Here is a 113440-nt window from a genome sequence, read left to right on the forward strand (position 1 = left end):
CTATCATCTGGATTATTATGACCAATCATCATTATATAACACAAATTGTCATTTATATACGGAGCAAAATCTTTAGGCAGGTGTGAAAAAAAGGCTGTAAAGTAAAAATGCTTTCAAAAATAGAAGTGTTAATACTTTATTTTTATTAATTAACAAAATAGAAAGTATTTAAGTGAGCAGACGAGAAATCCAAATCAAAACGATATTTGGTGTGAGCACAATTTTCCTGCAAAACAGCATCAATTCTTCTCGGTACACTTAAGTATTTATTGAAACTCGGCAGGTGGGTTGTTCTGAACATCATGCAGAACTAAATGTAGGCTCCATCAAATCCTCAATCTCTTTATTTAATCCCATTGATGATGTTGAGATTAGATCTCTATGGGGGCCAAAACTATTGCTTCTCTTCACTGAAGATAGTTTTTAATGACATTAGCTGTATGTTTTGGGGTTTTGCTCTGCTGCAGAATTAATGTGGAGCTGAACAGATGCCTCCCTGATGGATAAGTAGCTGCCTATATTTCTCAGCATGGAGGACACCATTAACCTTACAATATCTCCAACTCCATTTGCAAAGATGAAGCCCCGAACTTGCAAAGAATCTTCCACCATGCTTCACCATTGCCTGCAGACTTTCATTATTGTACCCAGCCCTTTGGCAAACAGCCTCAAGCTACAGCCAAATATTTCAAATATTCCAGTCCAGAGCACCTGCTACCATTTTTCTGCTCCTTAGTTCCTATGTTTTTGTGCATAGTTGAGTTGTTTTCATGTCAAAGGTATGACTTTTTGGCCACAGTTCTTCAATGAAGACCACTTCTGACCAGACTTCTGCAGATAGTACATGGGTATTTCTGTCTCTAATTGGTTTCAGCCAGTTCTTTGCTGATAGCACTGCTGGACTTTTTCTGATGTTGAAGTTTATTAAGCATGACATTTTTTTCAGTCTTTCAGTTGCTGCATTAAGTTTCCTTGCTCAACCACTGCATCAACGGTCTTCAACATTGCCCATTTCTTTGGGTTTCTTCAAAATAGTTTGAACAGCACATTTTAAGACCCCAGTCTGCTTTGAAAACTTGGACTGGGAGAGATTTTGCTGATGCAGTAGAATGTTTTTTACAGTCTTGCCATGGTGTAAGACCTGTGATATGAAACTGTCTTCCACAACCTCACCTCAAGTAGCAGAGTTTGGATGTTCCTCACCTAGTCTGAAGCTCTTACACAGCTATTTCTGTTTCAGTTAATGACTGTGTTTTAACCTACATATGAAATTGATGATCATTAGTGCAAGTGTACAAAGCGTGCATGTGTGAAAGCCAAAGGGTGGTCACAGCAAATATTGATTTGATGCTTTTATTTGCTTCACTTGTCTGCATTATGTAAATGGATAAATAAAACCCATTAAAAATATATATTTGAAAGCATTCTTACTTTTTAGCAACTGCCAAAACCTTGCAAAAACCTTTGCAGTGTACTGTATATATATAATGTTATATTATATTATAAGTCTGTTTTACCTACAATTATAGAAGTTACTATAAAAGTTTGAAAGCAGTATAGATGCAAAAAATTTCGGCATTATTATAATTTACAGAAATGCAATGTCAGAACAGAGTTGTGACCTTGTGACAATTTAATTGCTACAGTTTCACTTTCTGACCAGAGAAGGAGAAAAAGCTACATCGCCTCCACCTCCCGACAACATGCAGTTTCTCATGAAGAAAAAACAAAAAGGAAGAAGAAGCACAAAACATAACAAAACGTAAATATGATTGGATATATGATTGACAACTCATTACAAATGGAATATAAAACTAATGTTTAAAGTCATTTGAACATACTTTAAATATCTAGGTTTCTTTTGTTTTTTTTTATCCATGTCCTGTGGCATTACGGCTGATCGGATCATAAAAATGTGCATGTGTAGGTACAGTGTCTGGATTGGGAGAGGTCCATGCATTTCTGTGCTCAACTCAGGCCAATCTGCCCCTCATCAATTCTGACGTTTGGGAGACGCGTTTGTTTTCTGGTTCATTGAGACTCGTCATGGAGCATGTTATCCCAATACGGGTCATCATTCTGAGGTTTATCGCTTGGCATGTTGCTGCTGAGGAAACGTAAGATTTCGGGGTCATCGCTTAATTCGGCTGTGGCTCCAGGATTCGGGTTGGTGACCGTCCCGAGGAAGAGGGGTGCATGCGAAACATCGTCCACTATGGCAAAGATGAATGGCATGTTGACTGCAAAGATGGGGATGGTGCGCACCAGAGTGACCGAGGTAGCAGCCGAGGCCTGAGCACCCTCCTCGTTTAACTCTATACTGGAGGCATGCTGGACACCAGACACTACAAGAGGGCCTTCTGCAATACCAGACAGATTAGGGCCAGAGAATAGTGCACCCAAACCTGGACAAGAGAATCAGACAAAATGTAAAATTAAGATTCAAATTCAAAGAGGAGTAACGGGTAAATGCCAGTGGTGTATTTAAGTAAATGTATTTAGTTACTGTATTTAAGTAGATGTACTTTTTTACTTCACTATAGATGCACTTTTTTACTTCACTATAATTTAATTGATGATGAGCGTTACCAATTACATTTTGCACCTCTGTTGACGATGTCATTAAGATCAACACTCCCCTACCTGCATCTGCTGCCTGGGAGCGACTTTTCAACACTGCCGGCCTCATTTTCAGTCCAAAAAGTGCTTTTTTTGAAGTTTAATCAAAATATTGACCCTCTCTGGGACTGAGTGGTGCATCAAATCACAGACAGCTCTGTATATTTGGTTTTACAATTTTTCGAAAATGATTTCATTTTATTAGTCCATGTTGACATGATGAAAATTGCTTTACTGTTTTGTATTTTTTTATTATCTTTGTTTTGGCGTTTTAAAGACGTTGTCGTGTTGATGGTTAATGCAGTGTTGAGGTACAATTTCATTTGTATTTTAGGAAATAAAATCTCACAAATCAACTGTTTTTGGCTTTTCACTAACGTGTGTATTGGTCTTGAGGTCTAGTGCATCTTTAAACCTACGTTCAATATGAGTTAAATCATGTTAAAGTACTTGTGAATTGTAACTCATAATGGAGTAAGTTTTGCAGTAGGGTATCTATACTTTGACTCAAGTATGATTTTCAGGTATGCTTTACACCTCTGGTAAATACGTCTTTGGATGAACATGCATTTTCTTCTTGATCAATGGTGTCCACCCAGAACCCATGAGAAATGCACAATAACCAGGAGCATCAAAATTTTAAAAACAAAATCAGTATATTTGAGATCCCTCACCCATGCTTGTGAGCGCTTGTTGCAAATCCTGTTTATATTCCAGTTTGAACTTGGGCAGTTTGACGAGCATCGGGATTTCGTTTGGAAGCCTTCTGTAAAGCTCCGAGATGTTGAGGTTGGCTGCTGCTCTTGACAAATTTTCTGATTGCATGGGCATGACCACCAGGAAGCTTATGTTTTTTTGAAAAGGGAATCGAGCAACCTAGATGGATAAGAAGGAAAATTTTGAAACAGACTGGGTTTTGTTAGAGATTAAAAAAAGGTAGAAGAACATGCAATGAAAGAATGAGTCGTTGCTTAGTTTTAGGTTCTTCAGAAGCTCTTCTCATTTATCTGATATTGCAGAAGCCCAATGCATTAAATCATGTTGATCATCGCTAAATGATCAACACCAGGATTAGAAAAATAATATCTCAATGTCTAACTGTGGCATGTTTGCTGGCCCTAGTTTGAGTTGGAGAAACTGCTGATCGAGGGTTTCCATGCATCATGACTTTAGACAGAATGACGAAACAACATCAGCTCTTGAGACAGGATGACTTCAGTGCAGGAGAAGCCTCCAGACTAGATCGAGCTGAAAGGGAGACTTTTCTTCTCCCTCAATGTCTTACTGTCTAATTTAGGTGCCTGTGTTTTATATTGTTGCTTTACGTTTTTGTCTAAAGACTCTGGGTGACTCATCATAATAAACAATAGCCTTCTTCTGGTGCGATATGATAAACTGATCGGATAATTGCATGAATGAGTAAAATGTATAGTTGTTCTGTTCCTATTGTTTGAGTTCATACGCTTGTTTTTAGTTCCATCAAGCTATAATACCTGTATGCCCTGCTCTCCATCCACAAACATGCTGAGAGGATGTTTGGATCCCATCATCATGTCCACCTTTACAGATGTCTGTCTGTCAATGTAGAAAAGATCCTTGGTAGTGAAACGTGCATCAAAGCGAGACTTCCACTCCCCTGAAGATCCAAACACAAGAACTTGTTATTTTGCACCGTGTTTGCACAGTTGCTTTTACTCAATAAAAATGTTTTTTGAGTTGAATCATGTTTTCTAAAGTGATTTTAATAGATAAAAATCAGTGTTTGACTCATTAATAGCATTCTATTCATAGATTGGTGCATTACTAGTAACAGAGTCTTCTCTTATAAACTGAGTTTATTAAGCAAAACGATAATAGGAACATTATTGCCGTAATACTTTGGATAATTAGGTACATTTGAAGGCAAATACTTTTGTACTTTTCCTCAAGGGAAAGTTTAAAAAGTTTTACTTTTCCTGAAGTAATATTTTACCTACTTCGACTCAAGTACATGGTTTGTGTACTTCGTCCACCACTGATAGTCTATAGTGCTTGCAAGACAAATATGAATATAAATCGTGGAAATTGTATCTTTTTCTGTTACAATATGATTATTACATCCAGTTATGACTTGCCTTTAAAATGAACAGCGTTTATCAGCATCAAGACCACACTGGGTGGAAGAATGGACAAAAAGTTCTTGATGTTATCATCTGTAGCCTCCTCGACCCACTGATTAACTTCTTCTACAGAAGTAATAGGTTTGGGTGATGATCTGAACAGCTGAAGGGATCGTTCCAGAAATTCCTTCCTCAGGCCAAAGCCTGTTCATATATGAAAAGAAAAGCAAAAATCTGATCTCAGCTGCCGAGGTTCAGTGAGCAAAGAGTCGAGAGACGTAGAGTTTTAGCTAAGCTCATGCTCACCTGGTTTGAGGTAGATACGAGAGGCCACTTTAACGGCCTTGACAATCAGTTGTTCTTGTAGGCAGCTTAAAGTTTTATAATAGTCAGATAGCAAAGCTGCATGTAAAGCTCCTAACAGTTGCTTCTCGGTCTCGTTCCTGGCACCTGAATAACATATTATATATATATTAGAAATGCATGAATGTTAAAAATGATGAAAATGACGATCGACTACAGTTCGTCCCACGTACCCAAAGCTAACTGTGAAAGTGCAAGAGAAATACTCAGTGGAGACAGAACGACGTTTGGTTGTTCAGTTCCAGGCTGCAGATTCACTAGTAGCTTTAGTCCCAATTGAGTTATAGCACCACCAACTGCCCGCTGAGTCTCCAGGCTCAAGTTGCATTCCTCAGGAACCCGCTGTGGCGTACCGGTGCCATTAAACAGAAAAGAGCTGTCCAGATTGGTGTTCTCAGGAGACGCTGTATAGACTTCACCCTTCAGGTAGCATAAAAGAAAGGACATTACAGTTAGACTTTTTTTAAAAACAGTGTTAGATTGGGAAATCTATATCTGATCTAAATCTAAAATCTGATCATAGCTTTTGTTCCAATCTAAATTTCATACATCTGAATTATACAGTAATAAATTCAATAGAATCAAATTTTGGCAAGGGTTCACGATGCTTTGAGCTTGCTAGGATTAAGGTTGGTGTTATTTATTTATTTCAAACAAATAACATAGACAGATTTTGTATCTATAAGGAAGTCTTACTGTCAGTCCATGTCTAAGTAAACAGAGCATCATCAGCAGTGAAGGCCCGAGCTTCATATTCTCCACGTTGACCTGGAACACATCAGAATAAGCCTTATGTAGTTGTGTGCAACAGAAATTGACACTTTTCCATATTTAATTTTAGCCCAAGACACATGAAGCTTTTCATCCAACCCTCTCACCTATGGTATAGCCCCAATCATCAGCTGCGAATAATTTGAGTTTGAGTACATTTGGCAGATGCCCTTCTCCAGAGCAACTTACAGCTGAGCAGTTGCTGAAAGGCCCAGCAGTGGCAGCTTGGTAGTACTGGGATTTAAACCTGTGACCTTCCGATCCAAAGCCAAATGTCTCAACCAGTGAGCTACCACCTTCCTATAACTTTGTAACGAATTATCACTGTTTAACCCTCCCTCCCAAAAGGTTTCAGATGTAGGATTTCTGTTCAGAAGGTCATGAGCTCAAATTTCAAGCTAGTCACTGCTTGAGTAAGGCCGTCTGAATGATGTCATCTGCCAAATGGCACAAATGTAAATGTTTTTTCTTCAAAAACATTTTAGAAATAGAACAAACAAAAACGTCCATCAAAAAGATCCCAAACATAAATAAATGTGGGAACAGGCAGAACTGGTCAGGAATTGAGAGTAGGTGGGAGTTGGACTTAAAAGAAGGAGTTCTGGACACATGCCTAGTAAAGCTATGAGATGTTGAAACTATGTTGGTGAAAAGTCAGTTTGTGTTTTGCCTATTTTTTTTTTCGCTTATTGTTTTTTTTTTTTAAATGACAACAAAAAAAATGTATTACAATTGTTTCAGGTGGACGTTAGTTAGTGCCTCTACTTCATTTAAATCTGAATTTATTTGTATATCCTTTATTCTGTAAACATTTTACACAATACCGTAGTATAATGCAGCGTTTTCAATGTAAAAAGGAGTCGCGAAGGTCAACATTTCAGACGAAAATAGTACAAATTATGTATATTCAGTGCCAAATATTTCTTTTTAGGGCTCCATCGTCTAAAAACAGTCTTAATGCCATCTAGTGTTAAAGTGTGAATTTACAGCCGACATCTTTCTCCTCAGATTTACATTTACTGTACATTTACGCCGTTTGGCAGACGCCCTTATACGGAGTTTATAGTTCTCTCATTTATACACCAGGTCAGTTGAATGTGAAGGGCCTTGCTCAGGGGCCCAGCAGCAGCTTGATGGTGCTGGGATTTGAACCCACAACCATCCAATCAGAAGTCAGCTAGATAAAATAGCTGACTTTTTTTTTACAGCATCCACAGTATGCAGTTTCACAATTACAAAAAGAAAGTGTGTTATTACTTTCAGATGGAAAGAATTATCTATCTATCTATCTATCTATCTATCTATCTATCTATCTATCTATCTATCTATCTATCTATCTATCTATCTATCTATCTATCTATCTATCTATCTATTTCCCTTTTGCAGGATGGAAAAAACGCCATACACTTGGTCACAAACAAAGCTAACTGAAGCTAACAAATGGAAATACTGTAAATTCTGGACAGACTTATAAATCAAAGCGGATTAAGATTCCATAATAAGGTCCTAAAAAAATGTAAACATTAAAAAAAGACCATTAAATGCACACTTTACGACCAAAAGTATATGAACACCCACTCTCCAAACCCATTAAGCATTTGTTCATTTAAACACCAATTATAATATAAAAACCTCCACTGAGAGTTCGTACCTCAGTGGTTAAGATGATGGGCATCTGATCAGAGGGTCATGAGTTCAAATCCCAGATTAACCAAACTGGCCCTTGAGCCAGGCTCTGCATCTCAAGTGCACTTGTATAAGTAAGATAATTGTCACTCTGGATGAGGGCATCTGGGAAATAATGTGAATGTCTAGACTTTTGGAAAGGATTTCTACTAAATTTAGGAATGTAACAGGGAGTCAGTGTTCCAGGTTATCCAATAGGTTGTACAGTGGGAGCTGAGGAGGTTAATGGAACATTGAGTCCTACACTAAACTTAACATATCTTGTCTTCCTGATTTTTTCACTCAGGCATAGTCACACTGGACCAAGTTTGAGCGTCTTAGTCCAGTGATAGGAAATTGTAATGCTAACAAGCTGGACAAGTAAACCATGCTGTATAAGTAAGTAATCTAGTAAATAGAGACTTTAATTATGCTCCAAATTATAGTGGAAGCTCATTGGTCTGGGTTCTGGGTGACTGATCGGAAGGTTGGTGGTTCAAACCCCAGCACTGCCAGGCTGCCACTGTTTGGCCCTTGAGCAAGGCTCTTAACCCTCTCTGCTCCAGGGGTGCTGTATTATGGTGAACCTGGAGATCTAAAGGTCTGAAAAACAGCTAACGATTATGCCTGAAATGCGTTTCAGTTTGTACTCTGACAATATACAATCAGTGTCCATTGTAAATCATTCGTAGGACAAGCAAAAGAAACCATGCCCTTGACATACTGTATAAACCTGTCGTTGGCAGCTCATGGAATTTTATTCTGTAAAAAAAAACTAAAAACCCCAGCATATAATATTACATAAGAAGTTCACTAGATCACTTTTATTTTTAATTCACAATAGGATTCAATTCAAGATTATATTTAAGTTTATGGCAAGTTACATTTTAACCACAGACCCAAAGCAGCTTTACAGAATTGAATAGACTGCAGGGTAAATAATACGTTTGTTTTTCGAGAGTAGTAATTTTAATGCCATTATTACTAGGCTATTTCTGTTCATTTAGGTTTTATTTTTGTGAACAAGGTCTTCCAAGAGGTTGTGAAAGTTAAATCCATGTGACCTCTACCCACGCACCTCTAAACAGAAGCGTACAAATCAGTTACAGCTTTGTTTGCATTTGCGTCGAGCAATTCTTTACATTCACGATGGGTGAGCTTAATTCTCTAAGTTTTATATATAACAAAAAAATGTATTTATTCATTTAAAATTTTCGGTAAAAAAAACACACTCAACAAGGTCTATTGTATTGCAAAACTGCACCTTTGTTTTATTTGGGAAAAATGATCATTGCACTGCCTCACTTTACAGACCCTGCAACAGCAATGTCTTTCTCTTTATTTATTATTTTATTTTTCATAATTTTTTTTTTTATACATAATTTAGAGCACCAGCACACCGTGACAAATGTCTTGTGCATGCAACCCATGATACTTGCCAATAAAAATGATTCTGAAAAGAAATATATAGTAATGCATTTCATATCGATTAATATGATTAATAATTGCATTAATTTTTTATTGCTGGATAACAAATCAGTGAAAAATGAAATAACAGCTGCAAATGTTTAAAAAATAATAATAATCAACATACTAAACGTGCATAAAGTCATGTAATCCTCATGATCAGGGTCATGAGAGGCCCAGACTGCACAGGGATTAAAGATTAAAATATAAAATTCAGACATTTTTACACATTTCAAGAACATTTCTCGTATCGAACATTCTTCAGCAAAGTTAGCCGAGACTGAGAGCCATTTTGAAGAGCGTAATAAAGGATTTTGACTTACCAAACCCACGTTTGGACTGGTGATCATTTTAAGCGATGTAGCTCCTGGACAGATCGCTGCAGCTCACCCTCTTCCACTCACCCTGCTGCTGGTTAATATTTTATTATTCATTGATTTGTCTTCCTACATCTACATACACAAAACATGAAAGCGCAATATCAGTCATGGATCAGCTTCAATGAATTACACAGCCACATCCTCGAGTATATATGATTATAACCAACATATAAAAGCAATGAAGGAAGAATTAATTTTATCTTCAGATCGCACAATAGTTGTTATAATAGTTACGTACAATTTTCTTATCTTGTGTGCTCTGGATTGGTGCCATTTCCACCCACACAGGACCTTGAAGCCTCCAAAACACATACTGTTGCACTTCAGGCAAGGGGTTCCACTGTCCAGAGAGGCATGCTGGGTAATCAGCACATACAGTACTGGGGTAATAAGAAAACCGCAATCTCTAATATGGTCTAATACGTGAAATAAATAAAATCTAATTGTTTATAGGACTTTGGTGAGACCTGAGATGTTGTATGGTTTAGAGACAGTGGTATTGAGTAAAAGACAGGAGGTGGAGCTGGAGGTAGCAGAGCTGAAGATGTTGAGGTTTTCGTTGGGAGTGATGACGATGGACAGGATTAGAAATGAGTTTATTAGAGGGACGGCGCATGTAGGACGTTTTGAAGACGAGGTGAGGGAGGTGAGATTGAGATGTTTGGACATGTGCAGAGGAGGGACATGGGGTATATCAATAGAAGAATGCTGAGGATGGAGCCACCAGGAAAGAGGAAAAGAGGAGGCCAAAGAGGAGGTTTATGGATGTGGTGAGGGAGACATGTAGGTAGTTGGGTTGAAAGAGGCAGATGTAGAGGACAGCGGGAAGAAAAATAATTGCAATTCTAATTCCAAAAAAGTTGGTTACACGGTGTAAAATGTAAATAAAAACAGAATGCAATGATATGCAAATCTCATAAACCAACATTTTTTAAATTTACAATAAAACATAGAAAACATCAAAAGTTTTAAGTGAGGAAAATCAGTTATCATTTAAAAAAAAAGGGTCTTTTATATTTGACAGCTACAACACGTCTCAAAGAATTCAGGACGGGGTAACAAAAGACTGGAAAAGGAAATGTTAATAAAATGAAAAACAGTTAGAAAAACATTTTGCTAATGAGGATAATTCACAACAGGTCAGTAAAATGATAAATAGTGTATCATAGAGGGACAGAGTCTCTGGGCAGAGCTTCACCAATCTGTGAAAGACTGCGTCTACAAATTGTGGAACAATTTCAGAATAACATAATATTAATTCACAGTTGAATATCTAATCATTTCTGTGCACAAGGGACAAGGGCGACAATCAATATTGGATGCCAGTGATCTTCATTTAAAACACTCATGATTCGTTAATGGAAATCAGTGCATGGGCTCTTTTTTCGTTTGTGAACACAGTTTGCCATGTCGTCCTCAAATGCAGGTGGCCACTTTTTAACTTTTGCTCTATTTCATGTTCATTTTAAATGAGCTTCCACTGATTTTTAACAGGCAAATAAACAGTGCCAGTTACAGCATTAATAAAACTATGGCTGTTGCAAGATACAAGAAGCTTTGCTTCTAAATGTTTTCTTTCACCATCAGCAGAACAGTGTTCACAGAAACACAATCTACAGAGCAATCCACAAGTAACTGCTGTCATGTATCTCTTACTAGAAGTCACAAACAATTCCCTGATTTCACAATAACGCTTCAGACAGCATCTGAGAAAAGTTGGTGGACACCTGACTATATGGTATGTGCTTTTTGAACCATTGAGTCTCTCTTTGCTCTTATAATAAACATGTAATCTTTTGAGAAGATGTTCCACTCTATCTATCTATCTATCTATCTATCTATCTATCTATCTATCTATCTATCTATCTATCTATCTATCTATCTATCTTTTTTGTGGAGATTTGTGCTCATTCATTCACAAGAGATTGGAGCTCTGTAGCATCTTCCAATCCAACCCATGGAAAGCAGATCTCCATGGAGCTGGCTTTGTGCACAGGGGCATCGTCATCCTGGAACAGGTTTGGGTCTCCTAGTTCAAGTGAAAGGAAAGTTTTATGCTCCAGCCTCTAAAGATGTTCAAAGAAGCCTGGTTGAGTTCACCAATATTCGTCATCATTGTAGATTTGGAAAATGAATCTCACCTTTAGCTCCAAGTTCATTGTCACAGTCTTGTAAAAAATATTTATAGTTTTTTTAATTGGGTTTATTCATGTTTTTTTTTTTCAGGCATCTTCCAAAACACCAGTGCCACTGGTTTTCAGTTTGTTCTTTTCTTTCTCTAATTTGTTTTTAAATTTATTGTAAAAAAAAAAAACAAAGATTACCAGAACCAGCATGGCTGCTTCAGCATCACCTGTACCTGCATCTTCAGCCTAATCGGTCACATCAAATTATACATGCCTGTAGGAGAAATGTTCATCGGTCACCTCAAATATGACCTGCAGCATGATGCCAAAGTCTATTCAGGTGAGCAGCAACAATACTGTTTAAACGTTGTTCCACCTTCTATCTCATTTTCTGTTAGAAGGTGCAGAAAAAGTGCACATTTCCTCCATCTAGTGGTGTGTTAATTAGAGTCATAGCTATGCGGTCTGAACTACGCATGCGCAATAGAAAAGCCGCGTATTTACTATATGCACTGTGGTGTAATGTCAGTAAGGTTCAACAGCAGGCTCTCACGCTTTTCTTCACTCCTCTAAAAAGGTATTATTGATTTATTAAGATATATAAATATGTTATGACCGGTCAGTTTGAGGTCACATTGTCAGAAGCACTGGCCCCAGGATTGCAAATATAAATGCAAACACATGATGGCAGCAAAGAGACTTTTTACTTGCTTATACAGTATTTTCTACACCAGAGGCATAAGTGTTTCTCGCAGAAATTCAGGAAGCGGAAGTTTAATAAGTCTTACCTATTCAAAAAACATAATATTAGAATAAATCATAATACTGGAATAAATAAAAATAAAAAAGTCAAATATTTATCTATACATTTACATGTTCAACCCTAATTCCAAAAATGTTGCGTAAAATGTAAATAAAATCTGAATGCAATAATTTGGAAAAACTTATAAACCCATATTTTATTCACAATAAAACATAGAAAACATACCAAATGTTTAAATTGAGGAAATTAGCATTTGTAGGGAAAAAATAAGGTTATATTAAAGTAGATTGCTTTTGAATTAGAACACGTCTCCAAAAACAACAAAAATAAAAATAAGCGTTATTAAAATGAAACATTTGGAGAAACATTTAGCCTCTAAGAAGGTTCATTGACAACAGGTTAGTAAAATAATTGAATATAAAAAGTGTATCATAGATACAAGTCTGGCAGAAGTAAAGATGGCCAGAGTCATCAATCTGTAAAAGACTGTGTCTACAAATTGTGGAACAATTTCAGAATAATGTTCCTCAACATTAATTTTTCGTAGTAGAAGAGTCTAGGTGCAGAACTGGCCTGTCTGCAGTCTAGACCTTTCACCATTTGAAAACATTTGGTGCATCATGGAACAAGAAATACAACAAAGGACACCCAGAACTGTTGAGAAGCTAGAATCCTGTATCAGACACATATGGGACAACATTTCACTCCCAAAACTTCATATAAAGGTCTCCCAGTTCCCAGATGTATATAGACAGACGACGTGATGCTACACAGTGGTAAACATGGCCCTTGTCCCAAATGACCTTATTATTTTTCTTAAAATGGTATATGTTTTCATTTTAAACATTTGAAATGTTTTTATGAGATTTGCAAATTATTGCATTCTGTTTTCATTTACATTTTACACAGTGTCTCAAGTTTTTTTTTATTATTTTCATATATATATATATATATATATATATATATATATATATATATATATATATATATATATATATAAAATTGGTGTATTCAGACATTTTGTGTACTCCGGTATTAAGCAACATAAGATGCGTCACCTTATAGAAACAATGTTCAAAAGAGCTCAGGTGGTCTCGAAACACCTGGCCTGATGCCAACAGATCAAAGGTTAGCCTCACTTTGCAAGCAGCAGGCAGAAAATCTTGACATACCTTACAATGAGTGAGCTAGCTACCCTGATGTTATTTAAAACCCTCCTGCTAATTATATTTCCTTCTTTTATTTTTCCTGGGGATATTTCTGGATCCCAAACAATCCACAATTCTTTTTGCCATGTGCATTAATTTGGCATCAAATATTTGATTCACTATCATGATTTGACCTTTGCACGTACATGTGAATTTCCCAGTTTTTACTGTACTTTTCTCCGTAAACAGCAGTAGTCAATGCATAAGTGGTGCAGAAGTTACGGTTGCTGCATTAATTTCATTTTGCTCATCTGAGCAGTGATCTGTTGTTGAGTCATTAATATATGTATACCACAAGATTCCATTAAATTGAATTCTAATTATTTTTATTTGTATAGAGTTTTTAACAACAGACATTGTCTCAAAGATGCTTTATGGGTATAAAGTTGTATTCAAGAATGTATCGGTTTAGTGCCTATAAGTTTGTTTCTTATAACTGTAAATTTATCTCCGAACGAAAAGGAAAAACTGCCTGAGATGGCATGAGGACGAAACCCTGAGAGAAAGGGAAACCATCTTCAACTGGGTGCCACCGAATGTCCATTCATTACAGTTCCATCATTGTTGATTTGTGCTATTCAGTAAACTGTTCAGAGAAAGTGCTTAAATGCAGAACTGTTCATGCCAGTTGTGGTCATGAGCCATTGTAGCGGATTGTTGATATTAATTACAGTCCAAATCCATCCTCATCGTTCTTGAGTTGCTCAGTAACTTCATGGATCTTTAGGTTATTTATGTGAAACCATCCTCTACTGCAGAGAGTGGTCTCTAATGAAAGAGAACTCCATCCAGAGCTTGGGCATCCAGTTTTTATTTATGTGTCTCAGTGTAGAGAAGAGTTCCAGGCACAGGGTGTTTGCCTGTTCATGACCCAGGAATCTTTTTACACATTTTCAGGAAATATCATAAATTGCATACGGTAGCAAACAGCCTTATAAGACAATTTATTAATAAGTACACAGTGTACATTATTAGTGAGCAATTTATTGGGCAATAAACACCAGGCTGACCCTTGTATGAGTGACTTTTCAGACTTTTTCTTTTCAGACTTTTCAGACTTTTTCAGACTTTTTCTTTTTAGACTTTTTCAGCAGTGGTGTGGCGGATTGTCTTGTGGTCTCACAGCTCCAGGAGTTTGGGTTATCATCAGGCTTTGTCCAAGGTCTCAATTTTCCTCCTCCTGTCTAACAAAACATGAGGGGAATGTAAATTTATCTGCTAAATTCCCCTGAATGAGTATGTGAACGTGTATGTACTTTGACCTGTAGTGAATTATTTTCCTATCGGGTAAAATCCTCTTGCTCTTTTTCTCTGTTGTGCTGCACGTGCTCATGAGATTCTGTTCCCTGCTGTACTCTGGATCTATTTGGCCCATCCTGATTCTCTACCATCTCACCACTCACTTCTGAGGATGGCTCCACATGAACAGCCTGAAGATACATAAGATTATTATACATGGCTCTACATAGGAACCATGAAAATGGCTTAGGACAAAAATTACTACAGTTTTGCGCTCATCAGTAAACAGTTGATAACCTTAACAATGATAGAATTGTAATGAATGTATCTCCGATGTTGAGGATGAAGAGATCCAGGTGCAGCAGAGGTGAGTTCACTTGCTCAGGTGAAGATTGCATCTGAATTCCGAAGAGATCTTACCACCATCTTCGACGGTGTTAACTTCAAAAAAAGTTCTATCATGAAGGTGTCCTCTCCCCGTCAATCTCAATGACATTAGCAATGTGTAGGCATCTCTGAGCTCATGTATGTGGAAAAAGAAAGGTAGCAGGAGCTGCAGGATGAATATGCGGTTGGCTACATTTATTAAAATTCATTCAATTTCACTTTTTTTTAAGTACCCTCAACAATCCCAAAACACCACTTGCCACTGTTTTTCACCACTCCTGTCCTGCGTTTCCATCACTTACACTGCTGCTGCTTGTGTCTACAAACAGACCTTGCCTAGATTACCGCCTGCTTTTCCTCCACTGGTTATAGTTTTTGGCTCTTTTCTTTGTCCATTCATTGTCTTTTGTCATAACAAGCCAATATTCCCTTTCGACGCCAAAGATTTGGGGACAGCTCTGCAACTCCGTGTTTTCACATTACTCAACCTAAAAGTTATAATTTACACCTTTTTGTTTTATGTCTTAACACGATGCTCAATGTTGGTTGGTTGGGAAAGAAGGGCAGTATTTCTTTCCTCATCTAATGCCTTCATTTTAATTTGTGGAAGGGGTGGCTCAGTGGTTAAGATGTTGGACCTCTAATCAGATCATGAGTTTGAATCCCACCAAGCTAACTAAGCTGCCACTGCTGGGCCCTTAAAAGAGGCTCTTGAACCCTTATCTTAACTGTTCAGTTGTGTGAATAAGATAATTGTAATTGTAAGAGACTCTGGTTAAAGATGCCTGCCAAATACCATGAACATAAACATAAACTGTCTCCTGCACTGCCAGAGGGGACAACACACTGGATCAGGTATATACATACATACCTGAGACATACACAGCCATTTCCCTACCTGATGCTGGACTGCTGGACCTCAGTCTGTTAGGTTGGGTAACAGGTATCCTTAACCCTAATTCTGAACACTGGAATCCCTCAGGGCTGTGTTCTGAGCCCACTTCTCTACTCTCTGTTCACCAATGCCTGTGTTCCTCTGCATAACTCCAACATCTTAATCAAATATGCAGATGACACCACTGAGGTCGGTCAGATCAGCAAAACGACAAAGCAGCCTACAAGGAGACTGTCAGTGTGGGGTGCCACCAACAACCTGAACCTCAAGGCGATTAAGAGTAAAGAGTTAATTGTGGACATTTGGAAATATAACAGCAGGAGACATTCCTTAGTCTACATCAATGGAACTAAGGTAGAGAGAGTCTCCAGCTTTAAGTTCTTTGGGGTTCACATCTCTGAGGATCTGTCCTGGCACCAAAACACTTCAGCTCTGGTTAGGAAGAGCCTGTACTTCTTGAGGAGTCCTAAGAAAGCTCATCTTTTCCCAGGGATTCTAAAAAGTTTTTACCACTGCATCATTTAGAGCATTCTGAGCAACTACATCATTGTATGGTATGAAGGCTCCACTGTGTGTGAACGTAAAGCCCTGCAAAGGGGGGTCAAAACTGCCCAATAAAATAAATAAATAAATAAATAAATAAAGCCTTATACATACTTACTTGTTAAGCTTTTGCAACAGTGTCTGCACATTTTCACTGCTGTAGATTTTTTATTTTTTTGTTGTTCATATATTTACACTTTAAATCTTTTTCATTTGCACTTCTGATAGATCTGGGATTAACTCTGTATCCACTGCAATCCTGGCTGGCATTGTGTTTGAGAGTTTAAACCCTTTAGCATTGATTCTAATCTATATAAATATAAAACCATTGTCCGGAAGTTAAGCTTTAAAATAACTTATAAAATAATACAAAACACAGTCTGATGCTCACTAAAAGGTTTAGATATTATTTCTTACCATTTTACCCCGAAACCAACACCAAATAAAATATTTGCTGGCCAAACTTGAGGCCAAAACCGGTCTTATCAGAGTTGCACACAAGTTTGTGATGATTAAGGAAACCTCATCCTTGCTCTCATACAGAGGCCCATTGTCAGTGTCTCAGCAGGCCATTTCACCTTCCTGCTAGCTCACTGTATAGGGTTTCAGCAACAGTTGATCTTCTGTGTTTTGACCATTCATCAGTCTTCACTTCAAATAGACATTCTCAGACTTCCCCACTAACCCTCCCACAGGTTCTTCTAAGCCACCCAATTGGAATGCTCCCTCCACTGGTTTCCTGTATCCACCCGCATCAGATTTAAAGCACTGATGCATCTCTCTACCTCAATGCACCATGCTCCCTCCATCATCTATCACTGCTCGACTTGTCCCACCATCTATCAGGGTTGACATTGTCCCAAAGCAGCTTTACAGAGATCAACAGGTTATGAAGTTGGAATGTATAAGTTTAGTGCCTGTAAGTCTGTTCCTCATAAGTTTATCCCTAATAAGACAATGACAACTGTGGAAAGAACAAACTCCCTGGTGCCACTGGTTCAGGCATTAGGGAATGTAGGAATAAAAATATATAGACTGGTTTATAAGTGTAAAAGCTTTAATCATAATTAATTTAATTTTGTAAAGATATATATATATATATCATCTTTACAAAATTAAATTATATATATATATATATATATATATATATATATATATATATATATATATATATATATATATATAGCATGTTACAAAATTGAATAAATTAAAGCGGGGGTCTTTACCTCAGGTCTCCTCTCACCTTCCAGACTTTTTTGTTAAACAATCTTTTAAAAAACTCCACTGCTATCCCTTCTAAACATCTCAATGCTTCTACTGGTATGTCAGCAAGAGCAGCACTTAGAAGGTGCAAAACAGCATGGATGTGTATGTGTGTGTGTGAGTTTGGTACAGTTCAGTTCTGTGTGTTGAGGAGACTAATAGCTTGAGGAAAACAAATGTTGCACAGTCTGGTTTGTAGGAGAGTAAAGAGTGTGTGAGGGGTGTGTGTGTTCCTCCACAATATTGTTGGCTTTACGGATGCAGTGTGTCGTGTAAATGTCTGTGATAGCGGGGAGAGAGACTCCAATGCTCTTTTTGGCTGTTCTCACTGTATTCTGTAGGGTCTTGTGATCTGAGACGGTGCAGTTTACAAACCAGGCAGTGATGCAGCTGCTCAGGATGCTCGCAATGGTCCCTCTGTAGGACATGGTCAAGATTGGGGGAGGGAGACGGGCTTTGCAAAAGTATTGGGACACCTGACTTTTACAGCCATATGTGTTTTTTTCTAAATATAAAATATTATAAAATATGATTTTATATATTATTTAACCAAGCAGGCATATTTAATATAATAAATCAAATAAATGCAATTATGTTTTATATACTTTTGTAATACAATTATATTTAAATTAAATAATCAATAAAATTTGCTAAATAACATTCAATATGGAAAAAAAAAACTAAAATAGTTTACATTTGTTAGACTCCATTTCGGTAATACAGATGTGTGTGTGTGTGTGTGTGTGTGTGTGTGTGTGTGTGTGTGTGTGTGTTTTACATAAAATATTACATTTTTAATTATTTTAGCATACTTTAATAAATATCATCACTCTTCCACAAAAAAAAAAAAATCTTAAATCTTGAACCCACAGCGCTAGCGTTAGCCGTTAGCTCCTGGTTAGCGGCTAACGCTAGCGCTATTGATTCTTTAGCGTTTTCATGCATGTGCAAAAACAAATCTTATTTCCAATACGAAATGGGTAGGCACAGTGACACTGCGCTAACTGTAGTTTCCTTTTTTTTTTTTTTTTTTTTTTACCCCAGTCATTGTTATGTATGTTTTCAAGTTTTACAATTATTAAAAAATCTGTAATCTGTAAATAATCATTTCAGTGCTGCACATCTTATAGCGTCTGCTATCTGCAAAGCTGATAATCTGGCGCATATTTGTTCCCGTGTTGTGTTTATTTTATTCGCTATTGTTGTATTTCCTTTATTCCTTTGATGTCTGTATTTTCAGGTTCGCTAACACTCATGGTATTTGATGATCGCATGCTCTCTCAGACCAGAATATAACTTGCTGTCGGAAATTAAAGTGTTTAGATTTACAAAAAAAACAAAACAAAACATGACGTTTGGATTATAGCAGTGAAGACAGAAGACTGGATACTGACTAACAACCTGAGAAGATCTACTTTCATCTAAAACCAACAAGAAATTATCAATTAGAATTTAATAAATTCCATAAAAGACGTTAGTCAGCATTGTATTGCACCTTCTTGTTTATTCATGACTACACTCAGTTTGAGCATTCAAACCCTTTCACACACACTTTTCCACCTCAACAAGGATCACATGGAATAATGATGAATGCAGTTATGATGGAACAATTAATTTGGTCACGCATGTGGTGTTATACGCTACTTTACCGTTCCTGCCCCGTGCACACGCGTTCATGGGTTCTTGGTAGTGAGGGATTTTGAACGAGTTTAATCGAAGATTCCTTCATGTTCTACTGGAGCTCATGTTTGCATGAGTGAAGCATCGCAAAATCTCCCTAGGTTACATACAGGAACAAGAATTGAGTAGTTCATCTCTCCACTTTTCTTTTCACTTTTTTTAACACGTGACTCCCATATATGCTACACAATGCAATAGATCCTATTTTTTTTTTGTATGAATCTTGACATTATGATTGCAATAATTATGGGAGTCACGTGACAAAAGGACTAACAACACGGACCAGAAGATTTTGTTCATCATAATTTGTCTAAGTTCTAATAGTCTAAGTTCGTGCATGTAAACGTGTTGGAGGATCCGCGAAAATGTCACATGTAATATTATTTTTGATCAAAGAACCAAGTCACTAAAATGATCCGATCTTCCCATCACTCCAAATCACTGTTCTTGTGGTGTTATCTCTAAATCTTATTTAAAGTTGTAGTGCATCATTTATAACTTATTATTAGCGTAGACACACAGACTAATACAATGGACACTAATAACCTCACCGGTTACCATAGCAACGACCCAAACACAAGCTAAACATCATCTATCTTGTATCACGCTACATGATTTCTGATCTTTACGGACTTTTAAGAAAGTAAATGTAGGCTTCCAGATTATATACCGCTTCTTTCGTAGTGGATGCACTCGGTCTCAAACACACCCGGATAATACACACCCGGATACCGTACTGCAGGTAAGCGTTTAATGCTCTGAGTGAAAAGTTGTCACCTCGATGTCTGATTTGATGGCTCCTGGATTTCCACATTATCATTTATTTTTCAGCTTTTTAAAAAAAAAATATATAAAAAACTGTTCTGTTTTTTTTTTTTTCTCTGCGCTTTATAAATCACACCACCGGAAATGCTTTAGGACCAGACATGTGCAGTATCGTCACACCTCGTTTGTTATTGTTTACTTCGTTTAAATGGTGTATTAAAGGTATTTCTTTTCTGTGGGAACTCTGTACAGCACACACACACACACACACACACACACACACACACACACACACACACACACACACACACAGGCAATAAGGCTCCCTGTGAACATAAGATAGGGAAATAGAGAGTTTGTGTGCAGGGTGTGTGTGTGTGTGTGTGAGAGAAAGAGCAAGAGGTAGATAGATAGATAGATAGATAGATAGATAGATAGATAGATAGATAGATAGATAGATAGATAGATAGATAGATAGATAGATAGATAGATAGATAGATAGATAGATAGATAGGGAGGAATGGGTAGGTAGGTAGAGAGAATACATAAATTAGTAAATGGGAGATAGATAGACACAGAAAGAGAGGAGAGAGAGAGAGAGAGAGAGAGAGAGAGAGAGAGAGAGAGAGAGAGAGATAGATATTGAGGGTTGGGGAGGGATGAATGAGTGGATGAGAGATAGACAGGGTGAAGGTGAGAAAGGATACATGGATGAGTGGATGAGAGAGATAGACAGGGCAAAGGTGAGAGAGAGCAAGGGTAGATATAAAGAGAGAGGGACGTGGAAATGCAGAGCGAGAGAGAGTGAAAATACATAAATGAGTGAATTATAAAGATAGACAGAGTGAAGGTGTGTGTGTGTGTGTGTGTGTGTGTGTGTGTGTGGAGGGGTGTTGGTGAGGAGAGAGAAAACACATGAAAGAGAGAGATAGACAGGTTGAAGGTAAAAAGAGAGAGTGTGTGTGTGTGTGTGTGTGTGTGTGTGTGTGTGAGAGAGAAAGGGATCGAGCGCGTGCTGCTCTCGTTGGCAAACGCACCTTCTCCGCAACAGTCGCGCGCGCGGTATTGAAGCCCAGAAGCCCGTGTCACCACCGAGGAGGAAACCAGCAGGAACATGATCGCGCCGCTTCTAAAATCCATCTGGAGGTGGAAAAATGGACTTATCCTTTTTTGTACCCCGTCTCTTCTCCTGCCCCTGCCCCTGGTCATCGGAACTACGGTATGTATGCTTGCATCCATGCGTGCGTGCGTGTGTGTGTGTGGCGCACTTGCTGCTGGTGAAAGTTTCCAAACGTTAGAAGAAAGTTGCAGAGTTGACAAGTGCTCGAATTGAAGGGGGACTTGGGGGGATCCCCCCACGACAAGTAAAAAATAGACTTAGAGGGGTCCCCAAGATTATTTCAATAAAAAATATCTGAATTACACAACAGCTGGGGACCACCCATAAGACATACTCAATTCGAGCACTGTACTTAGACCCTCCTAATGTTTCTGGTTTAAACATTAAATCTGCTCATCAGGCTCTCACATTACTTTTCTGAAGAAAAAAAGCAACAGGTGCAGTGGAAGTGAAGGTGTTTCTCCAAAAATCCATCCTGGAACTTACAATCATTATCTGGAAGTTCAGATGGTTTGGATCTGATTTGGTGATCAATGATTAGTGCACGTCCAGTGCGCCTTGGCAGGGTGAAAGGACCTCGCGTGACGCTTGCATTCCACTGCTTCACTGAAGGGACACCCTCACACACACACACACACACACACACACACACACACACACACACACACACACACAATGCCCCTGCACCCTCTTTGTTGTCTTTACGCATTGTTATTTGGGACTTTCAGAAAATTAACAGGAATACAATTTTTTTTAAATAGTTTTTTTCTTTTCATCCAAACTGAAGCTGAATAGATCTTAGCAAGAATTTGGGTGTTTGTACTGTGTGTTTAATTCGTCTCACATTATTCTGCTTGTATGCTGCAATCAGATTGCCTTTGGAAAACAAATAAAGATGAACTGATGAATAAGTTTATTTATCCGGTATTTTTCGGAAGATGCCATTATCCAGAGTTAGGTACATTTATCTGAGGAGCTATGGGGTCAAGGGCCACGCTCAGGGGTCCAGGAGTAACAGTTTGCTCCAATGCCTTAACCACTAAGCTTCCACCTTCCCATTTCATTTGCATCAGAATGACATCCGGTGTCACAGGAGAGTCTGTGGACTGCATTTGCTTCACTTTTTTGCTCATTTTCTGACAAATGCTTTTAAAAGCTTCCTTTGTGGTCCTATTTTTTGCCCAAGAGTGTATGAGTGTATGGTGCCCTGGAGTGCACCCGTGTCCCACTGGTGTATTCCTGCATCACACCCAGCAGTCCTGAGACCCTGAACCACTGTGACACTGATTAGACCAGAATGATCTTTTTTTACACAATGACAGCAGGATATTGATCTAAAAATTGTTTATAAAATATGCTTTAAAAAAATATGCTGATCTTTTATAATATTCTCACAAAGCCTAAAGTAAACCAGTCTTTTTTTTTTTTTTAAGTTTTAGCTACAAATAATAGGACTGTTATGTAACACTGAACTGAACAGTCTGTTACTATCTGCATGAGCTTTGTAACGAGAGAGCATGAGAGAGAGAGAGAGAGAGAGAGAGAGAGAGAGAGATGTTTTATAGAGAGATCTTTTCTGTCTTTATCTTTACCTATTTTTCTTTATAATGTTTGGACTCTGCAGAAAGCAAGCTGTGCCTATGTTATCGGACTGATGGCAGTCTACTGGTGTACCGAGGTTCTGCCTTTGGCCGTTACTGCTCTCTTACCAGTCGTGCTCTTCCCTCTGTTCGGCATCATGGAGTCTAAAGATGTACGTTTATACACACAACCTTCATTTTCTTTTCAATGCAAGAGATTTTAGTGCATGTCCTTAACCATGCAAATGTGTACTGTACTGTATTGAAGTTCTGGTGATGTGTGTGTGTGTTTGTTAGGTTTGTATGCAGTACCTGAAGGATACGAACATGCTGTTTTTGGGTGGCCTGATGGTAGCCGTCGCTGTCGAGCATTGGAATTTGCACAAACGCATCGCGCTGCGAGTTCTGCTCATAGTCGGGGTGCGGCCTGCCCTGTGAGTTACTTAGATCCTTACTTAATCCTCTAATACATGTCATTATAGAACACCAGTGGTGGACAGTAACGAAGTAAATGCAATTCTTTACTGTACTTAAGTAGCTTTTTCACAAGTATTTCCATTTGGGGAGACTTTAACTTCACCACATTTAGGAGTCAAATATCTCAACTTTTACTCAACTACATTTTGCGAAATCAGTGGTTCCTTTTTTTTTTTAACTTCTGAGTGGACTAGTGAAGCATGCAGCATACCACCAATCAGGGTTGAGCGCTTGATCTGTTTTGAATTTGAGTTGAACAGCAAGCAGAACATTTTTTAGAGGAATAAACGATGGAAGAAACACCTGACTCGAACTCGCCACAACACCTGTGGACTTATTTTTTTGAAGTAGTTGAAAAAACGGTTTTGGGCTCATGATCATTTTAGTGGATATCAGTGTTTGACTCATTAATATCATTCGATTAATAGGTCAGAGTCACATTAGAGTCTTTTTACATAAACTGAGATGATTAAGTAAAGTTTAAATTATAATAGTAACATAATATTATAGGCATAATAAATTGTTTACATTTATGTCATTTGGCAGACGCCCCCTATCTCATTCGTACAATTAAAGTTGATCTAATTAATACAATTAAGCAGCTATGGGTTAAGGGCCTTGCTCAGGGACCCGGGAGTGGCACCTTGGTGTGACTGGGGTTTGAACTCATGACCTTAAAGTCCAATGCCTTTACCACTAAGCTACCACCTCCCCATAAATCATAGTACTGTGGATACTTAAGTGCATTTGATGGCGAATACTTTTGTACTTTTACTCAAGAGAAAGTTTCAAGGCAGCACTTTTACTGGAGTCACATTTCACTGAGCTGATCTCTACTTTTACTCAAGTACATGGTTTGCACGAAGATGATTTGATGTTTGTTTATGGCAAAAACAGAACACGGAAAATTTTACATTCTAGGAGGTTTTTCGGCACTCACAAACACATTTATGTGTTGATATCTTTACTGCCGTTCACTTCTTTATCATCACGGTGATAAGGTAATGTAATGTAATAAAGTGAGGTAATAATAATGTAATATTGATGTGAATACACGTTTTGCAGGTTGATGCTAGGTTTTATGGGTGTGACGGCATTCCTTTCCATGTGGATCAGTAACACAGCCACGACGGCAATGATGGTGCCCATAGTGCAGGCCGTGCTGAAGCAGCTTATGAACACGGCAGGAGAAGAGGAAGCTGGAGATCCAGCAGAATGTGAGGGGAAACTGCCTGACAAACCGGCTGAGGTTTTGGGTGAGTATTTACGGTATTTAGCAAATGCGAAATCTCACCACTTTATTTACACTCCTTTCATGAAATCGTCACTTCTTTTTCATTTAATTGCATTGTGTTGTATGCAGTGCCGGTGAAAAGCTTCGGCATTTCTCCAGAGAACACAGCTGAAGCACATAGCGAAACCAAGGAGATGCTGAGGATGTCTAAAGGCATGATGCTGTGTGTGTGTTACGCTGCGAGCATTGGTGGAACTGCAACACTCACAGGCACCGGGCCTAACTTGGTGCTCACGGGACAAATAAGCGAGTAGGTCTTGAAACACTTAAGATTAATAATTCCCATGATTCATAGTGATACGAAAATCTTAAAGTCTCAGTGTCTCTTCTCAGGCTCTTCCCAGATAACCCAGATGTTGTGAACTTTGCCTCCTGGTTTGGGTTCGCCTTTCCTAACATGATTATTATGCTTTTGGCAGCCTGGTTGTGGTTGCAGCTTGTGTTTCTCGGCTTTAAGTAAGCATTACATTATTTATCGTAATAAACTTCAGTGCCATCTATCTTTATAAGCATGTTTTTTTTATTGATAATATGGGAAAATACTGATATGAATCCACTCTTTTTTTTCTTTCTATCTCCTTTTCTTGATCTAGTCTCAAAAAAGCATGGGGCTTAGGCACTATCAAGACTGAAAAAGAGATCGCTGCGTATAATGTGATTCGTGAGGAGTATCGTAGCCTCGGCCCCATGTCCTTCGGGGAAATCAGCGTTATGATGCTCTTCTTCCTGCTGGTGGTTCTGTGGTTCTCACGCGACCCAGGATTCGTGAGCGGCTGGGCAACACATCTTTTCAACAGCGAAAAAGAGTATGGATTAGTTTTGAACATACACGACTCCACAATAATCCCTGTTGTTGGGTTTTTTCTAAATGTACTTAAATTATATAGACAAAAGTATTGGGACACCTGACTTTTCCAGCATTACGTTCCAGCTAAACTGTAACCACAAATTTACATTTACAGCATTTGGCAGACGCCCTTATCCAGAGCGACTTACAACTGAGCAGGGGAGGGTTGTAGGGCTTTTGCTCAAGGGCCCAGCAGTGGCAGCTTGGTGGTGGTGGGATTTGAACCTGTGATCTTCTGATCCAAAGCCCAATGCCTTAACCACTGAGCTACCACCATTTGAGACACATAGTTTTATTGGATGTCTTTGGATTGTCTTTATCTTTGCCTGACCTCATCTATATTGAACATGATTAATTGGAACGCTGATTCCACCCCCAGACCTTCTCACCTCATCCAACATATTAAATGACTTTTGCTAAAGCCCTTGTGAACATATTTTTTAAAAGAGTGGAGGTTAATATAAGAGAAAATAGGAACTAAATGTGGAACTCGATGCTCAAAAAGCACATGGCAATCTTATGGTCAGGTGTCCACAAACTTTTGTCCATATAGTGTAAATTATTACAAAGACACAAATAGATATTTATGACAGATTTAACAGCTAATAGACTTTCAATAACAGCAGTACTATTAATTCTGTCATTTTTACTGAACCTTTTATAAAAAAAGAACACATTTTGAACAACAGATTCAGTAGGTACTGAAGCAAACAGGGAAAGTCTGGAAAGTCCATCCTTATCTTTAATTGACGGTCAGCATGTAATGTTTATCTGCAAATGTTTTCTCGGATGTTTAGGCCCATAGGTTAGCAAACAGTGACGCAAGTGACACTCAGTGTAGTGTCATCAAATGCACTTTGACTTGCCGAATAAAAAAAAAAAAATAATAATAAAATATATATATACAATCTTGATTATCGATTAAAAAAATACAGATCAAAGTAGAAAACAGGGGAACATGTTTCCAGCGAAAAAAGCAAGATGAGAAACATGTTATCCCTCTGAAAAAACGTGCTTCTGAGTTTGGATGATGAAAAAAAAGGGGGGAAAAAAAAGAAGGAACCTTTAGCCTAGTGCACCTGATGTGTATCCTTGTGATCAGATGATGTTGGTCGCTTGTGAGGATTTGTGAATGAAGTTTCCAAGAGGATTCTCTCTGTAAATAGGGTTTGTGTACATAGTGGTGTAATGATCAATTATTCAGGTCACATGTCTGTAGCTTTTTTTACATTTCCAAGATAGTTTTTATGTTAATAAGTGGTCCACTATGGTATTTTACAATAAAATAGAATCTGGTTAAAATCTTGTTAGATTACTGAGGTAATTTCTAATAAAAAGTGACATTATTTTTATTGAAAAATAATACATAGCATGTAAAATATACCCTGGCTTAAGAACTGACACCTTCATCTAAATGTCTAATCTAAATGTCTAATGATCTAATCTTATTCTGAACAGGTACGTGACAGACGCCACAGTGGCAGTGTTTATAGCTGCTCTTCTCTTTGTGTTTCCTGCCAAACCCCCATCTCTGTTCTTCTGTAGGCCACAGAGCTTTGACACAGGTAAGGGTGAAAGTGACAGGAGTGAGTGTTGGACTCTTTAGGTTTTTTTTCTGCAATGTTCCAAAAGTTTCAAAATAAATCTGATTATTTCTCAGTTTACCTATTATCCTGGTTGATCTGGAGTCTATATTTAAAACAATGGTTGATAGAAGGGAGTGTATCCTGAATTGGATGCTAGTAATAACAGAAACTAACTTGCAGATTGGTCTTTTATGATTGAGTGATTATATCATATATTATCAAATAATAGGTAGTATTTATTGGCAGTTTGCTGTGAAAGCAATCCATTTTTTTACCACAATAGGTCGTATTATACCCACTGAGAACATGAACAACATGCAATTAAAATAGATGTGGTTAGTGTTGTCATTTAAATACAATAATTAAAAGTAAATGCCATGCTAGAAGAAACACAAGCCTGTCTAAACTTTTTGGATGAAAATAGCAGAGTAGCAACAGCAAATCATTAGAAGCAACATACCAGCTCCAATTTAGTTGATATTCAATCCAATCTAGGTTCATTAGACCCAAGTTCTTGAACCTGTAAACCACAGGCTACTTAAGGAAATGATCTGGAATCTCTACTCCAAAATACAGGAAACTGATTCTTGTCTGTGTTCTGTTGCAGTGCCCCAGTCCCCCAGTGAACCTCAGACGGCTTTGCTGACCTGGCAGGTAGTTCAGAAGAAGATGCCATGGAGCATAATACTGCTGCTCGGAGGAGGTTTTGCCCTGGCTAAGGGCAGCGAGGTAAAGAAATACAGACTATTGCACTGGGAATTAAATGTGTGCTGAGCCTTTACATTTCTACATTTGAAGCTCTAGATAAAAACATACATACGAGGTCGTATCAAAAAGATTCTAGACTATCTCTGTTTACAATCTTACAGTATCACCGTCACAATATTCCTCTCGCACAGTAATACAGCGCTCCCAGCATTCCTGCAAAAATATGTTCTAGAGGTCTTCTTTACGAAGTGTGCCAAGCACCTTCTGCAATTCGCCCTGGATCTCTCCGCAATGGTATCAAAACAGCGAGCTGGATCTTAATTTTCAGGAAAAGGGGCGAAGTCCACAGGAGCCAAATCTGGCGAGTAGGGTGGGTGCGGAAGTGATCACGTGGATTGTTCTCCAACGATCATCATGCACGAGTTGCCGAACAGTAGTGACATTTTCAGGGTTTGAGCTCGTCGAAGGTCTACTGATCTCTCACCGTTTTCCAGTAATGTTCCTCCGCTCTTAAAGCACGAACGCCACTCAAAACACGTCGAACGATTAACCGTATGTCAAACGTCTCTGTGGCATATTTGTCCAGTTTCACGCTGAATTTCACCTTTGCTATTCGTTCTAACTTGCTGTCCATGATAAAATCGCAGACGTTGTAACCCACATCTAAATCGCAGACGTTGTAACGCACCCTCTATTTCCTCCTTATTCTACAAATGAACCTGCACTGGTGGAATCAGCTCTCCCTCATTACACCTCTCTTACTGAACATCAGGTAAGGAGAGAGCTGAAGAAACTGAAGACCAGGAAAGCAGCAGGCCCAGATGGGTTGTGCCCCAGGCTCCTGAAGACATGTGCAGATGAGCTAGGAGGTCCTCTCCAGCACCTCTTTAACCTGAGCCTGCGCCTTGGTATAATACCAACACTCTGGAAGACCTCATGCATCATTCCTTTGCCCAAGGCCAAGCAGCCTAGGGACAACAAAGATTACAGACCAATTGCACTGACCTCTCACATAATGAAAACTTTGGAGAGGTTAGTGCTGCAGTTGCTGAAGCCCCAGGTGCAACATGCCCAGGATCCACTGCAGTTTGCGTATAGGGAGAGGGTGGGAGTGGAGGATGCTGTCCTGCATCTTCTCCACCGCACTTTGTCTTACCTTGATGAAGGGGAATGTGCAGTGAGAATGTTGTTTTTTGATTTCTCCAGCGCATTTGACACAATCCAACCCCCAATTCTGCAGGAAAAACTCAGGAGTATGGCAGTCGAGCCATACTTAATATCCTGGATCATGGACTATCTGAAGGACAGACCCCAGTTTGTCAGGATGTTGTTTGCTCTGTACACGACCGACTTCCAACACAACACAGAGGCTTGCCACATACAGAAATTCTCAGATGATACCGTCATTGTGGCCTGCATTAAGGAAGACAAGGAGGTGGAGTACAGGCAGCTGGTGCAGGATTTTGTTCTTTGGTCCAAGCAGAACCAGCTACTGCTAAATATTAGAAAAACGAAAGAACTGATTCTGGACTTCAGAAGACAACCCCCCCTCTCCCAGCCAATATGCATTGACGGTGACCTGGTGGAGACGGTCACGTCTTATAAATATCTGGGAGTGGTGTTGGACAAGAAACTGGACTGGAACGAGAACACCACCCTGCTCAGCAAAAAATGTCAAACCAGGATGTACTTCCTGCGAAGGCTGGCATCTTTTAATATTTCCACCAAGCTTCTTAGTATGTTTTATCAATCAGTCATCGAAAGTGCTCTGCTGTACGCTGTGGTGTGCTGGTGCGGCACAAGCAAGAAAAACCTGACCCGACTAAATAAGATCATCAGGAGGGCTAGCTCTGTTGTGGGACTGAAGCTGGCCTCAGTGGAGGAGGTGGCAGAACAACGGACATTGTCGAGACTTCAGGCAATCATGGACAATGTGACACACCCTATGCATGAGGCCTTCAGTAAGAGGAAGAGCAGCTTCAGCAGCAGACTTTTATCCCAACGCTGCACCACAGACAGACTTAGGAAGTCTTTTGTCCCACGAGCCATCAGACTGCACAACACTCTGTGTTGAGAGCTTTTACTTTATCTTTTGATTAGGCTGGAATTCTGGGAAACTTGGCTTGATTTTGATTTTGGGTGATTGTTTATATTTGCTTGTTCCTTTTTATCTTTTTATCTTTTTATCTATTTATTGTGTTTTATTTTGGTTTAGGAATGATTGTGTTTTTATGTGTGGGCGGCTGGCCACTTGGAATTTCCTTCGGGATCATTAAAGTTTATCTATCTATCTATCTATCTATCTACATGGTCAGAATTGCACCGGTTAGGACCATTTGTCTCTAGTCTTTTTGACACCACCATCAAAATAACATTAGGATGTGTCCATATGTAATTCGGGTATGTCGGAGAACTGATGTCAGGTCAGACAGATAGATAGAGAGCACACCTAAAAGCTGTATGATAAGGCTTTCCTGCAGAGTGTACAGTATCTGTTGTAATGATGAAATAAACAGGTGTAGGTGTAAAAGTATTTGATCATCACAAGAACCTAACCAAGACAGAGAAAGCTGCTTAGAGATATAATGTCAAATTGGACATGCATTGAATGGATAGAATGGCACATTAACAGCAATGCCTGCAGCTATGCCTTGGTTTGGTATGAACAAAAAAAAAAACAGTCAATTATGCTGTTAATTCTGATTCTGCTGATTATGTGTAGTGCATATGGACTATACCAGTAGCAGAAATTTTAGTTGTGTGTGTATTACATTATGTATGAAGAGTCAATAGTTACGTCTAGTCCACAGTTTGTGCATCTGTTTTTACTCTTGTCTGAATTTCTCCACACCTAAAGGACTCAGGCTTATCTACATGGCTTGGGGAACAGATGGCTCCACTGCAGACCATCCCTCCTTGGGCCATTTCTATTATCGTGTGCCTCATGATAGCAACCTTCACAGAATGCACCAGCAACGTCGCCACTGCCACCCTGTTTCTTCCCATCCTGGCCTCTCTGGTACAGATCCTTTCTTTCACTCGTACATGCATATATAAACGAAACCAAACATGACAGCTTTCATTAAAGGATTAATTATTTGAACGGATCATTTGAGCATAATCATCATCAGCATTTTTGTACAGTCCCTGTCAAAAGCGTGAAAAGAGTCACAGAGAGACCGAGATGAGTTTTCTTTCGTTTCTTTGCAACAAGAAATAGTTTCCTTTGACCAAACAAATATATAAATGATAAGATGTTCAATAAAATTTTTATTGAAATATCCTCCTTTAGCATGACTAACAGCTTTACACAATCTTGACATCCAGACAGTTTGTTTTTCCAAACATTCAGCTGAAAAACTATGCCATGCTTCTTGTAAAACCCTAAATCACAATTTGGAAAGTTCTTTAGAATTTCACATTTTCAATTCAATAGGATTTACCATTTAAGCTTCCACCTCCATGTGTGAAATAAGCGTTATGATGCTCTTCTTCCTGCTGGTGGTTCTGTGGTTCTCACGCGACCCAGGATTCATAAGCGGCTGGGCAACACATCTTTTCAACAGCGAAAGAGAGTATGGATCAGTTTTGAACATACACGACTCCACAATAATCCCTGTTGTTGGCTTTTTTCTGAGTGTACTTAAATTATATAGACAAAAGTATTGGGACACCTGACTTTTCCAGCCTTACGTTCCAGCTAAACTGTAACCACAAATTTGAGACACATAGTTTTATTGGATGTCTTTGGATTGTCTTTAAATTTGCCTGACCTCATCCATATTGAACATGATTAATTGGAACGCTGATTCCACCCCCAGACCTTCTCACCTCATCCAACATATTAATTGACCTTTGCTAAAGCCCTTGTGAACATTTTATTTAGGTTATTATAAGAGAAAATAGGAAATAAATGTGGAACTCGATGCTCAAAAAGCACATGGCAATCTTATGGTCAGGTGTCCACAAACTTTTGTCCATATAGTGTAAATTATTACAAAGACACAAATAGATATTTATGACAGATTTAACAGTTAATAGACTTTCAATAACAGCAGTACTATCAATTCTGTCATTTTTACTGAACCTTTCATAAAAAAAGAACACATTTTGAACAACAGATTCAGTAGGTACTGAAGCAAACAGGGAAAGTCCATCCTTATCTTTAATTGACGGTCAGCATGTAATGTTTATCTGCAAATGTTTTCCCGGATGTTTAGGCCCATAGGTTAGGAAACAGTGACGCAAGTGGCACACAGTATAATGTCATCAAATGCACTTTGACTTGCCGAATTTAAAAAAATAATTATAATAATAAAATATATATATAATATATATATAATCTTTATTAACCATTAAAAAAATACAGATCAAAGTAGAAAACTGGAGAACATGTTTCCAACATGTTTTCTCTGGTACAAATCCTTTCTTTCACTCGTACATGCATATATAACCGAAACCAAACATGACAGCTTTCATTCAGGGATTAATTATTTGAACGGATCATTTGAGCATAAGCATAATCAGCATTTTTGTACAGTCCCTGTCAAAAGGGTGGAAACACCGAGTCACAGAGAGACCGAGATGAGTTTTCTTTCGTTTCTATGCAACAAGAAATAGTTTCCTTTGACCAAACAAATATATAAATGTTCTATTTAATTTTTATTGAAAAATCCTCCTTTAGCATGACTAACAGCTTTACACAATCTTGACATCCAGACAGTTTGTTTTTCCAACATTCAGCTGAAAAACTATGCCATGCCTCTTGTAAATCCCTAAATCACTATTTGGAAAGTTCTTTAGAATTTCACATTTTCAATTCAATAGGATTTAGGTGCGGTGACTGGGTTGCTCCAAAACAGCCCCAAACCATTTAAGCTTCCACCTCCATGTGTAACTGTGGGGGTGAGGCAGTCTGATCACATCTTCCATCCTGTTCTCCATCTTGCACAAGTTGTTTTGTTATAGACAAAAATGTCACCTTTGGACTCGCCAGAACTTTTTCTTCCACCCATTTAGTGTCCAATTTTTGTGGGTTTGTTGCAAAGAAACAAAAAGAACATGCATGTTTCAAAAGCCTAAGATGGCTCAAAGGCTCTGTATATTTGAGCTGATAAAATTCTCTTATTTTTTTGCTGTGAAAGCATTTTTGTTTATAGTTAGAATTTGCTATGAGTAACATTTGCCTGTAAAAACGATTCTTTTTTAAAACAGGTTTAAAAACGTTTTGCTGGTTAAAACCAGTTTTGAATAGTAAATTGATTCAGAGAATATACTAAACATTTTTAAAGCAGCCAAACAAATGAAAAGGTTTTATTGTTTAAGATTTTCTCAGATTGCTGATTTTCTGTAGTGATGCTTATCAAACGATGGCAAAAGTAACCATTTAGCTAGCTAGGCTGTGATAACACTAACTTGCTCCCATTCCTTGGCTAGTTTGTCTAATTTCACTAGAACATGAGGGATGTGTAACCACGTAACAGCTCGTATCTTCTGTTCTGACTAGCAGTATATGGACAAAAGTTTGCGGAAACCTAATCAAGATTTGTATGTGCTTTTTGAGCATCCCATTCCACATGTAATCCCTTTTTGCTGTTATAATGATCTTCACTCCTCTGGGTGTTCAAAGGTGTTCAGTAGGGTTGAGGTCAGAGCTCACTTAAGATCTTACACTCAGACCGAAGTAGTCCATAGTTCAAATGAAGGGGAAATGCCACGCTACCATATCCTAAGATCCTATACAATTGTGTGTCCCAAAAAACAAAACCAGTTTGGTGAAGAACCACATATGGTTGGAAATTCAGGTGTCCCAATACTTTTCTCAATGCAGTGTAGAAAATTCAGTATAATATATAGTATAAGATTCAGACTCAAATCCTTTAGTTTGCTTTCAAGATCCTTGTGCATGGTGTTTACTTTAGCAATTCAGTAATTCAGTAAATCAGTTGTCATGATTGCTGCTGGGTCTCTTCTTCTCCATGTTTGATATTTCCTAGTGAATGTAGTAAGAATGAAACAGGTATATCATGCATTTCCATTCTGACAGCAACACTGCAAAAAGGTCTGCGTGAATCCAGATTCAAAGTTAGCCGTGAGTCAGAAAAAGAACCTGCTCAGCTTTGCCTCTCTGAGCCTCCTCCCCCCTCCCAGGGTCCTTCATCTTTCCTCCCTGCCATTGTAAAGCTTCTGGCACACACTGCTATGTCTTGATGAATGTAGACCACTGTGAGGGGAGCTTCTGAATAGGGAGATTTGAGTGAGGCTAGAGCTTGTATAGTTCACAAGGCAGAGCTATGAAAATGCCATTATCAGCGAGAGACAGCGCATTGAAGCTAATCGAAGTTTAACACAAGCCAACAAGTGGACTCAAACTCGGCTCCGTTTTGAGTTTCTCACTCTATGTCACATGGAGGTTTCGGCAGCCAGCTTCTCTTTCATTCCTGGCACTTTTGTGTTTTGTCCTTTGTACTAATTCTGTTCTGAATGCAAGTTTGTATTTCAGTGTGGCCTTTTTTACACCAAATTAGACTTGTTTCAAAAGCTCTGTGGAAGAAGGAAGGACAGAAGATTATGAAAATGGTTAATGTACATCAGAAATGTGTGCACACCACCGTGGCCTTGTTTTACATACATCAGCTAAGAAAAATGAAGAAAAGTTATCTTAGTAAAATGTGTTGGTAGTTAAATTTGTTTGTGTATTTTGAAATGTACGTGGGCTGAAAATTTTAGCAATACCTGGCAACCCTGGTAGTAACATTAGCTCATCTGTATGTGCTTTACACACAGGAAATAGGGTTGTTGTACTGGAAACATCTAAAACCACACAAAATATGTTGTCAAAAATCATAAAGCTTCTCAATTAATGAGGAAACTTTCACTAAAATGTAACCTATAGCATTGGTGAGGTGAATTGAACATTTTTTACCAAATAAAAAAAAATATGTACGCTATATTTGTTACATCCATACAGTATGTTTTCGACATGGTACCTTGTACTAACTGATTCTTGTGTTTCTTTGCCAGTCCCAGTCCATAGGCATAAACCCGCTGTATGTCATGATCCCCTGCACTCTCAGCGCTTCGTTCGCCTTCATGCTTCCAGTGGCAACTCCTCCGAACGCCATTGTTTTCTCTTACGGTTATCTCAAAGTGTCAGACATGGTGAGTTTCATTTTCCAATAATTTTCCCTTGAATACAATCATTCTATGAATATGAATGCAGTCATTGCATGTTTATAACACAATGTTTGCTCTTCAGGCCAGAACAGGGATTGTCATGAACATCATTGGGATCCTGTCCATTACCCTGGCGATCAACAGCTGGGGCAGAGTCATGTTCAGTTTAGACTCATTCCCCAGTTGGGCGAACACCACGGCAGTTTGATTGAATTGACTCCAATCAAACAGGCGAAATATATCACATGTATCACCTTCAGCCATTGAATCCATACATTGTACTGAGAAGTTGAGGGTGACACCAATATCACAGCAATGACCGGATCCTTCCAGATTCCTCAGGCACTTATACTGTGACACAATGTCACATGTGGTTTGTCAAAACTCCTGTAATATACGAATTGGTGTACAGCAGAAGCAGAAATAAATGTAGAGTTTGTTTATTTTATAAATCCTAACAAAGACGTCTATGTCTATAATCATTTGTTTCATAAAAAACTTCTAAAAAAGTATTTTATTTATCTGTATACATGTAAAGGGTGTTCAATATAAGCGCTGCTCAGAATCACACCTTAGCAAGTGATCGAGTCACATTTATCGAGTATTTCTGTTTTATAAGGTTACAACAAAACCAACATGTGATTCTTTATCTTATTTCTAGACATTATAAATAGAAAGCTTTTAATAGACTCCATAGTCTTTAATAGAATGTTGGTGGATTTAATGGAATTTTATTCAATTCCATTTTTATTCCTATAATACTTTTGATGGTGGACAGTTTGATTCAAGATCAATTTATATATTTTAATGAATTAATTTATACCTTAAAATAGATCTCTAATAAGGAGGCGAGTCTCAGGGTCAGTGTGAGAATATACCTCGAGAGAAACCAGGAAGCAACATTTTACTTCTCGAAGGAAAAGAAATTAAGGAATCTAAATTACAAATTTAAGGGCATTAATAATGTTGCAGAACAGTAGTTATAATTACAATTATAATTGCATTAATTATTACATGATTTATTATATTACATTCCTTTTTTTGCACTGGCACAGTATTTGATTGTTTGTAGTAAAGGTGTATTAAATCTAAAAAATGTTTTTATGACACTGAAGGTAATTGCATGTAGCTATGAATGTATGTGTCCTTGTTTTATTGTGCATGCAAGCACTTATATTGACTCATAGAACCAGTACAGTCACAAAATGTATAACAGTGTTTCCACTGCCATTTTGTATATCCTGTTTTAATAAAAAAGACTTTAGTATTCTCTTAGTAGTTTATACCCCTCTGACTTATTTATCTGGAAAGACCAAGAAGCTACAACATTTACACCTTTTACTTATTTACACATAACAGGGTCAGAATGTCAACACAAAATGTATTGCATTGAATATCTTTTTTATTTTTATTTTTTTTTATATATATGTTGTTTTAAATAGTGGTGATCAATTTCAGACCTCTTATACACCTGTCATGAAAATGAGTTATTAAATGAATATTACATGCAAATGACTAATAGATATGTAAATAGGTAAAACACAATGCTACACACTGATTGTGGTTTTATTATCACTCAAAAAAAAACAATATTTAGAGGACAATAGTAACACTGTGAAAATGATTTTTATCACAGCAGGGGGCGGTATGATCATACATCCTCATTAATTGTTTAGAAGTTTACATTTTTTATTGATTTTATATATATGTAAAATATATAATCATATGAAAGAATATATAATTTATATAATAAATAAAAATATATTTTTTGCAGAATATAAGTGCAATCCAGATGCAATATAATGTAGTAGAAACATTTCTATGTGTGTTCTTGTTCTTAGAGCAAAAATAAAGTCAAGTGTAAAGTGTAAATTAGATCAGTAGTATATAATAATATAATAATGACTGTGCATGTGCATCTCCATAACTAAGGCTGATGCATTTTGCATATGAAGCAGCTAACGATGTGATATAATTCCCCCGATCTGATTTCAATTTAAATCAACACAATGCGATTCAATGCAATACGATGCAATGGAAATAATATGATGCTATGCAATTCAATATGGTACGGATAGCTCACTTTTATTTCTTTGGTTCAGACAGACAGCAAATCATACATTTAATTAAGTGCCTTCTGACTTCTAATGCATCAGAATTAGAATCAGAATCAGGTTTATTGGCCAAGTGTGTTGACATACACAAGTAATTTGGTTCCAGCTGTTAGTGACATGCATGGCCTTTTCACAAACAAGACAAAAGATTAAATAAAACCAGACGTTCTTTTCCTGTCCTGTCTCCAGGAAGATGCAGCTCTACCTCTGCCATGTTTATCTGTATTCTATGTGACTCTTAGGACACGCCTCGGTCTACGTAGTGTTGTGATACGTCACGGTGGTGCTGAGAGAAGCTGCTTGAGAAAAGTTTAAGCCGCAAGAAATGAATTTCAATATCAAATATTGGTCACAAATTATTGGTTACTTTCTAAATAATAATATATAATTCAATATAATTTAATATATTATATTACATATATCATTTTATAAATAAATCGTTTTTTTACCAATGCAAATATGTTAAAAATGATGCCTCGTGATACGAATGCCACTTCGATAAATCGATGTATCACATCATTAACTTTTATGCCGACGCACCAATGCGAATTAGTGAATCTTACCATCTTTACTGTTCACTATGGATTGTTAATGTCTGCAACACAACTATGGCAAAGCTTAAAATCAGCATGTTCATCTAAATGAGATTGCATGTTAAAGCCTCTAAGAATCATACATGATGTTCTTTAAAGTATGTGTTTAATTATAATCTACACTATATGGTCGAAGGTATGTTCCCAAAGTAGGCCACACAGTAGGCCAAAGTCACCACAAAGGAGTCATTACACCATTGTCTTTGGATTCTGTAGCATTACAATTTCCTTAACTGGAACTAAGAGGCCCCAAACCTTTCCAGCATCACAGTACCCTTGTGCACAAACCCAGGCCAGTGAACATAATGATTTGGCAAGTTTGTTAGGGAAGAGCTGAAGAATTTTTCACAGAGCCCTGATCTCAACCCCACTGAACACTTTTGGAATGAACAGGAACACCAAATGCACCCCTCAGACATCATGGTCTGATCTCATGAATGCTCTTCACACTCAAAGATCTAGTAGAAAACCTTCCATTTAGAATGGAGAATGGAGCTATTTGTAACAGTAAAGAGGGAATTAATCTGGAATGAAATGCTCTACAGCTACACGTGGAGGTAAATGGGTGTGGATCTATACTTTTGCAGCGTTCAAGCAACGAGAAACTGTTAAGCTGCGTGGTTGAATTGTCTTCTATTGCCCTCTATCAGCAAACTGTCGTAAAACCAAAGAAAAAAAACGCTTTACGGTTTTGTGATGTACGTCAGTGAAAACAGCTTGGCGACAAATATGGCGCTGGTCGAGACAATACTGTAATGCTAGGAGAATAAATGAGCAAAATAAAAAACTCAGTTTTAGTGACATTCTTTATTTCTAGTTGTGTTTGATAGCGGGCGTCATGGAAACAGGTTCGTACAGGAAATAGGAAAGTTGTCTGTTGTGTTCCCGAGAGGGTCTAGCTAACTAGCTAAGCTAACATCTTTCTGTTTGAAGTGGGAACGCTAGAAAATGACTCATTGTTAATATAATTTTTAATAATATAACTTCTCTTGATTCGTGTTTGTTCATACAGAGGAGCAGGCGAGAACTCGTTTCCAGTCGGAACTGGAGTTTGTTCAGTGTCTGGCGAACCCCAATTATCTGAACTGTAAGTGCATCTTTGTATTTTCACGATCTACATGATCTTGACTATCAATTTTATATTTCTAAACAATATCATAAATAGTCTTTAATACTAGCAGCGATGATGATGATGATGATGATGATGTGTGTGAAGAACCGTAGTATGAACATTTGGACAGCTTGTAAACCAGCCTGTGTGTATATATTTACTATTTATTCAATCCTATTTGTATATAAAACTCGTATAGGAATTTCCGGCTTGTCATAGACACAAGTGTTATTGTATGCATTTGTGGCTTCTACTAATATATATATATATATATATATATATTTACCTGCACCTTTATTAGGAAAACCCTTTGCATGTGCATTTTCATGTGCATTTCATGTCAAGTCAGAAAGCTTTTATTGTCATTTCAACCATATATAGCTGACGCATTACGCAGTGAAATGAAACAACGTTCCTCCTGAACCCTGGTGCTGCATACAACAACAATCACAGAGAACAGAAAACACAGGGCTCAGGATTTGTAAGTGTCCTCGCCACATAAAGTGCATATGTGCAACCTGGTGCAAACAGTGCAAAGACAATGCAAGACAAATACACAAAACACAATATACAAAATAAAAAACAGCTCCGCCAGGAAACTTGTTGTAAAGAGACGTAGAGTGAACAGTAAAATGCACAAGCAGTTGTGCATGCATTTACGACTTCTACATGTATATACTTACATGCCACTTTATTAGGAACACTGCACCCTGCGTGTGCATTATCATGTGGCAGCCTGGCATTGCATACAGTTATGCAGGTTTTGTCCAATCTTTAAAAAAAATGGTGATATCCTTTTATGAAAAAGGATAAGAATACTCATGATCAGCCCAGCCTGGAGAACTTATCGCACAATAGTATCTAGAGTGTGACAAATGAAAAGGTAATGCAGTTTGTATGGTAGTCACACAGTCTGGTTTACAAGCTGCCTAAAGGTTTAGACTAAGGTTGCTCAAATCATCATCATTGTCGCTGCTAGTTTTAAATACCATTTTATTATATTGTTCCGAATTATAAAACTCTAAATCATGTATATTGTAGAGCAGTGTTCCTCAAACTATCCCCTAAACTAACAATTATCACCACCACCACCACCACTGGGATTAAACGGATAAAAAAAAGAATTAAATAAGCTGTTTTGCTTATTATTACTACCTGGATACACTAATTCAAGGTATTTGTGTATAAAAGTGTACTTAAATAAATTTGATTTTCTTTTTTTTTACATTTTCTTTATTATTTATTATGGCTTTATTATGGCTTTTTTTGCTGAGGGCTTGAGGGGCTTCTTTTTTGAACAAATTCACTCATGCCGGGTCGTTTCTTTCTGTAAAAAAAACAAAACAAAGAAACAACCAAAAAAAAAGCGTTTGAGTATGTATGGTGTAAATTGTGTAAATAAACATTTGTATTGTTTTTAAAGATGATTGCAGATGGCAAGTTGACACCCCCGCTTTAAAAATTACACAGACTTTTTATTTAGTTGGGAAGATATAAGCATCAAACATTGAAAAAGAGCTTTTGACGGAAACGGAGAAACGCAGCAAGTTAACTGGCGTAAACATATAACACGCCCGGATAAATGGTAAGGGTTGCGTTAGGAAGGGCATCCAGCGTAAAAACATGTGCCAACTCAAACATGCGGACATGCGGGCGACCCCTAATGGGAGAAGCCGAAAGAAAGTTTAATTATTACATATATAATGAAAATGTTACTCAATTTTCCATAATGCAGATTGTGTCAGTCAATAGAATGGAAATGAAATAAACATAAAAGTTTTTATTCTTTCTGGTACCCAATAACCAATAAACCATGGCCCCGGTACAGTCTGGTTGTTTGGACCAACTGGTTTTGATAACCACTAGTTAGTACCACAGTGAACATTACAAAATGCATCACACTGCAGACCTCGAGGCAGCTGGAGCACAGACACAAAACACCATGTAGGGTGTCATTCCTGTCAGCCAGGAACAGGAATCTGGGGCTATACAAAAAAGAAGGTTGGGAAAAATGTTGATTTCTGCTGACATATACTGAGCCTTTTAATAGATGGGAAGTCAGGCCAGGACATATCAAATGACTACTCCTATTTTTAATTACACACAAGCATTTAACTTTTCTCACAGCCAAGAGGTGCATGACAGTTAGTATCATGGATCTGAGTCTAGGCTATAACAACCAGTTTGATTCAGTCGTGGAGAGTTTTTGCAGAATCTTTTTACTGTTGCAAAAAATCAACCAGTTCGTTCTCCCAGTTTGTTGTCAGTGTGCAGGATACAGCACCCCCAGAGAGAGGGTTATGGGCCATGCTCAAGAGCCCAACAGTGAAAGAGTTTGTGGTGCTGGGGTTCGAACCCCCAACCTTCTGATCAGTAATCCCAAGCCGTAACCATTATGTTTCTGCTTCACGTGTAATGTTGTGCGTGGGACACTTCAGATCCTAAAAAGCATTTGGACAAAACATACGAAGAGAATCTGAAGTGCAGAATGATGTCAAGTTTATTTCTATAGCGCTTTTCACAACAGACATGATACGTCTTTAATCTGCTCTTAAACTGGGTGAGTGTGTCTGAGCCCTGAACACTGTCAGAAAGACTATTCCAAAGTTTAGGAGCTAAATGTGAGAATGTTCTACCACCTTTAGTGGACTTTGCTTTTCTAGGAACTACTAAAAGTCCGGAGTTTTGAGATCTCAGGGAGCGTGGCAGATTGTAGCGTGATAGAAGACTGGAGAGATACATGGAGATAAACCATTTAGTGTTTTGTAAGTGAGTAGCAGTAGTTTGTAGTTAATTTGAAATTAACAGGTAGCCAGTTTAGGGATGATAAGATTGGGGTTATATGGTGATATTTTCTTGACCTTGTGAGAACTCTGGCTGGTGCATTCTGGACTTACTGTAGCTTGTTTATTAATGATGCAGGACATCCACCTAGTAATGCATTACAATAGTCCAGTCTGGAGGTCATGAACGCATGGACGAGCTTCTCTGCATCAGATATAGATAACATGATTCTTAGCTTAGCAATATTTCTAAGGTGGAAGGTGTAACATGGTTGATATGACTTTTGAAAGACAAGCTGCTGTCTAAAATAACTACCAGATCTTTTACCATTGAATAAAAAGACTGACTTTCTTCTCCTTGCAGTTCTGGCTCAGAGGGGCTTCTTGCGCGAAAAACCTTTTGTGAATTACCTGAAGTATTTGCTTTACTGGAAAGAACCGGAATACGCCAAATTCCTGAAGTAAGTCTCATATTAATAGGGTTGCAAAGGGGCGGAAGAATTCCGGTAAATTCCCAGAAACTTTCCCTGAGAACTTCATTTGGGGTATTTTTTTTAAATATTCCAAGTTGGAAACTTACCAGGAACTTATGGGAATTTATAAAACATTTCGGGAAATTTATATAAACTGTACCATATGCAAACATAAATATACAAATTTTGTTTGGTCATAAGCAGGATTCGAGAGATGATGTGTGTTATGTGATGGAGGAATGCACAGTGCATGTAGGGGGCGTGGCCTAAGTGGCCCCACAGTAGGTGTGCTGAATGTGCAGGTGGAAATTCAACCATAATTGCATTCTATCTGGTCGTTTTAATGAAGATGATCCTGCACTTTTTTTTTCCAACTACATTTAAGTTCCCTGTTTTAGGTAAATTTTTTATAAATTCCTATTAATTCCTGTTAACTCCCGTGGAAAGTTTCCAGTCTTGGAAAAACTCCCCCTTTTGCAACCCTACATACTAACCACTAAACTTAAATCCGTTTACAGTCAAAAGTGCAAATCAGTGTGAAAGAGATCTCAGTGTGCTGGATCTAACCCTGAACAGATATCCTCATTGCCTGCACATGTTGGAGCTGCTGCAGTACGAGCATTTCCGCAAGGAGCTGGTGAATGCCCAGTGTGCCAAGTTCATCGACGAGCAGCAGATCCTGCACTGGCAGCACTACTCCCGCAAGCGTACGCGTCTTCAGCAGGCTCTCGCCGAGCAGCAACAGCAGCAGCACCAGCAGCAGCCTCCGACCGCCTCGCATGGCAACGCCGCCTCAAAATGAACCCAGACGGATCTTCATCAGCTAGTGTAAATATTGTATAATTGTATGTATTGTATTTCTTTTCCTGTGCGATGACACCGAGACACCGAGTCACTGGTCTACAGCGACAACAGGTTTGTGATTAAAGAATATCAGAGTGTAATACAACCTGAATTTGGCACCATGACAATGAAAAGTTAAAAGATTATGCATTAAACCTTTAGTTTAGATTAAAGAAACATTTTCCAGTGTTCAGGGTGTTCATGCATATCTGCAAACGTCAGCAATTCTGGTAAACGTATTAAATATATAAGCCAGTCCTGGTGAATTTTCTTTTCTTGCCTTTTTTTTTTTTTTTTTTTTACTTTTACAGATGTTGTCTCTTAAATGACTGATGCTTGATGATCTGTTAACAAGCACGAAAGCATGGAAAAGCAAATGAAAATACACCCTGCATTGTATCTGCACTGCAACTGCTTAATACCATGTGCCTTTATTTTCAGGCGTCAACTTTCTATTATTCGTTACACAAAATAAAGACTTTCGTACGACATTTTTGTTTCAATCTTGGGTCCTTTTTATGGTAATTTCAATAAGGAAATCAATTATAAGCTGAAAAGAAGTTGATGTAATTTGACTTTACAACCCTGTAATAAACATGCTGAGGATTCATCAGGACCCTGACCAGGATTAAGTTCTTACTGACTGTGCCGGAGCAAGTCACGCAGCAACTTTTCGGTTATAACGAATTTCAGTACAGCATGCAAAAATGATGCCAAGGTAGTCAGTGCTTAAAAGAATGGAATGACATGATGCCAGAGGGATTTTAACTCCAATCCTGAAAAGTCAAGTTTATTTCTATTGCACTTTTCACAACAGACATTGTCTCAAAGCAGCTTTACAGAAATTAACAGTTAAAGTGAATGGTGTGTGTTTAACCCTGATGAGCAGCAGTGGTGACTGTGGCAAGGAAAAACTCCATTAGATGTTATGAGGAAGAAACCTTGAGACCTTGAGAGGAACCAGACTCAAAAAAACTATAAAACTCTGAGCTACTGAGCTACTCGGAGCTACTGAGTAACTCATAAAATAGCTCAACATTTGCGATCATCACAGATCCAACACCTGCTTCTCCATGCCAGAGCCTTCAAACACTCAAAGAGCTCCAAACTCCACATGAAGTGGGATCCAATTGGCACTGGTACGTCTCCAGATGGTTCGGGATGTTTGTGGGGTCGCCATCTATTTCTTTAAAGGTCCACAAAAAAGAAAAAGAAGCAGTGGAGAGGAATTAGCGTAGCTGCTGTTCATGATATTAACAGCACAAGTTAATAATGTGCATGTGATCAAATGTATTGGAGCACAAGGTTATGATGTGATGTTTGTTATGTGTAGAACTTGTTTAAAAGATACGTTTTTAATCTGTTCTTAAACTGGGAGAGTGTGTCTGAGCCCTGAACACTGTCAGGAAGACTATTCCAGAGTTTAGGAGCTAAATGGGAAAATGCTCTACCGCCTTTATTGGACTTTGCTAATCTAGGAACTACTAGAAGTCCAGAGTTTTGAGATCTCAGGGAGCGTGACGGATTGTAGCGTGATAGAAGACTAGAAAGATAATTGGGAGCTAAACCATTTAGTGTCTTGTAGGTGAGAAGCACTAGTATGTAGTCGATTTGAAACTTAACAGGTTAGACTGGGGTTATGTCATCACATAACAGAATTCTGGCTGCTGCATTCTGGACAAACTGTAGCTTGTTTATTAATGATGCAGGACATCCACCTAGTAATGCATTACAATAGTCCAGTCTGGAGGTCATGAACGCATGGACGAGCTTCTCTGCATCAGATATAGATAACATGTTTCTTAGCTTAGCACTATTTCTAAGGTGAAAGAAGGCTGTTTTTGTATTTTGGTTGATATGATTTTTAAAAGATAAGTTGCTGTCTAAAATAACTCCCAGGTCTTTTCGTGTTGAACTAGTAGTTACAGAACATCCTTCTAAATGCAGGTTGAAATGCTGGAGCTTCTGTGTACTGGTTTTTGGGCCGAAGAGCAAAATCTTTGTCTTATCAGAATTTAATAATAGAAAGTTATGGGTCATCCAGTCTTTTAACTCTTTACCACGCTCAGTTATCTGAGCCAATTGAACTATATTGCCTGGTTGTGATTAGATATATAGCTGGGTATCATCAGCATAACAGTGGAAGCTAATTCCATGCCTTCTAATAATATCTTCTAAGGGAAGCATGTATATTGTGAAAAGCAGGGATCCTAGAACTGAACCTTGTGGCACACCATAATTTACATGCATTACCCTGGATAGCTCTCCAAAAGTCTACAAAATGGTAACGATCAGACAGGTTGGATTTAAACCATCTTAATGCTTGTCCCAGAATGCCGATGTAATTTTGTTAGCGATCTAGGAGAAGATCATGATCTATAGTGACAAATGCAGCCCTAAGATCTAGTAAAACTAACAGAGAGATGTTGCCTTGGTCTGAAGCTAAAAACAGGTGATTTTAACTATAACAGTTTACTGCTTTACTTTACATGTAAAGCAGTGGAGTTGTGGAGTTGTGGAGTTTTTTCATCCCAAAGGTGTTCAATAGAGTTGAGGTCAGAGCTCTAAAGCAGGAGATCTTCCACTTCAACCCATGTAAAGCATGCCTCATGGAGCTCATTTTGTGCCCAGGGGCGTTGTCTGGAACAGGTTTGGGTCTCGTAGCTCAAGTGAAGACATAACATCTAAGGGAGTTTTTCCTTGCCACCGTTGGCCCAGGCTGCTCATCAGGAATAAACCCACATAATTCACGTTCATTCTTAAATTCTGCTTTGAGACAAAGTGAAAAGCGCGATAGAAATAAACTTGAATATCCTTTACAATTATGTGTAGTAATCAGTGCACATTATGTACCAGAAGTTTTCTTTTTTCTTTCTTTCTGTTCTGTTCTTTTTTCTTTTCCCTTTTTTCTTTGATCCTACTCTCAAAGGTTCAAAGGTTACTTTATGTAGCCTGACAAATATAAACATCTGTTTGCTAAAGTCTACAGGATTATCGAATAAAATGTACAAATAATGACAGAAAATAAATAAAATAATAATTAAAATAAACACAATACAGAAAAAAGCCAGATTATTTTTGCTTCTTATTCTTTTCCTTTCCTTTCCTTTCTTTTCTTTTTTTTTCTTCTCTTCCCGTTTCTTGTTTAGTTGAGTTGAGTTGAGTTGAGTTGAGTTGAGTTGAGTTGAGTTGAGTTTTGATTACTGAACTGATCTGAATTGCGCGTGCACGCGCACCGTGCGCAACCCCCTTTTCCATATCAGCTGGTGTTCCTTTAACGCAACATGATCTGTCTGTCCTGTCCCATCTCCGTCTTGTGCAAGACCTGCTCATGGAGGGTGTCCTCCAACCAGGACTCATTTACTCCCCATTCACACACTCCAGCCTGGTGATCTCGTTAATGTTTGGCGTGAGGTTCAACCTGCCACAGTGATCACGGCGCTCTTTCTTTCTTCTGCTGGTCTCTTTCGGACATCCTTTTTCTCTGGTCTCTCCTGGACATCTATCCTTCCGAGTTTCACGTGCACCCGAACTGGATCACCCTTGCTGAGTTGCGCAAAGCCTGGAAGGTAAATCTGTATGCATGAGAAGGTGTGCTTCACTATAAGTCCACCAAGAAACATCTATTATTATTATTATTATGATTATTATTATTATTATTATTATTATTATTATTATTATTATTATTAATATTATCATTATCAGCACCATGACGAGGAAAGGTGAAGCTCAGCTGAATGGACTTGCAGCTTGTGCATCTTCTGATGCTCCTCCAGCAGACTCCAGCAGCTCTAGGTGTGGAGGATGTGTGAGGAAACTGAGAAGCTGCATCCCAGTCAATTACAAAGAAGAAATCATGGAGTTGCTGAAACTAGCCGGACCTGTGGTAAGACCTGAGATTATACTGGGTCTATATAAAATTAACTTCTGACAATTTTAGATGATGAGCTGGAGAGGTGTATAAAAGCCAAAATAATGCCTGCTTTATTAATGTATTGCTTTATTGCTAAGCATAAGTGCATGGAGGGAGATATAGTAGAATGAAGACCCTCAGGATTTATATCTGTGCAATTAAACTCAAATGAGTCAAACAAATGGATTAAAGCAACACTGTGGGTGTTCATTCAACAGTGGAGGGTTTGATGTGAACAAATCATCAGAGTGGAAAGTAATGAAACCTATCTGTCTGTCTGTCTGTCTGTCTGTCTGTCTGTCTGTCTGTCTGTCTGTCTGTCTGTCTATCTATCTATCTATCTATCTATCTATCTATCTATCTATCTATCTATCTAATGATATATAGATATACATTTGCATATTTATGAATAAATTACTGTTAATAATAATAAAAGAATTAGAAAAAGAAGAAGCAGAAGAGTTATTATTTATTACTATGTACTAACTGTAGGATTAGTAATCATTACCAGGAGTAGTAGGAGTACTTCTTCTTCTTCTTTGTCTTCTTCTTCTTCTTCTTTGTCTTCTTCTTCTTCTTCATCTTCCCAATATTATTATTATTATTATTATTATTATTATTATTATTCATATTATTATTATTGTTGTTGTTGTTGTTGTTTTAATTCACAGTTGATTCATACATTTACACTTGTTCCTATATATATGTAATATAGCTACCCCCTCTCTCTCTCTCTCTCTCTCTCTCTCTCTCTCTCTCTCTCTCTCTCTCTCTCTGTACCACCTTTGTTTATTTTTCCTGTTCTTCCATTCTCTTACTCTCTCTTCTCTATCTCTTTCTCACTTTTTCTCACTTTTTTTCCCCTCCTATTGCAGTAATGCTATTTGGTCCTACTCTCAAAGGTTCAATAGGTTCAACTCTCAAATAAACATCTGTTTTGCCAAAGTCTACAGGATTATCAAATAAAATGTACAAATAATGACAGAAAATTAATAAAATAATAATTAAAATAAAAACAATACAGAGTTTAAACAAAAGCCAAAAGATTTTTGCTTCTTACAGCGGTGTTTTTTTATTATATTATAATATAATATTTTTTTATTTTCCCTCTCTCTCTATTTTTCTCTCTCTTTTCCTTCCTATGGCTGTTATGTATATTGTTTCTATTCTCTCTCTCTCTCTCTCTCTCTCTCTCTCTCTCTCTCTCTCTCTCTCTGTCTGTATATATACTGTGTGTATTACTGTATCATTAGAAGGTTTGGTGTTTAAATGCGATGTCGGCTTTTCTCCCCATATGCAGTTTATTTCACAGTTGATGATCTTCCTGATCAGCTTTGTCAGCACTGTGTTTTGTGGACACTTGGGGAAAACAGAGTTAGCTGGTGTTGCTCTGGCCATCGCTGTGAGTGAACACATTAAACCTACTGCTCCTTGTCTTCCTACAGAATGTTACAGTACTTTATATTAAAACTGCTCAGTTAATGGCCATATTCATTGACAGGTCATTAACGTCACAGGCGTGTCTGTCGGGGCGGGTCTGGCATCAGCGTGTGATACACTCATCTCTCAGGTGACCTTTGTGTTTCTTCTTTCTGTCTAAATTTTGTAGCATATTGAATATGCTGGTTTTATTTTTTTTTTCTATTTACCAGTCTGGAAAAATTCATATAATGAACCAAAAAAGATTTAATGTAAATCAGGACAAATTGGTGTTAAAAAATATATATATTTTTTAAAAATGTAAAGAAATCAATAATAAAAACATTTTAAAGCAACAAGTAACCATATAGTGGGAATTAATTCAGATGATATCAATGAATGCAATTAATTGCATACTTTTTTTGATGGGGAATCCAGAGCAAACCCCAGGTGCACTGGGTGCAGGGCAGAAATACACGCTGAATTGTGCACCTGGCCATCACAGGGTATAATATGCACACAATCACCCCAAGGTGCAATTTCTCAATCACCTGTCTACGTACTGGAAAGTTTTTGGACAGTAGGAGTAAACCAGTATGTAAAGCATAATTTATCATGGATATATGACAACTAGACAACAGCTAACATGAGCTCAGAATCCTAATGTTAGGGTTAGTCCAGAACAATAGAAATATAAAGCAACAACTGTACACACTATTATGGTAAAAAAAAAAAAAAAAAAAAGAAGAAGAAGAAATTCTTCTTTTTCTTCTTCTATTTCATATAAGTTCAAAAGTAATACATTTCTTTTTTTTTTACTTAAATAACATTTGGACAGGTAGTGCCAATTCTTGGACAAATGTGATGAAAAGTGTCTCAGGGTTCATGACATACTGTCTGCCCATTAAACAGAGTTGCCAGGTGTAGCAAAACCATCTCAGGTGATAAATATTGAAATACACTGTTTGTAAACAGGTTTGTGCTAATTTAAGTTTATTTAGGTTATTGTGTAGGATTGCACATTTTGTCCTACAATAGCTAAAAGAATGAAAAAGAAAAAAAAACAAAACGTGGTAGTCAAATTCAGCAAACGTATAAAAAAAAGCCTCCGGTGTGGTAGACAACAGTAATTTTATAATGGTTACTGGATTCAGATGAAATTAAGCACGTAATCTTTACCTTTGTTCGCATTATCCTCCTTCAAACATGTTGCTTAATACGTCAAACGTGTTTCCGGGTGCTTAGATCTGCTCCATAAGGCTTGTACACTGGTTTACTAGAAAGTTTTACAGTTTAGGACATCTGGGTCAAAGTTTGGAACTAGTACATTTTTTTGTGCTTTAATATCTAACCAGCACTGACATATCGTTCAATCATGAGCTCAATTACTACAAACCTGAATGTGAACCTGTGTACCTGAATTCCTGTTCATTTTCCACCTGGGGGTTTTCTGGTTTCCTTTCACTTTCAAAAGCGCATATTACATCCAGATTTAGTTAGACTTATTTGAGGACACCAGACCAGATTGGTGTGTGCTTTTAAACATCCCATTCACCATTCAGTCCTCATTTGCTATTATAATAACCTCCACTCTTCTGTGAAGATGTTCTACTAGATTTTGTGGAGATTTGTGGTCATTCAGCTACGAGGCATTAGTAAAGTCAGGCACTGATGGAGGTGAGGTGAGGAGGTATGGGGCGCTGTTAACATTCCAATTTATTCCAAAGGTGTGCAGTAGGGTTGTTTAGTAGGTCCAAGATCAAGTAGTTCCACTCCAAATCATATCTTCATGGAACTGGCTTCGTCACAGAGATTGTCATGCTGGAACAGGTTTGTGTCTCCTAGTTCAAGAAGAGGGAAAAAAGACGTCCATTAAAATTGTGTGCCTCCAACTTTGTATTTGGAGAGGAAGCACATGTGGTTGGGAAACTCAGGTGTCCCAATACTTTGATATAATGTATGTTCATGTTGCTCCTTGGTCTGAATTCAAGTGTGTATTGACATTAGTAATATTTTTCTTTAGTAATAGTGCTGCTCAACATGGAACAACCTAATAAATGAATTAAGTAAACCCAGTAGTCTTGTTGTCATATACAGTTCTTTGTGATCCATTTTTGGAGATGATAATATTCCACAAATTTTCAGACAACTTGTCATCTTTTTTCTCTGCAGACATTTGGGAGTAATAACCTAAAACGTGTCGGGGTGATCCTGCAGAGAGGGATCCTCATCCTTCTGCTGGCCTGTTTCCCCTGTTGGGCTGTACTGATCAACACTGAGTCCATCCTGCTGGCTGTTAGACAGAGCTCCAGCGTGGCAAGGTAGAGTGTGTATTCCATTTAAACCTTCAGCTTGACCTGACATTGATACGAATAAGGCAACTTAATAAACCATGCAGCTCTCAAACTGTTGGAATTGTACTGCATCTTATCTTCACATGCTGTAATTATACCTCTTTTTTCTTGGCAGTATCTCCCAGCTGTATGTAAAGATATACATGCCTGCTCTGCCTGTGAGTTTTCTCCTGCAGTGCACCTCCATGTTTTTCCCATGAGTTGGAGTCTTACGTTCCTAAATCTTATGTTAAATTTGATTTTTTTTCCTTGTGCTCTTTCAGGCTGCTTTTATGTACCAGCTACAAGCCAGATATTTGCAGAATCAGGTATAGCATAATTCTTTAATACAGTGATATCACAATACACTCACTGGCCACTTTATTAGGAAAAGATATAAGCATATGCATATTGATGCAGTTGATACTGATCAGCTTGTCATGTGGCAGTGCTGTAATACTTGCATGCAGTTATAGGTCAAAAGCTTCAGTTAATATTCAGGCAGTGGCTGGCCATCAGGTCAGGGCCAGCAAGGCCTTCTCTGCTGGCCTAAATTCTATCATCATCACTGACTTATGTTTTGATATACTGTATGTTTTCCATGAATATGTACTAAATTATTCCTAATAGTGTCTATATTTCATAGCATTTTTCTTGAGTGTTCATCATGTTTTGCTGGGGTCAAAGGTATCTATCTGCCTTGAACCTTCACAGTTAACTGTAGCACTGCAGGTGCCCTGTAGCTTACAATGCATGTTGTTTTAACCAATCAGATTGCAAGCTGGTCTCACTGATGCCATCCTGCAGGCGTCCAATCGTGTCTGCATTTTCATGTTGTTTGTTCGGATGGTCATTAGTCAGAGCTTGCCATCTGCATCTGTAGCAAACTGCACAAGCTCAAATATATCTGTGTGGATTTAATAGCTATTTCTTTGATTTCACAATGACTGACAGAGGAGAAGAAACTGATCTGGTTGCAGATACATTTACAAAGACATTTTTCAAGACTGACTTTTCATGAAAAGCTGGACATCGTGGGGAAAGGTTGACCAAAACAGTTCAAAACAGTTGTTGAGCTTTTTCATGAACCATTTATACTTTTGCGTTTTCTTTCCGGTAAACTTTGCACAAAAACGCACAATATGCCTTCTTTTCAAATTCCCAGGAAAACCATAATGCATGGAAAAAAATGCAGAGAAAAACGAGGTAATTTTCGTGAGGTTAATATTGATGCTTTTGCTAGAGGTGATGGATCAGCGCAGTTCAGCTGCGACTACAGTGAAGTGAGACGTGTTGAATTGTGTTCTTTGAGATTCTTGCTTTATGCCATTCATCTTTGCTGTATGAGATTCCTGTCTGTGATGCAGCACTCTGTTATACCGTGCTTCTCCATAATATTGATAGTTTCTATAGCCAAGGCTTCATAATAAGGGTATAAGAGGTGAATTGATTTAGGTAGGACACCACTGAAGGCCATGTGAAATGCACGGCCAACCACTGTATTCGTTTAACATTTGAATGGGAATAAAAATGTAATCACATGAGTGTGGTTTGGTAGCTGTGCAAGATAACCTGCTTTGAAAATCTCAGAATTTTTACCACAGTTCTTCATCTGTTCAGTGTGAGTAACAATGAGCCCAATGTAAAATCTGATTCCTGTTTGAATGGATGGAAGGCTAAATAATCTTTCGCTCTTGTAGCCCATCCACCTCAAATTCCGGGATGTTAGAGATGCTTTTCGTCTTATCATGGTTGTAAAGAGTAGTTATTTGAGTTCTTGAAAGTGTGAATCATTCTCCTCTCTCATGAAATACATGTTTCACTTGCTGATTACTGGATGAATTATTTCCCATGCCAGTCTGTATAAACTCTAGGAAATTCTTGGACATGAAATTCTCAGAAGATAATGTTTGACATCTTAACTGAGGCTCATGACCTGTATTTGTATAATATCATGCATTCTATTTATGTCACATTTCTGGAATTGAATGTGCATAAATTAGCAAGAGTGTAGCTGTTCCTCTTAAAGTGTCCTGTGGAAGAATGTGATATTTCTAAAAGATTCTTTTTTCTAAGTATAATAATAAAGACATGATCTCCTTTAGGGTATAATATGGCCTCAGGTGATCGTAGGATTTGCGGGAAACATCCTGAATGCTGTGATAAACTATATATTTCTTCAAGTGCTTGACCTGGGTGTAGCGTAAGTAATTTTTTTATGGTTATAAACAATTATATATATGAACAGAATTTATAATGATTTGTTTGTAATTGTGCTTTCTGTGCATTTTGTTTACAGTGGTTCTGCGACAGCAAACACCATTTCTCAGTGCTCCTTGGCCATATTTCTTTATGTCTACATTCGTTGTAGAGGGCTGCACAAGGCCACATGGGATGGTGAGCCAGCAAAAGCATACAGAATGTGAAAAGGCTACTGGGTTTACATAGCAGTTTAATCAATCTGAGATGAGCAGATAAAATAAATACCTAACAGCATGTTTTTTTTTTTCTGGCAAACACTTGGACATATCTAGTTTTACCATTTACCTGAGGATGATCTATTTTGTAATTTTGAACACAATATCAAGAAGAGTTCAGTTGGATAGCGCAGGAATAGTAGAGACTAAGAAATTATGAGACTAATAATACCTCAACTGTTTAGGCAACAAATGCATTTTCATCAATTCAGTAATATTTCTTTGGCTTGTATTTTAGTGATTATAGAACAATGTCTGTTACTGTCTTGCTTTCATTCTCTCAGGCTGGTCTTGTGACTGCCTGCAGGAGTGGGGTGCTTTCTTTCGCTTGGCCTTTCCTAGCATGCTAATGCTGTGTGTGGAGTGGTGGACTTATGAGATTGGAGGATTCCTGGCAGGTCTAAAACCATTGTATCTTTTATCACCTATTCAACTCTTATTGAATCAGATCTCTGTAATCTGCTTCTGAGTCATTCAATGCCTTCCATTACAGGTCTGATCAGCGAGACAGAGTTAGGGGCCCAGTCTATTGTGTACGAGCTGGCCACTATTGCATACATGGTAAGAAACTTACCAGGTTTTGCTTTAACACAAAAAAATAGAAATCTGATCCTTTTCTTTGACATCATGAGACGGAAAGGTGCAGCGTTTCTGTTTTTCCTACACCACCTATGAAATCATCTTTCTGTTTAGCTAAGCAACGTGAAGACAAGTATGACTATGCTGTTACTGAAGAAAAACAAGGGTCTGCACAGTAATGTGTGGAGCATCCACTCTATCTCTTTTATATGCATTTCTCAGATAACACTTTCTAACTCTTGCCCTTGATGCACTGATTTCCTTGGTAGTTTCCTCTCGGTTTTGGGGTGGCAGCAAGTGTGCGAGTCGGAAATGCTCTCGGAGCCGGAAACACCCAGCAAGCAAAACTCTCCAGCAAAGTCTCTCTGCTCTGTGGATGTAAGTCGACACAGCATGAGCCAACAGCTACAGCACTCTTCAAAACAGGATTTAGCTCTGCAACTCTAATCCCATACTGTTACAGATGTAGTTATTAAAATTAATGTGATGAGACCAGTGATATGCTGTTAAGCTGGCAGAAAGGATATGGTCACTAAAATAGCCACTTTCAACCAATGGAAAGCAAAAAAAAAAAAGCATCAGAACACAGTCAGCCACAGTTCCCATTCTGTCAGTTGAAAACAGGAATCTATGGTTGGGCATCAATTCCAGGAACTGGGCAGCAGAGGTTTGAAAATACAGAGCCTTTTGACAGGAAGGTGTGTAAGCGTAACCGTGAAAACACCTAGACTTTCATGGTTTTTGAGAGACACATGCATGTTACTTTTATTTGTGCAACAAACTCAGTAATGTAACAATATGATTAACTTTGACCAAACAAACATATACATTTACAGGGTTTTATTTTCATTGAAAAATCCTACCTTAGCATGGAGAACAGCTTTACACACTCTGGACAGTTCTTTTCTCCAAACAGTCAGCTGAAATATTTTGCTGTGCCTCTTGTAAAACTTGCCAAAGATGTAAGACTTGTATTCCAGTTCATCCCAGAGCAGTTCAATATGTTTTAGGTGCAGTGACTGGGTAGGCCATTCCATGATAGATATCACTCCAGACGACTGTTTGCTCTCTAAATAATGCTTTCAGAGCTCAGACGTACGGTTTGGCTCGTCGTCTTGTTGTATGATGAAGTCGATTCTAAAGAGCCACAGTCAAGATGGAATTGCATTGTGTTGAAGTATGAAATGGTTGCCATGTTGGTTCAGTATTCCTTTCACTTTCCAGAATAAATCTAAAACCTTTCCTGGTCCAAAACAACTGTAAACCGTAAACATCTTCTCTCCTGTTCTCCATATTACAGATTTTTGTTAGAGACAAAAATAATTTTTGGACTGCACAGAACTTTCTCTCAATCATTCACTGTACAATTCTTGTGTGTTTATGCCTTTTAACAATTTTGTTGCATAAAAACTAAAGAATCATGTATGTGTTTTGTTTAAAAAAATATAAAAGATTCACCTGGACTTTTAACTGCTGACTGTATCGCTATCATTGCCCAGTGTAGTGTAGTCTTCCTATTAAATGTGTTACGAATAAAATGGCCAGTTGGTGTAATGGCAGTGAAATGTAATAGACTTTTTTCTTTTTTTTTTTTGCAGTCATAGTCTCGTGCGTGGTTGGTGCTTCATTAACTGGATTAAAGGATATTATTGCATACATCTTTACCACTGAAATGTAAGGAGATTTAAATATCTATAATCTATCATCATTATTTTTACCATAGCTTTCAAAATCAACTCAAAAATCTTAAAAATTGAATAATTCATGTTTGAAAGATTTATATGGCATCATCACTAACCAGCTTGTTACAGAAATCAGATTTATGAAAATGATCCAAATAAGTTCAAGGCCACAGTAGCATTAAGTATCTGAAATAACATTCCACCTGTTTAAAATTAATTTTAAATATAATTTAAACATACACTATATAGATAATAGTATTGGGACAACTTACTTTGTGCCAACAATCATTTGTGCTTCCTCCCCAAACTTTTACCTAAAATCTTCACACGCACTCTCCAAAACCTATTGGAACATCTTCCCATAACAGTGGAGGTCTTATAAAAGCAAATGGGGACTAAATGTTGAATAAGATGCAGATAGAATCTTATGCTCAGCTTTCCACAAACTTTTGTATATAAAGGCAATAAATAAATAAACCTTATAGCATGTGCCATTTACTCATCTATGTTTTTTTTTTTTCAGGGACATTGTGCACAGAGTTTCACAAATCATGTATATGTACGGAATCTTCCATCTGTTTGATGCGATTGCAGTGAGTTTCATTTGTGTTATGGAGCCTCTCTGAATTTAAATGATAACAATCAGTGTATTTTATCTGTATTTCAATCTTCTGTAGCTCTTTGGAAATGAGCCATTTGGCTACTCATGCTAAACATTTCCTTTATTTCCATTGCATGTAAATGCTAGTTTGTGGTACAGTTTATGGTCAAAAGTACTGCAGCACCCGACTCCAAAGTTTTGAGGCACACAATTGTATAGGATGACTTTGGGTTCCCTAACTTCAATCCTGAAAAGCTCCTGTACTGATTGGGTTAGAACTGGCATTGAGTCTCCTATGATATCCGAAACACTTTTGTGACTTGTGTGCCATAAAAGTTTGAAAACATTCAGTGTCCCAGTACTGTTGCCTATTGGTTCTTCCCCAAACGTTTATCGCACAGTTGAAGCCACACAAGTGTATATGATGTACTAGGAGACCCATGCCATCCAACCTGACAATGCCCCTGTGCCAGTCAGCTCCATGAAGATATAGTTTAGATGGTTTGGAGTGGAAGATCTCATAGAGATCTGAACTTAACCGTATTGAACTTGGATGAATTGGAACGCTGACTGCACCCTAAACCTCTTCACCTTACCTACATCACTACCTGAATTTACTTACAGCCTTATAGCTGAATGAGCACAAATCTCCAATCTTCCCAGAAGAGTCAAGGTTATTCTAACAGCAAATGGGGAGTGTGAAATAGGATGTTCAAAAAGCATGTATAATTGTTAAGGTCAAGGTGTCCACAAACTTTTGCCCTTATAGTCTTTATATAATGTCTATCTTTGCATTGCATTTCTGATCAAACGATAATCACTGGTGATGTGTATTTTCCTGTTTATAGGGTATTACAGGTGGGATTGTCAGAGGGGCAGGAAAGCAGCTACTTGGTGCTATGTGTATAATAGTGGGCTACTACTGTGTGGGTTTCCCGATCGGTGTGTCGCTCATGTTCGCACTTAACATGGGAATAGTTGGTAAGTAGAATCAAACAGAATTACACATTACACTACTTAGTCAGGTTTTTGAGTCATTACTGTCAGGTGTACTTACTTCTACTTACCTCTTTCTTGTTGTATGCTTGGTCAGGTCTGTGGACCGGGTTTTTTGTGTGTGTTTTCCTGCAGTCCATTTTCTTCCTTATTCTAATCTACAAACTTGACTGGAAACATGCAACCGAGCAGGTACTCTATAAAGCTGTGTCTGTGTGTTTTCTTTATTCTTTGTCATTCCATGTCTTTGGATGGTGGTTTGTTTTTCAGGCCCTAAAAAGAGCAGGTGTACAGACAACGACCAAAGATGAATCCTACGCCCTAGAAAATAAGTGTGCTGACGAAGGTAACGTCCCTTCGTCTCAAATTTGCGTCGATCAAAACAAATTCCTCGAATCAAAAAACGTTTTTTTTTAATTCATTACCTTTCACAGATGTAATACAGAATACCCAAGCCAGGGAAGGATCCCAGACCGATGTGGAGTCTAAGGGGGAAAATGATGACGAAAAAGCACCAGAGGTCACAGTGGGTGACGTCTTGACCGTCAAGCAGCTGGTGGTTCGTCGAGGGCTCGTTGTTATCTTGATGATACTCATACTTGCCGGTGGGATCACGCTGAACGAGTTTCTCACAGGGCTTCTCAAATGAAAAGTAATAAAAAACGCTACCTTTCTCAGCAAATATTTTGAGATCCAGGGTGGGCAGAAATCCTACCTTGTTTTATGGGCCATGGGTCAGACTCTCTGTAGGAAAATGAAAATACGGAACAATGCAATAATGTTAACTGAAGGCGAATGGCAAAAGGGTATCTTAGCCAGATTATTAACTATTTAATTTATTGTTTTTTCTGTAAACAGTATATATAGGTTCAACCAAACAATGACGTACTGTAACTAAAATGCTTGAGACTGTGGAAAAATAAGCTAAAGATATGTTAAAACCTGAATTTTGCTCCCAACCATTGCCAAGTCTATAAATATTCCATGCTCATTTTATTTTCATCACATCTTAAACTACCACTTTGTTTTATTAAAATAATCGTTTTTGACATTGATTTATATGATCTATCTCGAGTCAGACTCAAGACCAGACTCTCTGAGGGACCAGATCCTGCATTTAGCAACCTAATGGGTCTGATTTGAATTAGGGATGGAAGAAGATACCATTTCTCTTGAATGAATGCCTTTATACCACTTACGTTGTCCATTATTAATATTTAAACTCAATCAGTGAGAGAAGTCACATGGGATATATGTCTAACCCAGAGTCTAGGTGCTAGTCCGATCTCGGACTAAAATACATTCAAACGCACACACACTCAATACAGTGACATGTGGTTCAGCATTGTATTTTCAACCTGTAGAAACGGCAACTATACACGTGATTGAGGTGTGAAAATATTAGTCAAAAACAGGTCGCCTCTACGAAAGCATAATTTGTTACAAGCTAGCAGGCTAATATTTACTATCATTAGTTTGGGATGTGTTTACTTTCTCAGAACAGTAAACTGTAAACACTATGATGGAGTGAAGTGATATTTATTTACTGTTGACTGACACCTTTTCATAGGTCAGTAATTCCTAGCTTTAGTCAGCGTTTTCTGCGTAGCATCACCCTCTAAGCAGAGCAGGAATGCTAGATCATTCTCCCGCTTATCGCACTAAATGTATAAGTAGCTATACACTGTGCATTTTACTGTACAGCATTTCAGATCCTGTGCAGCTAATGCTGTGAGAAAATTGCATAAATATTTGAAATACAACATTAAGTAAGCAGTTAAACTGACCATAGGAGACAAGGATTTATAGTTGAAAGCTCGCTATTACATTAATGATTTAGGAACGTTCATATAATTACTTCTAAACATGGACAAAATCCTGGATAGTCCTTATTAGAGTTGAAAGTTGACTAACTTGCCTTCAAGCTATTTAGAGTTTGGTGGATTTCAGGGTTTTGGCAGGACGGAGTGCTGGAATTTCACCAAGCTTTTAATATCAAATCTAAACCGAACAACACTGACAGAAAAATAATTTTAAAGTACATTAAAAAGTGTAATAGTGCAAACAGTACAGTAATAAAGAAGGTTAATGAGTAGTTTAAGTTAAAAAAGTTCAGACATGAACAGAATATTGCACAATTATTTATTCATTTAGTGACACATTGTTACGATTATTGTGGCCTGAAATACAACTATAAAAGCACAAATAAGGCCCACTAGGGCAAGTACCATGCTGCCCCATGCTCACTTTATTAACAGACAGGACAATAATATTACCTTTTCTGTGTTCGAACTAAACATGCTGTACCTAATACAACTAAATTTATTTTGTGTAAAAATGTATTTAAACAAAATATATTAAAATAAAAAGTGCCATTATTAGCAGAATGAATAGCAAGTCTTGCTAGCTGTGAAACAAACTATGGTTAGATGATGTGTCTTTGGAGCAATTATCAGCAATTATGAATTATTATTGGATAAGTTTCTAAGAAACTAAGAACTATCTAACAATAAAGCCAAATAGTTTGCACACAACTTCATTTTAAACAGTGAAGTAGCAGTGTTATGTCAGAGATCAAGTTAAAGGAATTGTTTTGCTTGTCTTGTCATCTATGATAATTTCTCAATTTCATTTTGTTTGAGGCGATGTGGTAATGTCCTGCCCCAACACAATTTATAGTCATAAGCCTCTGATGGTCATTTTAAATAAATATATATTTATCTTTAGTTTTAGAAAGTAACAGCAATGTTACAAAGTCACCTTCTTAGACGTGCAATTATTTATTCACTCTTGCCATAAATTATTAAACCTAGTCGCCAGAAATAGAAATGACAACATGCACTAATCAGGGCAAGGTACCATGCTGCATCATGCTCACTGTGCTGTTAATGTGATCATTCAATCAGCTTTATATTGAATATTTTACTGAGGTTTTGCATTCATCATAGCTAACAACTAGAAATAGTATGAAATAGCACAAATGGGTTTCACTATCATATTTAAATTCATAGTTTGTGATGAAAACTTGTTGGTGCAGATATTTATGCTGTCTAGCTGTATCATAAGTGTTGCCTTTTTGATTGACATTTTTAAATAATGAATTCTGTTTTATTGGAAATATAACTTCCAATCTGTTTTCATAGATTTCCATTATTATACACTTTTTAAACAAAAGTATTTTGGGGCACCTGAATTTTCCAGTCAGATGTGCTTCTTTTCCAAAATGTAACCACAAATTTGGAAGAACACAATGTTATACGATGTCTTTTAAATGCACTAGCATTACATTTTACCTTCCTGAACTAGAAGACTCAAACCTGTTCCAGCATGACAATGCCCTCAAAGCAAGCTCCATGGCGATATGGTTTAATATGTTATATGCTATAGAGCTCTGACCTCAACCCTATTAAACACCTTTGGGATGTATTGGAATGCTGACTGCACCCCAGGAGTCCTCATTAGTCCCTGACTTTACTACCACTCTCCAAAAGTGGTACTAAGAAAGAGCACAAATCTCCACTCCAAAATCTAAAGAAGAAGCAAAGTGGAGTATATTATAATTGAAAATGTGGAATTTTGAAGGTTTAAAAAGCATCCTTATAGTCAGATTAGGTGTCCACAAACCTTTGTGCATATAGTGTACCAGGTTTCTATTTGACCTGTGAAAAAGTGGTTAAATATTGTAACACAGCTTTAATGAATGTACTGCTATTTGTGGTGAACTGGAAAAGGAAATATTTGCCAAATTAAAGGGTTTGAAATACCTGTGATTATCTCCATGTATGTAAAATGTATAATCTGTGAATTCTCACTATTTTGATAAGAAAAGTTTGATCAGTTTGTATGTATTTTCCAATTAAGTATTAATGTCCATATTCGATGAACTGACTACATTGTTTAATCTTAAAGTTTTGTAAAACTGGAAAATTCTCTTCCATCTTCTTTATGCACAAATGATACCGTTTTTTATAACATCTTTATTGCAGTCAGTATTAAACAACAAAATGAGTATGTCTATGTTCAGTGGTACAGTGTTATCCTTCAAAATAAAACCGGTACAAATAGTACAATCGATCCACATGCACATGCATCAGTTTATAAAAATCTCGTAATAAACTGGGCAAAGGAAACGGTTTCAATGAATTTCATTGATAATTTCGAAAACACTACACTCGAGACGGTCTGCCATATTGGGAGCGCATAAATACATCTGCTACAGTTACGAGTATGAGCAACACAAGATGACAGACTACCTCAAGCATAAACTCACTGTTAATGACTAATACTATAAAATTAGATCTGCAATCATTTCAGAGAGCACAAGCACTGTTTTCGGGGCTTCCCATATGTCCTGGTGCAGTGGGAAGAAGTTTCAAAAAAATAAACCAGCAACACCATGGTGAAATCCTGAGCTTGGGTTAGTCTGTGTGTGGAGTTTTACATTTCTCCATAAGTTTCATCTGGGCTTTTTAGTTTCCCCCAACCTGCCCAATGCCTATATGTGGACTGGTTATGTGAATTGCCTCACATTGTATAACACAGTGCATTATAGTGAGGGAAATATCAGCTCAGTGGTTGAGACTAAGGATCCGAAAGTCATGAGTTTGAATCCCAAGCTGCCACTTGAGCAAAGCCGTTACCAACTCAACTCAAGGAATATGTGAAAGATTGGTGACCTTTTTTTTTTTTTTTTATCTAGGATCCACCTTGACCTCGAATGAGACAGTGTTTATTAGGAATAAAATCTATTTTTAATGAAGCTATGAGGAAAAAAATGTTTCATCCTCATAGCAATATAATTTGAATCAAACTACTCTGAAGTATCCACTTTAGAGGATAGCACAGAAATGGAGTGTGAAATGCTTTTATTTGGGTTACACAGCTCCAGCAGTTTTATTTAACCTGCATTGTTTCAGTCATGTTGAGGTTAGAAAGTGGTTCAATACTGGTTTGGTGTTTGATAACTCTGCTTTTGGTGGCTCGAGTTTTTTTTGACGCACTGTAATTCAGATTGGTCTCACTGTTTGGTAGTCAGGAGATGTCATGTTGGGGAAGGCAGTAGGGCTGGTGTGGTTCCCCCAGTCCGTGGTATGGTTGCTTTTGAGGTTGATAAATGGCTGTGGTGGTGGGCAGGTCAGATAAGCCACAATGCTGACCACCAACATCAAAACTGCAGCCAGTACAGCTGATCCTCTCCTGAGGACTAACTGCGGTACCGAGAGCAGGGCTTTGGGTTGGACTTCTCCTGCCTCACCGACATCTGCTTCCTCCTTAGCACTCCTATTTTTCACTTGTTCTTTGGTGCTCACTGGAGAACAAGGGCTCACTGAGTTTGCCTAAATCAGAAAACAGTTCATACATTTATGAAGTAAACAAATCAATTAAATTTTGGATTTTTCTGAACACAAGATCATAGAAAGAGTTTAGAATAAAGACAATTATTTACTACATTCACCCCCTTTTCATCTTCTTTCTTCTCCTCTTCTTCTCCCACATTCATCCCATCTTGTTCTTGTTCTACATTCACCCACTTGTTCTTGTTTCTTCTTGTTCTGATTCTTCTTTTATATCCACCTTCTTCTTCTTCTCCTTTTTCACTTCTTCTCCTTTCTCTTCTTTTTCCCACCCTCCTTTTCCTCTTTTGGGCTACATTCACCCCTCCTTCTTTTCATCATTCTTAATGTCTGCCCCATCTTTTTCTTTACTTCCTACATCTTCACCCTCCTCTTCTTCTTTTACCTCTACAACATTTCTTCTTCTATCTCCTCTCCTCCTTTTCTTCTTCTTCTTCCTTTACTCCTCTCCTATTCCTCTTGTTTCTTCTTTCTTTATATCCACCCCACCTGTTTTTCTACTTCTTCTACCTCAACCCCTCCTTTTCCTCTTCGTTTACCTTTCCTCTTTTTCTACCTCTGCCCCTACACATTCCTCCTCCTTCTTCTTACTATTATTATTATTATTATTATTATAAATTATTATGTATAAACAATCAGAAACATCTCACCATACTCCCTCCAGCAAGTAGCAGCTCAGGGTTGTCTGGTCCTTCAGGAATCATGCTGTCCCTGACTGGAACGCTTAGAGGTGCCTTCTGTCCTACACAATTCACTATCACATTCTTTCCAGCCCGTTTCTGGGCCTGAAGGTAAAGCACAGAAAGCAGCTAATGGCAGGATCAAGCTCTGTATTACAGTAAAGCTGCAGGGCATTAAGCAGAAATGGAGCTCTTATAACATTACAGTCGACAATCTATAGAGCTTTATCTCTTTAGCTCTGTGCTTCGTGGCCTCACCTTCTCTGTCAGCTTTTGCCAATCGAGTTTAAAGATGAGAGTAATAAAAAAGCAAGCTTGGATGATGACACAGACCAGGAGACCAAGTGTCAGACCTGCGGAGTCGGTAAAGACAAAGGTATTTCAAAACCAGGTATTTCAGCAAGTATGACTTGTTTTTGATATCTGAATTGGCCAATTCGATTGACATGACACTTATTTCGGGACGTGAAAGAGACACTGATAGCGTAGGGCTGAAATATAATTACCCAGAATCCTGAGTTTGGCTGCAAACATCAGCGATATTCCCAAAGGAAGTCCGATACAGTAGTAAAAGATCAAGTTGGAAATGGCTGCTATCTTCTGCTTCCCTGAGCCCAGAAGGATCCCTGAGCTTACACACTGGATAGCATTAAAACATTTCATGCTACTCAAATACTTAGTGACAAAAATATCACATTATTTAGGCTCATAGAGTTTAAATACTGATTTAAAGGAAAAAAACAAACAGCTATATAATAAAAGGGTAATAAATCATGAATCATAATTTAACTTTCAAATAATAAAATACCATTAAAGGGTTTAAAAATGACATTAAAATAAGGATGCTCAGATTACAGCCTGCTGAGAGTTTCTATCCTGCTGATATCTTTTTAAATGGCATGCTATTTACTGCAACTACTGTTTCACTTATTATTAAAATATTATTACAGTATTTGAGTACAATTGACGTTACTAGTTAAAAAAATATTACCTTTATACAATTGGGTAATAAAATATTGAACTCCACTATAGTTATTGTAATTTATATTGTTAAATAGTAATAAATAGATAGATAAATAAATATAAATAATTACATACTCCTAATACTACTCATAATAATAATGCATTTAACCTACAAAAGGATGTAAGCCAGTTGAAAACAATGGCGAAGAAACCTCAGTCTGTGAAACTAAAATTAATTAATTCAATCAAAATAAAGCAGTTTCTTGTCGCAATTTTTCCTTAATACCTTAAGGAAATGCTGTGGTAATAATCCGATTTACTGAGCCAAATAAAGTACATTTACTCAAGTCAGCATTTTATAAGGAATTATTCAGAATCTATTCAACTATCAGCAAACCTGATATGTTTCTACTTATAATTATTCCAAATTATTTGCATAACTCATACCTTTTATGTTCATAATTGGATTATATTTTTTCAATGAAAACTCACCACAAGGGCATCAACAAACTGTAGGAAAACATAGAAGGTCATATTTGTGGACACGATCTCAACAATTGACCTGAGGAACAAAAGAAAATGAAATAAAACAGATTTTTATATTTTTTTCTGAAATGCTATATATAGCATGTATCATTTTAATAATGTAATCAAAATTGTGAAAATGGGAGGCTATTTCCAGCAATCAGGCAAAACATTATGACATTATAACATTACGAGTGGTGAACTGAACAACACTGATGATCTCTTCATCATGGCACCTGTTAGTGGGTGGATTTATTTATTAGGCAGCAAATGATAATTTTTTCCTCAAAGTTGATGGTAGAAGCATGAAAAATGGGCGAGTGTAAGGATTTGAGCGAGTTTGACAAATTGTTACGTCTAGACGTCTGGGTCAGAGCGTCTCCAAAACTGCAGCTTTTGTGGCATGTTCCTGGTCTGCAGTGTTCAGAATCTATCAAAAGTGCTCCAAGGAAGGAACAGTGGGCTCACAGGTGGCCGAGGCTCATTGATGCACGTGAGGAGCGAAGGCTGGTCCGTGTGGTCCAACAGACGAGCTCCTGTAGCTCAAACTGCTGAAGAAGTTCATGCTGTGAATGTGCTGTTAATGACGGGTCATGACAGTTTTAGCAGCAAAAGAGGGACCAAAACAACATTAGGCAGGTGGTCATAATGTTATGCCTGATCAGTGAATATCAATAGTGTTTCCGACTTACTCGTCATTAGTAAAGATGAGGCCTATCACTGACTTTGTGGAACCGAGCACAATCCCCTGTAACACTGCTAACACTCCTGAAGTAGAGAACATGAGACTTGGATTATGGATTAATGAACAAAACTTGTTACATAAATTAATAACAGGAGCATTTACACTGGAATATACAGTATATTCATTCATCAAGAAAGACTTTACATGTATATTATACCATGGTCAGTCTGAACAATTGATTCTGATTGGATGAAAGTTTGAACACAGATAGTTTGCGGTCACTTTTGTCAGCGTTAATGAATTAATTAATGCGTTGCCTATAAACAAGTTTATTCATAATTACATACAGTTCCTATTAAATACAGAGTAAAACACCTATCGAAGATTTTTTCTAACGACCTTACTGAGCTTCATGGAGGATTTCTTGAGTGTGGTGTCGCTTATATGGTGAAGACAAGAGATTTTGATAAATGGGTTGAGGAAAATGAGATATATAACAAAAAACAGCACCAGGAAATAACTTACAGAAATAACAGTCACACTTTAAAACAATATCACACTTTTTTTTATTTCCTGCAATTTGTCACCTGTCCATGTTTGTGCTTGTGGAAACAAGTGTTTCTGCTTTTTCTAACCTGAGATAAGTAAAGCCACTTTGCTGGTGATCAGGGCTCTTTGTGTGTCTCCTGCCCCTAAAGCATTGCCCACCCGGACACATGCTGCTGCATGGACACCTAAAGGAAACTGGGAAATATTTGTCCATTTAGCCAAGATGCACAAGTTAACACGAGTATTCACGGACTGGTTGAATAAATGAAAAGGCAGATGTTTTTGCCCCCTCCCTGTCTAGCAAGCAGCACACCCTCACCATGTACGTGATGGATCCCAGCTCCAGCAGAACATGTTGGGCCGCCAGATCCACCTCTCCCAGCATACCTAAAAATCAGATGAAGAGGTGCAATTAGAAACAATTAATAAAAAAAAATTACAGTTCTGTCTAATATCATATTTGGAAATAAATACAATACCAAATGTTTTTACTGATTCTTTATCATGTATGGAATGATTTTCTGTGTGTCTCAATCAGTATATGTTAGAAAAAAAAAGGACATGGCTACAAAAACAGGGAAGTCTTTTAGCAGTCTTTTAGGTTGCCCCTAAGGTTGCCAGATCTTTCTTGTGTAGATTGTCCAAGATTTTTTTTTTTTTTACAAGCCTGACGTTGACCAATGTAGGGGGCACACGCTTGGAGAAAAAACAATTATAGTATAGAAACTGGCCACCTGAGGAAGCAGATAAAAAACAACCCAAGAAAAGGAATATCAAAACATGTACAAAATAGATGAACATATCACAGAGATGTTAGGAAGATTGAGATCAGAGAGCAGGGTCAGCCGTGATACAGCGCCCCTGTTAGGGGCCTTGCTCAAGAGCCCAAATGCCATCTTGGAAATTTTGGGGCTTGAACCCCTGTTCTTCTGATTAGTAACTCAAAGCCTCAACCACTGACCTACTACTTCCTATGTTCTTATCATCTCAGATTTTTCTTACAGTTCATGTGGCTAATAAAATCTAAAGTGAGGTCATGGTTTCATCATGCATTTAATTCACTAGTTTAATAATAACTGTGTTTGTCAATACTAAATAAAGACTGACCAGGCAACATGTGCCAGCAAAATAAATTCTGTGTGCTAATATGAATTTTACTGACATTTACTCAGAATAATGAATTTTATTTACGTAAATTTTTTTATTCCGATTCAAACCAGATATGAGCTGATGTCTGCCTCTTTGCCTTTACAAAATATATTTTATTTCTATTATTCCATATCGACTTTTAAGTGTACATTTTATCTTATTTTACTGCACTTATTTTTTCATTTAAGTGCACTATATACAATCTATTTCGCGTTAAAGAGAGCAATATATATATACATTCAATTTTGCAATGTTTGAAGTGTAACTACTTTATTGGTGGTCTCTTTTCCTTTTTTTTTATTTATACACTGTGATGCATATACTTGTATTATTTCTCAACTTATTATATATTTGCACATTTCTTTTCTTTGCTGCTGTAACAGAGAAATTTCCCCACTGTGGACGAATAAAGGTATGTCTTATCTTATCTTATCTTATCTTATCTTATCTTATCTTATCTTATCTTATCTTATCTTATCTTATGGTTTTATAAAGGTTTTTATCGTCCTCTGCTGTCCGCAAGGCAGAATTACATCGGGGAAAAAACAAAAACAGAAAGCTTCACCTTTCTCCAGTCAGACAACGCCCTCTGGTGTGCTGTATTTTAAATGAGGACTCAGCCTGTTGCATGGTTAGTTTAGAAATCACAGCTACTCTTAGATCTCAATGAAATGAGACAATCACTATTGGTTTGCTGGGGTCACACTAGGAAGTTGGGGTCAGCCATGATACAGTGTCCATGGAGCACATAGGGTTAAGGGCCTTTGCGAGCTCAGAACTTGGTGATGCTGGGACTTGAACACAAGACCTTCCAATCAGTAACCCAGAGTCTTAACCGCTGAGTTACCACAAATTTTCCCCGTTTATCCTTTGGCACCATTAGGTTTCCAAATACACTACAGTATATGGACAAAGGTTTATGGACCCCTGAGCTCAGAAGGTTGTGAATGTTGTGAACAAGGCCCTTAATCCTCAACTGCTCTATGGATAAATGTGTTCATTGTAAAGCGCTCTAGATAAAAGTGTCTGCCAAATGGCAGAAATGGAAATTTTATTTACAGCACAACAATAGTCAAGGAATTGGTCCACTTATAGGTAAAGACACGTACCTGCGAGGAAACCTCCAATTTCATAGACCCACCACTCGAAGCAGAGCATTAATGTGCTGGGTATGGCGAGTTTCATAAAGGAGTCCCATTCCTGCAGTGATGCCATGGACCAGCCTGCAGAGGGAGACATACACTCCTTTACTCCTTTATTTAAACATTCACTCACTCACTCATTTATCCAATCATTTTCTCACTCACTTACTCATTCACGTAGTCCATAATTCACTCATTCATGTACTCACTAAATCATTTACTCACTTATTCAATCACCTGTTTATTTACTCACACATTCACTCACTCACTCATTTACTCGCTCATGCACGCATGTACTCACTCATCCACACATTTATCAATCAGCATCAAAATACTTTAATGATCCCTCAGAGAAATTGTTGAAAACTTGGGTTATTTCAGGATCCCTCACTCTATGCTCATTCATTCACACAGTGACCTGTTCTTTCATGCACTCATTCATGCACTCATTTCCTCATTCATTCATATTACACCACAGTTTACTGTGTTATTGTGCTTGTAGTAGTGAAATATCTCATGATTGCAGTGTTTTAATAAAGAATACAGCAGTTTCAGCAGGTTCTAGCTAATGTTTTATCTTGTGGAGAATTTATGAGGCAAGTCACTTCCTGTTTGCATTTAAGTTATAGCTCTCTATGTTTGTCTCTCTTTCTCTTCTTGTGTGTGTGTGTGTGTGTGTGTGTGTGTGTGTGTGTGTGTGTGTGTGTGTGTGTGTGTGTGTGTATGTGTGTGTGTGTGTAAACACAGATTGTCCTTTTTACAAAGTAAACAGAAAGCTGTCCTGAAGACCTTCACATGCTGTGAAACTTTGCAAACCACCGTGTCGTTGCAAAACGCTGACACTCGAGGCTTCTTCCATGAACATTAAAAAAAAAAAAAAACCTACGCACATTACAGAATATACGTTTTTCTCGTTTACAGTTTTTCTCAGTTGCTTTGGAGCGTTTCCCAGATCAGAAATGAAATTCTCAAAACTACTTGTTTAACCTCCAAATCCCTCAGTAGAACTCATCACAAAACATTCATTACACATTCACACATTTACATTCATTTAATTGATTGTGTAAAATTGTCTGCTGTTTCCAACATTATCAGTTGTTGTATGTCCTTTTGATCAAAATATTTTATACTGGTTTCACCTGAATAGTCATAACCACCAAAACATCTCAGCATCAGTTCATTGTAAACGTCATCGAATGCAAAATGGTTAAAGCAGTTGTCAGAATCTGTCAAGCTTAAATTTCTATTCAACTTTTTTTCCCTATTAAACAATGAGATGTTTATTGACACAAATATTTACTTTTGACAGATGAACTTATGGATTTAGAAAAAAAGTACATGCTTTGGCAAGAAATCCAATGTGTTTGTACAAATTGTTTTGAGAAATGCACTGACTGGTTTTGCAAAAATGAAGTGTGATTTGAGAAAAACTGTAAAAAATAAAAATGTAATAAAAAAAGCCTGTTTATTATTAGCTTATTATTATGAGTTTTTATATGAAGCCTCCACTGTACAAGCCTATGGAATGGAACAGCATCATTCACTACCTGATACACTACTATGATTTTTTTGTTATAACAGTTTTTCTCAGTTGCTTTGGAGCTTTTCTCGAATCATCCTTAATATTTGCAAACCAGTAAGTGCATTTCTTAAAACAATAATAATTGATTATATTGATTGCCAGAAACTGGTTTCCTGGTTGTTTATTTTCAGAAATTGTACTTCTGCATTTTGCTCTGTCTGTATTCGCTCGCCAATTCAAGGTTCATGAGATTCACCTTTGACCTGTTTTAAGGAACCAGTTGATTATTGGTTGATCTGATGCCGTTCACTCGCCTTCTTTAGTGACATTCAAGATTCATCTGCACAATTCACTAATTTAAGACACATTTACAAAAAAAACTGCTTTTACCATTTTGCATTCAATGACTTATGCAATGAACTGATTCTGAGATGTTTTGGGGGGTTATGACTATTCAGGTGAAACCATTATAATATATTTTGATCACATGACAAACAACTGATAATGTAAGAAAAAGACAACAATTGTACAATTGCACAAGTAACTACATGATGTAGAGGTTGAGCAGGTTGTTTTAAGAATTTCATTTCTGATCTGAGAAACGCTTCAGAGCAACTGAGAAAAACTGTAATAACAGTTTCAGAAATTTTTTTTTTTTCACCAGAAAACAGAAACAGACTTTCTCACAGTCCGGGCTCCAGGTGCAGCCGTGCGAGATCACGACCTTCGTGTGGTTTGCACAGTGTTTTGCACAGCTCAGGTCAGGGAATGTTTTTACATCTTGGTGGAGAGCAAACGTCCCCACAAGGATAGGAATATGTGATAATGTTGATCTAGTGGGGGACATTTGGCAGTTCTTTACAAGAAATATGTCAATTTGTTCTAATGATAGATAGATAGATAGATAGATAGATAGATAGATAGATAGATAGATAGATAGATAGATAGATAGATAGATAGATAGATAGATAGATAGATAGATAGATAGATAGATAGATAGATAGAAAAAAAACAGATAGATTGATTGATGCAGGGAATTGTGTATGTTTGTGCACTTGTGAGTTGGTGTCTGTGTCTGCATGTGTGTGTTTTAGTATATGTGTGTGTGTGTGTGTGTGTGTGTGTCAGTCACTCACCCCCCCATGTGCTGACATGCAGTTTTTTCCAGCGTATGTAGCCGAACAGCAGGAGACTGATGGAAAACTGTGAGATACAATTGGCTGCAGCAGAACCCCTGCAGAAACACACATACACACACACACACACACACACACACACACACGCACACACACACACACACACACACACACACACACACACACACACACATAGTCCCAGAAACTAAACTTTGGAGAAACAGAAACTTTTTTTTGTGCACAACAAATGACCCACAGCACAAATAAAGTATTAAAGTACTACTGCTCTAAAGTACTACATTTTCATGTCACACACACACTTCATATTTTATACAGTGAGAAAATAACTTCAGAATAATTCAAAAATAAATTCACATCACAGAGTCAGAGAAGGAACTGCTCAGTTCAGGATACTCACTTCACTCCCAAACCCATCCGGAATATGAGCATGTAATTGATCCCTACGTTTAATACGTTGGCTATAACTGCTGTGTACATCTGGGGCAGAATGATCCCCTGAAATCCAACAACACGATTGATTTACTATCATTCGTTCATAACCCACACACACAAACATACACACGTCACAAATTAGTATACACAATCATGTACCTGGTTCTGAAGGTAAGCTACCTGCAGCTGGTGTAAGAAAAAGGCCTGAGGAAATCCAAATGAAAGATTTTTCACTGATTAGCAAACAATGAATTGCTAAAAACATCAATAGCTTTCGATTTGCTAGGATTCAGAAAAGAAAATCACTTTGACGTGTATGCTTATGCATGTGTTACGTTACTGCTTTGACACTGAATTCGCTTTAACTTGGATGTGGAACAGTAAGTCTGAACTATAATGCAGGAAAAAACATGGCTGCCTCTGTAAGTGTTTTCTTAGCAACAAGCTAGTCACCTGACTTCACTAATCCTGAGTCTAAATAGTTAGTTATATAGTTAGCGAAATAACATTAAAAATGTTTTCAAGTGTTGAATTAGTATTATATTTTCTGTTGACAAAGTGAGTGCCTATAGTGTTGAGAAAATATTTCTGACTTTCTTAATGGAAATCCTGAAAAGGCGGGGCATTTTTACTAAGTCGGAAGTTGGAAATTCCAAGACTTTTTCACATGCAGCTGAATTTTGCGAGCAGAGATTTCCTCGCCTGTCTTTTAGATGATGCTAAAAAATTAACTAAACACAATAACACCATCATAAAAGAGACGTTTTAGAATCTAATAATAATAGGGTATATTTAGCATTACATTTTCTTTTCACTTGAACTATGAGACCCAAACAGCATGATCATGTCCCTGTGCACAAAAATGAGCTCCAGGTTTGAGTGAAAGAACTTCCATCCTGATTTCATTAAAGCACTTGTAGCTAAATGCTGAATGCTGAACACTTTAATGGCCATTCATGCGCTGAAATCTAGTGGATAGCCTTCCCAGAAGAGTGGAGATTGTATTTATACAATAAGAGTGGAGTTTTGTATTTATACACCAAAAAAAAAATTGACACAAAATAAAGTTTAGTGTAACTTTGTTCATTTATTTGTGCGAAATAAGAATTCAGAACGAATGATAAATGAGAAGACTTACAGGAACTGCAGGCAGGAAGGCAATCACATACAACTGTGCAATCCTGAGGAGGAAAGAAAGTTAAAACAAATGAGAAATTTGGAAACACTCAAGCATTGAGAGACACAAAGTGAAAGAGAGAGAGGGTATCCACTGTACTTAAGTGGAACAACACACTGTGAAATAAAAGAACATTCTCCCAAGGTGGTTTATCAAGCAACATCAATTAACACAAAGTGATACTACATAAAGTGCATATGTACAAAAAAAACATTTAGTGGAAACTACACACTGCAGCACCAGGCAATACAATACATTATGGTGTTAGTGCCAATAAATTGTCCATATAATAATAGATAGTGTACATGCAAACATTAGTGGTTTAGAAGAGGTTAATTATGCAAAAGATTTCAATGAAGGTGATAAGTGTGTGTGTGTGTGTGTGTGTGTGTGTGTGTGTGTGTGTGTGTGTGTGTGTGTGTGTGTGTGTGTGTCAGTTTGGTCTCTTTGCATTGAGCAGTCAAAAAGTTGGTGGAAACTCTTTTTCTAGATGGCAGGAGGGTGAAAAGTGGCTGTGAGGGGTGTGTGTGCAGTGATGCATGAACTGCACTTTTTACACACACTTCCTTACAATATTGTTAACTAGAGTCCCTATTTACACCCTGATCACACTGCACAGGGTTCTTACTATTATGTAATATTAAATACACAAAAAAATCCATGTTTCTCTCCCTCCCCTCTCTCTCTCTCTCTCTCTCTCTCTCTCTCTCTCTCTCTCTCTCTCTCTCTCTTTCTCTCTGTCGATTGAAACATGCTCCTTATGTTTCAGTGATCTTGTCCCTTTCTTCTTTACGTATCTACCTGATTCATTCTGACGCCCTACTTCTGTATGAGGTTCTCTTCGATTGGAGACCACTCTGTGCAGATAAGGATGTTCTCCACATGAACCGCCTAAAGATCCATGCAGTTACTGAGCAGACTTTAACTCAAGAACCATAAAGACGAATTTGGACTGTAATTAACAGAGATGGCAAAAGTGCACACATCCTTCACTCAAGTAGAAGTACAGATACTCATGTTTTAAAAGACTCTGGTAAAAGTACTGACTAAACTTTTTCACTCAGGTTGAGGTAAAGAAGTTTGGGCTCTGACTTGTACTTCAGTAAAAATTAGTCATTACTACTACCTGTTTTAGTGCTGGTAACTGAACTTTACATTATATTAATATATTAATACAAAATAATTTCTAATGTTGTTCTCTAATGAATGTATCCAGGCTGAACATCCACCATATAGAACACAAGCAGAGAAAAGATGATGATGATCAGGTGATCGGGAATGTCTCTAATCTCAGTCATGCTTACATCGCTGACCCTGTCTGTCAAGTCAAGTCAAGTTTATTTCTATAGAGCTTTTTACAACAGACATTGTTGTCCTCTGCCGCGCTCAGTGTTAGCTTCGTGATCTAGCCTACGTCTGTGGTGCGTGTTAGCCAGGAAATTCTGCACCAGTGGTACATTGAAAAAGTCGTGCAATGACAAGAAATAGGTTAATGGACTGAAAATGATGCCCAGTGAGAATAAAAAAATATTGATGATGTCACCAAATAGATTAAAATTAAAGTCTGGTTTAAAAATGTGAGAAGTAGAAAGTACAGATATTTGTGTTAAAGATGTAATGAGTGAAATAAATATAAAAATAGTATATATAAAATAGGAATTTATACGTTAATGACCAGAACTTCATCCCTAAATGATCAAGCCAGTGAGCCAAGCGTACGTCCAAGTTCTGTTAGCATTATTTAGAAAGCAAACAGTCGTCTGGAGAGTTTTTTTCATAGAATTGCCTGCCTAGTCACCACACCGAAAACTGCTCTGGGATGAACTGGATCTCAAGGTCCGAAGGAAATCTCTAATATCTTTGGCAAGTTTCACAAGAGGCATGGCAAAGTATATATATATATTTATATAAAATATTTTGCCAAAACTTTTAGTTAAAAAAGACAGTGACAGTAGGCAGTCATCAGGATTTCTGAACCAGGTATCACACAGATTCGAATCTTCCACCAAGTCTCACCTGGCAACCTCGGCTTCCTGCTGCAGAAGTAACAAAAGGGACTCGGAGTTGATGAGGATGGCCCAGCATGGCAGACAGAAGAGCAGAAGGATCAGGATGCTCCTCTGCATAATCTCCCCAACACGTTTCAGGTTTTTACTGCCGAATGTCTACAGACACAAACCAGCACTGACATGTACAATAGCATATCCAAGATATACTGATTTACAGACATTGTTTCACAAAGTGTTACTAGCAGATTTACTAGCTTGGTATACAGTAGCCAGACCACAAAACAATATTATTATCATAGCTGTAAATGGCTCATAATAGATAATTGACATGTTATTAAAGGTGCTTTAGGCAAGATTTCACTTTTAAAGTGAAGTCATAGCACCATAAACACATGATATATTTATTATACTCATTTATGACAGCAATCAAAAGTCTAAATTTTCTAAATACGAGCTTTCGTAAGCTTTTCAACTATGGTATTTTCATTCCCAGCCTCGTCAGCTGCACGGGAGATCAATCTCTGTGAAGGTGGTTCATTTAAAGTATTGCTTTACTTCTAAAGTGATGAAAGTGTGAACTTGATTTGGGATCAAAAGCCAGCTGTTTAGACAGGTCAGAACTTTCTAAAGATTGTGTTTATATAACTGTACATCCTCAGACGTGACATCAATAATCCTGCTTTATTCACATAATTACAAGTCAAATTCTTCATTTTGGTAAATAAAATTGCCAAAAAATCCGATTGTTTCCTTAAGTGCAGACAGGATGATTGATTTGAACAGTCACATAGAGTCAAGGGGAGTTTTATACAAATGATTGGCAAATGGTTCTTCTAAACACTATGGTTTGAACAATAATTGTCATTATATGGACAGAATGATTGTTTGGACTAGGTCCTTTTTTATTAAACAAAAAATGGGGACGGAGTCATGGAAAGATCTATTGGAATGATTGACAGATTTAACAAGCACCTGATGAAACAGGAATAATTTTCTACACTGGGTTGCTCAATCACATAATAGGCTATGATTTAAATAATATACCTTTATATCACGATTAACCTACACTATATGGACAAACGTTTGTGGACACCTGTGCATTAGATTGCCATGTGCTTTTTGAACATCCCATTCCTGCTATAATAACCTCCACTTTTCAGGGAAGATGTTCCACTAGATTTTGGAGTGTGCTTGTGGACATTTGTGCTCATTCAGCTACAAAGGCGTTAGTAAAGTCAGATACTGAAGTAGGTGAGGTGTGAAGACCTGGGGTGCAGTCAGCGTTCACATTCATCCAAAACATGTTAATCAAAGCCCTATAGCAGGCCAAAATCAAGCTCTCCCATTCCAACCCATGTAAACCATATGTTCATGTAGCTGGCTTTGTGCACAGGGACATTGTCATGCTGGAACAGTTTGTTTTTCTAGTTCAAGTGAAGGGAAAATGACATGCTACAGCTTCCAAAGACATTCTAGTCAATTATGAGCCTCCAACTTTTTGGTAACAGCTCAGTGAAGAAGTGAAGATTTCATTATATGCTCACCTGAGACACCAGCGTGTCACATGTCAGGGCCAGACCACATCCTGTGGCTGCTGTGGTCACATTAATGGTCTGGGGGAAAAAAGAGATTAGATAAAACCTTTTGCAACTGGATTTTCTCTTATCACACACTCGCTGCTCTCGAAAAGAAATCCATGAATTCAATTGTCATCAGTTGCTTCCTAAAAACTTGAGAGAAGATCTGCTCAGGGAGGTGAAGGTATTGTGAGCAGAGCAGTAAACAGGTAATGCAAAAGCTATATACTGTATGTATTGCTCTGAAGTCATCTCTGTATTTAATTAATCAGCCTTTGACTTTTTGCATGTGATTAGGTGCAAGAGACTATGAAGCTATATGCCAATGATTTATTGGCCTCTTGCAAACATTTGGGTTTACAGGAAAACAGTACATGGCTCTAATGAAACCTAATCACGCTTACAGAAAAGCAATGCTTTTAAGGGATTTTTGAAATCTTTAATAGGTCAAGGTTCATATTATATAAAGTTCTTCCTTTCCTTCTACTTTCAGCTGCTCTCAGTAGGGGTCGCCACAGCAGATCATCTCTTTCCATATCACTCTGTTCTCTAAATCTGCCTCTTTTAAACCAGCTACCTGCATGTCTTCCTTCACCACGTCCATAAACCTCCTCATTGTCCTTCCTCTTTTCCGCCTGCCTAGCGGCTCCATCCTCAGCATTATTTTACCGATATACCCCATGTCCATGACTCTGTACATGACAAACCGTCTCAATTATACCTCTCTCAGCCTGTCTCCAAAATGTCCTACCTGTACGGTCCCTCTAATAAACACATTTCTAATCCTGCTCATCCTCATCACTCCAATTAAAATCTCAGCATCTTCAACTCTGCCACCTCCAGCCCCTCCTCCTGTCTTTGCATCAATTTAACATACATGATGAAATATGAATAGTCTATTAATATAACATAATAAAAATAAGAAATTAACAATATCAGACTTCTGATCAGAAGGTCTTGAGTTCAAACCCCACCACCACCAAGATGCCTCCTGCCGTGCTCTTGAGATAATTGTAATAGGATAAGGGGCAACTGCAAAAATTAAATACATTTAAATGTAAATGTAATGTAATATTACCGCAGAAGCCAGTGCGTATCCCGCCAGTTCAGCGTTTCCCAGATGACCAACGAATATGGTGCTGACAAATGGCTGGAGGAAACCTAAAATCCGTGTAACAAGCTGCAAAACACAAAAGCCATGAAATATCAATGTGTGCTTTTTTTCCCAATGGTGGAACAAAGAAAAAATACTCAAGATCGGGTTGAGATGAGGATTATATCTCAAATTAATTCATTCAGGTTTTTAGACCTGATGGAAATGAGGTTGAAATAAGGAAAATATGTAGAAGACAGAAAAATCTAGTAATCCCCTAATGTAGGGATTTCGGACCTTTAGTGGCATCATTCTTAAAGCAATGATATTCTCTGATTCAGAAAGGCAGATGTATCAAAATGGCAATTTCCAGGATGTCTTTGGATATGTTACCTTTCAATTTTTCCTTTACTTGATCTACAAAACCAAACCTGTTCCAGCATGATAATGTCCCTGTGCACAAAGCCTGCTCCATGAAGATATGCTTTACATGAGTTGGAGTGGAAGATCTCCTGCTATAGAGCTCTGACCTCAACCCCATTGAATACCTTTGGGATGAATTGGAATTGACTGCACCCCAGGCCTCCTCACCTCATCTACATCAGTACCTGATATTACTAACACCCTTGAGGCTGAACGAGTTTAAAATTTAACAAAATCTATTGGAACATCTTTCTAGAAGAGTGGAGATTATTATAGCAGCAAATGGGGACTAAAAGTGGAGTGGGATGTTTAAAAAAACTTAAACTTGTGGTTCGATGTCCACAAACCTTTTGTCCATATATTGTAATTCTATGTATAATTATATTTATAAGTCTGCTGTACAGGAAGCATAATTTGTTACTTGCTTTAAAATAGTGTATTTGAATCTGCTATAGAAACCCAAAGAGTTTGTGAGTCACTGGATTTTTGTCTTGAGGCTTCAATCAGATTTTCTCACAGGCTGTGCTGTCCATCAAAAACTGTTTGCTTTGAATAAACAAAAAAACTGTTGTGACTTAAACGATTGCTTGATTTACCAAAATGTCATATTTCATCATAATTTCTATATCTTGAATTAACGTTTTAATGAAATTCTAGTAGAGACTGGACTTCCTGTGTGGTCTTGAATCAATCTCTTGCACCCAAAATGCTAAAACTGCATGTTCCAATCATCTTAGATTCCTGCCATTCTCAATCATCTGGACAAAAGCTGTAAACAGAGTCTCTTGTTTTCTTCCCAGACTTGCAAGTGGCTTGAGGATTGACTTTGAGCCTTCTGCACAAACTTATCTCATATATGGATGCCACCATTAGATTATGAGTGAGCACACAAAGTCCATATGCAGGTTTTTAATGCCTGGCTGGAATACTTCAGAATGTTTCCATGGAGGAAACCAGAAGTTTTGGACAGTAGAACGTTCACGTTTTGGCTGTGTGCTTTAAATGTAATATGGTGCAGTGGTTCAGTGCATGTTTCCTCATTGCAAAAAAAAGAAAGAAGAAACCTGTGACTGCAATCAAACATTAGTATCATAAAGTATCAAAGTTTTCTGTGATTGTTGTTGTATGTAGCACCAGGGTTTAGGAGGAACGTTGTTTCATTTCACTGTGTACTGCGTCAGCTATATATATGGTTGAAATGACAATTAAAGCTTCTTGACTATTGACTCTTGAAAAAACTCACACAGGCAAATGCAAATGCAGTGAAAACATATTAATCCAAGCAACTAATTCCAAAAATGAAAATCAGAAACTTTGTCAAAACTAGGAAGAAGCCCTAGAGGCAAAGTTAAACACAGTTAAAGGTGTAAATAGTGGCAAAAAAATTGGCAGCAAAATATCAATCATGAAGACTTGGTAAGACAATGGAGCAGGTTTAAAAGAACATTATTTACAGAGTGTAAATGGAGGTCTTTTCTTGTTTGTTTGTATGTGTGTTATTGAGCGCACTTGTGCTGCATTAGTAGGATAGGAATGTGTGTGTGGTTTGGGAGTTGGAGTTTCAAGCTGCGATATTTGCAGGTCGCAGTGGCTGTTGAAATCTCGAGTTCCCAAATGGCGTTGGTTTGACAATTACTGTAATTCTAGCAAGAAGTAAAAGAAAACTGAAACTCAAGTGTCTATATCAGAGTTCTAAAATCGTAACATTTTTGATAAGAAATGTCTACAGCACCTCATGAACTCAAAAGGCGTCACACATACAAGCATCAACCAACATCAAACAATAAGACAGAGCAGAATTGCTAGCAGCATGGTAGAGCACACTCTGGATTTGGGTTTCCAGGAAATCATGTGGTAATAAAATATATTAAAAACTTCCAGGTGATAAATTGTTGCTGGGTGACATGATTTTTCCAAAAATGCAGAAAGATTTCTAATATGGACAGAAGTATGTGGACACCTGACTAGATTGCTATGTGTTTTTTAGTTTAGTCTCCATTTGCTGTTTTAGTAACCTCCAGTCTTCTGGGAAGAGATTTTGTGGAGATTTGTGGTGATTCATTCAGCCACAATGGGCGTTAGTTAAGCCAGGTACTGATGTGGGTGAGGTGAGGAGGGCCGAGGTGCAGTCACCATTCACATTCTTCCCAGATGAAGTGTTCTATAACAGAAGATCTTTAAACAAACCCATGTAATGCATTTCTTCATGAAGCTGGATTTGTGCACAGGGGCATTGTCATGCTGCAACAGGCTTGGGTCTCCTAGTTCAAGTGCAGGGAAGATTTAATGCTACTGCATCCAAAGGCATTATATGCAATTGTGTGCCTCAAACTTTGTGGTAAAAGTTTGTGAAGGAACCACATAAGGGGTCCCAATACTTTTTTATCCATATAGCATTCATTAGCAGACAGGAATGATCTAAATGAGCTTTAAAAAAAAGAAAAAGCTTTTGTAGTTACACTACTACAATCCGCCACGCTCCCTGAGATCTCAAAACTCTGGGCTTCTAGTAGTTCCTAGAATAGCAAAGTCCACTAAAGGTGGTAGAGCATTTTCACATTTAGCTCCTAAACTCTGGAATAGTCTTCCTGACGGTGTTCGGGGCTCAGACACACTCACCCAATTTAAGTGTAGATTAAAAACGTATCTTTTTAGCAAAGCCTACACATAACACACATCACATCATAACCTTGTGCTCCAGAACATCTGATCACATGCACATTATCAACTTGTGCTGTTAATATCATGAACAGCAGCTACGCTAATTCCTCTCCACTGCTTCTCTTTCTCTCCCCATCCCGAGGCATCCTGAGGTTGCTCCAGCTCAGTCACCTCCCACCTCGTGATGATTACGGACCTCTAAAGAAGTAGATGCCGAACTCACAAACATCCTGAACCATCTAGAGACGTACCAGTGCCATTTGGATCCCGCTACATGTGTGGAGTTTTGACATTGGACCTCCTGGAGTGTTTAAAGGCTCTGGCATGGAGAAGCTGATGCTGGATCTGTGGTGATCACAAATGCTGAGCTTATAAAACTCGGAGCTACTAACCATATAGACTGTTTAAGACTGCAGAAAGAACATTACTTATAATCTTATACTCCAGTAATCATGTTAGTTCTCACTCTCCAGTGTTCTGTATTGTTGAAAGATTTATGATCAAACTCTTGATGTCACCCAGATGAGGATGGGTTCCCCTTTTGAGTCTGGTTCCTCTCAAGGTTTCTTCCTCATAACATCTAAGGGAGTTTTTCCTTGCCACAGTCGCCACGGCTTGCTCATCAGGGACAAATGCACACCATTCACCATCACTGTTGATTTGTGTAAAGCTGCTTTGAGACAATGTCTGTTGTGAAAAGCGCTATACAAATAAACTTGACTTGACTTGACTTGAGACAAAACTACATTTAGTTTTGTTTTGACCTATTCATCTGGTAGATCACAGAAATTTAAAATTTAAAGCACATCATGATGTAAAGTTTCTGAGATCGAAAGTGTGAGGGACAACCAGGTGGCCTGAAAGATCAGTAGATTATACTGGGAATTCAGTTTCTTGTCATTAAGCCTCAAAAGATCATTTGTAGAAGACCAAAAACACGAAGACCATTTGTAAAGCAGTCAATATCCTTATCTAAGAACCTGTTAGTAGGGACACATATTTATTAAAGGATGACCAAATTGTACTTTTTGTTGTGTGCGAAGAGTTCAATATAACCACAACCTCTTTCATCAAAATATTCAGTTTTGTGTTACTGCATATTCACACTATTCGGATGACAGGTTTTAATTCCTGTTCATTTTTCCTGCATTTATAAACCAACTGTCCAGAAAGAGTTCGACTTTATAGATCTTGGAAAGACATTATAATGATGGTAACACTTTCTAGATATTTGGAGTATTTGCGTTTTTTTCGTGTTCCAACATGTTAAAAAATGAATCATGTTATATCGCGAAGAACGTATCGAACCCTAAAACAATTTGTAAACATTGTTAAAGAAAATAATTATGGGTAATGAATATTTGTAAGAGTTATGGCTTTGCATTATACATAACGGATCTGCAACACTGTAGGACATTCTTCTTAAAAGTGACCACTGAAGGGTTTAACCTGATTTCCCTGATTTATTGATACGGCTGTTACACAAGATGTGCTTTTGCACTCGGCTGTGAGAAAGTGTGTATGTATGTGAGGAGGTAACTCACCAGAGGCCCCGTTAGTCGCAGAACTTGATAAAGCTCCTCTCTGTAGGCCAGGGGGACCCAGTGCCGCACAAAGCTGCAGCCAAACACCCGAGAACTGGCTGCTGTTGCCTCGGTGACCTGAGCGGTGCCTGCCAGGGGGCTCGCAGCTTCTGAGATGCCAGCTTTGTCCATTTAACCATGGAAAGAGGTGGGGAGAGAGGGTAGAAACACGGATAGAGACAGCACGAGCAAGAGTATGAGAGAGATCCTGTCCCTCAGCGAATTGCTTCTGGAGGCCGAGATGCGGAGAGAAAAAGAGACAGAGATGTGTGTGTGTGTGTGTGTGTGTGTGTGAGAGAGAGAGAGAGAGAGAGAGAGAGAGAGAGAGAGATAGAAAAAGAAGTGAGACAGTTACTTATTAAAGAACCTGCTGCCTTCAGCCACCCAGCGATCCCCCAATCAAGCTTTTTATAATTCCCTGTATGGAAAGGGGGGTGGTAGAGTCGAGCTTCCGGATCTTACTTCTTAAACACAACAGTAATCTTATCAAGAATGCCTGAGTAAATAACAACTTTGCTAGAGTCCTTTCCTACAAAAGAAAAAAAAAATCCTCTCTCTCTAACTCTAATTGTTCGGGTGAGTACTAAAGCAGCATGAGGGTGGCATCAAAGTGACCCTGAGGGCCACATCCTGACTCCTGAGGTATTCAATAAACACTAAAAACATTTCCCATCTGGAACAGACAGGAATTGTATTCATTGTGCATGTGTCTCTTTTTTTTTGCTGCCACAATCCCACGAGTGCATCCAGTTCTAAGATTTCAGCATTGCATATCACATTCAACCTTTGGCCAAACTATTTGAGTGCAATTTTTTTCACCCAATACGTCTTGAGCAAGTCTGATCGATTCGTAACGTGCTGAACCTGTTGTTTTTTTCTCTTTTTAATACAACGGAACCGTAAAACCCCCGTCACTCACACATGAACCTTTACTCGAGTGCATTTTTCGACTTTCTAATAAATAACTGAGACAATGCATAGTATCACCGAGGTGAGTTAAAAGAGATTTATTTCAGATGTGGAGCAATCAGAGGTAACCTTTGCATGAAAGACTTAAGACTTATCATAAGCTGGGTAAGGGGAAAGTAAAAAAAAAAATACAATAAAAGACAGTAAAAGACAGTCGAGACACACATATACAAATAACATCATTTACATAAAATGGATTTGCAGTTGTGATTTTTTTTATTTTTTTTATTTTGCATTTCATTCAAACTTATTCAAGTTCTGTGTGAAAAAACATGAGCTATTTTTTTTTAAAGATAACCAACTTGAAAATGTTCTACAAAATGAGGTATAAACAATAATATTACCCAATCAAGTGAGCTACCTTACTTTCATTATCAACAATAAAATGTAGCTGACTTGCTAGATTTGTTAGTTTGCTTGCTAACTCATATTATATGCATCTAGAGAAATACATTTTATGTACAAACGTTTGTAGACACCTGAGTCTAAGATTTGTATGTCCTTTCTGAACATCCACATTTCACATGTGATCTCCATTTGCTGTTTTAAGAACCTCCACTCTTCTGGAAAGATCTTAAACAAGACTTTTGTGGAAATTTGTGCTCATTCAGCCACAAGGGTGTTAGTAAAGTCAGGTACTGATGTGGGTGAGGTGAAGAGGCCTGGGTGCAGTCAGCATTTACATTCATCCCAAAGGTGTTCTATTTGTTTGAGGTGATATCTTTATAGCAGGAGATCTTCCAGTCCAATTAATGTAAAGAATATCTTCATGGAGCTGGCTTTGTGCACAGGGGCATTGTCATGCTGGAACAGGTTCGGGTCTCCTAGTTCAAGTGAAGGGATTATTGAATGCTACAGCATCCAGAGACGTCCTATACAAATGTGTGCCTCCAACATTGCGGTTCAGTTTCTGAAAGATTCAGATATGGCTGGAAAAGTCAGGAGTCCCAATATTTTTGTCCAAATAGTGGAACTAGTTATCTAGAAAAGATTCCTCTTATACACTATATTGCCAAAAGTTTGTAGACCCCCAACCTTTCCTGCTATATTTGGTTGTTTTCCAAACTGTTACCACAAAACTGGAGGTACACAATTGTAAACGATGTCTTTGGATGCGATATAATAAACATTTGCGTTCACTTGAACTTGGAAACCAAAACCTGTTCCTGTATGGCAATGCCTCTGTGCATAAAGCTAGCTCCATAAAGATAATATTTACATGGTTTGGAGAGAAAGATCTTGAGTGGCCTGCTATTGAGCTCTGATCTCATACCCTACTGAACACCTTTGAGATAAATGGGAATGCTGACTGCACTCCAGGCCTCCTCACCTCACCTTCACTAACACCCTTGTGCCAAATCTATGCAAAATCTAGTAGAACATCTTCCCAGAAGAGTGGAGAAAATTGGGACTGGATGTGGAAAGCAATGCTTAAAAAGGACATACCATACTTTTGCCCAGGTGTCTGCAAACCTTTAGCAATATAGTGTATATTTTCCTGTAGGCTGGAGTAACACGAACACGATTTTGATAACAAATATCAATGTAATCTCTTCATTTTAAAATCTAAACTTCTAATGTGTAATAACCTCAAGAGCTTGCTTGCTTATTTGCTTATATTTTCCTATCCTGGTCTATTAGAAGTTCCTGAACATTTCTAGACACACAGAAAGATCTGACTAGCTAGTCTAGTTCACCGAGCTAGCTAACAGCTTACCTAGCCGTGTTTGCGCAGGTTGGATGTTTTAAAATAAAAATGTTGATATTCACCACTCATGACTCGCAGATTATTATCATGAAACTGAAAATAGATGATCAATTAATTTAGGGATGTGATGTGACTCCTCTGTCTCAGATTCTGCTGTGACATCAACTTACAGCAGATTTTATTTGTATGATCTGGTCCCCAAAATCAATTACAATCAAAAGTGAATACTTTTTTTAACTTTTTACATTTTTACATTTAAATTTTTAGATAGATGAAGAGTGTGTGTGCTGTATGAATTTTTTCTTTCTGTGACTTCTAATCTATTCTGTCTCTCACAGTGAACACGCTGCACCATCTGATGGACAAATTGAGCAAGTGTTTGGTTTATTTATGAACTCTGAATATGGGACACGAGCAAAGCGATCACTACAGGCTCAGTTCAATTTATTTGTCATTTGGCAGACGTACTTATCCACAGTGACTTTTATACATCTGAGCAGTTGGGATTTGAGGGCCTTGTTCAGGAGCCCAGCAGTAGCAGCTAAATGGTGCATGGATTTGAATTCATGACCTAATCATAATGAGCTACATCTTCCTCTCAATTCTGATTACAAATACATGTTTAAATTCATACATTTAGCCAGATTAGGTGAGTTTAAAAACGTCCTGAGATGATTTGAGTAAGAAATGTTCAAAAGAAACTCAGAAGGTAATCCATCCTCATCTAGACTCCGCATAGTGTGATTATAAATACTAGAACTGTCTATAACAGTGTACTCCATAGTCCAAAATTGTGCAACCAGGAAATTCTTTATAGTTTTATCATGGAGTCGAAGTTGCTGGCGGTACACTGACTCAAAAATGATCATCTTCATGGTTTCTTAGTGGCTCCATCCGCAGTCATCTCTTCTGAAGAATGTTCTTGAGATACTTTACATTGCAAAAAATTGAACTATAGAACTGCGTGTATAAGAAAGTTGGGCGCAAATGTTCATGTCAATAATCACTTTAAAGTAAAATGTTGTGTGAAGGGTTTATTTTATTCATTAAGTTTTAGTTCTGCCTCTAATTTTCTGTGCCAGGGAGCATCTTTAGAGTTTCCTGAAAGAGAAATGCAGAGGGGTTTTAGTTTACACAACGTGTGTGTGTGTGTGTGTGTGTGTGTGTGTGTGTGTGTGTGTGTGTGTGTGTGTGTGTGTGTGAAGATAATATTGTGTATTACATAAACAATTATTAGCACAAAATCCAGTTTTTAGGACAGATACTCACTGGCTTGATTACTGCTTTTCTAGGAGCATTTCCATTTGATCCATCTGCACACAAACACACACATATAAAGAGTAAATAGAGTAGAAATCTGTGTAATTATAAATAAATGTAAATTAGGAATCGGGGGGTGGAGTTTTGTTTCCACATGGCAAAGGCGAAATTGTCATTTTAATATCGACAGTTCATCAAAATGAAACATTTGGAATTATTCAAATATACACTCGTTACTACAACCATGAATATATTAATAATTGTGTGTGTGTGTGTGTGTGTGTGTGTGTGTGTGTGTGTGTGTGTGTGTGTGTGTGTGTGTGTTGTGTCCTAGTCCATCTCAACTTCACTCACAAATAATGAACGCCCTTTAGCTGAATCTTGATCTTGAGGTAGAACTGATTTCTGTTCAGCATTTGGATCTTGGGGTGGAGCCATTTCCTCTTCAACAGTTGGGTCTTGAGGTGAGGCTGGTTCCTCTTCAACAGTTGGGTCTTGAGGTGGGGCTGGTTCCTCTTCGACAGCTGGATCTAGAGCTGGTGCTGGTTCCTCTTCAACAGCTGTAACTGGAGCTGGTGCTGGTTCCTCTTCAACAGTTGGATCTTGAGGTGGGGCTGGTTCCTCTTTAACAGCTGGATCTAGAGCTGGTTCCTCTTCAACAGCTGGATCAAGAGGTGGGGCTGGTTCCTCTTCAACAGCTGGATCTAGAGCTAGTGCTGGTTCCTCTTCAACAGTTGGATCTTGAGGTGAAGCTGGTTCCTCTGCAACAGCTGGATCTAGAAGTGGGACTGGTTCCTCTTCGACGGCTGGATCTTGTGGCCTTCTTGGAGCCATATTAGAAATCTATACCACACAGATACACACAGCGGTTAACACACTTCATTTCATTGTGTTTCACTCAGAACATAATTACTGCTAGCAGGAGGCTTTTAAGGTAACTAGCTAGAGGGGGTTTTCAAACCTTCTGCAGCCAGAGACCCTTTTACCTGCAATATTTAACTTTAATATCAAATCATTTTCATGTGTGCAGTTCGGGTTCTGAATGATCTTCACCTGCACCCTCCTGTCCTCTTCACATTACTATGGACAGGGGCATTCTGGTGATCTTTGTGCCAATTAGCAACATCCACAAAGACTTTGTTTTTGCCCCACACAGTGCCATTTATCTCCTCCTTAGCCTTCATAGCGTCCTCAGCAGATAAAAATCGCACAAAGCCGTACCCCCTGGAGCGGCCATCCTGCATCATAACCTGTAGGAGAGTGAGAAGACTCTAGAACACACTCAGCAGACAGCAAGAGGAAACATACACAGGTCATTGTGGAAGGAGGAAAGTGTAAAGATTAGTGACCTTTGCACCAGTGACGGTTCCAAATTTCGAGAATTTCCTTTGTAGGTACTTGTGATTTATATGCTCATCCAGGTTCTTCACGTAGAGGTCCAGGCCCTCTTTCTGGAGCAGAAAAGAAAAAGTCAGAATTCTGTGTGTGTTTTGTATGTGTGTGTGTGTGTGTGTGTGTGTGTGTGTGTGTGTGTGTGTGTGTGTGTCTGTGTGTGTGTGTGTTTACCTGCTTGTTGCTGAAGCCCTGGGTGTAGTTATTCGTCACAGCTTTACGTTGCTCACGAGATTTAAACTGTTCAACGGAGCTGTAACACAACAGAGACACTGCGTTTAGACACTGCTGTACATGTTAATGCCCATACCACCAATACTACCAACTGATATTGACTGAAATTTGAGAAATTTGACCAAACCCACACTCTCTATCTATAGCTTACATTGTACGTTCGTTAAGAACTTTGCCGTCAAGCTCCACCTTTGCCAAATTCGCTGCTTCTTGAGACTCAAATTGGACATAGCCATCTTGAGATGAGGCTGGTTCCTCTTTAGCAACTGGATCTAGAGGTGATGCTGGCTCCTCTTCAACAGCTGGATCTAGAGGTGGGACTGGTTCCTCTTCAAAGGCTGGATCTTGTGGCTTTTCTGTGACAACTTTTTTACTCGGCTGAACCTTCTTTCTTCGAGCCATACTCCGAGTCTATACCACACAGAGACACACAGCGGTTAACACACTTCATTTCATTGTGTTTCACTCAGAACATAATTACTGCTAGCAGGAGGCTTTTGAGGTAACTAGCTAGAGGGGGTTTTCAAACCTTCTGCAGCCAGAGACCCTTTTACCTGCAATATTTAACTTTAATATCAAATCATTTTCATGTGTGCAGCTCGGGTTCTGAATAATCTTCACCTGCACCCTCCCCGTCCTCTTTACATCACTATGGACAGGGGCATTCTGGTGATCTTTGCACCAATAAGCAACATCCACAAAGACTTTGTTTTCGCCCCACACTGTGCCATTTATCTCCTCCTTAGCCTTCATAGCGTCCTCGGCAGATAAAAATCGCACAAAGCCGTACCCCTTGGAGCGGCCATCCTGCATCATGACCTGTAGGAGACAGTGAGAAGACTCTAGAACACACTCAACAGACAGCAAGAGGAAACATACACAGGTCATAGTGATAGGAGGAAAGTGTAAAAAAAGTTGCTGACCGTTGTTCCAATGACAGGTCCAAATTTGGAGAATATCCTTTGTAGGTAGTTGTGATTTATATGCTCATCCAGGTTCTTCACGTAGAGGTCCAGGCCCTCTCTCTGGAGCAGAAAAGGCAAAGTCAGAATTCTGTGTGTGTTTTGTATGTGTGTGTGTGTGTGTGTGTGTGTGTGTGTGTGTGTGTGTGTGTCCTAGTCCATCTCAACTTTACTCACAAATAATGAACGCCCTTTAGCTGAATCTTGATCTTGAGTTAGAACTAATTTCTGTTCAGCATTTGGATCTTGGGGTGGAGCCATTTCCTCTTCAACAGCTGGATCTAGAGCTAGTGCTGGTTCCACTTCAACAGTTGGATCTAGAAGTGGGACTGGTTCCTCTTCGACGGCTGAATCTTGTGGCTTTCTTAGAGCCATATTCCAAATCTATACCACACAGATACACACAGCGGTTAACACACTTCATTTCATTGTGTTCCACTCAGAACATAATTACTGCTAGCAGGAGGCTTTTGAGGTAACTAGCTAGAGGGGGTTTTCAAACCTTCTGCAGCCAGAGACCCTTTTACCTGCAATATTTAACTTTAATATTAAATCATTTTCATGTGTGCAGCTCGGGTTCTGAATGATCTTCACCTGCACCCTCCCCGTCCTCTTCACATTACTATGGACAGGGGCATCCTGGTGATCTTTGCACCAATCAGCAACATCCACAAAGACTTTCTTTTTGCCCCACACAGTGCCATTTATCTCCTCCTTAGCCTTCATAGCGTCCTCAGCAGATAAAAATCGCACAAAGCCGTACCCCCTGGAGCGGCCATCCTGCACTATGACCTGTAGGAGACAGTGAGAAGATTCTAGAACACACTCAACAGACAGCAAGAGGAAAAATACACAGGTCATTGTGGAAGGAGGAAAGTGTAAAGATTAGTGACCTTTGCACCAGTGACGGTTCCAAATTTGGAGAACTTCCTTTGTAGGTACTTGTGATTTATATGCTCATCCAGGTTCTTCACGTAGAGGTCCAGGCCCTCTTTCTGGAGCAGAAAAGGAAAAGTCAGAATTCTGTGTGTGTTTTGTGTGTGTGTGTGTGTGTGTGTGTGTGTGTGTGTGTGTGTGTGTGTGTGTGTGTGTGTGTTTACCTGCTTGTTGCTGAAGCCCTGGGTGTAGTTATTCATCACAGCTTTACGTTGCTCACAAGATTTAAAGTGTTCAGCGGAGCTTTAACACAACAGAGACACTGCGTTTAGACACTGCTGTACATGTTAATGCCCATACCACCAATACTACCAACTGATATTGACTGAAATTTGACCAAACCCACACTCTCTATCTATAGCTTACATTGTACGGTCGTTAAGAACTTTGCCGTCAAGCTCCACCTTTGCCAAATTTGCTGCTTCTTGAGACTCAAATTGGACATAGCCGTCTTGAGGTGGGGCTGGTTCCTCTTCAACAGTTGGATCTTGAGGTGGTTCTGTTTCCTCTTCAACAGTTGGATCTTGAGGTGGTGCTGGTTCCTCTTCAACAGTTGGATCTTGAGGTGAAGCTGGTTCCTCTGCAACAGCTGGATCTAGAAGTGGGACTAGTTCCTCTTCGACGGCTGGATCTTGTGGCTTTCTTTGAGCCATATTCCGAGTCTATACCACACAGATACACACAGCGGTTAACACACTTCATTTCATTGTGTTCCACTCAGAACATAATTACTGTTATCAGGAGGCTTTTGAGGTAACTACCTAGAGGGGGTTTTCAAACCTTCTGCAGCCAGAGACCCTTTTACCTGCAATATTTAACTTTAATATCAAATTATTTTCATGTGTGCAGCTCGGGTTCTGAATGATCTTCACCTGCACTCTCCCCGTCCTCTTCACATTACTATGGACAGGGGTATTCTGGTGATCTTTGCACCAATAAGCAACATCCACAAAGACTTTCATTTCGCCCCACACAGTGCCATTTATCTCCTCCTTAGCCTTCATGGCATCCTCAGCAGATAAAAATCGCACAAAGCCGTACCCCCTGGAGCGGCCATTCTGCATCATGACCTGTAGGAGACAGTGAGAAGACTCTTTAGAACACACTCAAAAGACAGCAAGAAGAAACATACACAGGAAAGTGTAAAGATAATTACTGACCTTTGCTCCAGTAACAGTTCCAAATTTGGAGAACTTCCTTTGTAGGAACTTGTCATTTATATGCTCATTTAGGTTCTTCACGTAGAGGTCCAGGCCCTCTTTCTGGAGCAGAAAAGGCAAATCCTGTGTGTGTTATTTATGTATGTATGTGTGTGTGTGGTTGTGTGTGTGTGTGTGTGTGTGTGTGTGTGTGTGTGTATTTACCTGCTTTTTGCTGAAGTCCTGGGTGCGGCGGCTTTTTGCTGAAGTCCTGGGTGCCTCAGCTTCACGTTCCTCACAAGATTTAAAGTGTTCAACGGAGCTGTAACACAACACAGACACTGTGTTTGAACATTGCTGTACATCTTTTTGCCCACACGACCAATACTACCAATTGATATTGACTGAAATACCTCAATATGACCAAACCAACACTTTCTATCAATAGCTTACATTTTACGGCCGTTAAGAAGTTTGCCATCAAGTTCCTCTTTTGCCAAATCCGCTGCCTCTTGAGACTCGAATTGGACATAGCCGTACCCTTTTGGCCCTTTCTTGTAAGTGAAAAACTTCAGAAGAGACACATGTCATGTTAGTACACACAATTTATATCACAGAAATCTGATACACTAAAAAACACACTAATCATGCCAAACAGTTCGAACCTTGCATGACAGGACTTTCCCAAAGAATGAAAAGAGTTCAAAAAGGTCCGTGCTGTTAGTCGTTTCCAAATCCAAGTTCTTAATGAACAAGTTTCCAACACCACTCCTCCTCAATGTGGAATCTTTCTGACACCACATGACTCTCATTGGCTTCCCCATAAGGATAGCATAATTGAGTTTCGCCAATGCACGCTCAGCTGAGGGAACAAAATTCATACAGGTCATTGAATTTAGTAAAAAAAAAAAAAAAAGACTATGTAAAGTCATATTTAGAATTAATGCTACCATTGGTACAGATTGGTATGAAATATGATAAAAAGGATTTGGTAGCTAATAAGTGAATCCCACCTTTAATTAAAGCATTTCTCATAAGAAAATTAATAACCTCCACAATGTAATAATAATATTCTATAATATAGTATAATAATATATGAGTTAAATATGAAGCATTAAGTGGGCTATGAAGTATATAAAGTCCAGAAATAGTGAATCACATTACCATCAAGTTGCTGGTAAAAGTTGACATATGCATAGCCAAGTGAAACATGGGTTTTCCAGCACCTGCAGACGCGGACAGAGTGAATTTGGCCCAGAGGACTGAATTTCTGCACCAGCATGGATTCTGTTACGTTGGGGTGCAGATCACCCACATACAGTGTTGACAGGTTTAAATCCATTTTACCTAAAAAATATAATTAATTAAACTCTCAGATGTGGAGCAGAGCATAAACACCAAAGGATAAAATTTAATGGTCTAAAGGATCCTACATTTCTCAATACTGCATGAAAATTAAACAATAAATTGGATATTGAATAAATAAATAGACAAATAAAAATAAACAGTCTGAGACATATCAGAATAACAATTATGAAACAACATATATACATATATATATATATATATTTAATAGGGCTGTCATTTATACACATATATTAGGGCTTTCAAAATTAACGTGCTAGTGCTAATTAATTTTAAAGTCACAAATATTATTGCTGTGCGATTAATAAAGCACACATTTCTGTTTGACTTTTTTATTTAAAAATATTAATAAATATGAGGCAATTCACAACGTCCTTTCTTTACTCGGATATTTAATAAACTTTTTCAATCTTTAACATTTGTCTTACTGTTTCACTAATAATAAACAAACATTTGCATAAAGCACCCATAGTTATCCATGTCCATGTTGATTAGAGTATCAAAACGTTTAATGTAAAATAATTGTAAATGTGAAATTTTAAAGAATTAATTTGAGGTACATTAAGAACAGATGAAAATGTGTGATTAAGTTGCAATCGACTGACAGCCTTGCTTATATATATGCAAATCTACTTACCAATACTACAATGTACAACAGTAGAATAAAATGTATATTTGAGGCTTAGCTCTATTATTGCTGCTGCTCCTGTTTTTTTGCTGCTGCTTGTGTCGGTAGTTGAGACTAAACTGATGAGATTTCTGGTTTGCAGGAGCACAATATAGGATCTATCATGAGCTCATTTGCATATTCCACTGTTGCGTCACAGCAGTCTGTAGGACTCCCTCTGGTTATACGACTCTCCAAACCTTTTTCTGAAAGATTTTTTGAAAGATTCAGGGGATTTCCGGTCCTTGTGGTTCCGGTTTTCCACCACAAGATGGGCCCAGAGTTCCTAATTAGCCCTAATCATTGCTCTGCTCGGTATGGTATTGTTATCGTTTTTGCCTTTTAGATTGGATTTTGCTCTTCTTATATTCTACACTTCTCGCATTAAGTCACGTTAAGCGTGTTAAAAATGTTTTTTTGGATCATGTATTTTTTTTCCTCTCGTGGTGTAAACGTGTAAACCGGTTTTCCCACAGCATAATAATATCGAGAAACTCTGTACACTGTAGATCACGTGTTAAACTCAAGTCTCATCTGGCCCGATGTACAATTACATCTGGCCCGCGAGATGATTTTATAAAGATCTATTATTATTGTTATTAATAATCCGGCGATATAAATCGCTGATAACACAAAACTACATATCCCATAATGCAGCGCTTCAGCTGCCTTACCGAACGCTAGACTACCTGGGAACATTCCAGCGTCAATCAAGTCGAGCTTCTGTTGATGTATTTAACCCTATTATACAGTTATTGTGAAACAGCGCCTCACAGTGGCGAAGAGAAAAGTTGATACTTAAAACAGAGCCTTTTAAAACCGATTGGATTCTGAGTAGATGTTTACTGACACTGCCGGTAAACACGTGTGTCTTATTTGTGGAGCGAATGTGGCTGTAATTAAGGAATTGAATCTAAGACTGAAATACGAGACAAAACATCAGGAGAAGCTGAAAATCCTGAATGCAGAGCAGAAGATACAGAAAGGAGAAGAGTTAAAGAAGAATCTGACATTTCAGCAGATGTTTTTCACCACAGCTAAATCACAAAGTGAAGCTGGTGTGAAAACAGAGGAGAAATCAGAGTCTCATCAGCAGGTTATTTACTGAGAGAGAGTTTCTGAAGAGCTGCATGATGAAGCTGTGAGACGTCTGGTGTTTGACTGGAGATATTTTTATGGAGAGCAAAATATTTTAAGGTTATTTAAAGTTTAACATTATTTTTTTATAAAATGGCATAAGAGCAAAGAAATCTGATTGTTTTGATTTGTTGTTGCACAATTCTTATTGATTTGTTCAGGGTTTTTGCAGCATGTTCATATTTCTAACTTGTATAATTTTGACAGGAGAGATTTTTATGGAGAGCTATTTATTTCAAGTTTAAGTTGATTTATTCTGGAATAATATTCCTGTCTGTATTTATTCATATTTATGTAAAAAAAAAAAAACATTGTTTTAGTGTGTTCAATAAATGTTTATCCTGTTCGGCCCGTGACCTAAAGTGAGTTTTGGCCCCCTGTGCAATTGAGTTTGACATAGATAAATATCATTAATTATTAATAATAACATATAATTAAGGGTAAATTGAGCAAATTTGTTATTTCAGAAGTGTGTATCAAACTGGTAGCCCTTCACATTAATCGGTACCCAAAAAGTAGCTCTCAGTGTCAGAAAGGTTGGTGACCCCTGCTGTAGTATGGCAAGCCAAAAGGGTCAGAATTACGCCTCAGATTAAACGCGCTAACATTCAAAACGCCGCTAAATACGGCATTTTAAACCGTATTGGCGCCGTAAAATCCGCTGTTGTGCTCACAAATGCCGTAAAAAGCGCGTTACGAAAATTACGTAAATGACACCGTATTTGACGGCGTTTAGTATACAAGAAAAGCGCCGCTTTTTACGGCGTTCATTTTGTCATGTGGCGGCATAAAAAAACGGCGTTTTGCACAGATCGCGCGTCTTTAACGCCATTTTTCTTATAGTATAATGAGTCACCACCCATTGATTTCCACAGCCAGTAATATTGAACTGTTCTCATCCAATCAGTGATGAACAGAACCAGACCAGACCAAGACCGACTGTTTATACTCACTTCTGGGATAGTTGTTTTTTTTATTTTGTATAGTTTTTTACAGTTTTCTTGTACAGTACTGTATAATCAAGTATACAGTAGGTTTACTGGTCGGCGCTATATAGGGTTTTATGTCTTGTCTTGTGTCGTCTGTCTGCACTGTCTGTCTGCACTGTCTGTCTGCACTGTTTGCACTAGGTTGCACTCGATGCACTTTATGTAGCTTGTGTTGTAGCTCTATGTTGTTTTGTTTGTTGTTGTTTAGTGTAGCACCAGGGTTCTGGAGAAACGTTGTCTCATTTTTACTGTGTACTGTGTACCACTGTGTATAGTAGAAATGACAATAAAAGCCTCTTGACTCTTGACTTGACTCTTCAGCACAGATCATTTGTGATAATCCAATTCGTAGGAGTTCTTTTCCATTCAATAAGCAGAAAAATCCAGTTCGCTTGAAAATAAACAGAAGAAATTTAATTTTACGCTGCAAGCGAACATTAAATCGGGTAAAAGTACGTAAAAGGCGCCAATACTGTTTAAAACGCCGTATTTAACGGCGTTTGGAATGTTAACGCGTTTAATCTGAGGCGTAATTCTGACCATTTTATGGCAATAAATATAAAATTTCTCATGAGCAATTTTTGAAGGGGACACAAATAATACAGTCAAATTGTACTTATAAAGACACAGTGTCCCCACAGTGAAAAACTTTGCTTTTATTATTATTATTGTAGCATGGAGACTGCGTCAATTATGGTTATTTTCAAAGTTTATCTCAGGTTTAATGACAAAGAAAAACAAGGAATTAAAAATAGGTTTAGAATTTTATTTAAAATGAATTAAGACACTTAAGAACAGAATAGAAATGGATTATATATAAAATTACAGTGTGGTCAGTTCAGATGTAGCACAGTGCTCATTTAGTAAATGCACAGATAAACAATATGCTAATTGTGTGTTAATGTTAAATTAACATTATACCAAGTCGTCCGAAATAAAACACTGCATGGGAAACGGCTTTGGTGTGTTAGTGTCAGTGCTCTATGCTACAAGTTATTGTAAACAAGCTAACATTCACTAGATAAGTGATATGAATTGCTAATAGAGCAGATTCATGGAAAATTACATCATTAATCAGCATTTTTGCTGCAACTAATTTATGAATGAGTCTGCATCAACTACATTAAAGAGAATCGCTTTATTTAAAGTGAATAAAATACCCTAGTTAATGGAGTTGAACATTAATTGGGCCGCAGACACACACCTGACTCGTGTGTGTAGAGAAGGTGAGATGAATTGGGAACGCAGGCAGTGGGTCAAACCACTGTGAGGAAGAGGAGGGGGAACTCTGTTTCTAAATGCAGTTTTTGCGTTTGTTTTTTTTTTCTACTTACACAACTATTTAGGTATGCATACATATATTTTTCACAATAGAGAGTGCAATATTTTTTAAATAATTTTTTGGTGGGACAACCCCTCAGATGGGAGGGACATGTCCCCCCCCCTCCCCCAACAGGATTTACCCCCAGGTTCTTCTCTGGGACACCCTTTATGATAGATACCCTTTAACTTTGATAGATTACTTTGTTCTTTATTAACTTTATAATAGATTTCGAGATTTCAGACGGTCTGAAATCTCGAAATCTATCATAAAGTTAAAGGGTATCTATCATAAAGGGTGTCCCAAAGAAGAACCTGAGAAATACTTGAAAAAAAACATGGCCAAGGCTCTATTATTATTATTATTATTATTATTATTATTATTATTATTATTATTTATTTGTTTGGTATGGGTGCTGGGAGCAGTCAAAATTGGATGTAAAGACGTTTCAGAACGGTGTTTCGGTTATAAAAAAAGACACGTGTGACATTAAAAAGATTATTTATTGCTATTTTTTATCAGAACACAAACAATTTTATGTCGTGTGTATGTATGTATCTATCTATCTCTTGGCCCAAACACTCTTAAAGCATCTTACTGTATATTCTTTGAGACTATGTTGTGTTTCTGAATGATAGCAAGTAGCTGACTACAGGAATTTAATGGCAAAAGCAGGCAGAATCCCTACTGTCTCAGTGATACAGAAGGATTTAATTGTCTCATTTCTATTAACAAGCCCAAGGTGGAAACCATTAAGGCTAATTAGGATCTCTAGGGCCATCTGGTGGTGAAAAAACAAAACCGCAAGGACAGACTGTAAAAACAAAATCGAAACAGACTGTATAATCGCTGAAAGCATTTAAATGGGGCCTGTTTTGTACACATACAGAACACAATAATTTTTCATTATTGATATAAGTTAATTTTGTGTTTGTTATGAAATAATGTTTTTTTTTGTTTATTGTGTTTGTGCTTTACTTGCCTTGGGAGTAATGTGGATCAGAATACTTCAACAGCAGAATATGCAAATGAGCTCATGTTGTGACGTCATAGATCCTACATGCTGCTCCTGCAAACCCCAAAAATTTCATGAATTCATCATCAACTACCGACAGGAGCAGCAGCAACTAACATTGCTTAGCAGCACATTTTATTCTACTGCTGTACATCAGTAACTGGTAAGTTATTTATATATATATATATATATATATATATATATATATATATATATATATATATATATATATATAGATCCGACAATTAAAACTGTCCATGTGAAAACATAGCACAAAAAAGTTCAGTTTTTTGTCCTGATGATTTGTCATTGAAAACACCATTTTCTTCTTCCGGCTGCTCCCATTAGGGGTCGCCACAGTATTTTTTGTATTTTTGCTTTTCTTCACCACTGAGGAATCAATTTATTATATTTTTTAGGTGAAATGGATTTTAAACTGTCAACACTGTACGTTGGTAATCTACATCCTGAAGTAACAGAATCCGTGTTGGTGCAGAAATTTAGTCCTGCAGGCCAAATTCACTCCGTCCATGTCTGCAGATGCTGGAAAACTCATGTTTCACTTGGCTATGCATATGTCAACTTTTACAAGCAACCCGAAGGTAATTCAAACCAAACATAATAAACTATTTCTGGATTTGATCAATTTTATAGCTTACTTTGCATTTTTAAAACTCGTATACACATATTCATGCCAATACACGCAATACCCCACAAATTATGGGTAAGGGGCAATTAATCACTCGATAGAAAAAAATGGGAAAACAGCTAGGATTCACACATAAACAGCCTGGTGGAGGGAAATGCATCATGGGGGATGCAATTATCCCATACTTAATGTACAGGAAAGCAGAAACGGTAACCAAGTGGACAGGGTCACAAAACGACGTCAGTATAGTGAGATTACATCAATATAGTGCGATCATGTGAAGCCACGCCCCCATGAATATTTACTATATATACTAAAAAACAAACATGCACAGACATGGGCATGTGACATGTCAAAAAATTAAGCAGAGCGAGGGGAGTTGAACGGCATGTGCATCTGCATTGGTATGTGATGTCAAAAGCCCCACCCACTGTGCATCCCATTTAGCTTACGGGATCGCCAAAACTCACGCCGACCTGAACGTGTGGCACCTCAAACCTCACCGGTGTCGTATTGAAGCACAACACATGGCGAGAACCTTCGATGTCAAAATGTGAGAGGGAGATATGCACAGTGAGGGGAGTTGAAGTCAGTGACATCAAATGACGTCAAATGACGCCCCACTCAGAAAACAGCAAACTCGGTGTGATGTATCGAGATGCTTGCCTCACCGAGAAGAATCACGTCTCGAATCTCACAAAGGTGACTGAACCCACCCCGTGCAGAGTTTTGGACCGTCAAACACCACTCATATTTTCTTCTGGAAATGCCACATTGTTGTTTATTTTCTGACAATAAATTCTTTAATCAAAGGTGGGATTCACTTCATTGGCTACCAAAACCTTTTTATCATCTTTCATACCAGTCTGTAACAAGTAATTCTGAATCGTCTTTTTTACTAAAATGAATGACCGGTAATGAATTTTGTTCCCTCAGCTGAGCGTGCACTGGCGACACTCAATAATAAAATCCTTATTGGAAAGCCCATGAGAGTCATGTGGTGTCAGAAGGATTCCACCTTGAGGAAGAGGGGCGTTGGAAACTTATTCATCAAAAACTTAGATTTGTCAATGACTAACAGCACGGCACTTTTTGACTTCTTCTCAGTTTTTGGAAAAGTCCTGTCATGCAAGGTTTGTGCTTTGAGCTGTTTGGATCTGTATTGCATCTATATTGCACGATTAGTGTGATTATTTGTTTATATTAAAGTTCTTTATTAAATCTGTTTGATATAAATTGTGTGTATTGACATGACGTGTGTCTTTTCCGAAGTTTGTCACTTACAAAAAAGGGCCAAAAGGGTACGGCTACGTCCAATTTGAGTCTCAAGAAGTGGCGAATTTGGCAAAGGAGGAACTCGACGGCAAAGTTTTTAACAACCATAAAATGTAAGCTATTGCTAGAAAGGGTGGGTTTGGTCAACATCAGGTGGGCATAAAGATGTACAGAAGTGTCTATGAGCAGTGTCTCTGTTGTGTTACAGCTCCGTTGAGCACTTTAAATCTCATGAGGAACGTGAAGCTGAGGCACACAGGACTTCAGCAAAAAGCCGCCGCACCCAGGACTTCAGCAAAAAGCAGGTAAAAACACACACACACACACACACACACACACACACACACACACACACACACAAACACAGGATTCTGACTTTGTCTTCCCTGCTTCAGAGAGAGGGCCTTGACCTCTACTTAAAGAACCTGGATGAGCATATAAATGAGGAGTTCCTGCACAAGGAATTTTCCAAATTTGGAACCGTCACTGGAACAAAGGTCACTAATAATCCTTACAACATTTTTTCCTTCCACAATTACCTTTGTATGTTTCCCCTTTGCTGACTGTGTAGTATGTCCTAAAGAATCTTCTCACTGTCTCCTACAGGTCATTATGCAGAATGGCCGCTCCATGGGGTACGGCTTTGTGCGATTTTCATCTGCTGAGGATGCCATGAAGGCTAAGGAGGAGATAAATGACATTGTGTGGGGCGAAAAGAAAGTTTTTGTGGATGTGGCTCAGCGGCAAAAAGGTCACCAGAATGCCCCTGTCCACAGTAATGTGCAGAGGACAGGGAGGGTGCAGGTGAAGATCATTCAGAACATTAGCAACCCGAGCTGTACACATTAAAATAAATTGTTATTGAAGTTAAATATTGCAGGTAAAAGGGTCTCTGGCTGCAAAAGGTTTGAAAACCCCCTCTAGCTAGTTACATCAAGAGCCTCCTGCTAGCATCGATCATGATCTGAGTGAAACAAGACACATTGTAGTGTGTTAACAGCTGTGTGTATATGTGTGTTACAGACTCAGAATCAGGCTATAATACCAAAAAGGAAGGTTAAGACAACTAAAAAATTTGAACAGGAACAAACACCACCTGAAGATACAACTGTTGAAGAGGAACCAGCACCACTTCAAAATACAACTGTTGAAGAGGAACAATTTCCACCTGAATATCCATTTGTTGAAGAGAAAACAGTGTTACCTCTAGTTCCAGCTGTTGAAGAGGAACCAGCACCACTTCAAGATACAACTGTTAAAGAGGAACCAGCACCACCTCAATATCCATTTGTTGAAGAGGAACCAGCACCACTTCTAGATACAACTGTTAAAGAGGAACCAGCACCACCTCAATATCCATTTGTTGAAGAGGAACCATTTCCACCTCACTATCAATTTGTTGAAGAGAAAACAGTGTTACCTCTAGCTCCAGCTGTTGAAGAAGAACCAGCACCACTTCAAGATAGAACTGTTGAAGAGGAACCAGCACCACCTCAATATCAATTTGTTGAAGAGAAAACAGTGTTACCTCTAGCTCCAGCTGTTGAAGAAGAACCAGCACCACTTCAAGATAGAACTGTTGAAGAGGAACCAGCACCACCTCAATATCAATTTGTTGAAGAGAAAACAGTGTTACCTCTAGCTCCAGCTGTTGAAGAGGAACCAGCACCACTTCAAGATAGAACTGTTGAAGAGGAACCAGCACCACCTCAATATCAATTTGTTGAAGAAAACAGTGTTACCTCTAGCTCCAGCTGTTGAAGAGGAACCAGCACCACTTCAAGATAGAACTGTTGAAGAGGAACCAGCACCACCTCAATATCAATTTGTTGAAGAGAAAACAGTGTTACCTCTAGCTCCAGCTGTTGAAGAAGAACCAGTACCACTTCAAGATAGAACTGTTGAAGAGGAACCAGCACCACCTCAATATCAATTTGTTGAAGAGAAAACAGTGTTACCTCTAGCTCCAGCTGTTGAAGAGGAACCAGCACCACTTCAAGATAGAACTGTTGAAGAGGAACCAGCACCACCTCAATATCAATTTGTTGAAGAAAACAGTGTTACCTCTAGCTCCAGCTGTTGAAGAAGAACCAGCACCACTTCAAGATAGAACTGTTGAAGAGGAACCAGCACCACCTCAATATCAATTTGTTGAAGAGAAAACAGTGTTACCTCTAGCTCCAGCTGTTGAAGAAGAACCAGCACCACTTCAAGATAGAACTGTTGAAGAGGAACCAGCACCACCTCAATATCAATTTGTTGAAGAGAAAACAGTGTTACCTCTAGCTCCAGCTGTTGAAGAAGAACCAGCACCACTTCAAGATAGAACTGTTGAAGAGGAACCAGCACCACCTCAATATCAATTTGTTGAAGAGAAAACAGTGTTACCTCTAGCTCCAGCTGTTGAAGAGGAACCAGCACCACTTCAAGATAGAACTGTTGAAGAGGAACCAGCACCACCTCAATATCAATTTGTTGAAGAGAAAACAGTGTTACCTCTAGCTCCAGCTGTTGAAGAAGAACCAGTACCACTTCAAGATAGAACTGTTGAAGAGGAACCAGCACCACCTCAATATCAATTTGTTGAAGAGAAAACAGTGTTACCTCTAGCTCCAGCTGTTGAAGAAGAACCAGCACCACTTCAAGATAGAACTGTTGAAGAGGAACCAGCACCACCTCAATATCAATTTGTTGAAGAGAAAACAGTGTTACCTCTAGCTCCAGCTGTTGAAGAAGAACCAGCACCACTTCAAGATAGAACTGTTGAAGAGGAACCAGCACCACCTCAATATCAATTTGTTGAAGAGAAAACAGTGTTACCTCTAGCTCCAGCTGTTGAAGAAGAACCAGCACCACTTCAAGATAGAACTGTTGAAGAGGAACCAGCACCACCTCAATATCAATTTGTTGAAGAGAAAACAGTGTTACCTCTAGCTCCAGCTGTTGAAGAAGAACCAGCACCACTTCAAGATAGAACTGTTGAAGAGGAACCATTTCCACCTCAATATCAATTTGTTGAAGAGAAAACAGTGTCACCTCTAGTTCCAGCTGTTGAAGAGGAACCAGCACCACTTCTAGATACAACTGTTGAAGAAGAACCAGCACCACCTCAATATCAATTTGTTGAAGAGGAAACAGTGTTACCTCTAGCTCCAGCTGAAGAAGAAGAATCCCAGAACTACTAAACTGTTACTGCTGGGACTATGATTAAACCATTTTATTGTTGTATTAATCATTTAAAGCAGTAAATAAAACATTTATGACAAGTAATTCACAACTTTTGTTGAGTTTACAGTACAGTACAAATCCCCTTGAAAAAAGAAACCATCAAAAGGAGGGAGTCAAAACCTCGCGATTTCTTGTTACTCGCGAGGGGCCTGAGTATCGAGATTGCGCTATATATATATATATATATATATATATATATATATATATATATATATATATATATATATATATATACACATACATACACAGTGGTGTGAAAAAAGTGTTTACAAGTAAACACAACATGCAGTTTTTAAATGAAGGTTTTTATTATTGGGGGAAAACTAATCCAAAACTACCGTAATTTCCGGACTATTAAACGCACCCATATATAAGCCGCAACCACTGAATTTAACAAAGATTTTATTTTGAACATAAATACGCCGCACCTGTCTATAAGCCGCAGGAGTTTACACTGAAACTAATGAACTTAACACAGGTTTTAACGAAAGACAGTGTCTGTTACACGGCTTGTATCTAAACAGTAGCCTACCAAGAAAGTCATTGTTCACTGTCTTCCTCCTTCCTTTTGCCAATTTCTCTTTTGGCATCGTCGTGCGTTTAAAAATCACCATCGGTGAATCTTTTCTCCCGATGCCGTGTAGCTCAGAACACAGGTGAAGTGTGTTTTTTCATGCCCGGTTGTTTTCAGCGTGACGAATGATTCACATTTCCTGTAGACAGTCCGAGTGAGCGGCAGGTCAAACGTCAGAGGAACATCATCCATATTTATGATGTGCTGCGTGCCGATTTAGTGGGAGCGCATCTGATTTAATATAAAGAGTTTCATTGGTTCACCTGAACCCGTTCGCCAATTTCATTGGTCTAATGTTATGGGGCTCATTTTGTTGGCTTGAAGTTTGTAAAACCGGGAAAAACCCCGGAAAAGTCCATAAATTAGCCGCTTCATTGTTTAAGCCGCGGGGTTCAAAGCGTGGGAAAAAAGTAGCAGCTTATAGTCTGGAAAATACGGTACATGACCCTGAGTGAAAAAGTGCTTGCCCCTAAACCTTATAACTGGTTGGGCCACCCTTAGCAGCAACAACAATGAGTCTGTTACAGCGCTGTGGAGGAATCTTGGTCACTCATCAATGCAGAATTGTTGTAATTAAGCCACATTGGAGGGTTTTCAATAAAAAAACCTTCATTTAAAAACTGCATGTTGTGTCCACTGTTTTCAAAAGCCTCGCTTTTCACAGTCCACACAGGAATGCGAATTTAATTGAATTTGATTGACTAAAAACACTGGCTCAGAGTGGACGGAAGGCCAAAACAGAGAGAAAAATATGCATTTTCAAAGGAAACTTTCAAAGGAAGGTGTGGAGATGGCAGGATCTGCTGATTTTTCTCCAACCTTGAGTAGGGCTTCTCTTACCTGCAGGGCCTGGTATCTAATCGCTTCTATGCTATTTACACGACTCTCCCACCTGATCTTTGACCATGACTTTAGTGTGATCTTGACATGGTTTTTCAAGACTATTGGTGAAAGATGAGAACAGTGTGAATATCTTCTGCAAGTAACCAAAATAACGAGTATAACTGTATCTTTGGAGCTTTATGCAGCATTGGGCCCCTAACAAGTTGAAAATATGTGCTGCATGTGGCACAAACAATGCTCTGTGGTTTATTGCCAGCGATCCAGCCTGAACACAACACTTTCATAAAGCAACAATCTATGTGTTGCTTTATGACAGGATTGAACTCGACCATATGTGTCAGGGACGAGGCTCAAATCAGGGTTGATTGGTTTGAGAGCAACCTGTAACAGAGAGGTGTGTGAACCCAAATACAGAGACACACTCAAAAATGTCAAAATGATTCGCAAAAGGCAGAACAAAATCAGTCAACAATACAAGCAAGAAAAATACAAAATCTCCTCTGGAACTCTCTGGCGACATCTAGTGGAAAGAAGAATCAGAATCAGAAGCAGAATCAGGTTTATTGGCCAAGTGAGTTGACACACACAAGGAATTTGGTTCCAGCTGTTAGTGACTGTCAAAGTACAGACATAAATCAAAACTATACATTCAGCTTGGACTATACGAGACCAAACAGACAAGACAAGACAAAAACAGACTATACAAGACAATACAGACAATGTGGAACAGTATAGACAGTGTATGTGTTAAAAAAACAGGAATATGCGAACACAAGAAAAAACAAAAAGTCAGAAAACTAGCCAGAAACCCCACAGATCCAGACAATAAGCTCCACTTCTTTCAAAAAGTTGCCATTATTCGGGTGGGAACTTGCATCTGTGGACCTTCTCAGAGCTGTATTTCTCTCAGCTGGAGATGGATTATTTCCACTATACTCTTCAGTAATTTACAACACTTCCTTCTCTGTCTCAGTAAGTGCTTTAGATTGTCTCTCAGCTGTCTGGCACTTTTCAAAGTGAATCTCCAGTTCTTTCTATGCCTTCACATTTTGCTGGATGTTCTGAGCCATTTTAAAGATTTCAAAACCGATGAAACCTTCTGATCATTCAATCGAGTTTATTGCAACAAAAGCAAAATTTTTTCCTCCTTTTTAACTTCTTACCATTGTTTAAAACAGAATAAAATGATGATTGCAACTTTTTCCATCGTTTCTTTTACGATAAATGAAATCCCTTTCGACCTGATAAGGTCCTTATGGGTGAACTTATTTTTTAGATGAATTCATCCCTTCTTTTTTTTAGACCTGAATTTTTAGATAGATTCAGCCCTTACTTTATTAGACAAGGCAGGCCGGTCTACAGAATCCAGAGGTGGTGGGTTATTGGATTTAGAAACAGGGGAAAAGACAGAACTTAGGAACCTCTCAGCAGCAGGTAGAGTATCAGTGGTGGCTTTTAAGGTGCTCAGTCAAAGTTGAGGTAGACAAAGTGTGAAGTTGAGGTGCAGTGGTTAAAGAGTCTGGATTACTTGGGAGCAAAGTGAGATGAGGTTGTTGGAGATGTTGATTCATTTTGCTAAAACATTATAACACAACAAAGGACACAAAATAAAGGCCGCATATTGTAATATATTTGTAGATGTGAGCCAGCAAAGTGGAAAAATACAGAGGTGGAATAAGTAATAACATCAACAACTTAAGTAAAAGTTACTGTTACTTCAATTAAATTTTTACCAAATACAAGTAAAGATATTGGTGTAAAAATGTACTCAGGTAAAAGTTAAAAGTAGCTTATTTAAAATGTACTTAACAGGGATGTGGGGTAGGAGATTCTTGTGTACTTCAAGAAGGACAAACTTTTTTTTATTAAATAAAGAATTTTTATTGAATAAAATACACTACAGTCCAAAAGTATTGTTATAATGTCATTTAGGATAATGAGAGAAATCGCAAATACAGATTCAGAATTCAGACAGCGAGCGCACATATTGAACAACATTCGCTGATTCCTTTCGCTTTCAGCTCAGTCTGCATCTTGTGTCCATCTTGTCCGTCCATCCTCTCTCTTGTGAGTTCAGCGTGTTTGTTCTCTGACCATTAATCAATTAGTGCAGTAGTTTCTGAGGTAAGATTTTTTTTTTTCTGTTGCATTTTTTACAATATTATAATATATTAATATATAAGTACAATATTTCATACCAAACATACTTAAGTAAAAGAAAAATGCAGATTTTAAAAACTACTAAGTAGAAGTTCAAAAAATCTACTCAATTACAGTAACGTAAGAAAATATAATTGGTTACTTTCCACCTCTGGGAAATTATAAACGTCTAATATATCAGTTCTTGAATACCAGTCATTAAGTATCTGGGGTCAATTGTGCACGGTAAGGGAGAGTGTGTTAGAGAAGTGAAAAAAAGATGGCAGGATGGAGTGGGTTTGAATCTTCCCACTTCATCCAGGCCTGACTCTGGATAGTGTTCTCTTCGATTGGAGGCCACTCTGTGCAGCTGGTTTCTCATCAACATCTTGGGTGGTTCCATGGAATTCCGGAGTAAGAACAGGAGTTTTGAGGATGGATTTGGACTGCAGTTAATGTCAACAGTCTGCTACACTGACTCAGGACTACAGTTTTCCTCTGATCACCATCACTGTACCCCGCAACATCGTATATCTGCAATAAATTGACATTCAGTGCAACCCAGATGAGGATGGGTTTCCTCATGAGTCTGGTTCCTCTCAAGGTTTCTTTCTTATGCCATCTCAGGGAGTTTTTCCTCGCCACAGTCGCCACCTGCTTGTTCATCAAGGACAAACTTACACTTATAAAGAACATCTTATTCATTCTTTATCACCACATTATCTGTGTAAAGCTGCTTTGAGACAATGTTCATTGTTAAAAGTGCAATACAAATAAAAAATTAATTTAATTGAATTTAATTGAATTGGGTGGAGAAGAGTGGAAGGGGGATAAAAGGGTATCTGAAAGAGGGAAAGGGTACATTTATTAGATGCTGGTGAGACCTTCAATGAGATACTGGCACTGAGAAAAGACGGAAGGAAGGCAGAGCTGGTGGTGGCAGACTTAAAGATGAACAGGATTAGAAATGAGTTTTGTAAATTTTTTATTATTTTTAAAGAAAGGATCATTTAAATGCACATAAATGGCAAAACAAATATGTATGGTATGGTAATATAATCATGATGCAGAAAGTGTGTAAAATTAGTCCAACATAACGTAGTCGAATCTTATTTTTTTTTTAATTGATGTCAATTTTATTTTATTCGCAATATATTTTAATCCGTTTGATGATCGAGCAGCACTGAAATTATGTTAAGTAACAGAAATCATTTTACTTTATATATACTATATGGTTGTAGGAGCGCAAACGGTCGCAAGAGGGCGCAGTTCCGCCAAAAAAACAAAAACAAAAAAAAAATAATTCGTGTGCCGCTTCCCAGTCATTTAGCTGCTTATGTTGCCTATACCCTGTATGCCTGTGTGTGTTTGAGTGCATTTGTGCATGTCTGTGTGTTTGCATATCTGTTTGTTTACAGAGACACCAACAGTCATACAGGCACAGGCATACAAACTTATACACAGATACACACACAGTCGCACACAGACATTCAGACAAACACACATGCACACAAACCTATACCTAGGAAAACAAACAGACACACACAGGAATGCAGACACAGGCATGCATACACACACAGGCACCATGTGTGTGTGTGTGTGTGTGTGTGTGTGTGTGTGTGTGTGTGTGTGTCTTTGCACGAGTCTGTCTGTCTGTGTTTGCGTGCCTGGTCTGCATGTCTGTGTGCCTATCCATGTGTTTGTGTGTGTTTGCATGCCTGTGTGTGTGTGTGTGTGTGTCTGTCTGTCTGTCTGTATGTGTATCTGTGTGTGTTTGCATGCCTGGCTCTGCATGTCTGTGTGCCTATCCATGTGTTTGTGTGTGTTTGCATGCCTATGTGTGTGTGTGTGTGTGTGTGTGTGTGTGTGTGTGTGTGTGTGTCTGTCTGTCTGTCTGTCTGTCTGTATGTGTATCTGTGTGTGTTTGCATGCCTGGCTCTGCATGTCTGTGTGCCTATCCATGTGTTTGTGTGTTTGCATGCCTATGTGTGTGTGTGTGTGTGTGTGTGTGTGTGTGTGTGTGTGTCTGTCTGTCTGTCTGTCTGTCTGTCTGTATGTGTATCTGTGTGTGTTTGCATGCCTGGCTCTGCATGTCTGTGTGCCTATCCATGTGTTTGTGTGTGTTTGCATGCCTATGTGTGTGTGTGTGTGTGTGTGTGTGTGTGTGTGTGTGTGTGTGTGTGTGTTAGTGATGAAAACTCTTCCTATTCAGAAGGTCTCAGTTCATTTATGTTCATTTATATTCTATGTATCAGTCTCACGAAAAAGAGTCCGTTGGAACAGGAATCTCACTGATGAGGGATTTCTCACTATTGTGTGCCTCTGAGATCAGTCCTACAGTTTGATCCTAAAAAGAAGAACATTAAACCATGTTCTTAGAACGTGATTCATCAGTGCCTCAGTCCTGCACTATATTCAGATATCAGAGTGGAGCAGATCAGTCAGTTTTAGTGTTCACCCAGCATTATAAAAGGTCTGTGACCGTCAGGTAAGGAGTGGTAATTCTACAAAACTGCTATAAAAGAACTCAGCGGCTCAATATAAACCTCTGCTGAAATCACAGGAGTCTTTTAAAACCTCTGCAGGGCAACCTTTGGATTCCCTCACAGCATTTTTTGAGACAATCATTGCCTTGGACGTTGGGTTGGTAAGTGGTGCGGAGAGAAAAATTGTCATTTTAAATCTATCACAGCATTTTCAATGATATTTTTTATTTTTTTCTTTACCAATTTTAAGTTTTGTTTTTATGTGGTGATTAAATTCATAATTGATTTCAATTCCTAAAGGCTGCTTTGAAATGATAAAAGCTGGCAAATTTTGGTTTATTTTGAACAGACATTGTTTGAGCGCTGATCTTGTTATCTGTATTATGTAGGAGAGAAGAAACCTGAGGAAAGAAATGAGACAGTCCAGTACCCGAGTCGTACTACTTGTGCTAGGCTGTATCTTCGGTGCCTACAGTGCAAATGGTAAAAACCTAGCAATGAAACAAGAAAAATAATATACAGAACTTCTGAAATTCAGTCTTGGCTTCAGTGTAACATAAATTATCCTCATACAAGGCATCGGTTTGTTCAGGGAGCCAAAATATTTGCTTGTAGCTCCTGAATAATGACCACCACTAGTATTCTATTTCACAAGGATTCCAGAAATACTATTGTTTCATCAGTTTATCATTATAAGAGTGATTAGCATTTCTCAGCAGCACAGTAGCAAGCTAGCAATTACACGTGTTACCCTGACACTTGCGATTCTACATATTTGCTAGTGAAGAAGTTACAGAAATGTCCATTTCAGCGACATCAACAAATGGACAAAAACCAAAACAAACAAAAATACATGTAATTAGAATCAGTTTATATTAGGATTTCCATTACACATTAAGTCCCCATATTCTCTTACTATAACTTCTACTCTACTAGAAGTGAAGATTTGTGAAGATTTGTGTTATTAAGGGTGCTAGTAAAATCAGGTACTAATGTAGGTGCGGTGAAGAAGCCTGGGGTGCATTCAACCTTTCATTTCATCCCAAAGGTGTTATATACAGTTGATATCAGATCTCAATAGCAGGAGATCTTTCACTCCAATCCATGTAAACTATATGTTTATGGAGCTGGCTCATGATAGAGCAGGTTTGGGTCTTCTAGTTCAAGTGAAGTGAAAATGTAATGCTGCCACCTTCAAAGACGTCCTATACAACCTCCAACTTTGTGGTAACAGTTTCGGGAAGATGCATTTGGAAAGGTCAACACTTTTGTCTATATAGTGTATATTAATTTGGGTTCTACTCCATTTTTTTCCCACCATCTAAAACCCATGCCACATATTATTCTACATAATATTATAGTAAAGCATGCTTTCTTTTTGCATTTCTAATATATAACTCATGGCACCCCTGGTGGTTCGGAGGCCTTATAGCACTTAACGTTCGATCTAGCACTATAATGTATAATAAATTGTAATTCTGTCCTAATGTATTCAAACCCATTCTTTTTAAACCCATCAGTCACCATTGAGTCTAATCCGCCAATGAATGGAGGGTTGGTTCAGACCAAACCAGAGGAGACCGTGTCCCTGACCTGCACAGTCGACGACTCTGCCATGCCTGAAGAACTGCAGTGGCTCAGAAACAACCAACAAGTCAGTCTGGGTGATGGAAACCAGTTAATCACCAGCCACGTGTGTGTGCAGCCAGTCACCAGAGACGATAACGGAGTCATCTTTACCTGCCAGCTGAAGTCTAACATGAACGTCAAAACCTCCATCCAGTTAGATGTTCAATGTGAGTACAGACTCAATGCCTGGGATTTTCATGGCATGAATTTTCACAGCCTGTCAACAATCCTGCCAATTTGTCAATTATTACCATTTTTTATTTCTTAATGAGCAACACATTATGACCGTTTATGGTTACGTTTCACGTTACAGAAAGTCCGTAACACAAACTGTTATCAATGCTACACATTATAGCAACTATAAACTTCAGTGTCATTCTGTCACCATCCTCTCTTTTATATTCTCTCATAAAAATGCACCTCATCATCTTTCCCCTTAAAAACAGGAAAGTGCAAAGTTCTTTTTCCTGTGGCAGAAAATATTGTATCAATGATTATAATATCAATTATATTTTTTTTTCAGCACATCAGTTATTATTAGAAATTCATCAGTAGATAGTGAACCAGAACAAGGGCATTAATATAGATGTGTTTTTTGGATTACAGCTGCATCTACTTTTAAAGTCTGACTTACAGAATATGAGTGCATACCTCCATATCAGATTCAACAATTCAACAACACTGTGACAAACTACTACAGTATACTATACAGGGAGTGCAGAATTATTAGGCAAGTTGTATTTTTGAGGATTAATTTTATTTGAGGATTTAATTTGAACAACAACCATGTTCTCAATGAACACAAAAAACTCATTAATATCAAAGCTGAATATTTTTGGAAGTAGTTTTTAGTTTTAGCTATTTTAGGGGGATATCTGTGTGTGCAGGTGACTATTACTGTGCATAATTATTAGGCAACTTAACAAAAAACAAATTCATACCCATTTCAATTATTTATTTTTACCAGTGAAACCAATATAACATCTCAACATTCACAAATATACATGTCTGACATTCAAAACCAAACAAAACAAATCAGTGACCAATATAGCCACCTTTCTTTGCAAGGACACTCAAAAGCCTGCCATCCATGGATTCTGTCAGTGTTTTGATCTGTTCACCATCAACATTGCGTGCAGCAGCAACCACAGCCTCCCAGACACTGTTCAGAGAGGTGTACTGTTTTCCTCCTTGTAAATCGCACATTTGATGATGGACCACAGGTTCTCAATGGGGTTCAGATCAGGTGAACAAGGAGGCCATATCATTAGATTTTCTTCTTTATACCCTTTCTTGCCAGCCACGCTGTGGAGTACTTGGACGTGTGTGATGGAGCATTGTCCTGCATGAAAATCATGTTTTTCTTGAAGGATGCAGACTTCTTCCTGTACCACTGCTTGAAGAAGGTGTCTTCCAGAAACTGGCAGTAGGACTGGGAGTTCAGCTTGACTCATCCTCAACCCGAAAAGGCCCCACAAGCTCATCTTTGATGATACCAGCCCAAACCAGTACTCCACCTCCACCTTGCTGGCGCCTGAGTCGGACTGGAGCTCTCTGCCCTTTACCAATCCAGCCACGGGCCCATCCATCTGGCCCATCAAGACTCACTCTCATTTCATCAGTCCATAAAACCTTAGAAAATCAGTCTTGAGATATTTCTTGGCCCAGTCTTGACGCTTTCAGCTTGTGTGTCTTGTTCAGTGGTGGTCGACTTTCTGCCTTTCTTACCTTGGCCATGTCTCTGAGTATTGCACACCTTGTGCTTTTGGGCACCCAGTGATGTTGCAGCTCTGAAATATGGCCAAACTGGTGGCAAGTGGCATCTTGGCAGCTGCACGCTTGACTTTTCTCCGTTCACGGGCAGTTATTTTGCGCCTTGGTTTTTCCACACGCTTCTTGCGACCCTGTCGACTATTTTGAATGAAACGCTTGATTGTTCGATGATCACGCTTCAGAAGCTTGGCTATTTTAAGACTGCTGCATCCCTCTGCAATATATCTCACTATTTTTGACTTTTCTGAGCCTGTCAAGTCCTTCTTTTGACCCATTTTGCCAAAGGAAAGGAAGTTGCCTAATAATTATGCACACCTGATATAGGGTGTTGATGTCATTAGACCACACCCCTTCTCATTACAGAGATGCACATCACCTAATATGCTTAATTGGTAGTAGGCTTTCCAGCCTATACAGCTTGGAGTAAGACAACATGCATAACGAGGATGATGTGGTCAAAATACTCATTTGCCTAATAATTCTGCACTCCCTGTATATCGCATAAAAGTTAATGATGTGATGCATCGAAGTTGACACTTGTGTCCCAATGCACCATTTTTACAAAATTGCACTGGTAAAAAGCTATTTATTAGATATTAGTAGATGTGCTATACTTTTGTTGGTTAGAAAATGAGCAATAATTTGTGACCAATATTTGATATGTAGATTGACATCACATTTATTATTATCTTGCAGATCCCCCAACCATGGGTGTAGATGAGGAAATGTGGGTCGAGGAGAAAAGTGAAGCCAGTCTCTCCTGCGATATTCACGCTAATCCTCCAGTAAGTGTAGTCTGGAAGAAGGACGACAAGCTTCTGGATCTTTCTTCCAGCAACTACAGGACAAGCAACGACGGGTTTACGGCTACGCTTTTCATTTCCAACGTTAAACGAGGTGTGCACCAGGGCGTGTTCGCTTGCGAGGCCGACTCGGTCATCACTGGAGTTACCAGAAAGAACTTCAGTATCACGGTTGTAGGTTTGTGACTTTTTTTTCATATCTGTGTGGAAAGTACAGTAGCAGTTTAGTGGTTTAGTGGTTAGTGGTTTTTATCAAATTGACAAGAATTTCATTTAACATTAATATGTTTAATTAATATGTAACAAATTATCTGTATCTAATGTTTTATAGAATTTATTATTAGCTGCAACTTCTTATTGGTCAGACAGATCTCCCAATTGTACTACAACTACCCAGGAAGTCTAAAACCATGTGCTTACTCCTAGACATGGAGCGCCAGCTAAATACAACCATGGGCTTATTAAAGGGGTAAAATGTAAAAAAGATTAATAAAAAATCCTTCTACATACAATCTCAATATGATTGGCTGATATATTTTTGTTTAGAATTTTTTTCCCCCAACAGTCTTTCTGCAATTTTTTGTGGAAAACATGTATCCTGTGATACAAACCGTATAGTAGAAGAACCGTTGAGAAAGGCTTCTTGAATTATGCACAGTGCTGTATTATTGCGCTCAGAGGAACCCGACCAGCAGAGTTGTTGCAATAAATAAGTGACATGATGTTTTTCAGAACAATTAATTTTGTTGAACAAAAAGATTTGATCTTTCTGCAGCTCTATTGAGCAAATGAACGAAAGAACATCTTAGTTTGGTTTGTTCTGGGGAAATATTAATATTTTTGGTAAATGCTTCATTAACAAAACAAAGTTGATACTTTCAGAAAAACGCTTTATGGCAATGAATTGAAACCTATAAAGAGACACCCAGCTAATATAATCGGGAGATTGTGGCTCAGTGGTTAAGGCATTGGACTTTGGAATCGGAAGGTCACAAGTCCCACCACCACCAAGCTGCAACTTCTGGGCCCCTGAGCAAGACCCTTATCCTTCCCCTGTAAGCCACTCTGGATAAGGGCATCTGCCAAATGGCATAAATGTAAATATAATCAGCATGTGTTTGTGATTATCCAGCACACAATGTTTTATAACAGCCGATACGCTGCAGGGTTTCATTCCGTATGACTTCTGACTGAACCTCACAAATAAACACTGAAAGATTTCTGCAAATTGTTACACACTGATTTAGCACACACTGGTTCCTGAAGGAGTTTAAGTCATTTAAGTTATATTTGCATAAATTTATGATTTTGCCCACATTGAAAGAAAA

General features: G+C 38.2%; 8 protein-coding genes across 11 annotated transcripts in view; 5 read left to right on the forward strand and 3 right to left on the reverse strand.

Annotated features, from left to right (window-relative positions):
* Positions 1-1339: 1339 nt before the first annotated feature.
* Positions 1340-9703, reverse strand: serpinf2a (serpin peptidase inhibitor, clade F (alpha-2 antiplasmin, pigment epithelium derived factor), member 2a). Its single transcript, XM_046868442.1, has 9 exons — positions 9603-9703; positions 9308-9436; positions 5778-5849; positions 5255-5501; positions 5025-5168; positions 4734-4922; positions 4113-4255; positions 3294-3495; positions 1340-2405 (listed from the first exon to the last, which is right to left on the reverse strand). The coding sequence occupies exons 2-9, from the start codon at positions 9332-9334 to the stop codon at positions 2032-2034; spliced, it is 1398 nt and encodes a 465-aa protein (XP_046724398.1). The 5' UTR covers positions 9335-9436; positions 9603-9703; the 3' UTR covers positions 1340-2031.
* An 11485-nt stretch (positions 9704-21188) lies between these two features.
* slc13a5a (solute carrier family 13 member 5a) lies at positions 21189-36296 on the forward strand. The gene is made up of 12 exons (XM_046868441.1): positions 21189-21452; positions 22978-23106; positions 23231-23367; positions 24476-24666; positions 24774-24954; positions 25038-25160; positions 25298-25510; positions 27010-27116; positions 27745-27866; positions 30703-30864; positions 34869-35006; positions 35104-36296. The coding sequence occupies exons 1-12, from the start codon at positions 21348-21350 to the stop codon at positions 35227-35229; spliced, it is 1734 nt and encodes a 577-aa protein (XP_046724397.1). The 5' UTR covers positions 21189-21347; the 3' UTR covers positions 35230-36296.
* A 2119-nt stretch (positions 36297-38415) lies between these two features.
* med31 (mediator complex subunit 31) lies at positions 38416-43429 on the forward strand. Its single transcript, XM_046867117.1, has 4 exons — positions 38416-38576; positions 38741-38815; positions 41987-42083; positions 42672-43429. Exons 1-4 carry the CDS (start codon positions 38567-38569, stop codon positions 42895-42897), a joined length of 408 nt encoding a protein of 135 aa, XP_046723073.1. The 5' UTR covers positions 38416-38566; the 3' UTR covers positions 42898-43429.
* Positions 43430-46223: 2794 nt separating this feature from the next.
* On the forward strand, positions 46224-57943 carry slc47a2.1 (solute carrier family 47 member 2, tandem duplicate 1). Of its 2 annotated transcripts, XM_046868161.1 has the most exons (18): positions 46225-46507; positions 46644-46824; positions 48152-48253; positions 48353-48421; positions 50443-50591; positions 50740-50782; positions 50888-50932; positions 52709-52806; positions 52903-53000; positions 53365-53478; positions 53574-53641; positions 53929-54037; positions 55258-55333; positions 55865-55934; positions 56791-56923; positions 57036-57130; positions 57209-57284; positions 57373-57943. In XM_046868161.1, exons 2-18 carry the CDS (start codon positions 46648-46650, stop codon positions 57585-57587), a joined length of 1737 nt encoding a protein of 578 aa, XP_046724117.1. In that variant the 5' UTR covers positions 46225-46507; positions 46644-46647; the 3' UTR covers positions 57588-57943. The 2 variants fall into 2 exon arrangements, with proteins under 2 accessions (XP_046724116.1, XP_046724117.1); XM_046868160.1 differs by having other exon boundaries at positions 46224-46507; positions 57036-57284.
* Positions 57944-61786: 3843 nt separating this feature from the next.
* Positions 61787-82060, reverse strand: slc47a1 (solute carrier family 47 member 1). The gene is made up of 17 exons (XM_046868159.1): positions 81581-82060; positions 76938-77039; positions 75827-75895; positions 74290-74438; positions 72235-72277; positions 71256-71300; positions 71062-71159; positions 70644-70741; positions 67953-68066; positions 66014-66081; positions 65781-65889; positions 65153-65228; positions 64428-64497; positions 63479-63611; positions 63231-63325; positions 62943-63077; positions 61787-62274 (listed from the first exon to the last, which is right to left on the reverse strand). The coding sequence occupies exons 1-17, from the start codon at positions 81749-81751 to the stop codon at positions 61945-61947; spliced, it is 1905 nt and encodes a 634-aa protein (XP_046724115.1). The 5' UTR covers positions 81752-82060; the 3' UTR covers positions 61787-61944.
* A 3257-nt stretch (positions 82061-85317) lies between these two features.
* On the reverse strand, positions 85318-92374 carry LOC124397649 (polyadenylate-binding protein 1A-like). 3 transcript variants are annotated; one of them, XM_046867258.1, is made up of 19 exons: positions 92222-92374; positions 91384-91566; positions 90885-91081; positions 90673-90788; positions 90445-90541; positions 90241-90342; positions 89953-90150; positions 89447-89742; positions 89245-89323; positions 89038-89139; positions 88739-88936; positions 88322-88528; positions 88106-88207; positions 87804-88001; positions 87334-87593; positions 87123-87201; positions 86906-87007; positions 86610-86806; positions 86197-86399 (listed from the first exon to the last, which is right to left on the reverse strand). In XM_046867258.1, exons 2-19 carry the CDS (start codon positions 91559-91561, stop codon positions 86333-86335), a joined length of 2775 nt encoding a protein of 924 aa, XP_046723214.1. In that variant the 5' UTR covers positions 91562-91566; positions 92222-92374; the 3' UTR covers positions 86197-86332. The 3 variants fall into 3 exon arrangements, with proteins under 3 accessions (XP_046723215.1, XP_046723214.1, XP_046723212.1); XM_046867256.1 differs by having other exon boundaries at positions 90241-90363; XM_046867259.1 differs by lacking the exons at positions 86610-86806; positions 86906-87007; positions 87123-87201; positions 87334-87593 and adding exons at positions 85318-85397; positions 85566-85609 and having other exon boundaries at positions 85911-86399; positions 90241-90363; positions 92222-92373.
* Positions 92375-96727: 4353 nt separating this feature from the next.
* LOC124398263 (polyadenylate-binding protein 3-like) lies at positions 96728-100398 on the forward strand. Its single transcript, XM_046868352.1, has 8 exons — positions 96728-96876; positions 97133-97315; positions 98299-98495; positions 98635-98750; positions 98846-98942; positions 99033-99134; positions 99244-99441; positions 99661-100398. Exons 2-8 carry the CDS (start codon positions 97138-97140, stop codon positions 100396-100398), a joined length of 1626 nt encoding a protein of 541 aa, XP_046724308.1. The 5' UTR covers positions 96728-96876; positions 97133-97137.
* A 7522-nt stretch (positions 100399-107920) lies between these two features.
* Positions 107921-113440, forward strand: part of tmigd1 (transmembrane and immunoglobulin domain containing 1) — a 6618-nt gene continuing 1098 nt past the window's right edge. Inside the window, exons 1-4 of the mRNA XM_046867262.1 lie at positions 107921-108068; positions 108297-108390; positions 109428-109703; positions 112006-112290. Of these exons, the coding sequence (XP_046723218.1) occupies positions 108321-108390; positions 109428-109703; positions 112006-112290 (631 nt within the window). The 5' untranslated portion in view covers positions 107921-108068; positions 108297-108320. The remainder of the gene's footprint in view (positions 108069-108296; positions 108391-109427; positions 109704-112005; positions 112291-113440) is intronic.

This window comes from Silurus meridionalis, chromosome 15, assembly GCF_014805685.1.
Source record: "Silurus meridionalis isolate SWU-2019-XX chromosome 15, ASM1480568v1, whole genome shotgun sequence".
Taxonomy (NCBI): Eukaryota; Metazoa; Chordata; class Actinopteri; order Siluriformes; family Siluridae; genus Silurus; species Silurus meridionalis.

Bases quoted from the DNA above. Each gene is read 5' to 3' on its own strand.
- LOC124398263 (XM_046868352.1), top strand. From the start codon at position 97,138: ATGGATTTTAAACTGTCAACACTGTACGTTGGTAATCTACATCCTGAA. The intron at 98,496-98,634 runs GTTTGTGCTTTG...TCTTTTCCGAAG, and splicing joins GAAAAGTCCTGTCATGCAAG to TTTGTCACTTACAAAAAAGG. The intron at 98,943-99,032 runs GTAAAAACACAC...TCCCTGCTTCAG, and splicing joins AGGACTTCAGCAAAAAGCAG to AGAGAGGGCCTTGACCTCTA.
- serpinf2a (XM_046868442.1), bottom strand. From the start codon at position 9,334: ATGATCACCAGTCCAAACGTGGGTTTG. The intron at 4,923-5,024 runs GTGAGCATGAGC...ATATATGAACAG, and splicing joins TCGTATCTACCTCAAACCAG to GCTTTGGCCTGAGGAAGGAA. The intron at 4,256-4,733 runs GCAAGTCATAAC...TTGGATCTTCAG, and splicing joins AAACGCTGTTCATTTTAAAG to GGGAGTGGAAGTCTCGCTTT.
- slc13a5a (XM_046868441.1), top strand. From the start codon at position 21,348: ATGATCGCGCCGCTTCTAAAATCCATCTGGAGGTGGAAAAATGGACTT. The intron at 23,368-24,475 runs GTGAGTTACTTA...CACGTTTTGCAG, and splicing joins GTCGGGGTGCGGCCTGCCCT to GTTGATGCTAGGTTTTATGG. The intron at 27,117-27,744 runs GTAAGGGTGAAA...GTTCTGTTGCAG, and splicing joins GCCACAGAGCTTTGACACAG to TGCCCCAGTCCCCCAGTGAA.
- slc47a2.1 (XM_046868160.1), top strand. From the start codon at position 46,648: ATGACGAGGAAAGGTGAAGCTCAGCTGAATGGACTTGCAGCTTGTGCA. The intron at 53,479-53,573 runs GTCTAAAACCAT...CTTCCATTACAG, and splicing joins GATTGGAGGATTCCTGGCAG to GTCTGATCAGCGAGACAGAG. The intron at 55,334-55,864 runs GTAAGGAGATTT...TTTTTTTTTCAG, and splicing joins TACATCTTTACCACTGAAAT to GGACATTGTGCACAGAGTTT.
- med31 (XM_046867117.1), top strand. The intron at 38,816-41,986 runs GTAAGTGCATCT...TTCTCCTTGCAG, and splicing joins GAACCCCAATTATCTGAACT to TTCTGGCTCAGAGGGGCTTC. The intron at 42,084-42,671 runs GTAAGTCTCATA...AACCCTGAACAG, and splicing joins GAATACGCCAAATTCCTGAA to ATATCCTCATTGCCTGCACA.
- LOC124397649 (XM_046867256.1), bottom strand. From the start codon at position 91,561: ATGGATTTAAACCTGTCAACACTGTATGTGGGTGATCTGCACCCCAAC. The intron at 90,542-90,672 runs GTAAGCTATTGA...GTTGTGTTACAG, and splicing joins CTTCTTAACGGCCGTAAAAT to CTCCGTTGAACACTTTAAAT. The intron at 88,002-88,105 runs GTCAGCAACTTT...TGTCTCCTACAG, and splicing joins GACCTGTCATTGGAACAACG to GTCATGATGCAGGATGGCCG.
- slc47a1 (XM_046868159.1), bottom strand. From the start codon at position 81,751: ATGGACAAAGCTGGCATCTCAGAAGCTGCGAGCCCCCTGGCAGGCACC. The intron at 65,890-66,013 runs GTGAGGGTGTGC...AATATTTCCCAG, and splicing joins TGGGATCCATCACGTACATG to TTTCCTTTAGGTGTCCATGC. The intron at 62,275-62,942 runs GTGAGATGTTTC...TTTCTGATTTAG, and splicing joins TACTTGCTGGAGGGAGTATG to GCAAACTCAGTGAGCCCTTG.